This window comes from Sphaerodactylus townsendi, linkage group LG05, assembly GCF_021028975.2.
Source record: "Sphaerodactylus townsendi isolate TG3544 linkage group LG05, MPM_Stown_v2.3, whole genome shotgun sequence".
Classification (NCBI taxonomy): domain Eukaryota; kingdom Metazoa; phylum Chordata; class Lepidosauria; order Squamata; family Sphaerodactylidae; genus Sphaerodactylus; species Sphaerodactylus townsendi.
In genome coordinates, this window is record NC_059429.1 from 139,108,227 (window position 1) to 139,244,688 (window position 136,462).

At 60.0% G+C, this 136,462-nt stretch overlaps 8 protein-coding genes and 1 long non-coding RNA gene across 11 annotated transcripts in view; 4 read left to right on the plus strand and 5 right to left on the minus strand.

Annotated features, from left to right (window-relative positions):
- The first annotated feature begins 13,446 nt into the window (after positions 1-13,446).
- Positions 13,447-18,499, plus strand: LOC125433659. Its single transcript, XR_007244645.1, has 3 exons — positions 13,447-13,549; positions 16,413-16,554; positions 18,093-18,499. It is a non-coding gene; the product is annotated as an uncharacterized LOC125433659 (long non-coding RNA).
- Positions 18,500-33,496: 14,997 nt separating this feature from the next.
- SLC35C2 (solute carrier family 35 member C2) lies at positions 33,497-43,844 on the minus strand. Its single transcript, XM_048497968.1, is given in 10 exon segments — positions 33,497-35,918; positions 36,005-36,134; positions 36,580-36,755; positions 41,890-41,985; positions 42,074-42,242; positions 42,970-42,993; positions 42,996-43,053; positions 43,192-43,255; positions 43,365-43,555; positions 43,669-43,844. Coding segments are annotated over 10 exon segments (1,197 nt in total). The 3' UTR covers positions 33,497-35,805.
- Positions 43,845-48,494: 4,650 nt separating this feature from the next.
- Positions 48,495-62,579, minus strand: ELMO2 (engulfment and cell motility 2). 2 transcript variants are annotated; one of them, XM_048498152.1, is made up of 22 exons: positions 62,434-62,579; positions 59,289-59,476; positions 59,071-59,111; positions 58,799-58,871; positions 58,586-58,636; positions 58,242-58,423; positions 57,492-57,591; positions 57,072-57,223; positions 56,607-56,685; positions 56,300-56,335; positions 55,317-55,367; positions 54,717-54,839; positions 54,492-54,626; positions 54,215-54,319; positions 53,691-53,799; positions 52,958-53,094; positions 52,693-52,856; positions 52,494-52,606; positions 52,234-52,341; positions 51,961-52,043; positions 51,747-51,824; positions 48,495-49,069 (listed from the first exon to the last, which is right to left on the minus strand). In XM_048498152.1, exons 2-22 carry the CDS (start codon positions 59,364-59,366, stop codon positions 48,869-48,871), a joined length of 2,199 nt encoding a protein of 732 aa, XP_048354109.1. In that variant the 5' UTR covers positions 59,367-59,476; positions 62,434-62,579; the 3' UTR covers positions 48,495-48,868. The 2 variants fall into 2 exon arrangements, with proteins under 2 accessions (XP_048354109.1, XP_048354110.1); XM_048498153.1 differs by lacking the exon at positions 56,300-56,335.
- A 183-nt stretch (positions 62,580-62,762) lies between these two features.
- On the plus strand, positions 62,763-64,301 carry LOC125432394 (small nuclear ribonucleoprotein-associated protein B'; the record flags this gene model as incomplete). The annotated part of the gene is made up of 4 exons (XM_048495863.1): positions 62,763-62,900; positions 63,002-63,153; positions 63,230-63,341; positions 64,140-64,301. Coding segments are annotated over exons 1-4 (429 nt in total), but the record flags the coding sequence as incomplete, so codon positions are not given.
- A 10,042-nt stretch (positions 64,302-74,343) lies between these two features.
- Positions 74,344-83,435, minus strand: DDX27 (DEAD-box helicase 27; the record flags this gene model as incomplete). Its single annotated transcript, XM_048497970.1, has 12 exons — positions 83,299-83,435; positions 82,991-83,169; positions 82,665-82,724; positions 81,364-81,502; positions 77,235-77,284; positions 77,037-77,141; positions 75,591-75,696; positions 75,312-75,485; positions 75,057-75,207; positions 74,826-74,925; positions 74,473-74,614; positions 74,344-74,387 (listed from the first exon to the last, which is right to left on the minus strand). Coding segments are annotated over exons 1-12 (1,344 nt in total), but the record flags the coding sequence as incomplete, so codon positions are not given.
- Positions 83,436-83,486: 51 nt separating this feature from the next.
- On the plus strand, positions 83,487-97,408 carry ZNFX1 (zinc finger NFX1-type containing 1). The gene is given in 14 exon segments (XM_048498426.1): positions 83,487-83,697; positions 84,755-86,509; positions 86,828-86,947; positions 87,130-87,272; positions 89,613-89,750; positions 90,111-90,219; positions 90,489-90,748; positions 90,901-91,040; positions 91,121-91,275; positions 91,373-91,518; positions 91,602-91,712; positions 93,406-93,501; positions 93,676-95,028; positions 95,031-97,408. Coding segments are annotated over 14 exon segments (5,682 nt in total). The 5' UTR covers positions 83,487-83,651; the 3' UTR covers positions 96,141-97,408.
- A 1,229-nt stretch (positions 97,409-98,637) lies between these two features.
- CCNDBP1 (cyclin D1 binding protein 1) lies at positions 98,638-115,724 on the plus strand. Its single transcript, XM_048497971.1, has 11 exons — positions 98,638-98,712; positions 99,205-99,469; positions 99,555-99,647; positions 99,803-99,870; positions 100,544-100,797; positions 101,111-101,171; positions 101,592-101,638; positions 102,712-102,811; positions 104,439-104,661; positions 110,925-110,971; positions 115,442-115,724. The coding sequence occupies exons 1-9, from the start codon at positions 98,638-98,640 to the stop codon at positions 104,487-104,489; spliced, it is 1,014 nt and encodes a 337-aa protein (XP_048353928.1). The 3' UTR covers positions 104,490-104,661; positions 110,925-110,971; positions 115,442-115,724.
- Positions 105,760-118,382, minus strand: LOC125432843 (protein-glutamine gamma-glutamyltransferase 5-like). The gene is made up of 13 exons (XM_048496892.1): positions 118,307-118,382; positions 117,933-118,112; positions 116,985-117,239; positions 116,039-116,157; positions 114,167-114,295; positions 113,665-113,842; positions 112,347-112,485; positions 111,702-111,805; positions 111,361-111,600; positions 108,484-108,825; positions 108,234-108,394; positions 106,946-107,079; positions 105,760-106,014 (listed from the first exon to the last, which is right to left on the minus strand). The coding sequence occupies exons 1-13, from the start codon at positions 118,314-118,316 to the stop codon at positions 105,852-105,854; spliced, it is 2,154 nt and encodes a 717-aa protein (XP_048352849.1). The 5' UTR covers positions 118,317-118,382; the 3' UTR covers positions 105,760-105,851.
- An 11,333-nt stretch (positions 118,383-129,715) lies between these two features.
- LOC125432844 (protein-glutamine gamma-glutamyltransferase E-like) overlaps positions 129,716-136,462 on the minus strand; it is a 22,367-nt gene continuing 15,620 nt past the window's right edge. For both annotated transcript variants that reach the window (XM_048496894.1, XM_048496893.1), the window contains exons 11-14: positions 134,560-134,871; positions 132,442-132,599; positions 131,245-131,369; positions 129,716-129,970 (exon numbers count right to left, since the gene is read on the minus strand). In XM_048496894.1, the coding sequence (XP_048352851.1) occupies positions 129,811-129,970; positions 131,245-131,369; positions 132,442-132,599; positions 134,560-134,871 (755 nt within the window). In that variant the 3' untranslated portion in view covers positions 129,716-129,810. The remainder of the gene's footprint in view (positions 129,971-131,244; positions 131,370-132,441; positions 132,600-134,559; positions 134,872-136,462) is intronic.

The following is a 136,462-nucleotide window of genomic DNA, read 5'->3' on the forward strand; positions in this document are numbered from 1 at the left end:
TCCCCAGAGCAACTGTCCCAGGAAGCCGGGCCAAAAAGAGTCTGGAGCACTTCAGCTTTGACGCACTCACTTGAGACGGGGCAGGACCCGTCTTCTGGACAGTCCATGGCCACCAGGAACTCTGTCCTTCACAGCTGCAGCAGTGATTGAAGCTGAGTCACCTGCTTTGATGACCTTGTGGCTACCCCGGGAACTTTTGCTCAGGCAAACACCTGAGGCCCCTTGCGCTGAACTCCATTCCGAGGCACAGGTGTGTTAAGGGCCATCAAGACACTTACAACACATGGAGACTCTGTGAATTAATGTCCTCTAAAATATCCTGTTATTAACAGCCTTGCTTAGATCTTGCAAACCGAGAGCCCTGGCTTCCTTTATAGCATCCGTCCATCTCATGAAAAAAATGAAATGCACAGGTATGAGGCGGCCGACACCTGGCTTGACAGCATTACACGTGAAAGCCATCTGGGAATCTGTTTCCACTCCACCTTCATCTAAAACCAATCCAACTTTCCTTATACCGGTGGTTCCCAACCTGGGGGTATGCGTACGCACCAGAGCATTTCGGGGTACAGAAAAATTATATAATGGGGTTGCTAATGTGGAGCTACACTTTTAGGGAAATGGGTTGCTAAGGGGCATGGGAGTGAAAAATATTGGGAACCTCTGCCTTATGCAGACTGAAAAAAATAAAGAAATCCTTCTCTGACGCCCTGGCCAATTGGAAACCATTCTGTTTCTCCGTATTCTGTCCGGACAGGAGCCTCTTGTCCAGAGTATGGAGTCCGCATCAAAACAATCAGATCCTGTGGAACACCCATTTCCTTTAAAACCAGCCAAAGTTGTTCATGATCCCAGAGTCAAAAGCTTTGCTGTAATCTATGAAAGACAAACTATTTTCTTCTGAAATTCTCTGGTATGTGCTAGTAACCAATGCAAAATTGCAACATAGCTCTAGTGCAGTGGTGGCGAACCTTTGGCACTCCAGATGTTATGGACTACAATTCCTATCAGCCCCTGCCAGCATGGCCAATTGGGAATGGGAATTGTAGTCCATAACATCTGGAGTGCCAAAGGTTCGCCACCATGGCTCTAGTGCCTCTCCTTTTCTGAATCCAGTTGAACAGCAAGGATTTATCATTCCATATATTGTAAGAGCCTTTATTGTAAAATTTTGAGTATCACTTTACTTGCATGAGAAACTATTGCAACAGATAGCTGCTGCAATCTTTGACGTCTCCTTTTTTTTGAATTGAAATTGACCATTTCCAGTCTATGGGGCATCATTTTCTTTTCTGTACACGTTGGTATATTCTTGTTAAGATTGTGAAAGGCTCTGTTTCTGTGTCTTGGAGAATCTCTATTAATATCCCATCTACTCCTGAAGATTTGTTTCTCCCAGTTGTTCTGAGTGTTGCTTTCACTTCACTTTCTAACATTGTCGGTTCTTCTTCAAAAGATTCTTCTTGGAAGGAATCAGTCATCCTTTTATCTCTTCAGTGTATTGTTCCCACCTTTTCTTTATTTTGTCCTGTTCAGTTAATATATGTCCATGTTGATCTTTCAGCACACCTGGCCATGCCTCAGATTTTCCCTTTGATTCCTGGGATCATGTGGAGCATCTCTTGTTCTTCCTTTTTTTGTTGTTGTTCTGTTTCTTTACGCTGGCTCTTATCATGTAAGGCATGAGGGTGGGGCCGATTCAGATTGGGAGTGACCCCCACACGCAGGGAGGGCTTGAACCTACCCCCCCCCCCCGCACCATTTTCCATATCTGTTTCTTTGCTCTGAGTCGTGAGGGCTACATGCAGTGTCCCCGGAGGGTGGGTCCCAGGAGCCCTTTCTGGTCCAGATCAAGGTGCAAGGAGAACGCTGTCAGCTCCTGTGCACCTCAGCTTCCACACTCCCAGACCACCCACGTTGACCCCCTCTTCCAGAGAGCCCTTGGAGAAGCAATGCTGGGCCTTCAACTGGCAAGCCATGTGTCGAGGGGGGGGGGCAGAATGTAGCCAGCCGCTCCATGACTCCGATGCCACCGCCCCCCACCCCAGGCAAGCCAGGGGGTCCCGGCCTTTGTGCCCGCAGGCCAGGGCCAGCCTCTCTGCCCGCTGAACGTCCTCCCGACTCTTCGTTCTCCCGGAGTGCCGTGCCATTTGCAGGCTCGGTAGAGCAGCCATGTGATTAGATTCCAGTGCCTTTATGAATAATTTGTTGTGCAATTATAAAGCAAATATTTAATTGAACTTTATGTCAAATCTGCCTGCTGCTGCTTCTGCTGCTTCTGCTGCTGCTGCTTTGGGAAGGGGGGGGGTGAGCCAGCCAGGCAGAGCGTCTCCCCAGGAAGCTGGTTTGGAGGGCTCCTGGATGTCCTGGCTACTCATGAGAAGGGCTACCTGGCCGTGCCTCAAACAGCCCCCTCCCCAGTCTGTGGCTCAGCGACACACCGTGGCATCCCCCCTCCCCTCCGCCAAGGGCGTTGCTGCCAGAAGATCCTTCTCCGGAAGGACCGGACGTCACCAGCCACGGGGGCCTTGAGCTCCACAAGAGGGTTGCGGGAAGCCTGGGGGATGCTTCTGGCCACTGGCCAACGAGGCGTCTGCTTCGCGCGAGAGGGACGCCTCCTCCTCGTGCCACACCAAGCCCCATCCGTCCCCAGAGGAGGTCAGCATCGCCTCGTCAGCCTGGCAGCAGCTTTCTCTGGTGGGGTCTCAGGTGAAGAAGGGCCCTCCCCCCTCCCTGCTCCCTGGTCCTTATGAACAGGTGATACTCCAGGGATTGGACAGGTGACCTTCCACAGTGCAAGCAGGGTGTGTGTGTCAGTCTGTCACTGAGCCGTGGCCTCGGGCCAGCCTGATTCTGTTTCTCAAGACAGCTGCGAGGGGGTCCTTGCAACAACGGCGAGTGCCTGTCCAGGCAGGTTCTGGCCACAGAGGGGGGCCAGCCTTTCAGTACGGAAACAAAGACACGCAGGGAATGGGAGCGCCTCATCGCCAGAGAACCGTGAGTGGCCCTCTTGTGGGACTCAAAAGGTGTAAATAGCAGCTCTGCAGAGGGGAGAGGAATCCGTTCTCCTTCAAGCCAGCTTTCCCCTTGCAAATTGGGCCCCAGTGTGCTGTTTGGTGGGGAGGAAAGAGGGCCTGTGGGCATCACATTCTTTTGAGGTTGCTGTCTGTGAAGGACTCCTGGCCAGAGCCAGGGCCTGGGAGGGAAGAACGAGCCTGCAGGGAGGGAGGGAGGGAGCCACGCTGGTCCCCAGCAGAATCCGGAAGCAGAGGCTGTTCACGGGCCGGCTTTTATCTTGGTTGTTGGGGGGTGCCCCCTCCCCCTTTCCCTTTGCAAGGAGATCAAAGCACACCCTGGCAAGATGCCCACACGGCCCCACCTGATCCGTCCCAGAGGCCTGAGGTGGCAGCCTCTTTAAAATCTCCCACCTGAAGAAGAGTTCTGGAGAGCAGGAACTCGTGCAGAGCCGTTCCTGGAGTGCGCAAAGGCAGAGTGAAGCTTGGAGCTGGTGCAAGTAGCAAAGAGCCGTTTGCTTGGTGGCTGAGCGGCACTAGTGCTGCTGCTTGGGGCTCCTCCAGGTTTTCGAACCTGGCTTCCTTGTAGCACCTGGTCCTTGTGGGAGGAGCTTCTGCCCAGTGAGGTAAACCACCTGACTGAGGTTGGTGTTGCCTGAGGCTTGGGGGAGGAGTCTCAGAACACAGCTGGAAGCAGAGTCCACCAGAGGTCAAGGCCCTGAGAAACCAGACAGCAGCTCATGGCCGGCCAACAGAGGAAGTCTGGGCTGAGGTTGGGCTGAGTTGAGCAGGGGAATTGGAGGGGCAGCAGGAGACCCCCGCAGAGAGACAGCCTCTCTAAGCCAGCAGCACACACGAGTGACGTCCCAGGGGAGTCCAGCGACAGGAGAAGGACGCTCGATTACTGCACCTCCACTAGCTTGGTCAAGGATTGCACACTCTTCCAGGTAAGCGCCCTTCCTTAAACTTCACCTCTTGCCTGTCTTGGACGGACTTGTGGCCCCTCAACTTCATTGGGTGCCCCCCCCCCACTAGAGTGTCATAAGAGGAGGAGATGCCCTCCATTGTCCACTTTCTTCATTCATATCTTCATGAACCTCCATCAAGCCCCCCTCCCCCCAGCTGTGGAAGGAAGGGCAGTGGGGGTGGGCACATCTGCAGCCATTATTGGCTCTGCTCCAGCCCAGGGTTGAGCTGACTGCCCCCCCCCCCCGGCCTGCAGGGGCCACAGGGCTCATCCTGCAGCTCAGGCGAAGTTGCTGGGGCTCCCAGTGGCCCCTGAGAGTCTGGACCTCCTGTGAAATTTCCTGTGAGTGATATGGCCAGTCCACCTGGCAGCTTCGTGTCCAGGCTTCCCAGCCCAAAGCAGCTGGCCTCTGACCTCCCATTTCAACAGTGCGCCCCGGGGGGGGGGGGTGTCTCCATCTTCTGCTTCCAATTATCTATGTATATAAAAAGCACACCGTGTATTTGTTAGTGATGGTATAACTCAGTAACTGCTGGGCCAATTCCTCTGAAAATTCCCAGCCACTATAGTCAGCCAGGTGAGAGTGTTTTTAGACATTCACAAACCTGAAATTTCACACCTGGCCCAGGTAAAATGCCTTTTTCCTGGCACTCCATGGTGAAGGACATGCAGCTGCCCGTGTGTAACTGTCACCCTTAGAATATTCGTGCTGCTTAGAATGTTCACTCAAATGGCCAAATATGAGCAGTGGAAACAGCATATAGGCAGTAACTCGAGTGGAAGTGAAACACATACACGCACATATGCATGAGGGAGAGGGGAGGGAGGGAGGGAGGGAGGGAGGGGTGGCATGCAAGGGAAGAGAAGGGAGGGAGGTGAGACAGTGAGGGGTGGCATGCAAGGGAGGGGAGGCAGGGGGCCCAGCATCTTGATATGACCCACCCTAGCGGAGGGAAAGGGGAGGGAGGAGAAGGGGTGGCATGCAAGGGAAGCAAAGTGAGGGAGGGAAGAGAGTGAGGGGCGACATGCAAGGGATGAGAGGGAGGGGTCAGACACCCTAGATTCCCTGAATACTGCGGTTACAGTTAAGAAAATCAGGCACGCATTACTCAGGAGTAAACTCGGTAAAGCAACCGTGACATACTTTGTGTGATGGAATAGTACTGTAAAACTAGCAAAATCACACATGACTGTGAAAAGCATCTTTGCCTTTTGATCTCCTGGAGGGAGGACAGGAAACTATGCAGAGGTGCTAGGATGAAACTTCAAAGCCCTAAGTTACCTCATTGGCCCTGAAGACAGAGTTTTCACTGGAAAAGGGAAAACAAAGGTTTGGTAAAATTCCATCTTGAGGACGTGGTCAGAGAAGGATCTCTCCTGGGCCATAGAGAGGTTCCCGGAATAGGGACAAAAAAAGAACCAAAAAGGGATACTTATGACCACCCTAAAGCAATCCCTTAACTGCATCTAGAAGTTTTATTTCTTTTATTTCTGTTTTCAATAAAAATCGTTGAGAACCTCCAGCTGGTTGGAGTTATTGGAGAAAAGAGACCCAGGTTTTAATGAAACAAGCGTGGCTCTCCCAGGCTTTGCTTTCGTGATAATGAGTGGCTTTACATTTGGCTGATCTCTGATACTCCAAATTAAACACCTTCGTGGATTTGCAGCTTGAGGCTTGCTTCAAATCGTGATTCCAGTGTGGAGAATTTTTTTGGGACAGGAGGAAGGCTGCGTGCAGGTTGAAGATGGTAACCAGAGAGTCTGATGCTGATGGCATGAGTGCTTTGGGAGAAGATGTGCCAGGATCCGGCAGGGGAGAAGTCAAAGGGAGCCAGGAGCTCAGGTCTTGGCCCAGCGCCCAGAGGGCTTTTCTCAAAGCGGATGGCAGGAGCTCCTAAGAAGCTTTTATGCTGCATCTACAGCAGGCTATTGCGTGGAATCTTTGACAGCACCTTGAGAGAAAACAACTTCCAAAATTCGAAGCTGGAGAGATCAACAAAGTCTCAAGCAGAGGGAACAAAAAGCCTCCAGGTGGGGAGACTTTGTTCCAGTTCAGATGCAAGCGGAGAGAAGCCTGGCATGAAATCCTCTTCAGGAAACTACCAGCATCGCTTTCAGAAAGGGGGGAGAGAGCAAAATCGCCAGAGGAAACAGAAGACACATCTTTGGAGAAACGGCTTGGAAGTCACCCGGAACGAGCTCCATATAAGCGGTCATCCAGCACCAGAAGGTTGGTGGGGAAGGAGATCGTCCCCCAGGAACAGGAACTTTCGGATGACAGCATGAGAAGTGGACAGATGAACATTTCATCTTTTGAAACTGGTGTAAAGATTAGTGATGATGTTGTTGAATTACATGTAAGTTTTTAATCAGTTTCCCAATGGGAAAATTCATGTTTTGAACGACCCATGAGAAAGGTAGAAATGCACAAATGAGTGTTTTCCACTAGGCCCCAAGAAAATGTTGATTTAGGAAGGGGGGGTGGAGAGATGAAAAGTTGTGTGAGAAGTTGTGGATTTTCCATTACAAAAGGTGATACAACTGTAATTACACGATCAGTGCGTAAAAGCAGTCTATATTGACGTGGCAGATCCTGTAACTGCTAAGAGCAGCAGCATTCCTCTTCGAAGTTGAAGGGGGGATGGATGAGGAAATCCTTTTTGAATGTCACGAAAACTTTGAGGGATGAAATTGTTTTGGCGCTCTTTGATATGCAAGAAGTGCTAAAGGTATCATTGACCAGAGCAGCAGGCTCCAAGTGGCTAAGAAATGCTGGGCTGAAGGAAAAGGTATGTTCTTGCAGCAAGCCAAGGTTACACTGACTTCTGATTTCCACACTACATTGATATGGGCGGGAATTTGCCTATTGAAGTGATGTCTCATACACAATGATGTTAGCATCATGCAGTAACCAGTGGAATTGGTGAAGAGAATTCCAAAGGGAGGAGGATAACTATTGTGTTTTCTCTCCAGAGGAAGAAGCCGTATCCAAGACTATATGGATTTAAGAGAAGTGAGCATGAGGCCCTTGTAGTTCAATGCTCAAAGGATATTGCATTGCTTTATTAGTCTGAAAAGTATGTATTAGTCTGAAATTGTGTTTTGTATTGAACATGATTTTCTTCATTTTGTATTGTTATGCTATCATAAAGGGACTATGTGTTATGCATGAAAGCGAATTCAGTAGTTAGCAGATTCTCCTGTATTAGTTAGAGATGACTGATGTGGAATGTAACACATGTACGCATCTTTTTCTATATGGATAAGATGAAATAGATGTAGCCATTAGACTACGCCAGATTTTTACCTCTCCAAAAGGGGAGCGTGTGATGGGAATAGTACTTTTAATAAAACTAGCAAAATCAATAACATGACTGTGGCAAGAAAGCATCTTTTGCCTTTTGATCTCCTGGAGGGAGGACAGGAAATTATGCAGAGGTGCTAGGATGGGAAACTTCAAAGCCCTAAGTTACCTCTCGTGGCCTGAACAGACGTTTTCCTGGGAAAGGATAAACAAAGGTTTTGGTAAATTCCATCTTGAGATTGCGTGGTCAGAGAAGGATCTCTGCAGGCCATGGGTTCCACGGAGATAGAGGGACAAAGAGACCAAAGGGATAATATGACCACCTAAGCAATCCCTTTAACTGCATCTTAAGAAGTTTTATTTCTTTTATTTCTGGTTTTTCAATAAGAAATCGTTGAGACCTCAGCTGGTTGGAGTTATTGGAGAAAAGAACCCAGGTTTTAATGAAACAAGCAGTGAAACTCTCCTCCAGGGTAGCTTGCTTTCGTGATACTTCTTTGCATGGCTGCATAGGTAGAACGCGCCCCTCAGAGGGTATTCCTCAGAAGGCGACAACCCATTGCCACCAACCAAACTTACTCCCAGGTAAAGGATCATGACCAGCCAGCCTAGATGTGTGGGAGAGGTGCCTTTCCATTCCCCCCCCCCCAAGGAATGGGGGCACACGCATCAATGACATCGCACAGTATTTGCATGAGCACGTACGGCTGGCCTCTGCAATTGATTTGCTGCTACTGTTCCTTTCCCATTTCACCACAATAAGCCACAGCAACGCGTGGCCGGGCCCCGCTAGTGGAATCTATTTAATTTCTGTATTGGCCATCCAGTGATGTCAATGTATACAATTATGTCATGGGCCCAATAGCTACCAAACACCCAGTGAAGAGTCAGCCAGCAGTCCTGTCTCTTAGCCACAGTCAGCAGGAGGAATGTTATGGGAATAAGCAGCCCCAGTGGGGCTAGAGACCCATGGTGGTGAACCTTTGGCACTCCAGATGTTATGAACTACAATGCCCATCAGCCCCTGCCATTGGCCATGCTGGCAGGGGCTGATGGGCATTGTAGTCCATAACATCTGGAGTGCCAAAGGTTCGCCGCCACTGGAAACCCACGCCCAGAAGAACCAGCCCAGTGATCCCTCAGCCTCCTAGCTCTGAGCTGTCTGCAGGAAGTGAGGTGCCAGTCTGCTCACTTCCCTTGTCTACAGAGCCCCGGGAACAGTGTGGGAGGAGAACTTGCAGGCTTCTGCAGGACTGGGGGCAAAATGGGCACCGGGCAGGCCAGCACCAGACCGGTGTGGAAGCACGGAGCAGGGCTGAAGCAGCCAGCCAGTGGTCGGCATTGCAGGTGGCCCAGTAGCAACATGTTTATTAGCAGCTGGGTAGGGTGGAAGCAACGCATCTGTTTACTACACTTGAACTGACCACTGTGAGTTTTTGAAAAATTTCATGCTTGACCCCTGCCTGGAACTGGACCTTGGCCACTGAACTTGGGCTGTGGCTGTGTGCTTGGGAAACATGACAGACTGGTTGCCTGAATGAACCAACGATTGTTTTCACAGAATGCGTCGCTCTCTTGCTTCATTTTGGGCTCCTAGCCTAAATCTTCCAACAGTATTTGATTCTATGTACTGTCAAAGGCTTTCACGGGCGGAATTACTAGGGTGTCATGGGATTTCCGGGCTGTATGGCCATGTTCCAGTAGCATTTTCACCTGACATTTTGCCTGCATCTGTAGCTAGCATCCTCTGAAGATCCTCTGAAGATGCCAGCCACAGAGGCAGGCGAAACGTCAGGAGAAAATGCTACTGGAACGCGGCCAGACAGCCCAGAAACCCCGCAACACCCCAGTGTTTGATTCTGCTTTGTTTTCTGTTTTTGTGTTCTAGTCAGCTATAATTATCAGCTCACCTTATTAAGATGTGCTATTTCCTCCTGGACACTTGCATAAAAGTTTTCAATTTCTTCCCCATCAGCATCTGTAAACGTGAATGATGGTTGTGCCTTCCCTGACGTCTAATTGACATTATTTGGTCAGGCCTTGCACAATCGCCCCTGCCTGCCTGTCCTGCATCTTGCCTCGCTACTGGAGCACCTCTGTTGCTTCTGTTGGCCATTCCTTAAGTAAAACACTTTGTAGTTTTCTGGCTGAAAATGCCCCAGTCCCGTCCACTTTCGTTCCCCTCCGCCCAGGAGTGAAATGATTAAACGTTCCTTGTCTCATGTTGTGATTTTCAGCTTGCCTCGATTCATGCTTCTCACGTCCCACGTTCCTATTGTCTGCCTTGAGCAGCTTTGGGCGTTCCTTTTGCATCCATTCACGTCAACCACTGGACGTCCTCTCAACCACCGCTGACCAGCCGCCTCTTTAAGAATGAGGAGCCGCTCGGTGCTTGGGATGGTCGACGGAGGCAGGAGGGGAGCCGCTCCCCTGTCCTGCTTCCCTGTTTCTCCCTCTGGGGGCTTCTGCTGTTTTGTGCAAGCTGGAGGTGGTGCCTCACGAAAGCTGATTCAATACCAGGACTTAAAAGCACTAGAATCAAGACCATGGTTAGCGAACCCCACCCAGACACCGGATGTCTCCGGGCAGGAAGACATCTCTTTGATCTGAGATTGCAAATGCCTTAACAGTCCAGGTGCTTGGGAGCAACAGCCGCAGAAGGCCACTGCTTTCTCATCCTGCCTGTGAGCTCCCAAAGGCACCTGGTGGGCCACTGTGAGTAGCAGAGAGCTGGACTAGATGGACTTTGGTCTGATCCAGCTGGCTTGTTCTTATGTTCTTATGTAGGAAGCAGTCAAAGGGATTCAAATGCCAGGCAACTACCAGGCAGATGCCCTCACTAACTGATGGTGCAACTTCAGTGTTACTTACATCTGCTAAGATGGGCGGATTCCACTCAACACATGCAAATCACGCTTGCTAATTGCACCCTTTACCTCTGCTAACCAATGCAAACGGTTCTTTCTCCCACCCTGGACATTCCACGGGTATATATACTCCACTGGCTTTACTACTATCAGATCCTCCAAAGATGCCAGCCACAGATGCAGGCAAAACATCAGGAAAAAATGCTGCCAGAACACGGCCATGCAACCCAGAAACCCCACAACACCGCAGTGTTTGAATAACATTCATGTTTGAGGTTGGACTGGAAAATAAGGACCAAGAAGTATAAATGGCAAAGCAGGGCCCATCTCGGCCATCTCTGCAGGGGAGCTTTCCCCGCCCCCACCCCTGCCCCCAATCAGGGCACCCATCCAGCCTCTCCCCAACCTGGAAGAGGCCTCCCCCCCCCCCCGCTTCTCTGCTTTTCAAGAAGGCATCAACCACCCAGCTGTGGACCAGCTTCAACCATCCTGCCTTTGACTGTGGCTCCGCCTTCCCAAGTGGGTGGGGAGGCAGTGTTTGGGGGGGGGAGTCTCATGAGCTGCCCTCACCTGAGGCTTCCACATGTCGAGCCAATGGGGGGGTCCATTCTCTTGGAGGGCCTCAGCAGGCTGGAGTCCTCCTGGCCAGACGAGGCCCCTGCCTCTGGTGAAAGAGCAGACTGAGGCCCACTGGGGGGGGCGGGGAGGGAGGGATTTCCACCTGGCAGCTCAGCGCTGGCTCTGAGTGGTGGTGGCGGCGGGGAGGGGGGAGGGAGGGCTAGGGAGATGCCGCACGTCCAACTCTGGCTGCAAAACTTCAAACTGAGAGTCCTGCGTGAATTATTCACTCCTAATCCCCGGAGTTGGCAGCAGCAGCAGCAGCAGCAGCTCTGAACGGATCCAGCAGGTGTGAGGGAGAGAGGAGAAACAACAACAAGAAGAAAGAAGGCATCACACGTCAGACATGCAAATGGCAGTGAAGATTCTTGACGGGGGTGGGCTGATGGAGGAGTTCTTCGAAAGGGAAGAAGGGAAAACAGCCTCCCTCCCACCCACCCACCCTCCCACCCAAGCAGCAGGAAGCCACAGAGGGAAGGAGGCCGGCGTCCTGAGGGGCCACAGGGCAGACTGATGAGTGCAGCCGCTCCACTCACCACCCCTTTCTCTGGCAGCCTCCCGCTCCACGGGGCCACGGGGCCACCACTGGACAGCTGCTCGGCAAGTGGCTCCGTTCCTGACCAGCCACAGCTGCCGCCAGGAGCTGCCCCCACCCCCCAAGAGTTTTAATGGAGCCCTAATGAAGTGGAGTGTGTTGGGTGCTGCACAGTTTCTCAGGGACCTCCACACTGGGGGAGGACTGGTCTGAACTGCCTCCAGCTAACAAGCGCCACCTTGAGGCAGAGAAGAAGAAGAGTTTGGATTTCTAAACCCCCCCCCCCCCCGTTCTCTCCTGCAGGAGACTCAAAGGGGCTGACAATCTCCTTGCCCTTCCCCCCTCGCAACAAACACCCTGTGAAGTAGGTGGGGCTGAGAGAGCTCCGAGAAGCTGTGACTAGCCTAAGGTCACCCAGCTGGCGTGTGTGGGAGTGCACAGGCTAATCTGAATTCCCCAGAGAAGCCTCCACAGCTCGGGCGGCAGAGCTGGGAATCAAACCCGGTTCCTCCAGATTAGATACACGAGCTCTTAACCTCCTACACCTCTGCAGCTCCGCAGCCTGGGGCCAGGGCCTTCTTGGACCACTTCCTCATTCACTGCTAGTGACAAGGCGAGACCCCAGCGCTGTCCCCGCAGCCGCAGCTCACGCCCTGCTCTGCCGTCTGGCCCGCTCAGCCCGGCTCTCCAAAACTGCCAACAGGCTGGAACAACGAATGGCCATTTTCGAGCAAGCCAGGCCTTCCATACGTTACTCGGAACTCGTTGCTTACATCGAAGGAAGAGCTGGAGCAGAGCTCGGAACGGGGACAGAATTAGCAAGAAGCAACTCCCTTATTCAGCACTGCCTTTGGCATAACTCAGTCCTGAGCTCATGAAACATAAGCAGCATCTGGCTGCTGACGGGGCTGCTGGATGAGGCGCCGAGTGGCAGAGGTGCCACAAATCTTCTGCGAAGCAGATGGGAAGGCAGAACGGTTTGGGAACCGGGTGTCCCAAGGGCTGTTTTCTCCCATACAGAACCACAGAGGGGGAAGGGGCCGTACAGGCCATCTAGTCCAACCCCTGCTCCATTTGGGGAGCAGACTGGAGCCTCCCTGACCAGTGTTTGCTTGAAGACTGCCAGTGAGGGAGAACTAACGTGGAGGGGTGGGGAATCCGATTCTCCAGAGCAGAGTTCGCTGTTCGGAACCATTGCACCACGCTGTCTGTCCCTCTCTTCTTGAAGGCAACACGAGCAGGAGAAGGGTGGCACGTCTGCTTGCACGGCCGGGGTTGGTTTCTGTGGACTGTGCCACAGTTCTGTGTGTCTGTTCGACTGCGAGGAGTCTTGTGAACCACAAAGAGAGATGGGATAGAAATTATCTAAAGTTATCAGGTTATTTTTAAATGAAAGTTCTCATTTATGCATTGACTGTTTGTTGTCTGGGAATTCAGGGCTTCACTGAGATCCTGGAGCAAACAAACCGTCGCCGATATCTCCCTTTGAGGGCTGAGCCCTGCAGTGTTTTAAAGGAGGATTCCGTTGCCAAGCAGCGCTGGGATGGAGTGGCTAATGGGCAGCTTTCATTCAACCCAAGGTTTTAATCTCCACGTGACTGTTTAAAGTACCGCCCCCCCCCCCCACACACACACAGACAGACAGGTGGGTACTCTGAGAGGCCACTGAAGGAGCACGTTCAGCCAGCACTTCCACCCCCTCAAGACCACAGTCTTTCAAGGTGCCAAACCAGGGGTGGGATCCAGCAGGTTCTCACAGTTTCCCGAGAGTAGGTTACTAATTCTTGGTGTGTGCCGAGAGGGGGTTACTAATGGGTGATTTTGCCACGCGATTTTTGCCTTAGTTATGCTCCTCCTCTCAGCAGTGGCGCGCAGGACTTGGAGCAGTCTAGCAGGAGGTGCACCGGCGTGCGTGGCAGCCTGCGCCTGCATGCATTCGTTTCCCACCCAAGGACTGGCGCAGCGGCTGCATCCTTGCCACAGCCCCGCCCAGGAATGCCCTGCTTCCGGGATGCCCAGCCACGCCCCCGTCGTGCCCCACCCAGCCCCATTGGTGCCAAGCCACATTCTGAATCCCACCACCATGGGAACCCGTTACTAAAATTTTTGGATCCCACCACTGTGCCAAACCCCTTTCTAGCAGCAGAGGAACGAGACCCGCAGCAGAGAGCCAGCACTACAGGGGACCAAGAGGGACATCAGCAGAAACAAGACTCAGTGGCCCTCTCACGGAATCCCACTCAGGTAGAAGCTGGCTTCCCACGGAAAGTCTTCCCACTGGTCTTCCTATTCAGGGCGCAGATTAACGTCAAGAAGTTATGATTTATTTGCGGCGTTGGCTGCCCTTTTTTTGCGTCTCTCTCTTTTCTGGAAAGAAAGGAGGCAAGTTTATATCAGGAAGGATGAGCAGCTCTCTCTGCCTGGGGTTTGTGGACCACTCAGGTGAAGAGAGCGCAGCAGGAGTGCTGCCGTGGGACCGGCCAAAGGCAAGACCTTCAGGGCTGGGCAGTCCTGGAGGAGGCAGCCAGGTCTTGGGATTCCTACCTGGGGAGAGGGAATGCCTTGTGGCTGGCTCCGTAGCCACGGCCAAACCCCTGTGGAGGGAAAGGGCAAAGAGTGGGGGAGGCCGCCAAAGGGCCTGGCCCTGTAGCCACTCTGGCAAGGTCAGGGACAGTGTGGCCCCGGCACATGATGAGGCCCCAGCCCCAGGGAGCTCAGAAGGGCCACCACGGGGGCTCCTGCCTCCCCTTCCGCTCATCCAGTGCCTGAAGCTGGGACTGTGGCTGGCTCTGCAGGGACTCCCAAGTCTCCCTCCACAGCCCCCTGCAGCTGCAGCCTCCGCTCCTGGCTCGAGGCGGGTGCCATTCAAGGGTGCCCGTGGGCTGCAGCAGGGAACTGAAGCCACCTTGGGATTGCCCTGAGGGGACGCAGGATGCCAGAAAGGCCAGCCCCGGATCGGCAATGAGCCACCAGCGGAGCCGGGTTCAGAGCAGCCGTGAGGGCTGCTGGCGTGAGGGTTGCTTCCAGCCCCTGATGAACATGTGCTGAGCCCGAAAAGGCCCAGCAAAGGCCTCGTGTGTGCCCCTGGCTCTTCTGCAGGGAGCCCCGGGTGACCTTGGTGGGGAGGGGGCTCTCCCACAGCAGCCCACGAAGCAGATCCAGCTGAGGATGAGTCTGAGCAGAATTGGAGCTCCTGGCTGGGCCCCGGGGGAGAGGCTGGGCTGGACATGCTTAAGAGCAAACCAATAAAAAGGGAGACCAGCGCTCTCCAGCCCAGCTGGCTCTCCCTGGCAACCCAAGCAGGCTACTGGCAGAGGCGTAGCGCTGACAGGGCGGGGTGGGGGAGCGACGCCCCGGGCAGAGCCATGGCGGAGGCGTGGCCAGGCCACGGAAGGGGCGTTCTGGGGCAGGGCAGGGGCAGGTGGTGCCCCGGGCGGAGTTTCCCCTCACTCCACCTCTGGTTACTGGTGCTTTGAGTGGGAGGGGGAAGGGGGGGACAGGGGGGCGTAAGGAAAGTGGGGCAAGCAGGGCTCTTGTCCCTTGACGGACTGATGCGGCATAAGGCAGCTTCCTGTGGGCTTGAAGACTTGGGAGGGCGGTGGAACTGAGCCCTCCTCATCTTTCCTTCCATCCCTCCCCTCTCCAAGTTTGCACTTGCAAACATGGCTTCAACCTCAGCATGGAGGTGGGGGCTGTTTGGGGCGACTGAGCAGGGGAAAACTGGATGGGGGCGTTGGTGGGTGGGCTGCTGTGCCACTCTGCCCCACCTCTGGTCCCGGGACGCTCCAGCATTGAGGAGGGAGGCGTGGCTCAGTGGTAGTGAGAAGATCCCAGCTTCGGTCCCCTGAATCAGAGGTGGGATCCAGCAGGTTCTCACAGGTTCCCGAGAGTAGGTTACTCATTATTTGTGTGTGCCGAGAGGGGGTTACTAATGGGTGGTTTTTGCCTTAGTTACGTCCCTCCTCTCCGCAGTAGCGCGCAGAACTTGAAGCAGTCTAGCAGGAGGTGCACTGGCGTGCGTGGCAGCCTGCGCCTGCGTGCATTCGTTTCCCGCCCAAGGACTGGCGCAACGGTTGCGTCCTTGCCACAGCCCCGCCCCCGGAATGCCCGGCCACGCCCCCGTTGTGCCCCGCCCAGCCCCATTGGCCCTACGCCACAGTTTGAATCCCACCACCATGGGAACCTGTTACTAAAATTTTTGGATCCCACCACTGCCCTCAATTCCCAGTTTGTGAAGAGGGGCGGTGGCGGCTCAGACAGACCCCCTGCTGGGCATGCAGGAGACTCCGGGCTCAGCTGCAGGCGTCTCCAGTTGAGAGGGCGTAAAAGACCCTCCCTCTGCCGGGACTCTGGAGAGCTGCTGCCAGTCTGGACTCTGATGGACTGAGGGTCTGTCTGTGTTCATGCGAGAGGCTTGAGTGAGGACCTTCCCTTCAGCCAGACCGGGCCAGAACTGGCTGAGGGCGGGTCCAGAGCGCCGCTTCAGCTCAAGGCGGGCCCTGTCTGTCTGCAAGCTCCTGGGTGCCTCCGTGGCCAAGAGGTTTCAGGACAGGACCCAGTCAGAATGGGCTAGCTGGGCGATGCATGACTCTCAATGGGGAGGGTACATTTAGGCCTTTGTCTCTACCTGTGCTACTGCAAGATACATGCAGAAGAATGCTCAAAGGGGAATGGTAACCTTTGACAGCTGCTATTTTACCCCCAGAACATCAGAATACAGTTTCAGGCACTTCTTGAGTACCAGCTCCCACTGGTGAGAAGTGGTTTCTCCGCAGGTCTTTGCAGCCTGCTTTTGTGGCAGTGGCGTAGGAGGTTAAGAGCTCGTGTATCTAATCTGGAGGAACCGGGTTTGATTCCCCGCTCTGCTGCCTGAGCTGTGGAGGCTTCTCTGGGGAATTCAGATTAGCCTGTGCACTCCCACACACGCCAGCTGGGTGACCTTGGGCTAGTCACAGCTTCTCGGAGCTCTCTTAGGCCCACCCACCTCACAGGGTGTTTGTTGTGAGGGGGGAAGGGCAAGGAGATTGTCAGCCCCTTTGAGTCTCCTGCAGGAGAGAAAGGGGGGATATAAATCCAAACTCTTCTTCTTCTTCTTCCTGTTCCACAGACCCACACTGAATGGACACCCATGGTACAAACTCCACTGGTTCCAACCACCACCACCACCAACAACAACAACTGGCATCAAGTTCTCAACAGGAGAGTGTTGGAGAAACTGGAGAGGGACCCTCCGCATCAGAGCAAAGGAGGTCTGTTTGGCAGCTCCGGCCACGGATTGCTCGCAGTGCAGTCATGTTGGGATTGTCATTATTTGGACCTCTGGAACAAAATTCAAGTTTTTCTGCCAACTGCTAAGTGCAAGTCTCTTTTTTATGCCTTTGCTTACTGTACCTATAGTGGCCCACCTTTCTCACTGTGACTTCAGGTAGATAGCACGGTGTAAAACAATGCAATCCAGTAGCACTAGAATCTACATATCTGTTTCTAAAGTGTAGGCAGATATGTGCATACCTAAATCCATGGATTTAAATAGAAACTGAAAGAAAGGAGATTTTTCTCCAAACATGGGAAACTCCCCTGGTTTGCAGAAAAATCTGAAAACTGTAAAAGAATTATGGGTCCAGAAGACAGGTCCAGAGGAGGGCAACCAAAATGGTAAAAGGTCTGGAATCCACACCCTACGAGGAGAGACTTAGGGAGCTGGGGATGGTTAGTTTGGTGAAGAGAAGGTTAAGAGGTGACATGATAGCCATTTTGAGATACTTGAAGTGATGTCATGTTGGTGAGGGAGCAAGCTTGTTTTCTGCTGCTCCGGAGACTAGGACCAGGAGTCACGGGTTCAAGGTGCAGGAAAAGAGATTCCCCCTAAACATCAGGAAAAACTTCCAGACAGTCAGGGCTGTTCAACAGTGGACTTCACTGCCCCAGAGAGTGGTGGGGTCTCCTTCCTTGGAGAGGCAGTGAGTGTGGAAAGGCCTTCATAAGCTGCAGTGGGCCTGGCAGCAGGGGCTTGGTGCCACGCTGGGCTCTCCGGCATCTGATGGTGGGAGGTGGGGGCATGGTGGCAGAGGCTGGGAGCCACACCAAGCTCATGGCCGTGGCTGCCACATTGGAGGGGGGGGAACTCTCATACTTGTGGAGGGATCCCTTCATTCATTTAGCTGGCACTGACCGGGAGGGGTGGGGATTAAAGTTAAGAGAGGGGAAAGGATCTCCTATAAATATTGTGGGTCCCAACTTGCAACAACCAAAAACATTGCAGTCCAACAGCATGTCTTACGAGCAATGCAATAGGACCAGGATTCTGAAACTTGGAGACCTGATATGTCAATCAATGCAGAAAATAGTGTTACAAAAGTAGAAAACCATCTCTCCAAAGCAGGATAACAACATCAGTGTGGTTTGGGGAAGGGAGGGCAGGGGTGGGATTACTTGGCAGACGTGACTGACGAGGAGAATTTAGTCCTCTGGATTTGCAGGGGTGGGTGTGATGCTCGATTATTTTAAAATATGGAAAATGTACACAATAAATTTCTCTCACGTTAGGAGACGCTGCGGCAACTCTTCAGGCTTCTTCTGGTGCTGCAGCAAAAGGCACGCGTGGTTCTGAGAGCGGGGGTGGGGGGTGGGGAAGATCTCTTTTCCCCAAATGCTGCAGGCAGAAGTGTCCTGGGGCAGCCGTGCCAGGAGCGTGGCTAGAGGTATCAGAAGCCAGCCAGGGGAAGAGAGAGCTCTGCAAAGCCTTCCTTGACCGTCAATAACCAACCTCTGCATCGTGACCCCACAGGTGAACTCTGTCCAAAAGGGGCCTCCACAGGACAAGCCACCGGTCAGCCGGTCATTGGAGATTTCAGTTCTCAGCAAAGCAGACAGCGGCAGCAGGCGAAGTGGCGAGCCCCACCAGCAGCGCAGAGGAGGCTGGCAGGACGGCCGTCCAGCAGCAGAGGCCGAGTGACTCACGTGCAGCTCCCAGGAGAAAGAGAAACCTTCTCAGGGTCGGCCTCTCAAAGCTAAGTGTGTCCCTGCAGCGTGTGATCCGTCCCTCACTAGCAACAAAGAATTGTGCTGTGAGAAAAACACACACACTTCGGTTTCCTAGGAACCTCACAAAATAGCTGCAAGATCCGGGGGGGAGCTGAAGGCAAGCGTGTGGCACGTGGGGCCCCCAGGCTGACAGCTGCCTCTCCAGCTATACCTGGGCCCCTCCACAGGGGTTGGAGGCAGTGGTGGGATCCAAAAATGTTAGTAACAGGTTCCCATGGTGGTGGGATTCAAACAGTGGCGTAGCGCCAATGGGGCTGGGCCGCGCACGACCGGGGCGTGGCCGGGCATTCCGGGGGCGGGGCATTAATAATTTCTCTATTACTGTGAAAAACTCTTACTGTAAAAAAAGTTCCTAATTTCCAGCTGGTATCTTTCTGTCCATAATTTAAACTCATTATAGCAAGTCCTATTGTCTGCTGCCAACAGAAACAACAACTTCTCCGCTAATTGGCTGCCTGTCAAATACTTAATACTTTCAAATGCTTAATTTTGTTTCTAGAAATCAAAAGAAGGAGACTTTCCTTAAACAAGGAACTTTACCCTATTTCTAAAACATGTTTTTAAAACAGCCCAACAGCGAGAATTATCCCGTTTTCTACCTTTGCTAACCAGCCACATAGGAAACAACAGGACTTCATGATTTTTGGACCTAATGGAATTTCTAATGGAAAAGCGGACCCAATTAGTAACCCCCTCTCAGCACACACAAATAATTAGTAACCCACTCTCGGGAACTGGTGAGAACCTGCTGGATCCCACCTCTGTGTTGGAGGTACACCCTGCTCTCACTTCTGGGACCCAAAATGAGGAGGGGTGTCTGGGAACGATTTGGACCACATCACACAGATAGTGCTAGTAACATTGGGGGAGGGGACAGTTGAGCCAGGCGTCGCTTGCCTGGGTCATGTGGGGGTGCATTTGGCCACTCATCTGCCGCTGCTGGTTGCCTGACCTGTTCCCTCGCTCGCCCGCTCGCCCCCTGCCACCACCTTGCCCACCTGCCCACTGCCACCATTCACCTGCTGGCACCATTTGCCTGCCCCACTCACACACTTGCCTGCCTGCCACTGCTCAGCCATTCCACTTGCTCGCCCACCACAACTCACCTCCCTCCCCGAGTGCTTCTCGGCACCACAGAGGGGCAGGCAGGGTGGCCTCTAAAGCCTGTCGCAGGTGGCCCCCTCTGTCGCCTCCGGGGGGAGGGGCTCTGGCTTTAGGGAAGACTCTGCGGTGGTGGGGGCAGCAGCAGAAACTTCCCTGTGGGTCACCCTTTCCTCCCCTCCCCCCATTCTGTTTCCCCCCTTGTTTTTCCATTCCCTTCATTCTGCCACCCTTCTATCTACCCCCCTTCTCTCCCTTTCTCTCCCTTTCCTCTTTTCCTGCTCGGTCTCTCCGTTCTCCTTGCTCTGCCGCCCTTCCGCTCTCTCTGTCTGTCATGCCCTGTGTCCATAGGCTCAACGGAAGAACTCAGGATTGGTCATGGTATTCTTTATCGAACCTTTATAGCAGGATATTAGCACATAGGGATCCATAGACAGATCAGAAAAGGCACTGCAGCCTTACGCATTGAGCAGACAGTATAACATGATTGGTTGTTTACATAACGGCAGAACTAAGTCTTCAGAGCAGAGGAGTCCTCCCGGCCTGGAGATAAATATGTCAAAGGATGGAAGCAGGGCTGACCCTCCGCGTGAAACCCAGCTGGCAGGACGGCTGATCCGGTGGCCCCACTGCCCTGCAGCTGCCCACAACATGAACACACCCCAACATCTGGCTGTGGGTGACCCCCTCCCCCGTTGCGGCAGAGACCAGCAGGTCACCGGACAGGCAGCCCAGACATCTTCAAGTAAACAACCAACCTATATTGGTCTCTGAAGCTCTGCGTGGCTCAGGGTCAGGGTGCCGGAAGGACCTCCGACTTCCACATGGACGGCTCCACCCACTCCAGGCATCTTTGGAGGCTGACGTCGGGTGTGCCAATTTGGGTAGTTTGGGGCCAATGTATCACAAGGAATGGCTCTCCCAGGTGAGCCTACCTGTCCCCTTCAGTCGTCTTTGGAGGCCCTGCTTCAGGTGTGGCTGCCTTCTGGAGGCAGGCACTTGGCAGCCCACGAAGGGCCCTTCTTGGTTCAGGGGGAATTGCCCGCCTCTCTCCACCAGGGCCTTCTGGCAGCAGGTTCTGGGTCCTTCCTGCTTTGTTTGGATTCCCTGGCTAGCCCTTATTAGCCCACTTCCCTGTTTGCGTGTTTTATGTGTTTATGTGGATCATTTAATGGCTTGAAATATCTGTGAGGTGTTTGTATTTTAAATTCTTTTTAATGTGTGAAATGTTTTAACATGTGAAATGTTTTAGTGTTTTAATATTTGTCGCCTGGGGGACCTCGAACTGGGGGGAGAGGCAGGATAGAAATGTCTTCAGACTCATCTAGAAATGTCTCAGGCCTATTGGGTCCTGCTGCCTGAACTTGGGGGGGCTGCAGGTAAGCTGCCCCTCCCCCAAGTACAAGAGGTGCCATACATCGCAGAGGTGCCATAAATTGCCTCCTTGTGGCCTTCTGGGAGTGGGGCAGGTGGGGGCAGTCGTGAGAGGCAGCCTCTGAGCCGCACCAGAAGGACAGAGGACCAGATGGAGGACCCCGTTGAGCAGGAGGGGCCCTCAGAGACACGGGGGGGGCAGTGAGGGTTTCCTCCATTTGTTTTGGCAGCTCTGGAGAGTGAGAGGAAGAGGAGGGGCCTCCAAATAAAAATTGGGCAGTGTGTGTGGGGAGGGGCTGCTGGGGCCAAGGAACCGGACAGGAGGGGCCTGAAAATCCACTCCTTCACACGCACCAGTGCTGAACTCCATTGAGCATGGTTTGCGCCATCTTCTGTGAGCCCCAGACTGCTTAGCGCTCCTTGGTCAGAAAGGTGTTTCCGCTTTCAGCGTCTTGCTGGATTCATTCTCCTTCCATAGGTTGGGTTGGGCCACTGGCTTGGGAGCCGGCCACTGCTCTGTCCACAGGGACCCCCACGTCCCTGGACTGAGAGACCTTGGTGGGCTCAGAAATACAAGCCAATGCTCAGGAGGGCACGTGGGGCCCAGATGTGGCACACACTGCCTATCACCCCTTCCTCGTAAGCAACAGGCCAGAAGGAGCAGGGGGGGCTTATCAGAGTGGCCATCCACGTCTCTGACTTTGGTGTCCTCTAAGCTGGGACAGGGCACGCCCGGGGAATGCTTCTCCGGAGCGTCAACCAGGCCGACTAGGTAAGCGTACGGAGCTACAAAGACTCCACAGTAAAATATTGTTCCAAAATGGATTAGGTTCACGTCAACATCTCTTCATTGGCCTCTGAATGTTTCCCGTTGACGTAATTGGCAGGTTAATATTTGGGTTACATTTTGATTTAAGATGTGGCCCTTTTGAGGTGCTGGGAACTCTCATGGGACACCGGGCGTGGGAAGGTGGGCCCCTGGACTAAAGCATTCATTAAAATAAGTTCTCGCTCTCATCTCTCTCCAGATCCCTGTTCTCTTGAAGAGCTTGTTGGCTATAATATGAAGACCTGTGGCCCAAAAGTTGCCTGGCCCTGGCTCGCCCTACACAAGCCCTGCAGAGGCAGGAGAGCCACAGTTCTGGTCTCCAGTGTGAAACTGGCAGGGCGGGGCTGGAAAGGGCCATCCAGTCTCAACTGACTTATAGCGACCCCCTTGTGGGATTTCTAAGGCAAGAGGCATTCAGAGGTGGTTTGCCATTTTCTGCCTCGGCCTGGACTTCCTGCAGAAGAGACCTTAGACAGCCACCCAGGGGAGAGGCTGTGGCTCAGGGGCAGAGTATCTTTTGGGCACGCAGAAGGTCCCACGTTCCATCCTCAGCACCTCCAGTTGAAGGACCAGGCAGTGACCAGGAAGACCTTTCTCTGCCTGACCCCCAGGGGAGCCAACGGCCAGTCTGAGTGGACAGTGCAGAGCTCGGTGGACTGAGGGTCTGGGTCCGTGGTGGCGAACCTTTGGCACTCCAGATGCCATGGACTACAATTCCCATCAGCCCCTGCCAGCATGGCCAATTGGTCATGCTGGCAGGGGTTGATGGGAATTGTAGTCCATGAACATCTGGAGTGCCAAAGTTTCGCCACCACGGTGCTATAGGTTCGCCACCAGGGCAGGGGTTGATGGGAATTGTAGTCCATGAACATCTGGAGTGCCAATGGTTCGCCACCATGGTGCCATAGGTTCGCCACCAGGGCAGGGGTTGATGGGAATTGTAGACCATGAACATCTGGAGTGCCAAAGTTTCGCCACCACGGTGCTATAGGTTCGCCACCAGGGCAGGGGTTGATGGGAATTGTAGTCCATGACATCTGGAGTGCCAAAGGTTTGCCACCACTGGTCTGGGTCATTATAACAAAACCACAGGGTTGGTCAAAGGAGAAAATGTTGTGCTGAGTTGGGCGTGGCCCTCAGTGGCCTTCACACCTCCAGGCTGGGATGCCCCGTCAGGGCTCATGTTGTGCCCCTGGCAGGAATATGAAGTGGTGCCCCCTCTACTTTCACAGTAGCCGCTTAGGTAAAAAAAATAAATACATAATCAAGAAGAAGCTAGAATAATAACGCCACCTTTATTTCACTCCTACACTCTGCAAACATAGTCAACTAATGCATAACAATTTAACTTATTATTAAAAAAAACAAAACTACATCAGGGGCAAGCATTTTTTACAGTTGTGTTTTCCAGGCTCTTAATGACATTAACATGAAACAAAATTAAAACGTTTTTTAAAAAATTTTGAAGTCTACTTACCTTAAGACTGTTAAGAGTTTACCGCATAGAGAAGCAACGAACACACTGATGAAAAGGGTAAAAGGTAAATGTTTATTAGGAACTACATTTAGGATAGGAAAGAGGGAACGAAAGTGTGCTGATATCCTACTAGCCAAGAAAAGTCTCTGCAACTAACTTCCAAGAAGAAGCAGATTATTAGACCTGGGAGCATCAGTCTCAGGGCTGACAAGAGGTGACCCCAAAGGACGGAGTGGTCCCTAACCTGGGTATGCTTGAGTCTGGTGAAGAACATGTTAAGAGGTGACACGGTAGCCGTGTTCTATCAGGGTTTCCTCCCCCAGTTCTCACAGGCTGCTCTTCCCCTGACTGAAAACAAAGGGGGAGGGGCCCAAGGCTAAGGAACCGAGTGTGTGTGTGTGGGGGGGCAGCTGGATTGGACCCCCAAGTGCCAGTGGGATTTTGAGAATCTAAAGGCACTGTTTAGCCAGAGCCCGTTTTGCAGCCTGCAGACCCTTCTCAGCCGTTTATTGTACAGGTTGATGCTAGCGATGGGGCCCTTCTTCAGTGTGAGGACGATGGGCGATTATACCCATGTGCCTCCCTGCCCTACAAGTCCTCAGACACTGAATGAAACTGGGCAGTGTGGGAGAAGGAAGTGTAACCCCCATGCTCAGAATGGGTTGACCCAGAAAGGGGTGGAGACCCAAAGCAGGAGAAGGCTGCAGAGCTCTTATAGTTTGGAGACAAGGCTCCCAGACTCGGACCTTGGTTTGTATAAGCCCTTAACACCTTGTTAAGGGCTTCTTTTTGTGTTTGTAATGGGTGAGAGTTCTCCTGGAAACCGTCATCATGTTGAATCCTGTTCACCAAGCCCTTGGAGTCTTCAGGAGCCAACCCACTTGCAAAGAAGAATTGGACTTGGCAGTATCAGAAGACTGTAACTAGAAGGACTTGAAAATGAAACCTGAACAGGACTTTGAAGTGTGATGTTAAATGTGGATGTTATATGTTAAGAAAGTAAACCATTTTGTTTTTAAAAATTTGTTGTTGCCAACTCATTCCAAGTTCTGCCCACAGAACCCACAGAGAGAGGTTACAGAAGCTGGAGCTATTAAGCTGGCACTGAGTGTCTAGCACTGTTGGCTGGAGGGGGCCTTATGCCCATTTGAAGTGTAGACCAACCATGAGATCGTAGAGGCACTGTGGCCCTCAAAGGCTGACTGTGAAGCCGCTGTGTTGGCCACTAGAGAGCCCGTTTTCAGTCAGCGTTATGAGGACTGAGGGTGATTCGGAGGCAGAGAGAGTTAAGGAACGGTTGTAAAGTGAACTGCTCCATTCTCTTGGTGAAAAGCTTTCTCTTGGTAAGGCAGGCCGAGTTCCCAGACATACAGCAGGAGTACACTAAAAGCCCACTGGTTACTTACTTATTTGGGGGGGGGGGAATACACTAAATGAGAAAAAGGAGGCTTATTGGGCCAGTGATATTTCACAGAGGGGAGAGGGGATTTAATTCTGTAAAGAAACAGGAAAGAGAAACCCTACTTGGAACCTCAGTGTGTGTCAGGACATATCTAAGGTCAGGTTGCCTGAAGTGTGCAGAAATCCTGTTAAACTATATTTCACCTGAGGGTAAACAGAGTTCTCTCAGGAGAGAGAAAAAGAGGAGAACTGAATATTAACATCTGTAAAGTCTTTAAAATACCTGACTGATATATTTTAAAGAGCTATGAAAGCAATCGTCTACTGGACTACTAAACCAGGGGCGTCCAACTCTGGCACTTCAGATGTTCATGGACTACAATTCCCATCAAACCCTGCTGCCAATTGGCCATGCCAGCAGGGTCTGATGGGAATTGTAGACTATGAACATCTGAAGCGCCAAAGTTGGACACCTCTGTACTAAACTAACTGAAACAGAGTCAACAGCTTGTATATAGTGCCTTATCAACTCACCTGCTTTACTTTATGTTATTTTTACTTCACCAAATAACTTTGTTATTCTAGCTCACCTTTTTAACATTTAAAGAATGCCTCTTGTGCCTGTTTTGTTTCTGACAACAAGGAAAGGGGGTTGTTTAAACAAGTGATGCTCTCTGGTTTATTGGGAGGGGCCTGGAACTCTGAGCGGAAGAAGCCCAATTACATTTATTTCTAGCAAAGGGTGGGAAAACAGAGAGATTGCAGATGTGCACCGGCGCTCACACACTGTGCTTCCTGGAGGAGCTAACAGGGAGGGCTGCTTAGAGCCAGAAGAAGCCGGCAGTTATACTTTCTGGAGGGAAGAACCTCCTGAAGGCACTACTCGTGAGCAGAGGGGACGTCGCAGCACCTGCAACGGCCTCAGCAGATGGAAAATGAAGATGATGACTGGAGTATTATAAACACCCGTGTTGCTCGGCAGCACCACAAAAATCAACAGAAAAAGTGTAAGAAGCCAGAACTCGGCCCCTAATAAACAAAAGGGGTGCCTGGGAAAGAGTTCCCGCTTCAGTGTGTGCATGAGAAAAATTTAAAACACTGCATTTTTAAAGACTTCAAAAGCCAACAGCACGAGACACCTTTTCATGAACGCCAACTGAAATAGCCCAGCACTGCACACGGGCTTTGAAATTCTTCCGGCTGGCTGTTGAAAGGCAAACAGGAAGTCTCTCGGGCTGCCTAAGGAGGGAAGGGAGGAGGGTCGCAGTGCTGCCCCCCCCCCTCCCCACCTGCAGTTAAGACTCAGAAATCCAGCGGAGCTCCAGGGGGCATCCTGGCTGGAAGGGGGCTCAGAGCCCAGGGGCTGCCTGGGAAACCCCTGCAGAGTCAGGGTGGAGGTTGGGGAGGATGTGATGCCCTGGAGCCCACCCCCCTCCCCCCAGCCGAGGCCCCCTCCTCCACTCTCCCACCTGCAGGGAGGCCTCCCCATTCCTTGCCTTCCCAGCCCCCCCCCCCCACTCTTCAAGGTAGCACACTGACAGTGGCCACGGTGGCCTTCGGACAGGCAGCCCTTCTGCGGGGGGTGTGGAGCTCAGGGCACATTCTGGACACTGAGGGGGGAGGAAGGTTTCGGAGGCCGGCTGTCAGGAGCTGCTCAGTTCAGGCTGGATCCTGCAATGTCTCCCAGGTGGGAGGTGGGACCCCCTTTCCCTCCCTCCCTCCCACTTTTGCTTCAGTTTTGTTTCCCAGGCAAAGCCTAATCTGTCTGCTAGACCCCTGCTTGGGGTTGCCCTCCACAGCCCTGGGGAGTGTGGGTTGTTTTGACCTAAGTGAAGGCCAGGCTGCCTCTGGACTGTGGGGCAGGAGGAGGTCCACCCCCCCCCCCCGGGAACTGCTGTTCAGGGGTGATGTCGTGTGATGATGTCAGACGTGATGATGTGGGATATAATGGACGGTGTTTTGGCGCTTGACTTTTAGTTCTGGCAACAGACGTCTAAAGGGTTGTCTCCGGTGCTGTTTCATAATAGAGAAATCATCCAAATGCAGAGTCTGGCTGTTGCGCAGTCCAGGGGCACAACAGCTGACCTTTCAGAGTTTCCTAGCATTATTGTCTTTTCCAGTGACTAAAATAGAGTAGCTTCATTTTAGCTTTTAGCAGCTCAATTGCTAGTTAAAGTTTTTTGTAGGCTGTGCTTTGTCGGGGTGCAAAGGAATGAGAGATACGCTCGGCGTTTCACACGTCACAATTATGGGTGCTGTATTTTTAAAAATGTCCAGGAAAAGGCTAGGCCAAAAAAATGTATCTTTGGGTTGGGCTTATACACGTGCAGAGAGGTTGAGGGAATATTCAAACACCATAGAGGTAAAATAATATAAAAATGGGATTATTCCTTAACAGTTCATAGAGGTCAACATTGTTTTATAATTTATTGACAATGATATTTATTATTCTCTCATTTATCGATAATGATTTATTGATATGTTGATCAATATTGATATGTTTATTATATAGGCATGTATAAATGGGGGGGGTGTCATTTTTGCACTTTTGCCCCCCTTCAAAAAATGTCAATTTGGCCCTGGTCGCTCTCCCTGCACTGACTGCCCCAGCTGCCGTGGGGCACCGTGAGCTTTCTTGGCTCTCTGATGGTTGCCCCCAGCCCCATAACGCCCAGAGCAGGTGGTGCTGAGCGACTCTCCCCCCTCCTGCCCAGCTCCTCACAGGAAAATGGGCCCAGGCCCCAGAGCGAAGGGCAGCCAGCGTCCCCCCCTGCCCACCAGAAGGAGAGGTCCAGTGGTGGCAGAGGGGCCGTGGGGTTGAAAGGGGTCGGTAGTTGTGGAAGAGGCTGTGCTCTGTCCAGTGCTGGGGAAGACCGTGCTTGGCCAGAGCATCTCCCACCCCCACCCCCACCCCACGCACACACTCAATCGCCCACCCCAGGGAGACCAACCGCTCCCCCCTGGTGGCTTCATGGCTGACTGGAGCCTCCGTGCAGACAGCACCTGAGACCTTCCTCATGCAAAACAGTGTTCCCTGCTGTGATTTATGGCCCCTTCTGCCAGTAAAGAGCACACACATTTGGGCATTTTCCAAAGCACAGCAGAAAACCGGCCTCGGAGCAGCCGGGGTGGGCAGCAGGGGGGCTGGGAGGGCAGCCTATCCCAGAGCTGTGAAGGGCAGAGAGACCCCCAGGGGTGTGCGGGGGGGGGGGCTGGGGGATGGAAGCTTCAAGCAGTTGCTGGTTTGCCCTCCAGTGGGGGGGGTCATCCAGTGCCCAGTGTTCCCTCCCCAAGGAGACTCCCGAACCAGAGAGCTACCACCCCCACCCCACCCGAGACGCACTCGGCAGGCATTTGTCATTCATGAAATGCCACCGCTGGAGGCCTGGCAATTGGAGGTGCCACCAGAATGAACTCTCTTTAGCACAGGATCACTGCCTGGATTTATGAGGCCGGAGTGAGTCTCATTTCCCTGGCAAGGCGCAGGCAGCAATTAACGATTAATAAAAGTATCACGGAGCTTCCCCCAGGGTGGGCTTAATTCACGGGGAAGGGCAGGACGGAGCAGGATTCTCCAGTGGCTGCCGTGGCCACCTCTGGCAGCACAAACCGGCGGCGGCGGCGGCGGCTGCTTTGCACTGCGGCTGAGAAGAGGAAGGGCACGGAGGAGGCAGCCACACAGCCCCCCCCCCCCCCAGATACGGCACAAGATGTTTCTGGGGGCCAAAAGAGTCCCTCCCTCCCTCTCCCCCTGACCTCAGTCCAGTGATGTAGGTATAGATATTTTATGGGGGGGGGGGTTCGGGGGTGAGACCATGCCCCCACCCACCCCGGGGTGTGGCCACACCTCCCCAAGCCCCGCCCCGGCCTCAGTGCTTATAAAAACAGCTTTCCGAGGCCAGGGACAGCAGACTCCCCTGCCCCCCCCCCACCAGCTGGGTTTCCAGCTGGTAACCGACAGTCCCTTCTCCCTCCCCTCCAGGAACAAGGGTAGCTAGGGAAAATGGACCCTGGTGCAAAATCTGCATTTTGCACGCGCGCACACACACACACACACACACAACGGGGAAGCCGCTGTGGTGCTGGAATCCACCCCCAAACAACATCACTTTCAATGGTGTTTAAATTAGGGAGCCCAGATTCTCCTTTTAAATCTTAAAGGGAGAATCTGGGGTCCCCAGTTAAAACAACATGCTGTTTTGGGGTGGATTCAGTGGTGGAATTCAGAAGGTTTGCACCACTTCAGCAGAACCGATTGTTAAAATGGTGCCTGTAAACAATCAGTTGTTAAATTATTTGAATTCCCACCATCAGAACCGGTTGTTAAATTATTTGAATCCCACCACTGGGTGGATTATCTTCCATCCTGAAACAGCATCACTTCCAATGTTTAATCCTTGGGGACCTCAGATTCTCCCTTTAAATCCATTCCAAAGGGGGTGGATTTAAAAGGAGAATCTGGGGAAATTTGGAGGGTGCCTGCTGTCAGGGGTGCAATTGTTAAGCTAGCAGCACCAAACTTTCAGGGTATCTTTAGGTGACTCTCCTGATGATACCACCCAAGTCTGGTGAAGTTTGGTTCAGGGGGCCCAAAGTTGTGAACCTTCAAAGATGTAGCCCCCATCTTCTATTAGCTCCCATTGGAAACAATGGGGGATGTGGGAGCCCCCTTTGGGGGTCTATAACTTCGGACCCCCCTGAACCAAACTTCACAAAACTTGGCTGGTAACATCAGGAGTGTCACCTGATGATACCCTGAAATTTTGGTGCTGCTAGCCTAAAAATGCGCCCCCTGCAGGCCAAAAACAAAAAACATTTTAAAATACAAAAAACCCACAAACGGGGGGCGGAGCTTCAGACATGCAATGGGGGGGTTGAACCCGAGAGCCCCCCCTTACCTACGTCCTTGCCTCTGTCCCCCCTGTGGCTCGAAAGGAGAAAGAGTGGACCACCTCGCAAGGTCCTGGTGGCCATTGCTGAGAGAGTGCAGCCAGCGGGTCGCTTGGGATGTTCACACCCAGTGGGGCATCCTATATATATGGCCTAAAGGGTGGGTGTCATGCCACGCCCTGGCAAAAGCTCCATGGGCTCCCCCACACCCCCGTTCCTCTCCAGGCTTCAGTGCCCCCAGGAACTAGTCGGAGATGGCAGCGAGAAGGGGAAGTTGGGAAGTGTCCTTTAGTCAGCCCCCCCTCCCCCACCCACCCCAGAATACCCCACCTGCCCACCTGCCTGCGCTCCTCCTTGCCATCATCCTGAGATATTAGGGAAAAGGAGAAGGTTCGTCTCCAGCACTGGCCTCCCCCCCCCCCCCCCCCCGCTGCTCTCCCTGCACATCTGTCCCAGAGGGCTCAGCACAGCTTTGCACGCACCCAGGCACCTTCCCTTTCCGGTCTGTTCTGTTAGGCAGCAACCTAAATAACCTAGAATCATAAAACTGGAGGAAACCCCAAGGGCCATCCAGTCCAACCCGCTGCCTTGCAGGAACACACAACCACAGCACTCCTGCCAGGTGGCCATCCAGCCTCTGTTTAAAAATCCCCCAAAGAAAGAGAAGCCCAGAGTCCTGCTCCCACCCCAGCCCCAGATGCCCCCAGCCCTCCAAGACCTTTGGAGCAATGCAGGAGACTGAGCTGCAAGTTATGCAGTGCAGTGGAGATGCTGCAAGAGGGTGGCTGAAGCGTTGGCAGCCCACAGGGCTACTATAAAAGGCTCCCAGAAGACACTGCAGGGTGCGGATGCAACAACTACAGCAGAAGCTGAGCTGGCGCCACTCCTCCAATCGAAACTGTGAAGCTTGACCTTGGACTGGACCAGATCACAGTTTGTCTGCTCGCCCTCTGGGAACCCGGCCTCTGCCTTGGACAACTCTGCCTTTCTAAACCCCCCTTGCTGCTGTTGACTGCTTCCAAGAGCCACGCAGGCTGCTGTATCCTGACACCTGCAGCTGGCAAAGCAGCCCACGACCCTTCTCTCTTCAGACAAGCGACGTCACAATTGCTAGTGCTCAGGAGGCCGTTTCCCCAGAAGCCACAACAGCCTCTCAGTCTCACGGGGAAGGAGCTTCAGTGCACTGGACCCCCATGGGGGCACCAGGCACAGCTATCAGGGCGACACAGAGCTGACTGCTGCTCGCATATGGGTGTGGCCTCCCTCCAAGGCCCTGGATGAGCTCCCTACCGGGCTCGTGCTGATGTTAGGCTGCCTAGGGAAGAAGATGGACCCCAGCACCAACACAAACAACAGCCCTGCAGAGCCACCTTCTGGAAAGAGCAAGTGAGAGCTCAACCACCAGAGGGCGGCGACCCCCAGCTTCCCACACAGCCAACCTCCGTGGAAGGATACAGTGGCCAATGGTGCCTGTCAGGGCCAGTAGAACCAGCGGGGGCAACCGCCCGTCTTCACTCCCTCAGCAACAACCATCAGCCGGGATGGCCGAGGCTGTGGCACCCCAAGCGCAGGCCTGTATACGGAGGCTCCAGGCGAGGACTTTCTTCTCTGCCTGAGGATGCGTAGCCATGACCACCCACAGAGGCCGAGCAACTAGCCCAGGAGTGGAACAGGGGCCATCAGGAGCGGGGTTGCTATTTAGGTCCCGGAGGCCCAGACAGCTTTTTCAAGAGAGGTCCTGAGCTCAGCTCCTTCAGGTGGTTGGAGTTGCACCCTCCCACAGACACCCCGGCCTGGAGCGATGCCATCAGCCCTGAAGGGAAGGATCACCCCACACCCTCTTCTACAGTTCACCTGCTTCCGCAGGCCTCGCGCTCTGGAAGCCCACCACGTCACGAGGACTAGACCGTGTCCCAAGAGCATCCCGAGGCTGCGCCCCACCCCACCCGTGGCCTCTCAGTTACCAGGGACGTTTGTGATTTCATCCATCTAAGACGCGGCAAGAGATTCGCAGCGGGTCTGCACACTTTCTGGGCCAGCGTCTTCAGGAGCCTAGGATAGGAGCAGGCACTACTTGCAGTCCGCTGCTGCTTTTGCTTGCCCGGTGGATCGGAGTGAAGGGCTGAGAGCTCCCTTCGGAAGGAGAGAGGGCAGAGCCCCCCCACCCCCGCGCGCACACACACCAATGTCCTCACAGCCCAAGCCTTCAGCTATGTGTGCATGCCTCACGAGAGGGGCAATCCTCAACGTCCAGCAGACCCGACCACTCGGTGGCAACAGAAGGAAGCCAGGAAGAGCAGCCTTTCAGGTGCAGAATCTTCTCTGGCCACCTGTTCAGCCCACACCAGGAAGCGAAGAAACGTCTGCCCTGCTCAGCACTTGGGTGGGCGCCCACCAAGGACTCCCAGAGTCAAACCACCCCGGCCCTCCCTTGCCTTGAACGCCCCACAGGGCTGCCCCAAGTCAGCTGGGGCTGAAGGGCACTTCCTGTCACCATCACAATAGGTTTGCACAGCTGCCGCCTTCACTGGGATTCCCTGAGCCCCTCCCCAAGCCTGTGCTTTACGGCCCAATAAAACCCCTCCCGTGAAACTGTTTCCTGAGCTGCAGCTACAAAGGACCCCCACGAGGCTGCTGCTGGCCTGCTGATTTGGTAGCTCACCTGCTTAAAGGACGCAGGCGAAAAATGGCTCCTTTGAGCAGGGAAGATGGGGCACCAGCGCCACCTCCTGTCAAGAGCGAGCAATCCCATCCCACACTCAGACCACACACACACACACACACACACCACCAGTGGAGCATCCCAGTCGGCAATTGCCCCAACCCTCCACAGGCCAGCTGCTTTCCTCTCCCCCCCTCCCCCCGCCAATCGTCTGCCACCGCCAGGCCACTCATCACGGGGTGAAGCAGGAAATCCCTTTGGCCTCAGACCCGTCCTCAGCCGGAGCACCCAACTCAAGAGGTCTGGAAAGGGCAACTAACAGGTGCCCAGAGACGACAGCTTCTCCTTCGGCAGCTCAGAAACCACCAGGGCAACACAACACAACTGGGGTGCGTTGTGTGTGTGGGGGGGGAGGGGGTGCTCAGCAGCTTTCAGAATTCCGTGCCCTTTTCTCTTTTGGCTGTCTTGCCTCTGCCCCTGGCCCCGATCCAGCGAATGCAAAATGTTCTCCGGAGGCAAAGGAAGGTCTTTGGCCAGAGAAGGGTTTCTGTGCAGTAGGACGCCTGACCCTTGATGAGTCAAGCCAAGGACACCGAAGGGAGAGAAAGATGCTTACAGGCTGCCCCAGACAGAAGTCTGGCATCTGCCTGGAGACCCCATCAGACTCCCTCCTGCCTGCAAAGAGGGTCTGCAGTTGGGCCCCCCGGCAGCCGAAGCACCAGGCACCATCGCAGCCCTTAGAAGGGCCACCCGGCAGCAGGACGCAGGTGCCCACTGAAGGAGGGGCCAAGAGCACAAGGGCTGTCTCGCCTACGAGAACTTGGGGCTCTTCTGCTTCCTTTGAGTTGAAAGATGCACATCCTGCCCTTCTGAAAAGCTCAGCGTGGCTTGCCACTGAACAAATGCAAAATACCTTTAAAGGAAGATATATTTTTTTTGTTCCAGCTGCTCACAGCCAGGCACTCTTTCAGATGACAAAGACAACGTGGCTGTCAAAAGAATGCCCTTGCCTGCCTCCGGGCGCTCCTGTGGAGTGGGCCGGCGTCATGATGCCAGCATTCTGCTCTTCGATTCTCCTTCTCACTCTTGGCAACCTGGTCAGCCTCCAGGCCATCTCCTGTGTCCAAGATCGCTTTGTGAAAGAGGGCCGTGCGCGCACCCCAAAGCAGCTCCCCTCCCACCAGCGGCACATCAAATTCCTCCCACAAGCATGGCGGTTATTAAAGCGGATTAAAAAGGAGTGAGAAGAGACAGATCCCACAGGAGACCACCGTCCGTCCGTCTGTCCGTCCGTGGAGGACCTAAGAGGCGTGGGAGGGGAGGAAGCATCCCAGTCTAAATGGTGACACTTCACGTAAAATGCAGGAACACTCACATTTGCCACACCGCAAGGGAAAGGCACAAAAGGCAACATGGGGGGAAAAATTAAGGCATTTTATTTGGTCAACCAGAGAAGAAGACAGACAGCCCGGGGGAGGGGGGGTGAGTCTTCCCACTGCTGCTGGAATGGGACGTTGGTCGGCTCAGCCACCCTGAAAGCCCCAAATGCCCCTGCAGAACAGCAGGTGTAGATTTTTACCCCAGTTAAAAAACTGTCATTGTGTAATATACAAAACAACCCTCAAGAGGGCGGGAAGCTGTGAGTCAGAGCACTCCCTCGCCTTTTAGACTGGTAATGAGCCCATGGATCTCTTAGCCACATGAAAGAAAGGCTCTCCTCGAGATCAACGATGGATTGAACAGCACTAACAGTGGATTAAAGAGACTCTGCAATTGGCAGCAGAAGTCAACAGAGGGCAGCGAGAAACACCCCCACCTCTCCCCCACCCCTGGATGTGCAATGAAACAGCTGCTGTTTCATTTGCATTACTTATTCTGTGCTGTCATTGGCAGGAAGTTTTGCACAGTGTGAGATCTCTGCCCCAAAGTGTTTACAGAGTCGAAAAGGTGAAATGACAAGAGGAGACTGAATCAGGTATAAGGCAAGGGAAGAATGAGTGTCATTTGGTTGACGTTTCCCTGAGGGAGGGGGAAAAGGCAGGTGCAGCACACGGAAGTAAGAGTCGGGGCCCACCTGTGAGGTGTGCAGACATCGCCAGCAGCGCCAGACTGCCAAGGGGGCCAAACAGAGTTATGCAAAGCAGGTGCCTCAAGTGCAGTTTGACAGGATGTGGCAGTCCAAACCCCAACCCCCCAAAGACAGGCAGGAGGTCAACTGGGGGGGTGGGTCATAAGCAGGGGGTGAGTCCTGGGGCCAGAGCGAAATGCTCCCTGCGAGGAGAATGAAGCAGATCATTTTAAAAGGGCCCCCAAAGAGCAGCTACAGGCAGGTGGCCCAGGCACCACGGACCATACGGCCCTCGCACAGGACACGACTCACCCTTCCCGTCTGTTTCCTGCCACGCTTTCTGTGTCCAGCATCTCAGGGCCAGGAGTTGCAGGGCAGCAAATTCAGCCCAGATGCTTGTTGTGCTTTTGCGCTGGCCGTGGCCGACTGGCAAGCAGGGTGAGCCGGGGGGGGGGGGAGGGGCAGGGGGGGTCTCAGCGGGAAACAGTTCCCTCTGGCTGCAGCCAGGCCTGGCCTTGGGGGCTCTCCCCACACCTCCGAAGCACAGGGAGGGCGTGAGGCGGCCCTGAGGGGCGGTCTGGCTGTGCAGTGGGGCCGCCAGCCTCTTTTCACTGTGCCACCACCATGATCGTTGCCCTATCTGGCCATTCCGTGACCCTGGGAACGGAGCCCTGCACCTGGCAAGGGTCTGCTCAGCATGACATCACAAGCAAGACCCCGCCTTCCCAGAATAGGCAAGACCCAAGTAATGCCCACCAGACTTTGCAAATTCGACGCGGTCCAGTAACAGCGCCTGGGCCTTTCGTAGCCGCTCGGACCCTTCTGGGGGCAGCTCGTCGCTCGCTCGCGGGTCTTGATCCGTCCGCCCATGAGCAGCGCCCCCATCCCATCTCAGGGGTCTGCCGCCTGCTCCAAAACACTAAGTGCCGCTGGTCTGGAGCTTCAAGGCTCACGTCCAGTCTTGAGTCTCCATCACATCAACACCTCTCGTGCTTCAGGAACAGACACAAAACTGCTATTCAGCCGTTCCCTGTTGGGACTCTGAATGACAGCACCACAATGGAAGAAAGGTCTGGATTTATACCCCGCCATTCTCTCCCGTAAGGCGTCTCCAAGTGGCTCACAGACTCCTTTTCCTTCCTCTCCCCACAACAGACACCTTGTGAGGCAGGTGGGGCCGAGAGAGTCCTGAGAAATCTGTAACTAGCCAAGGTAAGTCAGCAGGCTTCATGTGACAGAGCAGGAAAACAGACCCAGCTCACCAGATAAAGAGTCTGCCAGTCATGTGGAGGAGTGGGGAAACAAACCCAGCTCTCCAGATTAGAATCCATTGCTCTCAGCCCCTACACCGTGCAGGTTCTGCCCTACACCAGACTGGCTGCTACCCCAAGGCCGGATGGCACGCAGCCCCCCACCCCCATCTCAGAGAGGCCAGGGACAACTCGACCCATGAGGCCCCGAGCACCAGACCCCCGAGCCCGACCACCTGGAACTGCTGCTCATGGAAGAGAAAAACCCCCTCCCCAGCCCCCAGCACAGTTCCTCCAGCTCTCTCCAAGGGGAGCCAGCCCAGCAGGGCCCTTCTTGCTGCCAGCCGTCCCACCCAGCCTGGGTGTTGCCAGAGCCCTCTGGGGGAGCTCCTGGAGCCGCCTGCTCAGCACTGGAGGGCACACTCCGCCTCCTCTTCCTCCTGATGGTGATGCAGCAGCAGCAGCTCCAGGTCCGAGCCAGGGCCGGGCTCCTTGTGGGCCTTGGTCCCCCGTGGTCCTAGGCGGAAGGAGGGGTCAGTGGCCGTGTCGAGCGGGGCAGGCTCAGGGGCTGGGGAGCGGAGGAGACCCTTCTTCCCGCCTCACCTTTTGCCCCCAGGGTCTTCAGGGCCACGTGCAGGGAGATGCCCAGCAGGCACACGGCGAAGCCACACCAGTTCAGCAGGCTCAGACGGTCCCCCAAGAGCTGAGTGGCCAACAGCAGAACGCAGACTTCCTGGGGGCGAGGGGGCACAGAAAAGCCCACTCAGACCATGGCTCATCCTGCTGGCGCAGCGTCCTCCCTGCTGACCAGCAACTGCTCCCCCCGCCCTGCCCGGCCCCGACCAGGGGGCTTCTGGGAGCCAAGCAGGGGCCCTCCCTCCCTCCCTCTGAGCCACAGCCCCTTCCTGTCCTGCTCAAGGCAGAAGCCTGGGAGGGGCTCTGCACCCACAGCACAGACATCCAACAGGTGGTGCTCCCAGCATCCAACCTGACATCAGCCCAGCACGCTCCCGTCCCTGGCAGAGCATCACTTCACAGGAGACAGAGAGGGATGTTCTTGCAGATGAGGAAGAGTATGTATCATCCCCCCGTGGCAAAAAGGAGCCCCCCCTCCCCCCCAGCAGCCCCCTCTTCCCACGCAGGGCAGGATCCGAGGGGAAAGTCTTGCTATCAGATACCTTGAAGATCCCAGAGATGGACAAGGCAAGGCTGGACGTTCTGGACACCAGCAGGAACTCCGAGAAGCCCAGCCCGAAGGCCAGCACCCCGCCCAGGGCCAGCTTCCCCAGCAGGCACAGAAGCGCCTCGGCCTCGTGGAAACGGAACAGCTTCTCCGAGGAGGACAAGGGCAGGCCTGCAGAGGCACGGAGGGAGACGGGCCAGCAGTGCATGCCTGGGTCCCCCCACCTCACAGCCACCCCCAGCCTCCTCCACACACGAGCCCGCTCACACCCCTGGGAAGAAACATGCAGGGCAGCCACCCGGCAAAGAACCCTTCTGAAATGCTCGTTCTCGGGGCTTGGGTGAAAAGCAGGCGCGAGGGGCCCTGAGGCTGCGGAAGGGAGGGGAAAGGGCCCTCCCTCGTCCAGGCAGAAGGCGGCCCCGGGCTCCACTGTCTTCACCCAAGCCAGCCTCTCGGAAGAGAAGACCAGCCCAGCCCACCCGGACGGCAACGCCAACCGCCACCAGGCTCATCTCCCTCCCGCTCCCCTTGTTCCCTGCAGATGTCAGCTGTTTCTAGCAAGCCTTGCTTAGGAAGCAGGGGTTTCTTGCCCCTGGTCAGCCCGCTGCCGGCCCTGACAAGGAACCGGTATTAATAGTTATTTCCTCTGCATACCACCCTCCCTCGAATGTGTTGGAAGTGAAGGACTTTACACTGTTACGCTGTTTCCTGCCTCAACCAACAGAGGGGGTTTTTACTAGAGAGCTTGTGGCTAGATAGGGACCTCGGGATTTGACTGCGTTCAGGCCAGTCAGGAGGGAGTCTGGTCGGTCCTTTCCCCCGCTGCAAGGAATGAAATGTGCCTGCTTGGAAAAAAGATCCACCACCACCCATAACTCCCTCCCTTACATTATGGCATTGTCTTTACATTCGCTGGCGCCGGAGCATTGAAAAAAAAATTAAGCTTCATACTCGCCCGCAGCTAAGCACTCCATTGTGTTAGGCATGCCATATTGCTCAACACATGAACCAACCATCATGTGGAAAGAACGTGATCCTCCTCGATGCATAGACCTTGCGAATCCATATGAACGGGGAAAACTTCGCAATTGATGAAACCCAATTACCAACGATGCCTTAAATGTTTCCACTCCTAGCCCCCACAGAAATACCACACTTGCAGCATACCTGGTCCAGAGTGTTTGAGGAGCAGGAGGTGATCAATTACCCCCCCCATAGAGACATTCTCGACTGCAAAATCCTTCTGCAGCCGGGAGCCCAACCGCCCAAGGGTAGAATTCTACCGTATGAGCCTTGCTGAAGAGAAAGAGCTCCGCGGTCTTCCTAGATAAGAACCTGGCTCGCTGGTTCATACGGGCGAGCTACAAAGCACTCTCATGCAGCTCCAGTCCTTTTTGTTAAGAAAAAAGATCGGCTCCTTGCCACTTTGTACCATTGACTATCGCGGGTTTAAATGCTGTTTCAATCTCTCAAACAAGTACCCCTTTTACCCTTAATAAAGGACCTTTTAGATGCTTTGGGTAAAGGCCGGATCTTTGACTAAACTGGACTTGAGAGAGGCTTATTATCGGTCCGGATTGGTGAGGGTTAATGAACATCTGACAGCATTCAATACAAAGTTTGGTCAATATGAATATTTAATAATGCTATTCGATTATCTGGGGCCCTATAGGGCTTTCTATGGCCTCTTATCAATGAGGTGTACTACAAGCACTTATCACTGGGTATAAGGGGAGTGGTGGGTGTAATTGGACGACGGTTGATCTATTCACAAAAATATTGAAGAGCATGAAAACTGGTTCGGAGGTATTGGGCAACGCCTACTAGATAACTCTTTGTCAAATCTCGTCCAAATGCTGTTTCTATCAATACCCTCCATAGAATATTTGGGCTATCGATCTCCATCCGACGGCTTGAGATGGATCCAGCCAAAGTTGCCGCTGCGGTGCTGATTGGCCAGCTCCCACCAACAGAAGGGAATTACAGTCGCTTTCTAGGCTTTGCTAATTTCTATCATGGGATTTCATTCCTCAATTCGAACTTGAAGTTGCCCTACCACTTACAGACCTATTACGTAATTGCACTAAGGGCAAGGACTCCCAGGCCGTAAACCTGGAGCCCTTCTATGGTCCCGCTCATAATCTTCTATTTCAACAGCTCAAAATGGCTTTCTACCACCGGAAATGATTTTGAAAACACCCGATCCTGACCTTTCATCGCTCATGTGGATGCGTGCTTCGACAAAGCTTTGGGCTTCGCCCTCTTGCAGAAAAAAAAAAAAAATAAAAATGACAAACTGGCGCCGCGGTGCTTACTTTATCAAAATTTTCTTGCGGTCCCCGAACTGAATTGGATACACAGTAGGGGATAAAGAGATCGGGTGTTTCATCAAAGCAGCACTAAAGCTGGCCATTGGTTGGAAGGAGCCAAAACACCCACTCCCCAGGTTTGGTCCGGATCTACAAAATCTGGTGAGCCCTTTCCACTTCAAAATGTCCGCTAAACAGTTACGCGGGCGGATTTCTTCTCCAGACTTCTCCCTTCACAGTCTATTTTTTCCCCGGTAAAAGCAACAAACTGGCTGATGCTGCCTGTCTCGCCCCCAGGAAGTGGGGTTACCTCGCTGGAAGCTATCCCACTCGCACCATTCTCACCAATTGTTTTTTGGCTGTCACATCGCCCCAGGTTCTCCTCCACCCATTTCGACACATAGCCTTCAACAGCAGTCTCGTGGAGGCGGACTCCAAGACCCGCCAGCGGAGGAATTCGACTCACAACCACGCTTTGAGGGTGGCGCTTTGGAAAGGGGTGCTGGTATCGCTCCACCTTCTATACTGAAGCAGGTTCTCGCTGACGCGGTCATGATGCTCGCAGGCAGGACACTTTGGGTTCCTAAGCAGATTTTGCATTTGCATTGCCACAGTTTTGGTACCACGCGAAAGACATTGAGACTCTTACATCAAGGGTGCCTAGTCTGTGCAGAGGCCAAATCAATTTCTGGAAAGCCCCATGGGCTGCTGCAACCCCTCCCCGTTGCATCATCCCGCCCTGGCAGGTCATCTCTAATGGATTTCATCACAGACCTCGCCGGAAAGCCATGGTAACATCGCTTGTATGGGTGCGGTGGTGATCTTTTTTCCAAGCAGGCACATTTCTAATCTCTTTGCACTACCATTCCAACCGGCCCCAAATTCGTTGTTTATTCAACATATCTACCGCCTACATTCCTCTCCTGACAAGGTGGTATCAGACCGCTGGCCCCAATTCATTTCCAAGTTTTGGAAAGCTGCTCCTGGAGTTGTTGGGAGTAAACTCCGGGCGGCTTCTACCAAAGTGACGATCAGTCAGAAAGGACCAACAGAACGCTTTGGAACAATATTTACGCTATACACCAACTATCATCAGGACAATTGGTGTGAGTTGCCCTTTGCAGAGAGTATGCCTATAATAACGCTGCACTCATAGCAGCACCAAGAAAGCCCCGCTCGAAATCGCTCTCTGGTCGGTCCTTTTCCCCGCTGCCCCGTAGCTACTTCCACGGAGGCGCTGTAACCTCCTCAATTCTAATCAATGGACTTCCTCCTTAGCAGAGGGCTGGAAAACAGCACAGTCTCTCTCCTAAGGCAAGCCTAAGAATCGCGAAAACGAGGAGGACAAACACGCTTCAGAGTTTCCTTAATGCGTGTTGGGGCATGGGTTTACTTTATCAACCAAAAAATCTTAGAGATGCGTACAAGCACGTCCTGCAAGAAGTTCACAGGCCCCTTCGATTACAAAAGTGGGATTAACGCATGTTACCGCCTCGCTTAGAACCGCTTCCAACTCATTGCTAAATATCATTCATCCCGCTCTTTTCATTCCAGCTTGCTCAAGCGAGGCTCCTTCGCCTCCGATGCCTGGCACGGGCTCCTCCGGAGACACTCCCCAACCGGCCATAATTGATGGGCCATAAATACGTAAATCGACGCTATCCTGACTCCGCAAACGCTTGCAATATTTGGTGTCTTGGGTTGCATTCACCGCCATAATCAATGGGTTTACGCTTGAGAAACATTGACTTCCATCACCAATTGCTGCTTTTCATAAAGCCTTCCCTCATAAGCCGGAGGGAAAGGGGGCACCTTTGTGCCAGAGTGTAAAGATGCTGGTTGAGCTTCGGCTTCTTCTAATTAAGCCAACTGACAGAATTTCTTCGGCCGGGCGAGGGAGCTGTGAATCCTCCAACCGTAACCTTGTTTGCGGCCTTTATCTTAGATGTGTGAATTCAGCATTCCGCTCCATGTACGATCGTGGCGGTGGTGGGGAACGTTATAACCTGTAGTTTCGGGCGCGGGAGCAGGCAGTCTTGCCATCCCGTATGTGTGCTTTCTGAAGTGTCTGAATAAACGGATCCTTTGAATCAATGCCTTTATTTCTGCTTCTTTCGAATTCTTTACATTTACTCCTATCATGCTGGTTCTATCCCTTTGATGTTAGACCCCTGATACTCTCAGGGGACTTCCCCACCGCTTCCTTCCAGCTTCTTCCTCGACCCACTTTTTCTCCCTTCTTACGATTTCCCTACCAAAGCTACCTAGAGAGAGTGATGGATGCTCCCACTTGAGTCCATCTCCATCCAGCTAAGATTAGGATAGCATGAAGTGACTCTATCCTACCTACCTTTTCTATCCAAGAATGGAGTTCACTAATAAATCTCTCTTTTTATTAGATTAGAAAACTCTGACTGACTCCGACTAACATTGCAGTAAGCTTGTCCGCATTACCAGGATCCCATCGCACGCGCGCCCAACGCTATCACGAGGAACTTAAGGTTTCTGCTGTGTTCTAGCCACCGTGCCCTTCGCCTAACTACGACATAGGATAATCTCCAACTACCAGGAGCTCTTATCCCAGCAGGTCCTGCAGAGGAATCTGGAGGCCGGAGGGTTTGGAGGCTGCTCCCCTTCTGGCAACTCCCTCGGCAGAGACACAGAGCTGCTTCTGCTACTCATCAGAGAAGAGAATGCAGTGTGTGTGCCAGCTGCCCCTGTCCCCGACTGCAATCAAGGTCGGAGAAATAATGGGGTCTGGGAGGGCCAGCCCACCTGGAGCTCTTCCTAGGGGGGGGGGCAAAGGCTGCGGCTTGGCTTCCACCACCCAGTGTTTCTGGCAACGGGGGAGAAAAAGGGCTGGCAGGAGTCCGCCTCTGCCTGAGGGCGCTTCTCTCTCCCAGGGGCTGAGGTCTCCTGCCTTCCCCTTACTGGAGGAATCCCAGCCAGCCAGCTCCTGAGGCCCTCCCACTCACACAGGCACCCCACACACTTACAGCCAAAGAGGCGCAAACAGAGAGTGGGGAAGAGACCGAGAAACGCAAGAGGCGGCTGCAGGTGGAACATGGTGTCCTGATGGGGGTTCTGCAGCCCTGGTCGGAGGAAAAAGAAGGGAGGAAGTCAGTGGGGGACAAACGCCAGCAGCAGCCCTCCCCTCCCCTCCCCCGCCCGGGCCCGCACCTAGCTCCTCCTTCTGCAGGAGCATCTGCGTGAGGGTCCATCGGACACCGCCCAGGAAGGAAGCGCCCAGCACCAGCAGGAAGCCCTCCGCCTCGAACTGCGTGGCCCGGTAGGTGAAGAGGAAGAGCCCGCCGGCCACCAGCAGCACCACCAGCACCAGCACCGCCCTCTGCAAGGGAAGAGGGGAGGAAAGAGGGCAGGCGGGGAGGGAGCAGTGAAGCTTCCCTCCCCTCAAAGGGGAAACCCCTGCAGGGGTCTCCCCACTCCCAGTGGTGAATCCCCTGCGGCCCCCTCAGCGGCCCCCTGGGTGGTGCCTGCCTTCCCACTTCACTTCCTGGTGCTGGCCTCTCACCCTGCCCTGCGCACAGGGCCGCCAGCTGCACCCTGAAGGAGCCTAGAGCTGCCCTGCAGGTGGCATGCCTGCCCTGGAAGGAGCACCCAGAAGGGGCCAGGGAGAGCCACAACGCACAGACAGGTGGGCGTGTGGAGGAATCCAGCAGTGCACGAGGTGGGCCCAGGCATGGTCCCTCCACCACCCAGCTGCGTCTGCAAAGCAGCAGCGGGTGGGGGGTGGGTGAGCAAGGAGGCCAGCCAGGAGGCGGCCGGTGCTTCGGCCAGGCAGGAGAAGGCCAGCAGCAAGGCGCCTGAGAGCAGCCCAGCCAAGAAGCTTAAGGGGGAGCCAGGGAGGTGCTACCGCAGGGGGGCAGGGGGGGGGGGGACAGTCGACCACTGGCCAGGACAGTGCAGCCGCCCATTGTGAACTGCAGCAGGGGGTGATCCACCGTGGAGCCGAGGGCAGGTGACCAAAATGCGGCCCCTCCCTCCCTCCCCAGGTGAGTCAGGCAAATAGTGCCCGGGTTGTCCGCCCCCTCTGCGCCCCCCCTCCCCCCACTCACCGGCTCCTCCAGCTTGAAGACCAGCTAGAGAAGAACAGGATGAAAGAGGGACAGCGGCGGAGGGACTTGGTCATCCACGTGTAGCTGCAGAAGGGGGGGGGGGGCAAGGCAGGCTGGGGGAGTCCAGCCCAGAGGTGGGGGTCAGGCAGGGGTGGGGGGTGGGGCGGGGGGTGGGCTGCTCCCCCTCTCCCGTTCCCCTCCCCCCCCCACCCGCGGACTCACAGGGAGACGGTGATGTAGAGGAAGCTCCAGTTGCTGAGCCCCACGTCCAGGGCCGTCGACAGGGCTGCCCCCGGGGAGAGAGAAAGAGGCTTCAGGCAGGGCTGCCAATCTCCAGGCGGCGCCTGGAGGCCCCCCGGAATCGCCAGGGGGGGGGGGGAGGGAGGGGCACCCACCTGCGGGCGCCACCCTGCGCAGGTAGCCCGGCCAGGGCAGGAGCGGGGCCCGCGGCGGCCGCCGGGGGGCGGCATTAGCAGCAGCAGCAGCAGCAGCAACCGCGCAGCGTCCGCGCAGGCCCCGCGCAGCCCCGCTCAGCGCGAAGGTGACCAGCAGGTGCAGCAGCGTCATGAAGAGCGGGAAGCCGAAGCTCTGCGCGGGGGGGGGAGGGGGGGAGAGAAGGAGGGAGGGGCGTCAGAGGGGGGAGGGGGGGAGGCGCCGAGGCGCCGCCGGGCTTCCTCCCTCTCCGCCCCCTCCGCCCACCTTCATGCAAGCCACCTTGATTGTAGGTAGGTGATGCCGATGGAGAAGGCGTAGTAGAGCAGCACCAGCCCCGCCGTCGCCGCCGCCCGCCGCGCCCCCCCACGCCGCCCCCATCCCCGCCCTGCCCCCGCCGCCGCCGCCGCCGCCACGGTGGCCAGGCCCGCCGCATTGCCCATGGCGCCCCGCTTCCCGGGTCCCGGCCAGGGGCGACTCATTGGTATCCGCCACGTCAAGGCCGGGAGGCCGGAAGGAGGAGAGCACACCCGCCCCCTGGTGGCCGCCGCCGCAGCAGCGGGAGGGGAGGGGAGGGGGCGCGGCCAAAAAATCTATGGGCGGGCCGGAGCTTTCACGGCATTGTGCGGGCTGGAGCGGGGTGTTGAGTCCGACTAGATGACTCTGGAGGGCCCTTCCCCTTCCATGTTTCTCTCTTCCCCCAAATGCCAGCGCCGGAACTGGCTTCCGAGATGATGATGAGGGCGGCAGGGGGGCGATGCAGGACTGGGACAGACGGCACGGACATTTTAACCCCGAGAGTGACTTCAGAAACGTGCAGTTCGCGCAGCTGAGAGGCGGCTGTAGGAGGCCACCGGCAGAGGGAGGGCTGCTGTAAGAGGGCAGGGCCGCGTGATTCCAGGGAGAGGGGTGTGCTGCCAAGGAGGACGGGGTCGCCCGCTGGAAACGACGGGGGAGGCTGCGGGGCTGCAGAAGGAAGAGAGGGAGGCAGGCAGGAGGCCGCAAAAGCGCCGGTTGGAACACGGGAGAGAAAAACTGCAACCCCAGAAGGGAATGGACGGGCAGTTTGCGGAGTGGAACGACGGCCCTGTGGGTAGCAGAGGGTGTCCTGGGGCCGGGACGGCAGCCCCCAGGAAGGGAATCGGTGCCCCGGAGAAGAACCAGGAAGAGAACCAGGGCTCTGGGCTCTGGGCCTGGAATTACCCCCATGGAGCCCACGGAGAAACAGATGGTAGCTGCGCGCCCGTGGGACTTCCAGACACTTTCCCCGGCACCCAGCAAGGGCTTCTTGAACCTGGCGGGTGAACAGGCCTTCTGGCGGATCATCCCTTTGAGATCTTGCTGGGGAAGGCTTTTCACGGTTGGAGTTCAGCGCTGGTTCCTGGTGGGTTTTCGGGCCTGTCCCAGTGGCTGTGGCCGAAGTGTAGTCTTGTGGATCTTGTTCCTAACGTTTTTTTTAGCCATGCATCTGTAGGCTGCCATCTTCAGAGGTGTATTACAGAGGGGAAGTCCTGTTACACACTATGTCCAGAGAAGGGAATGTTTGGGGTATATGAAATTCACAAACCCCAAGACAACTTCAACAGGAAAGAAAGAGACTCTGAGAATTAACAAAGCTTGGTTACCAGTACTTAAAAAACACCAAAACCCCAGGGGCAGGCTAAGTTCATGGACAATGCTGGACTCCACCCAAAACACAGGATTTTGCATTCCACCGATACTACTGCTGCTGCGGGGCATGAAAATGTGAATCACTCCCACTGGACGTGATAATCCCACCCACAATACAATGCTATCAACCACATCTTTGCATAACAAGTTCTACCCAAACACTCAGTGATTGGTTCCCCACCCTGGGACATGGACAATATATACCCCAAACATTCCCTTCTCACTGGACATGGTGTGTAACAGACTTCCCTCTGTGATACACCTCTGAAAGATCGCCAGCCACAGATGCAGGCGAAACGTTAGGAATAAGATCCACCAGACCACGGCCACACAGCCACCCACCACAACTGTTTGAGATCTGATTGGCTGTGCAGGCAGCAGTTGCAATTTAAAATGTTGTGTGTGTGTTTCTTTAAGTGAGAGACAGGTTGTAAAAGAAAGAGGGACGAGAGAGTGAGATGATGGGTTGACCTAAGGGAAAGGAGGCAGGCAAGGATGTTAGAAGCCGAGAAAGCAGGGTCCTCAGATCCTTCTTCTTGTTTATACAACACAGGGTACAAAAGTGCCCAAAGAAACGGGCAGCCTGCAGACAAAGGATGCTGGGAGGCCAGAAAGGGAGCCAGAGCTTAATCCCGGTCCGGTCATTGAGTAGGAATTGAGGGAGCGGTTGAGGGTCCAGGGACAGAATCGCCTAAGCCTGCGCCCACAGGTTGTATGGCCCCTCACGGGATTGTTTTTACTCGTTGGACAGATAAACTACTTTGTGTAACCATTAAGGTAACGGAAATATATACATAAAGTTGTAATTTGTTTAAAGTAACCTAACTAGTCATGTATGAGGCTTCTTCCCCAGGACCAGACGGTCCTTTGACACTGCTCTGCAGCTCAGGCACAGTGTTCTAGGAGACATTTAAAAAGGGCTTGGAATGAAGTTCCCGGTGGCAGCGATGCGCACCTTGGAGAGAGAGGCAGAAATGTGTCTCTGCCAGCCCCATTGGCTTCTGCTGGAGCTTGCAAGTTTTGGTGTTCACCTTTAAAGGAAGCCTTGAGCAGTCCGGAACCGTCACCCCTGTGGGATCGCCCCTCCAAGAAGGCTCTTTGCTCTACGGAGAGAGCTGTCCTTGGCCAGAGTGAGAGCTTTCCCAGCTCCGGCTTCAGCCTGGTGAGCTCCTCTGTTGAATGAGCCCTGAGGACTTTTCTCCGTTCTGCAGGGCCTGTAGGATGGAGCTGTCCCGCCAGGCCGAAGGTTGAGGGCAGCAGCAGCAGCAGTTCGACAGATCTGGCCTCCCTCTCTGCCCCCTGCTTCCCCCTTTAATTCAGGAAATCTGGTGAAAGCACTATGGGAGGTATTAGGAAAACGTGCTGATTTTCAGCCGAACCGAGTCGAAATGAACTACTTGGCATAGGTAGGAGGCCCGGTGGTGGAGCCAGACAGGGCAGCTGGAAGGAGGTTCCTGACGGGGGGCAGCTGGTTGCAACGTTGACCGTCAGCAGCCTGGAGTATTTCTTGATGCCTCCTTGTCGACGGAGGCTCAGGTGAATTATACCACCCACAGGGTCTTTGCCTGACAAGGCAGCTGGCACCCTCTCTGTCCCAGGCCAACTTGGCCACAGTGATCCATGCAACGGTCACCTCTGGGCTGGATTATGGCAGCTTGCTTTAACCAGGGCTACCTGGGGCCTGCTCCGGAAACTCCAGCTGGTCCAGAATGCAGCGGTGAGGGCCCTGACGGGTGTTTCGTGGCACACACTTACTCATCCGGCCCTCTCCAGCTGCACTGGCTCCAGGGGGAGCACCACATCAAGTTCAAGGTTTTAGTACTGATGCACAAAGCCCTAAACGGTCTGGGGCAACGGACCTGTTGGACCGTCTCTCCCGTTACATCCACCAACAGACACTCATAACAATGAGTGAAAACTTACTCGTGGTCCCTGGCCCAAGGGAAATCCAGCCAGTCTCTCAAGGGACAAAGCGTTCCACTGGGGCCCTAGCGGAACACTTCGTCCCATGAGGCTGGGGCCCTGCAGCATCTAGCAGAGTTCCGCAGGGCCTGTAAGACAGCACTCTTCCACCACACACATGGGTGAGGCAGGAACAATTGGCATTTGGACTCTTCCCCCCCCCCCTTCCATTTTCATTCTTAGTGGTCTTAGGCCACAGGTGTCAAACTCGCGGTCCTCCAGATGTTATGGACTACAGTTCCCATCATCCCCTGCCAGCATCATGCTGGCAGGGGATGATGGGAGCTGTAGTCCATAACATCTGGAGGGCCGTGAGTTTGACACCTGTGGCTTAGGCAGAATTCAGCTTTTTTATTGCCATCGTGGAATTGTAGAAATTATAGGTAGCTTGAAATTTACAGATTTTATTGCATTTACTGCTGGATTTACATGGTGCATTTATATTTTTTTGGAAACACTACAAGAGCCCAAAAGGAGAGAGGGGTGAAGTAGACATTTAAAATAAACAAAACAGAATAAATATTTTAGCAGATTAATGGATTTGTCAGCCTCCTGGAGCCCACCAGGGAGAGGCCTATAAATCAAATTGTGAATAAATAAATGTAGGACTGGGTGGGTGGGCCGCTGGCCTGAGTCTGCAGGCCCCTTCTTGTATTGTCACAGGAAGTGTGAAGAAGCCGAAAACCAGAGCCCCACCTGCTGCTGCTCGTCACACTTGCTCTGATTCCTCAGGCTGCTGAGGGTGAACATTTTCCACCTTCCTAGACGACCCACTGCGGACAAAGAACTCTTCCTCCACCACCTCAGATGGAACCATCGAGAGCTTACCGGCCCCATCACCATCCAACTAAAGGGGAGTGCTGAATTCCCCGTCTCTCGCAAGCTGCAGAACAGTGAGGATGACCCCCCCCCCCAAAGATGGCAACCAGCTCTGACCTTGCAACCCAGTCATCGAGCTGGATCCTACCCCCACACGGCACACCTCCAGACCGAAATCTCTCAACTGCCCCCCCCAGAGGCGGGAACTCCCTTTCTCTGGCCATCCAGTGTGTCCACCACATCTCTTCCGGTCCTTTTCCTCAACAACCGATCAATCAGCAGGAGCTCTCTCTCTCCCCGCGCCACTGCACAGCTCCCTCCTTCCCTCGGTGGCTATGCAGGACACCCCCTTCACGTGCCCCTGAGAAGGTGAGGCCTGACGCAGGAGAGCTTATGCTGGGACGGCCATGCTTCAGGGCAGCGATGCTACACCTTTCCTGTTCCGCTTTGCTGCTACAGACCGACCAAGCTGCCTGCCCCACCTGCAGCCAGAATCGTTCAAGCGCCTGCAAGGGCTGAGACACACAGTGGCAGAAGGCCCTCCCCCTGCAGCAAAGTGGGCAGAGCTCAGGAAAGCCCCTCCCAACAGGGAGCTTCACCATTTGCACCCCTCCAGAAGAAGAAAAGAGGTAAAGTCACCAGAAAGGAAAGAGCCTTTAATACGCACGTCGGCGGGGAGAGAAGCGGTGCCTGGTCCGGCCAGCAGCACCCTGCTCCTTGGGTGCCAGCCAGCGCCACCCCCCGCCCCTCGCCCTCCCGCCCCTTCCCAGGCCTCCCCTGGAGAAGCTGCGGATGTCCCAGCCAGTCAGGAAGCAGAACTCTCCAGCCGTCCTGTGGTTGGGGGCCGGGGCAGCAGGGGCCGCAGAAGCACCAGGAGCCCTGGCGGTTGCCCCCTGCCATCCGGGGGCCCCGAGGGTCAGCAACAGGAGCCCCCCTCCCCCCAGTCACTCAGCCGAGCCAGGGCCTGCGCATGCAAGAGAGGCAGAGGCTGGAAAGGCCCCTCCCGCACCCCGCCTCAGCCGTAGTGGTAGACAAAGTCGTAGCTGCTGGGCTCCTTGGGGACGGGGGGAGGCACCTCGGGGATGTGGACGTTCTCGAGGTCCAGCAGGCGCAGCTTCATCTCCATGCTCAGCAGGGTGTCCAGGTCGCTCTTGGTCAGGTCGCTGGCCATGTCCTTCCCCAGCAGCACGTTCAGGCCGTCGATCCAGATGCAGTACTGGGCGGGGGGGAGGAGCAAGGGACACCTTGGAGTGAAGTCAGGACAACCAAGGCGATTCTGGGCCCCATCAACAGGAGTGCCCAGGCCGAGGGACACAACAGGACCACTCTGCCCTCTATTGGTCAGACCTTATTGGAATACTGTGTCCAGTTCTGGGCACCGCAATTCAAGGAGGATATTGACAAGCTGGAACGGGTCCAGAGGAGGGCGACCAAAATGGCCAAAGGTCTGGAATCCCTGCCCTATGAAGAGAGACTTGGGGAGCTGGGGATGTTTAGCCCTGAGCCCTTCGGGGATAGGGCGGTATACTAAATTTAATAAATAATAATAATAATAAATAGTCTGGAGAAGAGGAAGTTAAGGGGTGACATGATAGCCATGTGTAGATATTTGAAGGGATGTCATGTTGGTGAGGGAGTCAAGCTTGCTTTCTGCTGCTCCAGAGAGTAGGACCAGGAGTAAGGGATTCCAGTGACAAGAAAAGAGATTCCACCCAACATTAGGAAGATCTTCCTGAAAATAAGGGCTGATCAATAGTGGAATTCAGAGTGTGGTGGAGGCCCCTCCTTCTTTGGAGGTTTTTACACAGAGGCTAGATGGCCATTTGTCCGGGGTTTTTTGACATGGCAGGGAGCTCCGTTTGGTGGCCCTTGGGGTCTCTTCCAACTCTACCGGAATGATATTGTCCCAAAGACCCACTCTAGTCAGTGCTGCAGCTGCAGCATTCCTGTACCAGCTGTGTTTCCAAACAGTCTTCAAGAACAACACCATGTAGCATGAATTGCAGTCAACTAATCTAGTTGTCATCTGGGGATGCGCCACAGTGTCAAGATGTGTTTTGCCCAAGAATCTGGTTCACAAGCCAAAATTTCCCCACTGCTGCCACCTGCTTATCCAACAACAGGACCTCTTCTGCTAAGGCCCTGCTGAAGGTGCTCCCAACCTTCTGGGCAGCAACGTGGGACAGGGCCTTCTTGGACATGGCCCCAAAACTCTGGAACCCTCTGCCCCCTTCTGTTGCCATCTTCCAGCACAGTGGTTCTCAACCTTCCTAATGCCACGACCCTTTCATACAGTTCCCCATGTTGTGGTGACTCCCAACCCTAACATTTATCCATTTTACAGATGGAGAACACTGATGCAGAGAGTCTTAGGCGGCCCCTGGGAAAGGGTCGTTGGACCCCAAAGGGGTCGCGACCCACAGGTTGAGAACCACTGTTCCAGCAGAAGGTGAAGACTTCTCTGCTTCATCAGGTGTTCCCTCGGTGATCCTGCATTCCAGTTTTTAATTGTTGTGTTCATATTACTGTATATGTGCTTTTAAGTGTTTTAATTATATGTTTTTGTTTGGTTTAAATGGTTTTTAAGATGTGTTTTTATTATGTATGATTTTAATCCGTTCACTGCTTTGGTGGCCCTGAGCTGTGGAGGCTTATCTGGGGAATTCAGATTAGCCTGTGCACTCCCACACACGCCAGTTGGGTGACCTTGGGCTAGTCACAGCTTCTTGGAGCTCTCTCAGCCCCACCTACCTCACAGGGTGTTTGTTGTGAGGGGGGAAGGGAAAGGAGATTGTCAGCCCCTTTGAGTCTCCTGCAGGAGAGAAAGGGGGGTTATAAATCCAAACTCCTCCTCCTCCTCTTCTTCTTCTTCTTCTAGTAAGGATAGAGACATGGGAAATAACTTTTGCAAATACATAAAATAAACAATATTGGGATAGTTAGATTCCACGGTGGGCAGGATAACCACTGCTAAGAAACGGGGGCCGGGGGAGTTAGGTATTCTATTTAGAAACATAGAGTTGGAAAAGACCAGAAGGGCCATCAAGTCCAACCCCCTGCAATGCAGGAACACATAATCAAAGCACTCCTGACAGATGGCCATCCAGCCTCTCTTAAAAAACCTCCAAAGGAGGAGACTCTGCTACTCTCCGAGGCAGCGAATTCCACTGTCGAAGAGCTCTGACAGTCAGGAAGTTCTTCCTAATGTTTCCCTGCATCTTGAATCCATGACTCCATTACACTCGATAGAGAGTTCATAGTGAAGGAGTGAATCTGAAGTCACAGGACATCCACATGCGCTTCTTTGGGCCTTCTTGAATAGATGCCCCAGGCTGGTTTCTGGCTATTCTTTGTCACTGAATTCCTGACAGGTCAGAGAGGAGGAGGCAGTGTAGAGCCCGGTCTCAGCAACACTCGGGAGGCCAGCAGGGTCCATTCTTGGAGGGGAGACCACCAAGGCAGACTGCAGAGGAAGGCAGTGGCAACCCCCCCCCCCCCCCCCAATGCTTCTCACTGGCCTCGAAAGCCCCTTGCTGCGGTCGCCAGAAGTCAGCCGCAATCGGATGGCACAGCACAGCACACACGCACACACACAAGACATTCCTGGCAGTGAGACTCAACCTGAAAACTCCAGGCCCACACATGTGCCCACTCAGCCAGCACTCGAGCTAAAGCCCCCCAGAGCCACGCGGCAGAGTTCAGCCTTGGCCAGAGCACAGGCAGCCTCAGCTGAGACTCAGGCTGCAGGAGAGGGGATTGGCCAGCAGGGAAGGGGGGACGTCGGCTGTCAAAGGAGCAGCCAGGTGAAGGGAGAAACTTGCAGGCAAGGAGTGGGGGTCTCACAAGCGAGAGAAACAGCCCCACCCCCACCCAGCCACCCTTCCCTCCTTCACCTCATATTTGTTGGGCGCAATGAAGTTCAGGGTCTCATCGGGGTCATAGAGGATGGAGAAGGCTAGCTCCAGGGCCTCCTGGGAGGGAGAAGTCCACGAGAAAGAAAGGGTCAAAGCCAAGCCCAGCTGCCTTTCGCGCCTCCTCTGCCCCTGGGCCTCGGCAGGAAGAAGAGGGGGCTGGCAGGGAGCAGAGGGCTCGCCCCTTTGCGGGTACCTTGTTCTGCTTCAGGGCTCCCTTCTCCTTCATGTGGGGACAGTCTTTCCCGGTGACAACGGCTTTGATGTCTGCAACAGGGACTAGGAAACAAGGAGCAAAGGAGTCAGCCCAGGCAGAAGGAGGAGGAATGCCCCTCTCCTGGAACCTGAGGAGCCAACATTCACAGGGGCAGGAAGGCAACTCTGCACATGCACTGGAGGCCTGAGATGGGCAGCCACAGAGCCCAGACATGGCATTCCCCCTCCCCCCCCCCAACGACCTGACACATACTCTTTTCCTGCAGGGACTCCAGGGTCACCTCTCCCTGGGTGTTGTCCTCCAGGTCTCCATAGTGCAGCGTCTTGTGGTTGAGCGCCAGGCGGCAGTACCAGAAGCGTTCTGCAAGATGCGGAACACAACTCCAGCTGATGAACCACCCCAAGGGGACCGCTGCCCCATGGCCACCGCCGCCTCCTCCTCCTCCAGCACCCAAGAAAGGGCTGCCGTTGCCCCTGTCTGGCCCAAGAGTGCCCCCCTCTGCCACGCCTCACCTTGCCTCCTCCGATTGCCAACCTTGCGGAAGCTGCTCCCTTCGCAGAGGCGGTTCAGGCGCTGCTGCCGGATGAGCTCCAGGATCTCTGGCTGGATCTTCTCGCGCAGCTCCCTGGGAAGGCAACGCAACAGGGGAGGCGAGTGAGCAGCTGGCGAGGGCCCCGCTGAGGGCGTCGCAGGCGTGGGAAGAGCACTCACAGGATGGGCGGGGACTGGAAGTCGTCCTGGCTCATGCGCTCCGACTGACGCAGGCGCAGGATCTCCGAGTAGCTCAGGCTGCGCAGCCGGCTCTTGAACTGGTCCAGGGAGCTCGGCTTGGAGGGCAGGGCCCGGGTGATCTGCTCTCGCACCACCTGCATCACCTGCCGGGGAGAGCCGGGCGAGCGAGGGTCACGGGCCGTGGGCAACCCAGAGGCTGCTTCAGGGACTCAGCCAAGAAGCACAGCAAAGCCCCTCCCCCCACCTTGTGGAAATCTTCCGCCGTTGCCCGCATCTCCTTCCAGGTCTTGTTCAGCAACTGGATGCAGATGGCAAAGAGCTCCTCGAAGGCCCGGTCGTGAGTGAAGAACATGGGGTGGTAGTCATTCCGGCCCTCGTTGGCTGTGGGGAGAGATTAAGCAACAAAGTCAGGCTACGGGAGGGGGGGAAGCCCCCAGCGAGGAAGGAGAAAGAGGCAACCCCCACCCTGCCTCTTCTGTCAGCCAAAGCCCAGAGGTGGGAGGGGGTGATGTCATCCTCAGGAGGCTCCCAGGGGGAGGGGTAGGAGGGCCAGGCTTCCCCCCTGGGGGAGCTGTTTAAAACCACTCGGAAGGGGCCCCAACAAACTCCAAAGGATCCCAGGGAGGCTCCACAGCAAAGCTAAAGAGGTATAGATGCCAGCGAGCAATTGAAGCAAAAGAGCTGCCCCTATGGCAAGTCGGATCTCTAACCAATCATATGAGGAAGAACAAGCTCCGAAAACAAAAGCAGTCAGGAACTAAAGGAAAGAAAACCTGAGCAGCTTAGAAGAGTCCACGCTCTGCTAATGAAAACACGCCTTTAAAAAGATCCACAGCAGTCCCCAGCCGGAGAGAGACTCACAGGACTCTGAGGGCTGCGGAACGGCGGGAGGGCTGGCCTGCATGCCTGCCTGCCTGCCTGCCCTCCCTCCCCCCCACATCAGATCAATGTGGCTCCCAGATTCCCACACAACTTACGAAGTTCTCCAACCTGCAGGATCTCACAGAGCATCTTGGTGAGCTCGATGGCGCTGCGCCCAAAGGGGCACTCGTGCTTGTCTTCTCGGCTGCTGTTCTCCAGCACAATCTGCAAGGCAGGAGGGGAGATGAAAGAGGGCAGCTGCCTCAGGGGGTGTCGCGTCCTCCGTCGCCCACGCCATGAGCCCCCCGTCGGTCGGGATCTGGCCTCCACCTCCCTCCCTGGTTTCTCTTCCGCTGTAATGGAATGTTCTCTCTCTCTCTCTCTCTTCGCTCCGTCTGGTCTGCAGGCCAGCTTGCTCACAGTGCCAGGCTGGGGCAACGACAGCCCCTCTCGGGATGGCTTGAGAACTGCGCTGCGAATGCGCAACAGGCAGGGGCGCGGGGCGCATGCGTGGCCCGGGCGCAGTTCCCCCTCGCTCCGCCCCTGCCTGCCGTTCAATGAAGGAAAAACCTTTCCAACAAAGACTCCTTGCTGGGCAAGATCAGAGACACGACAGGGGAGAGGGGGCTCCGATCCTCACCCGGACGTAAGCGTCTTGATGGTATTTGGCCAGATAAAGCATGTTGTCCAAGGCCAGCATCCCTGGCGGGGTGTGTGAGAAATCCAGCGCAGGGTTGATGTGGTTCTGTGCGTGAGAAAAGTCACGCTTGCCACAACTGGAGAGGAATCCTCCCCTGTGCCCTCCACGCAGGCTTACCTGGCGCAATGAGACAAAGCACATACCAGACCCACCCTGGCCGCTTCACCACCAGCCACCCCCCCTCCCCCCCACTCAGATCCCCCTGTGCAGGACCCACCGTGAAGCCCAGCATCTTGTAGTCCTTGGTGTACATGGCTTTGCGCTTCTCCGTGCCACCCCCAGAGATGCTGCTGCTCTCAGCCTCTGCATCAAAGGCAATTCTTCGTAGCTCAAAGATGACGTCCCTTTGCGCCTGAGAGAGGGGGGAGGGCGTGAGAGGGCAGCGGGCGGGCGGGCAAGCTGAGCACACTGCTCACCCACCCCTTCCGGCATCAGCAATCACCTGATCATTGGGGTCCATCTTGGTCATCATGCGCTCCTCCAGGAGGTTGAAGGTCAGGACTTGGAGCACATACAGCTGATGGGCCATCTCTGTTTTAATGGGGCGGTTTCCTCGGATGATGTGCTGCGTATTTAAAAAGGGGGAAATGAAGATGCACACAGTGCCACGCCAAAGGCACAAGGGCTCTTTGCTGCCGCCCAACCTGGGGTGCGCTGGGCCCAGGAGGAACAGAGAGCCTGCAGGCCCCCACCCGAGGGGGTCAGTGAAGCAGGGCCCTCTGCAAACTATGCTCAAGAGGGCTTCCTTTGCAGAGGTCAACGGAACTGCACTGCAACGCAACCATCAGGGAGTTGCCCTGAGAGTCTGGTCCAGGCTAGGGAGTTTCTATGCCTCTTAGCATCTTGTGCTCAACAGCTCCTGCTTTGTTTCAGCTCGTTGCAACGTTGACTGTGCTGATTTCCACCACGTCATCAGTGAGGAAAATGGACCATAAAATCGAGGACACAGTGAGGCACAGTGGGAAGGATCAGGCGGAGCTGTGCTCAGGATTACTGAGGGGGCGCGAGGGAAGGCTCTCTGGGGAAAAGGCGACAGACTCACGGTCAAGATGATGGAGCGCAGGTGCTTCTGTGCAAAGGCGTTGGCCATCTCCTGTCAGGGACACGGGGGGAGGGGGGGGGAGAGAGACAGAAGATCCAGTCTAGGAGGGCCTCTCAGGGCCACCCTGCTCCCAACACAGACAGCTCCCTCCCCAAGGCACGAGCTCCCCCCTCCAGCCCTCACTCAAAGGCGGGGCCTTCTGCTGCCGTGCTGGCAGCCCCAAGAGCAGCCAGCTGAGGAGGGCCTTTGGCACGAGGGGGCTTTGCTCTCCAGGGCTGGCATCAGGCTGGGGGGTTCTTCGCCCTCCCTGGAGGAGCCCATCAGCCCAGCAGGCACAATCCTCAGCGGGCAGCTGAGCCCCACTTGCGGAGGCCTCGCTGAAGGGCCTGCTGCTCAGACACGGGCAAACCAGGCCTGGGGGGCCCTGCCTTCTGGCACCCTCCACACATACATCACCCCCCACCCCCACCGAGGGGCAGCAGGACAGTGAGGGGAGAGCGCTTGGCAGGGAAAAAGCTCACCCCCCCCCCCAATGAGGCAACTCCCCCACCCCAGCAGGCTGGCTATGCTCCACGCACAGAGGCAGTGTGGACCCCCCCTCCCCCCCGGAATGACTGGCTCCTCTTTCTGTCACGTGTGAGTTTGTGCGTCCTGAACGGTTGCCTGGATGTCAAAAGGGGGCCCTTGGGGTTTGGAAAGAGCAAAGATCCCTGAGAAGGAGCCCCCTCCCTGCTCCCCCCTTTGGCTCCCCTTTCTGAAGCCCCTCCCTGCCCCAACAAACCCAACGTAGCGACAGAAGACCGAAGCAAGAGAGCAGAACACAAAGCAGCCCATCCTCACCCCACATCTCCTATCCCTCAACCACTGGCCGGGGGTGGGTGGGGAGGGGGGGGAGGAGGGGGGAGGCTGCCAACCAAGCCCTGCCAGGCAAGTGTGCCAGTGGGAGGGGGCACCCCTCCCCTACTGACATGGGCATTACTTACAGTGCAGGGCAAGTCTAGTGGGTTAAGAGGCGGGTCCTGCTGAGCGGAGGCAGAAAGGCAGAAAGAGAAGCGGGGGGGATTAACACACGGCCCCTCCAGGGGGGAGGCAGGACAGGGGGCACAAGCGCAACACGGACACACGGAAGCAATGCCCCCCCACCCCCACCCCCACCCCCAGTCCTTGCCTTGAAAGGCAGCCCCCACCTTCCCTCCCTCCTGGCCAGGATGTCTCCAGACAGACAGACACACAGACACACACACACACACACCATAATTCTTCTGCCACATCCCCTCCCAGCCAACCCACCTGCCTCTTGTCCTCAGGGGCCTTCAGGAAGAGCGCGTTGATCAAGGCCACTGCATAGGTCTGGATCTCCTGGTTTGAGCTGAAGGGGTGAGAAATGCGGGGGGGGGGGGGGGAGTTGGCAGGCTGCCTCTGGGACCACTCCCCCTCTACTTCCAGGAAGTGCGCCAGCACAGGAACCCCCCCGCCCACAATCCACAATGCTGTCAGCAATGGTGAGGGAGGGGTCCCTGGGTGGGTCTGCTGGGTGGCATACCCAGAGACCTGGGTTCAAATCCCAGCCCCGTCAGGTTCTCTCCCATACCCCAGAGAGCCACTGCCAGAGCCACAGCGCCTCAAGGTTAGTTAACGTTGCCAAGCGTTCCTGAGGCCACACCGCCCTCTCAGCATGAAGTGGGGGTCAGGAATGCGAGGCTAGTGGTGCGCCCCTGAAGCCGCGCGGGGGTTCCCCAGGCTAGGGACACTCACACCTGCAGGTGAGAGATGAGCTGCCCCACTGTAATCTCTTCGGCCACCTTCAGGTACAAGCTGTGGCTGTTCAGCACCATGCTCTCCAAGATGGCCAAGGAGCGCTGCAAGATGGACACGTCCACCGTCGACTGGCTCACGTAGCCTGCAATCTGGGGGCGGGGAGGGGATGAAGGGAAGCAGCTGCTTGGAGCAGAGCCCAAAGCACACGGCCAGTCCCCCCTGGCACCCTGCTGCTCTGCTTTCCAGCCCCTGGAAGGCACCCCCCTTCCCCACTCCTGCCCAAGGCAGCCCCTCCAAAGCGGAGCCCTCCTGCCCAGCCTCAGGCCAGAGAGAGCCCCCCGCCCCACACCCACGGAACAGTCCTTCTGCTCTGCCGAGATCTCCTTCTGCTGCCCTCGACCAGAGAGCCGGGGGTACCTGCTTGATGAAGGTGATGGAGACCATGTCCCACAACACGATGCCGTGATCCATGAGCTCCAGAAAGGCCGTCAGGGTGAACGCCAGCATCTCGCTGTAGCTGCATGGAAAACACACAAGCCCCGCTGGCCTCTGTGAAAGCCCCCCCCCCCCCACGGCCCACCAGCCGAAGCGCCAAGCTGGAAGGGCCTGCTCCTGAGCCAGATGCGGAAAGGGGGCTGAGACGGGGGCTCAGTGGCTAGCAACCGAGGAACTGCTCCACTCTCCCTGCCCCTCCTGGACTTGCTCCCCACTGGTGTGGGGGAAGAATGTGTGTTTGGAGAAGCTCTAGAAACCAAAGCTAGATGGGGCTAGCCCCCCCCCCCCCTTCAAGTGCCTCTTCTCTGACCTTCCTGTCACCCGGTTCCCATCACCCCCACCCCACATCTTTCTGGCCAGGAAGCGACACATTCGTTGAAACCTCCAAACCTTGACAGAAGCACAACTGAAACGTCAGGGAACCTGCCTGCCTGAGGCCTCTCTGTCCACTAATCCAATCTAGTAACCACAGACCTCAAGGTGGGTGGGGAATGGGAACCCGGGACGGATACCACAAGGGGCACGGAGCCCACAGAAGATGGGACGCAGCGGGGAGGCGTTTGCTCACAGCCACCAGCCCTTAACATCAATTGTGCACTGGATGCGGCCACGTTGACTTGGAACCGAAGCGACGAAGTGCTCAACGAGAATAACGGGAAGCTCAGCACTTACTGGGACAACAGCTTGGTGCCGCTCTCCACCAGGTGGGTCAGCACCGTGATGCCTTCCATGTTGATGAATTCCGTGGCAAAGGTCACGTCGGCAGAGAGCTTGGCCAGCTCCTTCATCGCCTCCAGCCGAGCCTCCATGCTGTGCGACTGGATCCGATCCACCAGCTGGCGGGCAGCCCGGGACTGGGAAGAAGGCACCCAGACCACCAGTCACTTCCAGCTCCCCCCCCTTCCACAGCCAGCAAGCAGAGCCTCACCCCCAGACGCAGCACAGGGAGACGGGGCCCGTCTGTGGAGGAAGCGAGAGGGGACGGCGGGCAGGGGCACCACGCAGCCCGGACATACCGGAGACACGGCCAGCTGCAGGATGGTCCCATTCTTAATGTCACAGCGAGTCTGGAAGGTGAAGAGACACAGAGCTGTGGGGAGCAGCATTGCACCACTACAGCCAGGGGAGGAGACCAGCAAGAGAGGGGCCAACCCCCCCTCCAAGGAATTCTCCTTGTCTCCCCACCACAGAGCCTCTGTGGAGAGAAGGGCGGTGGGGGGGGGGCGCACCTGCTCAGTTATGTACAGCTGGGGCCCATCAGCATAGCGCAGCGTGTAGAACTCGGGGTTGGGCAGCGACCAGCTGGAAAAGGGAAAGGACAGAGACAGACCATCAGCGGTGAAGCAGGAGTCTCCACGGAGGAAGGGAGGCCCCAGCTCCCTCCAGCAAGGGGGCAGGAAGTGACCCCCAACAGGCTAGGCAGCCTCCATTCATTTATCCATTTAATTGTATGCTGACCCCGCCCTTTCCCGGCCCAAACCAAGTTCTCTCCAAGACTCACCCGTCACACACTTCTTTGATGACGGATGCCAGGGGCCTCTTCTGGGGAGGGGGGAGAGAGAAAGAGAGCAGGCCGTGAGCCAAGTCTTCTGTGGACCCCGGTACCTCAGCCCAACTTTGGAGCCCCCTCCCCCATGCTCTGTCCACAGGCTGCAAGTCAACCACAGCCAGCATTGCCCCGGGGGGGGGGGGTCTCTCACCCACCCCAGGCCAACTCACCTGGTCAATTTCCAGTAGCTGGGCATTGGCCTCTGGCCACTCCACAGCTACCTTGACGATGTCCGAGGGGGGCGGCATCTCTCCGGAATTTCCGTTCTCTCCAAGATGGGGAGGGACACAGACCCCCCAGGTCTAGCCAGAGGGGAAGGCCAGCCGGACTGGGACCGTACCCAGCAGCAAAGCACCACCTGAGCAGACACAGAGAAGACATGGGTGGTCAGTCAGGCACGTCCCCATCAGAACCTGCGCTGGTGCTGGTCCAGTCCAGAGAGAGGCTGGGAGCTTCTGGTACCATCAGAGAGTGGTCCAGACTGACTGATCTTCAGGCCTTCTGCCAAACTGCACAGAGGCTGGACGCTGCCCAGCAACCTCAGGAAACGCAGGCCACGAGTCTGGCCAAAGCTGGTGGCTGGCGCTCTCTCCCCTCAGCGGCAGAAAAGCATGGCCACGCAGGCCAGGGAAGGAGTGGGGGATTCAACGTCAACCTCGCTCGCGTAAAACAAGCCCCTGCTCCTCGCAAGGTCTAGAACAGTGATTCCCAACCAGGGTTCCGTGGTACCCTGGGGTACCCTGAGCACATCCCAGGGGTACCATGACAATGCTACCGCCTGCCTCCCACCCCTGGAATCAAATGGATTTTGAAGGGGGGGTTGGAAGCCTCATGGGTTCTTTTTAAACAACACTGAAAAACAGCATTGTTTTATTTGCCTAAATTCGGTGTGGATTGGGGGGATAGATTTAAAGGGAGCTCTCCCTTTAAATCCCCCCAATCTATGCCGAATTTAGGCAAACAAACAACACGGCTGTCAACGCTGCTTTCCCTCCCCTCCCCCTGCTTGCCACTCCCCCCACCTACAGGCCAAAAAACAGAAAAAAAAACCCTTAAAAATGCAAAAAAAATTCAAATGAACCTCAAGGGTACCCTGAGATATGAAGAGCGAAGTCAAGGGTACCGCAACGTTGAAAAGGTTGGGAAAACTGGTCTAGGACTTTCCTCCCGGTTTGCTGCCTGGTTCTGCATGGAGTGGGGGCGGGGGGGGTTGCTAGGCCCTTTCAACAGTGGTTTCCTGCCTTCTGCTAGGCATGCAGGAGGTCCCTGGTTCAATTCCAGGCAGCATCTCCAGCTCCAGAGGACGAGGGAGGAGGTGATGTGAAAGGCCTCCTCCTGAGACCCCGGAGAGCTGCTGCCAGTCTGAGTAGACAAGATTGATCCAGCATTCCTGTGGCCACGTGCCTGAGACCCCGAGGAGAGAGCCGCCGCTGCCACTCAGAGCTGATACAACCACCTGGGTCCTGCCATGAGTTCCAGCCACTCTGCTGGGAGCAACTCTGATGGAGCCAGGGCTGGCTGGGAATGGCAATGCCCTAGGTCAGTGGTGGCGAACCTTTGGCACTCCAGATGTTATGGACTACAATTCTCAGCAGCCCCTGCCAGCATGGCCAATTGGCCATGCTGGCAGGGGCTGCTGGGAACTGTATTCCATAACATCTGGAGTGCCAAAGGTTCGCCACCACGGCCCTAGGTAGATCTGACCTGTTGCTGGCAGACCAGGGGAAGTGCTTGAAAAAGCAGGACAGTCTTTTCCCTAGAGGGGGGGGGCGGGGCTCTTTTTTATTTTCTGCTACACTCAAGAGTCACTTTCCCTTCTAGACTTGGTTGAAGTGGCCACACAGACGCCAGGGTGCCCCTCCCCCGCCCAACATGGCAGCTGGAGTGAAAAGTGAAAAGTATGTTTGCTTACTAGCAAGATGTGGGGTGAAAATTTTACAGTGCTGTACTTTTCTGTGGAAATGTTTCCATTTTCAAGCATTCCTCATTTCATAACCTTAACAACAATGAACTGAGGACTCTGACAACGTGAAGCAAGCGGCAGCTGTTTTTCAGATCATTCCTAGGAACGGTGTGAGAGAGAGGTGGTGGACGGTGTCTGCAAGTCACAGCCGACTTAAGGCATGCGTTTTTCAAGGCAAGGGGCAAGCGCATGTAGTTAGCCTGGCCATCCAGCTAAGGGCGAGACTGTACGTGTTTGCTTTTATATCCAGATATCCTCACAAAATACACCAACACAAAGGGTGCTTTACCCAGAACATGCCAAATAATACATTTTCAGTGCACTTTGCAGCTGGATTTTACAGTGTGAAATAGCAAAATACGCTTGCAAACGACTGTTGAAGTGCACTGAAGGCAGACTGAACAGCTTGAAGGGTCCTTCCAATGGTAGCTTTGCTACCGAACTCTTCTTTGAAAAACCACTGCAAGGCTCACAAAGTCTCTTGACTGACACGTGCAGGAAACTTTCACCTCTTGTGCATCCTTGGCTTCATTTCTTGTTCCCTAATCAGACATAACCCCCAAACCAAAGCAGCCGGCAGTCACACTCTGGGCAAACTCCTCGTGCAGCCGTCCCAGCCTATCCTCACCGATGCAGACGAGCGAGGGGCGGGGCTTTCCCCTGGGCTCTGTCACCGTGATACCTAACGGGCACGGGGCGCTTCTCCACAAATCTATCAGAGGGCCTATTAAGTCAGTCCTGAGATGTCAGTTTTATCAGCTTCCACAGTGGCGGGGGCGGGGGGGGCATGCAGAGGCCGTCAGCTGCCCTTAGCAAACTGCCCCCCCCCTCCAGGCCACAGGCTGCTCCTTCTTTAGGACTGGATCCTGGGAACGTTTCCTGCCCCGGAGTAAATCTCTCCGGTACCCACGGACCCAAATCCCCTGATCTGTGGGTAGCTCCACAGCCAGCGAGTCCCATTCCTAGACAGTATACTGATGGTTCATTAAGTTGTGAACGGGGGATAAAACCGCACATATTGGCAACCACGTAACTACAAGCGACAAGCTCTGGATCTGCTGGACAGCTGCGGCTGTCCCGGTTCGATCCCAGCCCAAGACCCCGCGACCACCCATCAGCGCAGGACCGGGCTTGCCGGGGGGGTAGGGGGGGGCTACCGGACCTCCCCAACCCCGCGCCCTCCAGCCCAGCCCAGCCCGGCCTCCCCTCCTTCGGGCGCTCCTGGGCACCGACTCCGGGGCGCATCCGTCAAAAGTCCCCGCTCAGGCCCCCTCCCTCCCTCCCTCCCTCCCTCGGATGGGCAGGCCCGAGACAGCAGACCCCCCCCCCTTCTCCCGCCCGCCCCGGCCTACCTCGCAGGGCGGCTGAGGGGAAGAAGGGAGGGAGGGGGCAGCGCCAGGCCCAGACCGACCCCTCCCGCTGGCTCGGCTCGCTCACCCCGCCGGGCGGCCAGGACTGGACAGGAAGCGGGGCTGCAGAAGGGAGGCGGGGCGTCTCTCCGCCTAGGCTCCGCCCGCCCACGCGCCTGCCGCTCAGCAGCTGCCCCGCTCCCATTGGCCGCCCGGCAGACAGGCAGCAGGCCGAGCCCCGTCGCCCTGGAGACCGCCCCACGCCCCGCCCACGCGCCCTCGGCGGCCGCTCGCCCCGTCGCCCTGGCGACCAGCTCCGCCCCCTCCTCCGGGCCCATCGCCCCGGAAGGACTGGCGTCGTCTGCACTTCCGCTTCCGGCCAACGTCGGAGAGCGCGCCTTTGGGACGGCGAGGGAAGGCCAGGCCAGGCGGCGGAGCGGCTGAGGCCCCCTCGACACACCGCCGCCATGGTGAGGGCCTCCGCGGGGCGCGAGGGGGGCGGGGAGCGGGTCCTGCCCCCACACTCGCCCCGGCTCACGCGCCCCCCCCTCTCTCTCCCCCCCCCCCGCAGACGGTGGGCAAGAGCAGCAAGATGCTGCAGCACATCGACTACCGCATGCGGTGCATCCTGCAGGACGGGCGCGTCTTCATCGGCACCTTCAAGGCCTTCGACAAGCACATGAACCTCATCCTCTGCGACTGCGACGAGTTCCGCAAGATCAAGTGAGCCCCGCCCCTCGCCCCCTCCCGCCCCCACACCCCCGCCCCCCACCCCCTGACCCTGCCTTTCTTTCCTTAGGCCGAAGAACTCCAAGCAGCCCGAGCGGGAGGAGAAGCGCGTGCTGGGCCTGGTGCTGCTGCGGGGGGAGAACCTGGTCTCCATGACTGTGGAAGGGCCGCCCCCCAAAGACGTAAGCGACGGGGGCTCCGGGCTTCCGCCTTCGCCGCCACGGGGAGCCTCGTGGGCACGAGGGGAGGGGGCCACGCCGCCTGGCGGGGAGGGGGGGGGCTTCTCCGCACAGCTCCTTCCCGCCTAGCTGGGTTTGTGGAGTTTTACAAGCCAGGAGCTCCCACCGGGCGCTTCGCAAGAGACAGCGGGGCAGCAGGAAGGGATGCTCATGACTGGGCGTTATCTATGGGTCACCGCGCTGTTTTGCAGCACGTCATGTCACAAACTCGTCACATGCCGTTTGTCCTCATGCCCTTGCATTCTCTTGCATAGACACATGAGGCTGGAACAAGACGCAGAGTAAATCGCCCAGCAGGGGGAGGGGATTATGGGAGGCCAAGGCTGGAATTTAAACAGGGCAGCGAGAAGCTCAGGAGAAGGCTCCCCTTGGGAAACAGAGGTAGACAGGCTGCTAAGAGCAGCGTCAAGGAGCCAGAACAAGATATGGGGATTGGCTGTGGTGGAGGCAGGTAGAAGAGAGATAAGCTGAGCGTAAAGTAGGGACCTTTCTGTTTAGCAACAGGAAGAAAATCATTTTTGTGAAGGCCACAACCGATTTGGAGAAGCAGCCGAGGCTTGGAGTTTTTATTTATTTAATTTATACCCCACCCCTCAAAGTTGGGAACGTCTGCAGCTTGGTCCCCCAGGGTGTGCCTAAAGTTCCTCAGATGCCTTATCTGTAGTGGAGGACGACCGCAAGCAACTCAGGTCTTTGCAAAGCGACTGCCAGTTGATGCAGGGATTCTGTGGCTTCTTTCAGACTGGAATTGCCCGCGTGCCCCTGGCAGGTGCAGCAGGTGGGCCTGGTGTCGGCAGAGCTGCTGGGAGAGGCGTGCCAGCGGGGGCACCCATGCCCCAGGCACCAGCAGGGTTGGCTGGTCCGGTTCGAGGAGTGGGCGGACCATCCCAACAGGTACGTAGCTGCTGCTTGTCGATGAGGAGCTGGGCCAGGCATAGCTCCCCCCCCACCCCCCCCCCCCCCCCCCCCCCCCTCCCCCCCCACCCCCCCCCCCCCCCACCCTCCTCCCCCCCCCACCCCCCCCCCCCCCCACCCCCCGGCCCCCCCACCCCCCCCCCCCCCCCCCCCCCCCCCCCCCCACCCCCCCCCCCCCCCACCCCCCCCCCCCCCCACCCCCCCCCCCCCCCACCCCCCCCCCCCCCCACCCCCCCCCCCCCCCACCCCCCCCCCCCCCCACCCCCCCCCCCCCCCACCCCCCCCCCCCCCCACCCCCCCCCCCCCCCACCCCCCCCCCCCCCCACCCCCCCCCCCCCCCACCCCCCCCCCCCCCCACCCCCCCCCCCCCCCACCCCCCCCCCCCCCCACCCCCCCCCCCCCCCACCCCCCCCCCCCCCCACCCCCCCCCCCCCCCACCCCCCCCCCCCCCCACCCCCCCCCCCCCCCACCCCCCCCCCCCCCCACCCCCCCCCCCCCCCACCCCCCCCCCCCCCCACCCCCCCCCCCCCCCACCCCCCCCCCCCCCCACCCCCCCCCCCCCCCACCCCCCCCCCCCCCCACCCCCCCCCCCCCCCACCCCCCCCCCCCCCCACCCCCCCCCCCCCCCACCCCCCCCCCCCCCCACCCCCCCCCCCCCCCACCCCCCCCCCCCCCCACCCCCCCCCCCCCCCACCCCCCCCCCCCCCCACCCCCCCCCCCCCCCACCCCCCCCCCCCCCCACCCCCCCCCCCCCCCACCCCCCCCCCCCCCCACCCCCCCCCCCCCCCACCCCCCCCCCCCCCCACCCCCCCCCCCCCCCACCCCCCCCCCCCCCCACCCCCCCCCCCCCCCACCCCCCCCCCCCCCCACCCCCCCCCCCCCCCACCCCCCCCCCCCCCCACCCCCCCCCCCCCCCACCCCCCCCCCCCCCCACCCCCCCCCCCCCCCACCCCCCCCCCCCCCCACCCCCCCCCCCCCCCACCCCCCCCCCCCCCCACCCCCCCCCCCCCCCACCCCCCCCCCCCCCCACCCCCCCCCCCCCCCACCCCCCCCCCCCCCCACCCCCCCCCCCCCCCACCCCCCCCCCCCCCCACCCCCCCCCCCCCCCACCCCCCCCCCCCCCCACCCCCCCCCCCCCCCACCCCCCCCCCCCCCCACCCCCCCCCCCCCCCACCCCCCCCCCCCCCCACCCCCCCCCCCCCCCACCCCCCCCCCCCCCCACCCCCCCCCCCCCCCACCCCCCCCCCCCCCCACCCCCCCCCCCCCCCACCCCCCCCCCCCCCCACCCCCCCCCCCCCCCACCCCCCCCCCCCCCCACCCCCCCCCCCCCCCACCCCCCCCCCCCCCCACCCCCCCCCCCCCCCACCCCCCCCCCCCCCCACCCCCCCCCCCCCCCACCCCCCCCCCCCCCCACCCCCCCCCCCCCCCACCCCCCCCCCCCCCCACCCCCCCCCCCCCCCACCCCCCCCCCCCCCCACCCCCCCCCCCCCCCACCCCCCCCCCCCCCCACCCCCCCCCCCCCCCACCCCCCCCCCCCCCCACCCCCCCCCCCCCCCACCCCCCCCCCCCCCCACCCCCCCCCCCCCCCACCCCCCCCCCCCCCCACCCCCCCCCCCCCCCACCCCCCCCCCCCCCCACCCCCCCCCCCCCCCACCCCCCCCCCCCCCCACCCCCCCCCCCCCCCACCCCCCCCCCCCCCCACCCCCCCCCCCCCCCACCCCCCCCCCCCCCCACCCCCCCCCCCCCCCACCCCCCCCCCCCCCCACCCCCCCCCCCCCCCACCCCCCCCCCCCCCCACCCCCCCCCCCCCCCACCCCCCCCCCCCCCCACCCCCCCCCCCCCCCACCCCCCCCCCCCCCCACCCCCCCCCCCCCCCACCCCCCCCCCCCCCCACCCCCCCCCCCCCCCACCCCCCCCCCCCCCCACCCCCCCCCCCCCCCACCCCCCCCCCCCCCCACCCCCCCCCCCCCCCACCCCCCCCCCCCCCCACCCCCCCCCCCCCCCACCCCCCCCCCCCCCCACCCCCCCCCCCCCCCACCCCCCCCCCCCCCCACCCCCCCCCCCCCCCACCCCCCCCCCCCCCCACCCCCCCCCCCCCCCACCCCCCCCCCCCCCCACCCCCCCCCCCCCCCACCCCCCCCCCCCCCCACCCCCCCCCCCCCCCACCCCCCCCCCCCCCCACCCCCCCCCCCCCCCACCCCCCCCCCCCCCCACCCCCCCCCCCCCCCACCCCCCCCCCCCCCCACCCCCCCCCCCCCCCACCCCCCCCCCCCCCCACCCCCCCCCCCCCCCACCCCCCCCCCCCCCCACCCCCCCCCCCCCCCACCCCCCCCCCCCCCCACCCCCCCCCCCCCCCACCCCCCCCCCCCCCCACCCCCCCCCCCCCCCACCCCCCCCCCCCCCCACCCCCCCCCCCCCCCACCCCCCCCCCCCCCCACCCCCCCCCCCCCCCACCCCCCCCCCCCCCCACCCCCCCCCCCCCCCACCCCCCCCCCCCCCCACCCCCCCCCCCCCCCACCCCCCCCCCCCCCCACCCCCCCCCCCCCCCACCCCCCCCCCCCCCCACCCCCCCCCCCCCCCACCCCCCCCCCCCCCCACCCCCCCCCCCCCCCACCCCCCCCCCCCCCCACCCCCCCCCCCCCCCACCCCCCCCCCCCCCCACCCCCCCCCCCCCCCACCCCCCCCCCCCCCCACCCCCCCCCCCCCCCACCCCCCCCCCCCCCCACCCCCCCCCCCCCCCACCCCCCCCCCCCCCCACCCCCCCCCCCCCCCACCCCCCCCCCCCCCCACCCCCCCCCCCCCCCACCCCCCCCCCCCCCCACCCCCCCCCCCCCCCACCCCCCCCCCCCCCCACCCCCCCCCCCCCCCACCCCCCCCCCCCCCCACCCCCCCCCCCCCCCACCCCCCCCCCCCCCCACCCCCCCCCCCCCCCACCCCCCCCCCCCCCCACCCCCCCCCCCCCCCACCCCCCCCCCCCCCCACCCCCCCCCCCCCCCACCCCCCCCCCCCCCCACCCCCCCCCCCCCCCACCCCCCCCCCCCCCCACCCCCCCCCCCCCCCACCCCCCCCCCCCCCCACCCCCCCCCCCCCCCACCCCCCCCCCCCCCCACCCCCCCCCCCCCCCACCCCCCCCCCCCCCCACCCCCCCCCCCCCCCACCCCCCCCCCCCCCCACCCCCCCCCCCCCCCACCCCCCCCCCCCCCCACCCCCCCCCCCCCCCACCCCCCCCCCCCCCCACCCCCCCCCCCCCCCACCCCCCCCCCCCCCCACCCCCCCCCCCCCCCACCCCCCCCCCCCCCCACCCCCCCCCCCCCCCACCCCCCCCCCCCCCCACCCCCCCCCCCCCCCACCCCCCCCCCCCCCCACCCCCCCCCCCCCCCACCCCCCCCCCCCCCCACCCCCCCCCCCCCCCACCCCCCCCCCCCCCCACCCCCCCCCCCCCCCACCCCCCCCCCCCCCCACCCCCCCCCCCCCCCACCCCCCCCCCCCCCCACCCCCCCCCCCCCCCACCCCCCCCCCCCCCCACCCCCCCCCCCCCCCACCCCCCCCCCCCCCCACCCCCCCCCCCCCCCACCCCCCCCCCCCCCCACCCCCCCCCCCCCCCACCCCCCCCCCCCCCCACCCCCCCCCCCCCCCACCCCCCCCCCCCCCCACCCCCCCCCCCCCCCACCCCCCCCCCCCCCCACCCCCCCCCCCCCCCACCCCCCCCCCCCCCCACCCCCCCCCCCCCCCACCCCCCCCCCCCCCCACCCCCCCCCCCCCCCACCCCCCCCCCCCCCCACCCCCCCCCCCCCCCACCCCCCCCCCCCCCCACCCCCCCCCCCCCCCACCCCCCCCCCCCCCCACCCCCCCCCCCCCCCACCCCCCCCCCCCCCCACCCCCCCCCCCCCCCACCCCCCCCCCCCCCCACCCCCCCCCCCCCCCACCCCCCCCCCCCCCCACCCCCCCCCCCCCCCACCCCCCCCCCCCCCCACCCCCCCCCCCCCCCACCCCCCCCCCCCCCCACCCCCCCCCCCCCCCACCCCCCCCCCCCCCCACCCCCCCCCCCCCCCACCCCCCCCCCCCCCCACCCCCCCCCCCCCCCACCCCCCCCCCCCCCCACCCCCCCCCCCCCCCACCCCCCCCCCCCCCCACCCCCCCCCCCCCCCACCCCCCCCCCCCCCCACCCCCCCCCCCCCCCACCCCCCCCCCCCCCCACCCCCCCCCCCCCCCACCCCCCCCCCCCCCCACCCCCCCCCCCCCCCACCCCCCCCCCCCCCCACCCCCCCCCCCCCCCACCCCCCCCCCCCCCCACCCCCCCCCCCCCCCACCCCCCCCCCCCCCCACCCCCCCCCCCCCCCACCCCCCCCCCCCCCCACCCCCCCCCCCCCCCACCCCCCCCCCCCCCCACCCCCCCCCCCCCCCACCCCCCCCCCCCCCCACCCCCCCCCCCCCCCACCCCCCCCCCCCCCCACCCCCCCCCCCCCCCACCCCCCCCCCCCCCCACCCCCCCCCCCCCCCACCCCCCCCCCCCCCCACCCCCCCCCCCCCCCACCCCCCCCCCCCCCCACCCCCCCCCCCCCCCACCCCCCCCCCCCCCCACCCCCCCCCCCCCCCACCCCCCCCCCCCCCCACCCCCCCCCCCCCCCACCCCCCCCCCCCCCCACCCCCCCCCCCCCCCACCCCCCCCCCCCCCCACCCCCCCCCCCCCCCACCCCCCCCCCCCCCCACCCCCCCCCCCCCCCACCCCCCCCCCCCCCCACCCCCCCCCCCCCCCACCCCCCCCCCCCCCCACCCCCCCCCCCCCCCACCCCCCCCCCCCCCCACCCCCCCCCCCCCCCACCCCCCCCCCCCCCCACCCCCCCCCCCCCCCACCCCCCCCCCCCCCCACCCCCCCCCCCCCCCACCCCCCCCCCCCCCCACCCCCCCCCCCCCCCACCCCCCCCCCCCCCCACCCCCCCCCCCCCCCACCCCCCCCCCCCCCCACCCCCCCCCCCCCCCACCCCCCCCCCCCCCCACCCCCCCCCCCCCCCACCCCCCCCCCCCCCCACCCCCCCCCCCCCCCACCCCCCCCCCCCCCCACCCCCCCCCCCCCCCACCCCCCCCCCCCCCCACCCCCCCCCCCCCCCACCCCCCCCCCCCCCCACCCCCCCCCCCCCCCACCCCCCCCCCCCCCCACCCCCCCCCCCCCCCACCCCCCCCCCCCCCCACCCCCCCCCCCCCCCACCCCCCCCCCCCCCCACCCCCCCCCCCCCCCACCCCCCCCCCCCCCCACCCCCCCCCCCCCCCACCCCCCCCCCCCCCCACCCCCCCCCCCCCCCACCCCCCCCCCCCCCCACCCCCCCCCCCCCCCACCCCCCCCCCCCCCCACCCCCCCCCCCCCCCACCCCCCCCCCCCCCCACCCCCCCCCCCCCCCACCCCCCCCCCCCCCCACCCCCCCCCCCCCCCACCCCCCCCCCCCCCCACCCCCCCCCCCCCCCACCCCCCCCCCCCCCCACCCCCCCCCCCCCCCACCCCCCCCCCCCCCCACCCCCCCCCCCCCCCACCCCCCCCCCCCCCCACCCCCCCCCCCCCCCACCCCCCCCCCCCCCCACCCCCCCCCCCCCCCACCCCCCCCCCCCCCCACCCCCCCCCCCCCCCACCCCCCCCCCCCCCCACCCCCCCCCCCCCCCACCCCCCCCCCCCCCCACCCCCCCCCCCCCCCACCCCCCCCCCCCCCCACCCCCCCCCCCCCCCACCCCCCCCCCCCCCCACCCCCCCCCCCCCCCACCCCCCCCCCCCCCCACCCCCCCCCCCCCCCACCCCCCCCCCCCCCCACCCCCCCCCCCCCCCACCCCCCCCCCCCCCCACCCCCCCCCCCCCCCACCCCCCCCCCCCCCCACCCCCCCCCCCCCCCACCCCCCCCCCCCCCCACCCCCCCCCCCCCCCACCCCCCCCCCCCCCCACCCCCCCCCCCCCCCACCCCCCCCCCCCCCCACCCCCCCCCCCCCCCACCCCCCCCCCCCCCCACCCCCCCCCCCCCCCACCCCCCCCCCCCCCCACCCCCCCCCCCCCCCACCCCCCCCCCCCCCCACCCCCCCCCCCCCCCACCCCCCCCCCCCCCCACCCCCCCCCCCCCCCACCCCCCCCCCCCCCCACCCCCCCCCCCCCCCACCCCCCCCCCCCCCCACCCCCCCCCCCCCCCACCCCCCCCCCCCCCCACCCCCCCCCCCCCCCACCCCCCCCCCCCCCCACCCCCCCCCCCCCCCACCCCCCCCCCCCCCCACCCCCCCCCCCCCCCACCCCCCCCCCCCCCCACCCCCCCCCCCCCCCACCCCCCCCCCCCCCCACCCCCCCCCCCCCCCACCCCCCCCCCCCCCCACCCCCCCCCCCCCCCACCCCCCCCCCCCCCCACCCCCCCCCCCCCCCACCCCCCCCCCCCCCCACCCCCCCCCCCCCCCACCCCCCCCCCCCCCCACCCCCCCCCCCCCCCACCCCCCCCCCCCCCCACCCCCCCCCCCCCCCACCCCCCCCCCCCCCCACCCCCCCCCCCCCCCACCCCCCCCCCCCCCCACCCCCCCCCCCCCCCACCCCCCCCCCCCCCCACCCCCCCCCCCCCCCACCCCCCCCCCCCCCCACCCCCCCCCCCCCCCACCCCCCCCCCCCCCCACCCCCCCCCCCCCCCACCCCCCCCCCCCCCCACCCCCCCCCCCCCCCACCCCCCCCCCCCCCCACCCCCCCCCCCCCCCACCCCCCCCCCCCCCCACCCCCCCCCCCCCCCACCCCCCCCCCCCCCCACCCCCCCCCCCCCCCACCCCCCCCCCCCCCCACCCCCCCCCCCCCCCACCCCCCCCCCCCCCCACCCCCCCCCCCCCCCACCCCCCCCCCCCCCCACCCCCCCCCCCCCCCACCCCCCCCCCCCCCCACCCCCCCCCCCCCCCACCCCCCCCCCCCCCCACCCCCCCCCCCCCCCACCCCCCCCCCCCCCCACCCCCCCCCCCCCCCACCCCCCCCCCCCCCCACCCCCCCCCCCCCCCACCCCCCCCCCCCCCCACCCCCCCCCCCCCCCACCCCCCCCCCCCCCCACCCCCCCCCCCCCCCACCCCCCCCCCCCCCCACCCCCCCCCCCCCCCACCCCCCCCCCCCCCCACCCCCCCCCCCCCCCACCCCCCCCCCCCCCCACCCCCCCCCCCCCCCACCCCCCCCCCCCCCCACCCCCCCCCCCCCCCACCCCCCCCCCCCCCCACCCCCCCCCCCCCCCACCCCCCCCCCCCCCCACCCCCCCCCCCCCCCACCCCCCCCCCCCCCCACCCCCCCCCCCCCCCACCCCCCCCCCCCCCCACCCCCCCCCCCCCCCACCCCCCCCCCCCCCCACCCCCCCCCCCCCCCACCCCCCCCCCCCCCCACCCCCCCCCCCCCCCACCCCCCCCCCCCCCCACCCCCCCCCCCCCCCACCCCCCCCCCCCCCCACCCCCCCCCCCCCCCACCCCCCCCCCCCCCCACCCCCCCCCCCCCCCACCCCCCCCCCCCCCCACCCCCCCCCCCCCCCACCCCCCCCCCCCCCCACCCCCCCCCCCCCCCACCCCCCCCCCCCCCCACCCCCCCCCCCCCCCACCCCCCCCCCCCCCCACCCCCCCCCCCCCCCACCCCCCCCCCCCCCCACCCCCCCCCCCCCCCACCCCCCCCCCCCCCCACCCCCCCCCCCCCCCACCCCCCCCCCCCCCCACCCCCCCCCCCCCCCACCCCCCCCCCCCCCCACCCCCCCCCCCCCCCACCCCCCCCCCCCCCCACCCCCCCCCCCCCCCACCCCCCCCCCCCCCCACCCCCCCCCCCCCCCACCCCCCCCCCCCCCCACCCCCCCCCCCCCCCACCCCCCCCCCCCCCCACCCCCCCCCCCCCCCACCCCCCCCCCCCCCCACCCCCCCCCCCCCCCACCCCCCCCCCCCCCCACCCCCCCCCCCCCCCACCCCCCCCCCCCCCCACCCCCCCCCCCCCCCACCCCCCCCCCCCCCCACCCCCCCCCCCCCCCACCCCCCCCCCCCCCCACCCCCCCCCCCCCCCACCCCCCCCCCCCCCCACCCCCCCCCCCCCCCACCCCCCCCCCCCCCCACCCCCCCCCCCCCCCACCCCCCCCCCCCCCCACCCCCCCCCCCCCCCACCCCCCCCCCCCCCCACCCCCCCCCCCCCCCACCCCCCCCCCCCCCCACCCCCCCCCCCCCCCACCCCCCCCCCCCCCCACCCCCCCCCCCCCCCACCCCCCCCCCCCCCCACCCCCCCCCCCCCCCACCCCCCCCCCCCCCCACCCCCCCCCCCCCCCACCCCCCCCCCCCCCCACCCCCCCCCCCCCCCACCCCCCCCCCCCCCCACCCCCCCCCCCCCCCACCCCCCCCCCCCCCCACCCCCCCCCCCCCCCACCCCCCCCCCCCCCCACCCCCCCCCCCCCCCACCCCCCCCCCCCCCCACCCCCCCCCCCCCCCACCCCCCCCCCCCCCCACCCCCCCCCCCCCCCACCCCCCCCCCCCCCCACCCCCCCCCCCCCCCACCCCCCCCCCCCCCCACCCCCCCCCCCCCCCACCCCCCCCCCCCCCCACCCCCCCCCCCCCCCACCCCCCCCCCCCCCCACCCCCCCCCCCCCCCACCCCCCCCCCCCCCCACCCCCCCCCCCCCCCACCCCCCCCCCCCCCCACCCCCCCCCCCCCCCACCCCCCCCCCCCCCCACCCCCCCCCCCCCCCACCCCCCCCCCCCCCCACCCCCCCCCCCCCCCACCCCCCCCCCCCCCCACCCCCCCCCCCCCCCACCCCCCCCCCCCCCCACCCCCCCCCCCCCCCACCCCCCCCCCCCCCCACCCCCCCCCCCCCCCACCCCCCCCCCCCCCCACCCCCCCCCCCCCCCACCCCCCCCCCCCCCCACCCCCCCCCCCCCCCACCCCCCCCCCCCCCCACCCCCCCCCCCCCCCACCCCCCCCCCCCCCCACCCCCCCCCCCCCCCACCCCCCCCCCCCCCCACCCCCCCCCCCCCCCACCCCCCCCCCCCCCCACCCCCCCCCCCCCCCACCCCCCCCCCCCCCCACCCCCCCCCCCCCCCACCCCCCCCCCCCCCCACCCCCCCCCCCCCCCACCCCCCCCCCCCCCCACCCCCCCCCCCCCCCACCCCCCCCCCCCCCCACCCCCCCCCCCCCCCACCCCCCCCCCCCCCCACCCCCCCCCCCCCCCACCCCCCCCCCCCCCCACCCCCCCCCCCCCCCACCCCCCCCCCCCCCCACCCCCCCCCCCCCCCACCCCCCCCCCCCCCCACCCCCCCCCCCCCCCACCCCCCCCCCCCCCCACCCCCCCCCCCCCCCACCCCCCCCCCCCCCCACCCCCCCCCCCCCCCACCCCCCCCCCCCCCCACCCCCCCCCCCCCCCACCCCCCCCCCCCCCCACCCCCCCCCCCCCCCACCCCCCCCCCCCCCCACCCCCCCCCCCCCCCACCCCCCCCCCCCCCCACCCCCCCCCCCCCCCACCCCCCCCCCCCCCCACCCCCCCCCCCCCCCACCCCCCCCCCCCCCCACCCCCCCCCCCCCCCACCCCCCCCCCCCCCCACCCCCCCCCCCCCCCACCCCCCCCCCCCCCCACCCCCCCCCCCCCCCACCCCCCCCCCCCCCCACCCCCCCCCCCCCCCACCCCCCCCCCCCCCCACCCCCCCCCCCCCCCACCCCCCCCCCCCCCCACCCCCCCCCCCCCCCACCCCCCCCCCCCCCCACCCCCCCCCCCCCCCACCCCCCCCCCCCCCCACCCCCCCCCCCCCCCACCCCCCCCCCCCCCCACCCCCCCCCCCCCCCACATCCCCCCCCCCCCAAACCCCCCCCCCCCCACACCCCCCGCCCCCCGCCCCCCCCCGCCCCCCCCCCCCCCCCCCCCCCCCCCCCCCCCCCCCCCCCCCCCCCCCCCGCCCCCCCCCCCCCCCCCCCCCCCCCCCCCCACCCCCCCCCCCCCCCCCCCCCCCCCCCCCCCCCCCCCCCACCAAAACACCCCCCCCCCCCCCCCCCCCGGCGCCCTCCCCCCCCCCACCCCCCCCCCCCCCCCCCCCCCCATGAAGAGCATCACGTGGTCCTGGAACGTCCGCATCAGGAGGGCTGCAGGAAGGAGGCAGGACGTCAGGCAGGAGACAGGAGCCGCCACCCCCAAGGCCCCTCCCCCAGCCCCTCCACAAATTCCCACCAGCAACTATGGCCTCCCGGTCCCCTTCGCGATTGGGCCGGATCCGGACAAACTCCTGGCGCAGAAACGGAGCCACGTCTGTGTTGCTGTTCACAAAGATCCGGACTGGGTTCTTCAGGGAGACGGAGGCCAAGTCCTTCACCTGCCCAAGTGGGAGAAAGCGCTTCATGGCTGCCCCACGAGAGACGGCAGCACACCCCTCCCCGCCGGAAGAGCCAGGGAGACACGAGAGAGGAGCAGAGAGAGGGAACCCGCTCCTCTGCGTTCCACACGAACTCAGCTGTGGCCCCACTTGACGTGGTCCACAGTGCCCTGCCACGCGTGGCACGCCCACCCCCAGCCTCCCACCATACCTCCTCCGACATGGTGGCAGAAAAGAGCATGGTTTGGCGATGCCGCGCACAGAGCCGAATGATTTCCTTCATCTGCTCCTCAAAGTATTCATCCAGCATCCTGGAGGACGGGGGTGGGGGGGTGAGGGAAAGAATGGTGAGCAAACCGAGAGCTTCCCCCCCCCCCAGAGCCTCCAGGGCCAAGGCAGAGCAGCCCCTCCCTCCTCCTGTCACCAGCCCGGCCCTCCTCACCGGTCAGCCTCGTCCAGGATGAGGACCTCGATGCTGCTCAGGTGAAAGGAGGGGCAGTTGTGCAGGTGGTCGATCAGGCGCCCAGGAGTGGCAATCAGGATGTCGGGGCCTGCCCGCAGGGCCGCCTCCTGGCTCTTGATGTCCAGACCACCTGCGAGAGCACACACCGGCGGTCACCAGAGGCCAGGACGAGCACAACGGCTGCCCCAGCAAGACAGCCCAACGGCCCACCCCTCCAGCACCCAGTGTGCTCACCCACTGCCAAGCAGGTGGTGATGCTGCTGAACTGTGCCAGCTGCCTGGCGACCGAGTGCACCTGGATGCCCAGCTCTCGGGTTGGCACGAGGACCAGAACGCGCGTCACGGGGGCCTGCCGGGGCTTGTAGATCAAGCGCTCTAAGACCGGCAGGATGAAGGCCGCCGTCTTCCCTGGAAGAGACGTGCCAAGAATCCCATGAAGCCCCTGCCCGGGCAATCACCGGGGGGGAGGGGGGCACGGGGTCAAGCCCCACTCCCCCCAGTCGCAGCACTCACCTGTCCCAGTAGCCGCACAGGCACAGACGTCCTTCCCCAGCAGGCCCACCGGGATGCAGGCCTTCTGGATGGGCGTCGGCTGCTTGAAGCCCAGGGCCGTGATGGCCTGCAGTTAGGAGATGGTCAGCTGGAACAATCGCCCAACACGGCCGGTTCTGCCAACTGCCCCTCAGGAGGGCACAAGCGTTCTGAGGGGCTCCCCTCAAAGTCCTCCCTCCCAGCCCCCGAGACCTCACCCCCTCGGCTGAGGCTTTGCACCCGTGGCTTCTTCGGGCAGCAGGAGAAGCCTGAGCACACAAAGCCCCCCACACACACCCCCGACACACACTACTGAGCCAGGCACCCCCTCCCCAGAGGGCAGCCTGGTCTCCTCTGACCAGCAGAAGACCTCCACATCAGCTGGAGATACCATGGGGGGGGGGGACCTGGAACCATCCATGCGCCACGCAATTAACGTGCGCCTCCCTGAATGAGCGACAGCAACAGATGGCATCAGTTACCACTTCCTGCCCGGGAGGGGGGGCGCAAAGCAGTTCACCTCAGTCTTCTCCCTGCTCCCATTTCACCCCCCAACCACCACCCCACGGCAAAGTGGGGGGTCGAACAGGAATCTGCCACTGCTGGCTCTGCCATGGGCAGGAAGCCAAGGAGAGCAGGACCCACCCCCTCCTCAGGTCAAAGGGCAGCCAGCCAGAGATCTCCCCCAGCAGCCTTCCCAAGGCCCAGTCAGCCCCCCCCCCCTTCTCCTCAGAAGGGTTTGCAACCCCAGCAAGCCCTCTGAATCGCCAGCAATGCCGACAAGCGTCCTGCCTTCACCCTGCCCACGCTTTGGGCCCTGCCTGCTGGGGTGGACGGAGACCCTGCTTGGCAGGTAAACTCTAAACATCCTCTACAGCAGGGCAGCGGCTGGAGGGCTGCTGCCAAGAGAGAGAGAAGGCCCAGGTCTGGCGCAACTGAAGGCGGCTTCACATGTCCCCCGTCATGCAGACAAAAGCTGCCCCACACACCCTCCCCTCCCCCGGAGCCTCCAGTAATTTCTGCCGACCGAAGGCATTTCCATCCCAACAGCTTCCTCCGTCCCACTGCAGTGCAACACAGAGTGCCCCACTGCAGGAGTAGGAACAGCATCAGGGGAAGTACAAATTGCCCCCGTCCTTTCAATGCTCTCTGTACGAGTGTGCGGCCAAGCCTCCTTGCCAGAAGACGGTGATTTCAGACCCAGGAAATCCCAGCCAGACGCTTAGAGACAATGCCCTGCGAATCCCCAATACGGCCTTTATGTTTCCGAATAGCTACATTTTGCCAATTGGTGAGTTCACAGAATAGGGCTCTGAATTCCACCAGAAACAAACAGGCCGAGTCACAGCGTCCAGCCATGACTTCTTCATCCCCTGCCCTGCCCTGAACCTCCATCTTCAGCTTCAACGGAGAGGACTCCCAGGCTACCTTCAACAGGGGGCGCGACAGGTTCATGTCTTGGAACGACAGGCTGTCGTCGTACTGCGAGGCGTCTTCGCCAAAGAACAGCTCTGCTTCCTGGAAAGGGAGGTCCTGCAGACAGACAGACAGACAGGGAGACCTGTCGGATGTGCCTTTACGAGGGGGAGGGGCTTCCCTGCTTGCCCCCGTTCGACCCTGGCTCACCTCTTCACCCTGTTTGTTCCGTTTCCACGTCTCCTTCACCTTGAGAGTATCTACAAGGGAGCAGAAGCCAACCATCAGACCTGAAGGGCGCCAGACACTGGTCAAGAGCTCAGTCCAGAGTCACCCGCAGCAGGCGGAGGAAGTCCAGCGGCACCTTCAGTCAGTGATGCACGACTCGAGCCTTCATGGACGAGAGCCCGCGCCTACGCACATGCGCCACAAAGGCCCTGCCTGACCAGCTGACTCTGAGCAGCCTGCCCTGAAATCTGAGGAGTCAGCAGACAGACAGACAGACAGACAGACAGACAGACAGACAGACAGACAGACAGACAGACAGACAGACAGACAGACAGACAGACAGGGAGACCTTTCGGATGTGCCTTTACGAGGGGGAGGGGCTTCCCTGCTTGCCCCCGTCCGACCCTGGCTCACCTCTTCTCCCTGTTTGTTCCGTTTCCGCTTCTCCTTCACCTTGAGAGTATCTACAAGGGAGCAGAAGCCAACCATCAGATCTGAAGGGCGCCAGACACTGTTCAAGAGCTCAGTCCAGAGCCACCCACAGCAGGCGGAGGAAGTCCAGTGGCACCTTTAGCCAGTGATGCACGACTCGAGCTTTCACGGACGAGAGCCCGCGCCTACGCACACACCCTGCCTGACCAGCTGACTGACTCGAGCAGCCTGCCCTGAAACCTGAGGAGTCAGAGTCACTTTTCAGCCTTCAGGGCCCTGCAGCATTTAACAGAACAGGTTTAATACATTGGCAGATGATGTTGAGTGTGGCAGCAAATACAATAGAAGACAGAATCAGGATATAAGATGATACTGGCTGGCTGGAAATCTGGGCTGCACTGAGGTAGGAAAAATCAATTGAATCATTCTAGGATGGAGGAGACATAATACATGTAAAAAGGTTCTAGGAGTCTTCGTCCAAACACCGAATGTGACTCAGCAGTGTGATGTCACAGCTAAAAAGGAATACGTGGTTTTGGGCTGCATAAACAAGTGTAGTCTCCAAATCACATGAACATAAGAACATGCCAGCTGGATCAGACCAGAGTCCATCTAATCCAGCTCTCTGCTACTCACAGTGGCCCACCAGGTGCCTTTGGGAGCTCACAGGCAGGAGGTGAAAGCAATGGCCTTAAGAACATAAGAACAAGCCTGCTGGATCAGACCAGAGTCCATCTAGTCCAGCTCTCTGCTACTCGCAGTGGCCCACCAGGTGCCTTTGGGAGCTCACAGGCAGGAGGTGAAAGCAATGGCCTTAAGAACATAAGAACAAGCCTGCTGGATCAGACCAGAGTCCATCTAGTCCAGCTCTCTGCTACTTGCAGTGGCCCACCAGGTGACTTTGGGAGCTCACAGGCAGGATGTGAAAGCAATGGCCTTCTGCGGCTGTTGCTCCCGAGCACCTGGTCTGCTCAGGCATTTGCAATCTGAGATCAAGGAGGATCAAGATTGGGAGCCATAGATCGACTTCTCCTCCATAAATCTGTCCAAGCCCTTTTTAAAGCTATCCAGGTGAGTGGCCATCACCACCTCCTGTGGCAGCATATTCCAAACACCAATCACACGTTGAGTGAAGAAGTGTTTCCTTTTATTAGTCCTAATTCTTCCCCCAGCATTTTCAATGGATGCCCCCTGGTTCTAGTATTGTGAGAGGTGTCAGATGGGAGAAAGATGTAATTCAACATCTAGGCAACAAAAATGAGAAACGTGGATATTGGATTGGGGGAGGGGGTAGAGTTTTGCAGAGCAACGTGTGTGAACATGATCTTGGGGTACAGGGGGACCCTAAGTCTAATATGAGCAGCCGGAGCGATGCAGCGACAAAAGGCTAATGGGATGAATCAACAGTGGATAACCTCCAAACCACAAGAGGCCATAGGCCTACTGTATGCTGCACTGGTCAGGCAGTGCTTGGGAGTCCTGCGTGCGGTTCTGGAGGCCGCGCTTCCAAAAGGATGCAGACAGAATGGCCAGGGGCCAGGAGACCACCGAGGAGCCCAGGAGGAAAGGCCGAGGGGGATGTTTCGCCTGGAGAAGAGGTGGTGGTGGGGGGACACGATGGCTCTCTTTCGAGCATCTGAAGGGTTGTCACTTAGAGGAGGGCAGGGAGCTGTTCCAGTGGGCAGCAGAGGGTAGAACTCGCAGTAAAGGCTTTAAATTATGAGCAGAAAGGTACCAGTTGGATAATTGGCGGGGGTGGGGGGGTTGGGTTAGGGTAAGAGTAGTTCAGCTTTGGAAGACACAGTCTGGAGAGGTAGTGAGGTCTCCTGCACAGGCGACCTTCAAGCAGTGGCTGGAAGAGCACTTGTCAGGGATGCTCTAGGCCAGAGGTGGCACTGAGAGCCCTCTTTGTGGGCACACGTGCCATAGCCCCAGTTTGGGCACTTGGCATCAAGTGGGCGAGGGGTGCGCAACACACTGGGCGCGTGCCCCTACGAGAGCATGGCAAGTGCATTCCAGGGGTGTGACGGGGCGTTCCAGGGCAGGCCGGGGGCAGACGGGGGGCGTGGCAGAGGCACAGGGCGCACGCGTGCCCTGGACACAGTTTCCCCTTGCTCTGGCACTCAGTCTCTAAAAGGTTCGCCACCACTGCTCTAGGCCCGTGGTGGCGAACCTTTGGCACTCCAGATGTTATGGACTACAATTCCCATCAGCCTCTTCCAGCATGGCCAATTGGCTGATGGGAATTGTAGTCCATAACATCTGAAGTGCCAAAGGTTCGCCACCACTGCAGTCTAGGCTGACCCTGCACTAAGCAGGAGGTTAGACTAGATGGTCACCATGGTTCCTTCCAACTCTGTAATCCTATGAAGCCTCTGACCCTCCATTAAAAGCTAACGTCTGCACATGAAAGTATCTTGATAGGATCTAGCTTTTTACAGTGAAAAGTTTTATTATATTTACAGTAGTATTTATTCCCTAGTATTTTGTTGATAGGACAAACTTTCACCAGGCAGATTCTCCGTGCTAAATTTCCTACCAAAGACATCACCTTGGTTTGTAGCCAGGCAGCTACACAATACGTAAATGCTCATAATTTTACAGAGAGGTACAAAGAAATCCCTTCTGAATCAAGTGGCCCAGAAGCACAAGTAACAAACTAGCACTCTAAGGAAGTCAACGTTCTTCGTTCAGAGGCTAGAGAAATCTTAATATTAACTTAATGATACCAGCGCCAATACAAGCCCGAATTCCATAATATGCGATTTAACAGAATTCTTGCTACTGCTCCTTTGCCGTGTCTGTTGTTGAGGTCTGTAGGCTGAGATCTAATGAACACCAACATCCTTGTTTTTCAAAGATGTCGTCCATTCACAGCTTTGCATGTTCTAGTCACCCTCCTACTGGTCTGTACATTCATCCAAAAATGTTTGTTACAAAGCATGCTGCTACTGCTTTGGAATTGAAAAACACAGATGTCTTATAAATAAAATGGCAGAAAACTCCATAAAAAAGTAATACATCTGTGATGGAAAATAGTTAGCTGAACTATGTATTAGCTAGACACATGTGATATTTTGCAAACAGTAGTATTAGGAAGCTGAAGTATGTGAACATGGAGTTTACAAACTTCATCTCAAAAAGGGGCGTGTCATGGAAGATGCTATTGATACAGTAAAGGGAAGTCACATATGACTGTGAAAAGCATCTTTGCCTTTTGATCTCCTGGAGGGAGGACAGGAAACTATGCACAGGTTCTAAGATGGAACTTCAAAGGCCTAAGTTACCTCGTGGCCTGAACAGAGTTTTCCTGAGAAGGGGAAAACAAAGGTTTTGGAATTCCATCTTGAGACGTGGTCAGGGAAGCATCTCTGGGCCATGGGTTCCTGGAATGCGGACCAAGAACCAAAAGGATTGTAACCAGTTGAGCAATCTCTTACTGCATTTATGTTTTATTTCTTTGTTTTGAACTTTTACAATAAATTGTTGAGACCTCAGCTGGCTGGAGTTATTGGAGAAAAGAACCCAGGTTTTACTGAAACAAGCATTGGCTCTCCCAGGCTTGCTTTCATGATAACATCTGACCAAAGAGAGTGTGTGAAGATCACCTTATGCCAGGCTCACCAGATGCACGCTCACTCTTGGCTTCCCTTCCACCCCAGTATTTAGCCTGAGTTACCTGCTCCTGAGAAGATGCTCTCATCTGCATAGGAGTCGTCTTCCTCCTCCTCCTCCTCACTATCTTCAGGGCATGTCTTATCCACGGCTTCATGTGGACCCTCTTCCGCATCTGCTGTTCCTTGTTTGTTCTCCTTCTCCTAGAGCAGAGACCGCAGGTGGCACCAGGGACATCAGAATTGTCAGAAGAGACAGCTTTGTACTGTCAAAGGTTTTTGTGGCAAGTTGTGGGTTTTCTGTGTGGCTGTGGTCCAGTGGCTGTGGCCGCAGCCTGTCAGGATGTTGTTAGTGTGTGAACTGTCCTCACACAGCCCCAGCCTCGGGCTGCTCCGTACTCAGGCAGCTGCTTAGCCCTTCCGGGCTGCTGTGTGGCTGTGGTCCAGTAGTTTTTGCTCCTAGTGTTTCACCTGCATCCATGGCTGGCATCTTCAGAGGAATGCCATTCTCCACTGTGCCACAGAGGGCAACACGTCTTGCCATCACATACCTCTGAAGATGCCACTCCTAACTTAACCCATCTCGGACACGTGCATTTGTTTGGTCTGCTGCTGGCTCCTTCTTGTTTCTCTCTGTGGCACAGTGATGGGAATGACATGACTGCCAGCCACAGATGTGGGTGGAACATTTGGAGCAAACACAACCAGGCTGCAGAGCCAGGAAAACCCACAACACTCCTTTCTCTCTTTGGCTTTCTTTGCTGGGTGTTCTATACTTGTTTCCCCCCATCTATGTGTGCATTTATTTCTCCCCCGAGATGTGTTCTGTGTAGATGTGTTTACATCTCCCATGCTCTTGGCTCAGTCTCCTGCAGCTGCCGTTTGGTTGTGGTGCCCATGACCACGCTTCAAAAATGCAAAGGTGACTGCCGGCTGAAAGGAGATTGGAGAATCCTAGTTTTAGCACATCAGGAATCACGTGCCACATTCTGCGTGAGGCTGCTGTGATACCAGACCCCTGGCGTTGTTTATTCCAAGCCCAGTCTTGTTGACTGCATCAACATATCGAACATTCAGCCCTGAGTCTCACCAAGAAAGAGAAGAAGAACAAAGACACCGCCTCTGCTATTAGACTGTCTCGGGTGCCCTGTAATCCCCCTTCCGCTGTAGTGAACCAGCTGAGATACAAGTTTGTGAGTCTGTTTCTGGTTCCATCTAAAAGGTTTGAACTGCCTGGTGTGATGGCCAAGCCGGGATGCAAATGCCTCTCCAAATAACAAGGAAACACGGAAGTGTGCTCCCTCCCACCCAGCTCGGGACAGCGGAGAGAGGCCCCCACAAAGTCCCCCCCCCCCGCCCGCCTCACCTGAGCTCTTCTGCTCCTCCGGACCGTGGCGATCTTCTCGTCCAGGCTGGTCGCCTTCCTCTGCCGGGGAAGAACCGAAGAGCCCCCCCCCGCCCAGGAGACGGTGAAGCAGAAGCAGCGCGCGCACCACGACATGCACGAGCATTCCCCCATGCGCGCTACTGCAGACCCCGCGCCCCCTCCTCACGTTCCCCTCCTCCCCCCGCAGCCCCAAACACGCCCACGGGAAACCGGGGGGTTCAGCTCTAGAAGAGGAGCTGCCTCCGAGCCTCTCTGCGCTCTTGGCCGAGAGCGGCCCCGCCCCCCGCCCCCCGCCCCCCGCTCACCTTGCGCTTCAGCCGGCCCAGCGCCTCGGCCCAAACCCCGCCGCCGCCGCCGCCGCCGCCCGGCCCCGCCGCTTCCTCCCGCAGCGAACACAGATCCCCAGCACCCAGTCTCCTCCTCCTCCCTCCCCTCCCCGCAGGGGCTCTCCAGCAGGCCCAGCCCGGCCCGGCCGCTGCTCCTCCTGCCAAGCAGAGACCCTTGCGGCGGTCAGGCTCTACACGGCCGGAGGGGGGGGGGGAGGGGGGGTCCTGCTGCTGCTGCTGCCGCCCCCCCCCCGAAGGGTCCCCCCCCGCCCTTCCCCGCTCCCCACCTGGTCGCCCCCCCCCCTCCGAGTCCGTCTCCTCCTCCTGCTCCTGCTCCTGCTCGCCCCCTCGCCGCCACGGCCAGTCCTCCGCGGGGTCCATGCGGCTCCTCCGGCGTCTGCTGGGCGGCCCCCGCGCACGCGCTCCTCCTTTCCCCTCGCGCACCTGCGCAGTGAGCAGACAGGAAAGCCACGCCCCGGGGCGGGGAGTGGGCGGGGCGTCGGGGCCTGCCGGCCGGCGGGTGGGCGGGGCCTGCGGGGAAGGCGAAAGCGAAAGCGGCCCCGGGACTCCCCCCAGCCAGCCAGCCAGCCAGCCGTCCAGCCAGCCCCGCTCCGGCGTGTGCGACGGCGGCTGCGTCGCCATGGAGGCTGCCCGCCGGGGGAGGGTCGCGAGGGGCCGCGGCAGAGGTGAGGCCGAGCGGCAGGGGCCAGGCGACGCGTGTCGGTTGCCTGCGCACGGGCTGCGGAGGGGTCGTGTCGCGGGGGGGGGGGGGGCTGCTGCTGCTGGCGAGGGCGCCCGGGACGGGGACGGGGCTGCTCAGTCCCTGTGTGCTCCGGCCGTGGAGGTTGGGGGACGTGCCGGTGTTCGGCTCCAGAGGTAGACTGCCTTGGGACGGGGAGGTTCTTTTGGTCCCCCTGGAGGCAGCCCCGCGGCCGGAGCCCCAGCCTCGGGCTGCTCCGCTCGGGCAGCCCTTCGGGGCTGCTGGGCAGAGGTTCCCCACCCCCTCCATCCCCGCGTTGTGCCAGCCTTCCTCCCCCACTCCGCCCGGCACAAGACGGCTGGAGATAGCCGGGTCCGATCCTGCCAAGAGGCGGCAAAGGCGCTGCGCCCCCACCCCCCACCCCCAGCTTCCCCGCCAAGTGCCGGAGGCTTTCCTGCGACCCCGGGGCTCCTGGGGGGCGAGGGGAGGGCGCTGTTCCTCCTGCGATAAGCCGGGGAGGGGAGCGGACCGGGGCGGGGGGCTCCGAAGCTTGGGGCGCCTCCTGCCCTCAGGGGGCTCGAGGGATCAGCATCCCTTGGGGCCACGGAACGGCAGAGAAATCCCACCCAGCCAGGTGAATCCCTCCCCCTCCCCAGGCTAACAGAAAGGAAAGGAGCCAGGCGCCCCCCCCCCCTCCGCAAGGGGAAGTGAAAAAGGATGCCAGCAACTCCGCCCCACCCAGCCCCGCTGGCTCTGTCGTCCCCGTCCCCCCCCCCCCCAGATCAGCCAGGGAGAGAAGAACGGAAACCGAAAGTCACCGCAGTGAGGAGAAAAGAAACCCAGAGGAGGAGGAGGGAGGGGGGGAGGCAATTCAGGCAACCCTGCCTGGGAGCCCCCTGTGCCATCCAGCCGGGACCCCGGACCCCTGGGCCTCCAAGTGGAGCTTGTGGGGCTGGGTCTTTGGGGTCTGTGAGGTTTCTCACCCCAATTCAGGGGCGGGTTGCAGAGAACCACTTGGCTCCAGTTCATTTCTTCCTCTGCAGGCCGTCAAGTGACAGACGCGTGGCAGGAAGGGCCACGCCGCGACCTGGAGGGGCCATGGCGCCCCAGAAGAGAGGGGACCCCCCGCAATAGGAGCCCCGTTTCTCAAGCAGCCCGTCCCCATCTGGCGATGAGAGAAGAGAGACCCGCCGGCTCAGGGAGGCTGATCCTGCCCCAAGACGGGGCTGCCAGACCCAGGAGGCAGCGTCCCGCCCAGGCTCCAGAGGCCTCGCGGAGGGCGGTCCCGTTCCCCGGTGGGAGAAGCAGGGCTCTTCGCCCCGGCCAGGACCCTGCATCAGGGGGCTCCCCACGCCAGCCACAGCGGATGGAACTGACGTTCCTGGAATCCCTCCTGCAGAAAGACCCTTCGGAAGTGGCCATCACTCTGGCCTCCAGCCCCGGCCTGAAGGAGGCGCTCTCACAAGCCGCCATGAGTCCCGTCTTCCTGCAAGCTCTCTGCCAGGCCCTCCGCAGGGCCTGCAGCTCCCGGCTGGACAGGGGCAGCATCCAGCAACTGCTGGGCAGCGTGAAGGACTCCAACTTCCTCAAGATCTGCCTGCCTCGCTACGTGGCGGATATGCTGACGGAGGCCACCCCAGCGGTGCGGCACCAGTACCCGGAACACATCGACAACATTGTGGTGCTGGTCCAGGAGATGGCCAGCATCTTCCCCGCCAGCTCCATTCAGAACGTGTCCATGCTGATGTCTTCCTTGCCGGAGGCCGTGAACACCCTGAGGGCCTCTGGAGTAGACTTCGCGGAGGAGGCGGAGAAGCGCCTGGAGACGGTCCAGGCCTTCATCCGGCACCTGCAGGAGAAGAGGCGGGACGGCACCTTGAAGGTGGACAGCCGCACCCTGGTGCACCCTCGAGCTCCTGGCGAGGGAGCTGCGTACCGCACCCTGCCCATCTACCCCACCCACGGGGAGGTCCACGGGGACGAAAAGCCCTTCCTGCGCCCCAACATCATCTCTCAGAAGTACGAGAGCGCGGCCGTGTACCTGGACACCCAGTTCCGGCTGCTGCGAGAGGACTTTGTCCGGCCCCTGAGAGACGGCATCTTGCAGCTCCTCCAGAGCTTTGAAGACGGAGGGCTCCGGAAGAAGAGGTTCGACGACATCCGGGTGTACTTCGACACCCGCATCCTCCACCCGGTCTGCTCGGTGACTGGCATTGACTACGTGGTCCAGTTCGACACCAAGCCCCTGAAGCAGGTCCGGTGGGAGAACTCCAAGCGGCTGATCTACGGCTCCCTCGTCTGCCTCTCCAAGGACAACTTTGAGACGTTCCTGTTCGCCTCGGTGTCCCACCGAGACAGCCGGGACCTGCAGAAGGGCCTCGTGCACCTGTGTTTCAACAAGCATAGCCGGGCCCTGCTGGCCGAAGCCGGCCCCAATGATTCCTTCCTCATGGTGGAGACGACGGCCTACTTCGAAGCCTGCCGGCACGTGCTCAAGGGCCTGCAGGAGCTCCAGGTGGAGGACATCCCTTTTGAAGACCACATCGTCAAATGCGAGTCGAACGTCAGAGCGCCTGCTTACCTGGCGAGGAACAGCATTTACGACCTCCGAGCTCTGGTGAAGGCTGACGGGGCAGAGAAGGGCCTAGGTGCCCTGGCCGCCGGGGGCAAAGTCAACATCTTGGACCCTGGCCAGTGGCTTCCTCCGGACCACTTGGGCCTGGATGCGTCCCAGATGGCAGCCTTACAGCTGGCCCTCACCAAGGAGCTGGCCATCATCCAGGGGCCTCCTGGGACAGGTGAGTCTGCCCCTGAGCTGGGGGCTGATGGGAGGGCAGAGCTCAGCTGTTTCCCCCAAGGCCTCAACTATTTCCATGGGGGCACGGAGCTCCTGGGCAGCCAGGGGCACCTGGCATGTGCCTAGCGGGGAAAGGGGCTCCTCCTCCCAGGGGGTGGGATTGCTGTGTGGGGAGGGGGCTGGGGAGGCACCGGCCAAGGATTCCAGTGGGCCCCAAAGTGGAGGGCGTCTTTCCCCAGAGCCAGAGCAACCATCTGGGGGCCAGTCTGGATGCAAACCGCCGGGGGACACGGCACAGCGTGACCTTTGCTCCCACCAGGCAAGACCTACGTGGGTCTGAAGATAGTCCGGGCCTTACTGGATAATAGCACTCGGCGGGCAGCGGCTCCCATCCTGGTGGTCTGCTACACCAACCACGCCCTGGACCAGTTCCTGGAAGGTGAATGCCTGCCTGTGCCCCCCACCCTGGGCCCGCTAGAGCCCCCCGTGTGGCGGGAGGCGGACTTCAGGTGGGAGGCGGGGCTGCAACGAGGCTCCCGCTGAACTGACCGCATCCATCTTGTGAGTGGGGGGGGCCCCTCTTGCTCCCTGCCTGCGTTCACGCCTGCACTTCCTTCAAAGGGATCCACACATTCCAGAAAGAAGGGATTGTGCGCGTGGGCGGTCGCAGCAACAGCGAGAGCCTGCGGCCGTTCACCTTGCGGGAACTGCGGAACAAGTCTCGGAGCGACCTGCCACTCCACTTGCGCCGGGCCTATCATGAGGTATGTGGCGGGGTGGGGGTGGGGCCGGGGCCAAGCGTGTGACTCCCTTTTGGTGACTCCGGCTTGAAGGTGGGCGTGTGTGCGTTCGTCAGGGGCGTACCTAGGCAAACTGGTGCCCGGGAACAAAACCTGAATTTGGTGCCCCCTCTGCCCGACGTATGAGCGGCCACCCTCCCCCACCATGACCAAACAATGATTTTTTGTACCAGCTCACAAAACACCTCCCATTCCCAGCAAAACATACATGGCTCTCTCCCCACCAACTCTTTTCCTAATTTCCTAATCACAACAACCCTATGAAGTAGGTTGTTAGCCTGAGAAACAACTCCAAGCCAGTGCAAGTGGGTATTAAGCATGTAAATCTCTCACAAATCACCCCCAGCAAAACATTTACCAAACAAATGTCAGCATCATCTCTCACAAAACACCTCCAGTGGAATCCACCTCCAAACAGCATCACTTTCAATGGTGTTTAAACTAGGGTCACTGCTTACACACTCAGAAATTCTAGGGTCATGTGTGGTCACTGCTTACACACTCAGAAATTCCCCAGAATCTGCCAGGCTTTTCAGCAAGTTCTGTGGTGGGAAAAAATATTTTTCCCACCATAGACTTCAATGGGGCTTTCTGTTATGCCCAGCTCTGTGGTAGAGGTTTCAACAGGAGGCACTGTGGTAGTGGTCTTTCTCTGGGGCGGGGGGGCACTTATTTCCCGCAGGGCTGCTGGTGGGAGTCTCTCCTGAAGAGGAGCCAGCCAATCCTTTGCTAAAAGTTTGCCTGTGATGGCCTTTAATGCTGTGGGCATCAGGTTCACCTTCAACTCATTGCCCACAGCATTTTCCCTCTTTCAACACACATTTTAGCAAATTTGGCTGGACAACTTCAGGAGACTCACACCAGCAGCTAGCAGGGAAATGCCCCCCACCCAGAGCAAGATCCCTACCACAGTGCCTCCTGTTGGAAACCTCTACCACAGAGCCATCCTGGGCATAACAGAGTCCTCCATTGAAGTCTATGGTGGGAAAAATAATTTTTCCCACCACAGAACTTGCTGAAGAGCTCTGGCAGATTCTGAGGAATGTCTGAGTGTGTAAGCGCTTGGTAACTGCACATTTTTTGAAGATAGAGACGCCAGACTTTCAAGGTGGCTCCAAAGGCCTTGAGTAATAGCATCCAAGCTTGGTGAGGATTTGCTTCTGGAGTGCAAGGGGAGTTGAGAGAGTCTCTGAGGAGAATTCAGCGCACAGGCTTTCATGTGCAGGAGGGGGGGAAACAAAATAAGCCTTTTGGGGGCCCATAAAATTGAACCCCCAGAAGCAAAGGTCTCCAAACCTGAATGCTATTACCAGGAGGCCCTCCTGGAGCCACCTTGAAAGTCTGGTGCCTCTATCTTCAAAAATGTGCAGCCTGCCTACACACTCAGAAATTCCCCATTGGCTACAATGGAGCAAAGTCACTGCAAAACAAAGAATCGTGGGCAAATTTCTTGGGGTGCCTGGAAGGGGTGTATTTTTAAAGCTAGTGGCACCAGAATTTCAGGGTATCATCTGTTAACTGTTCTTATGATTCCACCCAAGTTTGGTGAAGATAGGTTCAGGAGGACCAAAGTTATGGTCCCTCAAATGGGTAGCCCCCATGTCAGGTTAGCTCCTATTGAAAACAATGGGGATGGGGCACCCCCTTTGGGGGTCCATAACTTTGCTTCCCCTGAACCAAGCATCACCAAATTTGGGAGGTATCATCAGGACAGTCTCTGGATGATACCCTGAAATTTTGGTGCCGCTAGCCTTAAAAATGCGTCCCCTGCAGGCTGGAACGTGAAAAAACACTTAAAAACTTGAAAAACACACAAACGACCCTGAAATGTTGGCGCCCCCCCACATGACCAAACGGGGGGCGCCCGGGGACAGAGGGTACCCCCTGTCCCTAGGCAGGAACGCCACTGGCGTTCATTCGTGTGCTGGTACTAAATCCCTGTTGGGGGTTGTCTCTGAATGCAGAAGACAAATTAGGAAGGTCTTCAGGACCTCCCTTTTGCTTAGAATTTTCTCGGGGGGGAGCTCCATAGAAGAATGGAAGAAATCTAGTCAGTTTCTCTGGGACTGCGGCTGTCCACACATGAACTCTTCCTGCCGGGGTCTGTGGAGGGCTCCCGAGAAAGATTCCTCGTGCTTCCGCTGAGAGATCCTCGAAGGAACTTTTCCTGTCCTGCAGTGAGCCAGCGGGGTGACTCCGTCTGCTGACAGGGAGGCACATCTGGCGGAGACATTCAGAGGGCTTCGCAACAGCAGGCTGAAGACCACCCCCCGCCCAGCCCTGACCTTGTGATTTCTTGGGCAGGTCACCAGCCAGATGAGGGAGCTGCAGCGGAGGCTGGAGGAATCAACCGCCTCGCTCAAGTGCAGCTTCCAAGGAATCCTTCATGAGCGCCACCTCCACTTGTCAAAGCCGCACCGGGACAGCCTCAGGCGGGGCGGGGTAAGGAGGGGGCTGTTTGGGGGCTGCCTCCTGGGGGCTCGGATTGCCCGGGGGAGGGGGAGGGCCAGCACAAGCAGGGGGCAGGCACTTCCTTTGCCTCTTCTGACAAGGGGGCTAAGAATGGAAGGCCCGGGGAGTGTGGGCGGAAGGCCCCGTGGGGGTGGTTCCTTTCTGGCTGTTGCCTGCACAGAGTGGCCCTTGGGAAAACAGCAAAGGATCGACGGGGCTGCTAAGGAAGCCCCTCCCCCCACCTGCTGTGCTGCTAGCCTGGCACGGCCAGCGCTGGTATGCTGCTCAAGGGCAGGGGGGCTAGCTCTGCCCCCCACCTGAGCCCCAGGTGACCCACTCCTTCTCTTTTAGGACCTGACCTGGCTGCCCTCAGGGGCCTCTCTGATGGTGGAATGGCTGGGCCTCGGCTTCGCCTCTTTCGCCGGCAGCGACTTGGAGGCCAACGGGGAAGAAAATTCAGGTATTTGCAAACAGTATTTCCATCCTGCCTTTCTTGCAAGGACCCTCGGGTTCTTTGCCTAAGTTATTTTTTCCTTATTCTTACAACACTCCTGTGAGGTGGGCTAGGCTAAGCTCAGCAAGCTTGACTGGTTCCAGTGTGTTCCCTGGTCAGCTCCTCTGGGGTGGGGAGGGGGAGTTAGTGGGTGCACCCAGATATGGCAGTGGGGTCAGATCACCTGGAGGGCTTGCGGAACCTTTGATCCTCAGCCGCTCACCTGGACCCCGCAGGCACTCCGGAGGAGGCGGAGGGAGCTCCGGAAGTGGAGCCGGACCTGCTCGCCATCGCAGAGGAGGCGGACCTGATCCAGGAGGAGCGCATGCTGGACAGCGACGAGGCCGCCCCTCCCCACTTTCTGAAGCAGGAAGCGCCCAGACGTGCCCCAGCTTGGCTTGCTGACATGCTCCTGGCCATGACGTTGGAGGAGGGGGGGGAGGAGAAGACACAGGAACACGGGCCGCCCGGGGGGCTGGACAGCGCCGGCTGGGAGGTGAGAGGGGGGCTGTTGTGTGGGGCAGCCGAGGCCCTGCCCAAAGGCAGAGGTAGCCGTGGGGACGAGGGAAGGCCAGAAGGCAGGAAACCCAGGTGGGGGGCTGCTCAGTCTGCCCCACGGGCACAAACCACCCCCGGCTCTTGCTGCAGGTGCAGCGAGGCCAGAAGAAGAAGATGAAGCAGAAGGTGAAGGCCGAACTGCACAAGCAGCAGGCCATGACGGAGGCCCAGGCGGAGGCCATCCTGGACGTGTGGCAGCTGGACCGGGCATCGCGCTGGCAGCTCTACAGGTAGCCGTCCTCTTGGGATGGGCGGGGGACCCCCAGCAGCTGTGGCCGGTGCTCACTGCCCGTCCCCTTTCCCTCCCCAGGCACTGGCTGCACAAGTACCAGGCTGAGATCCGGGGAAGGATCCTGTCCCACGAAGAGAAGTACCAGGAGGCGGCAGAGAGGCTGGCCGAGCTGCGGCTGCAGCAGGACCTGCGCATCATGCAGGGGGCCCACGTTGTTGGGATGACGACCACAGGTGAGGAGCGGGGAGGGCGGGGAAGGGCGGGGCTTTCTCTGCTCCTGAGCCCCCTCCCTGGAACAGAGCGTGGCCCAACCCCTCCTTCTCCCAACAGGAGCTGCCAGGTACCGCCAAGGTCTGCAGCAGGTGGCCCCTCGCGTGGTGGTTGTGGAGGAGGCTGCAGAAGTCCTGGAGGCCCACACCCTGACCACCTTGAGCAAGGCCTGCCAGCACCTCATCCTCATTGGGGACCATCAGCAGGTAGGGGGGGACCTGTCACAGCCCCACCCTGGGCTCCCGGCTGCTGCAGGTCGACCAAGACCACTTTCTGTCTCTCTTGGCAGCTGCGCCCCAGCACCAACGTGTACGACCTGGCCAAGAACTTCAACCTGGAGGTGTCCCTCTTTGAGCGGCTGGTGAAGGTCGGAGTGCCGTTTGTCCGCCTCGATTTTCAGGTGGGGTGCCACACCTGGGGCGTGGAGGGTCTCTCCGAGGCCCAGGACTGGAAACAGAGGGTGCTTTTCTTGACTGTAGTGACTGTGGCCCCCCCTCCCTCCCCAAAATGCTTGTTCTGTGTGGGAAGGGGGGGCTCCATCCCTGCAGCAGCCTGCGTGGTTTGCCCTGACAGCCCTGGACACTGACGCTTGCAGGGCTGATGTGTCAGCAGCGGTGCAGAGACCGAGCCCCACCTCAGCCTTCGTGGGCAGACGGGTGCTCTAATAGAGCAGTGATGGCGAACCTTTTCCAGGCCAAGTCCCCAAATTGCAACCCAAAACCCACTTATTTATTGCAAAGTGCCAACACGGCAATTTAACCTGAATGCTGAGGTTTTAGTTTAGAAAAAATGGTTAGCTCCAAGACGCGCGTTACTCAGGAGTAAGCTTGGTGGCTTTGCTTTGTAGTCAGTGGCTTTGCTTTGAAGCAACCATGCTATTCTTCCAATGGGTGTATCACGACCCTAGGAAGGTTTACTCAGAAGCAAGCCCTATTGCCGAGCTTACTCCCAGGTAAAGGGTTGTGCTTTAGTTCTTTGCATGAAAATCAGTGGGGTTTAACAGCGCTTAACAGGGTTACCTACACTGCTTCCCCAAAATTAGGACTTAGGTTTAATGCTAATAATCAAGCCCAGCGACCCAGGCCAGCCTAGATGTGTGTGGGGGGCACTCTGTTTGCGCGTGCCCACAGAGAGGGCTCTGAGTGCCACCTCTGGCACCCGTGCCATAGGTTCGCCATCACTGTAATAGAGGGTGGGTTTTGCTGCCGCGCCCCTCGTGCCACTTAAAAGAGGAAGTGCTCAGGAGTCCTTGCTTGTTCCCTACAAAGTCCACGCCTTGAGGGGGGGCACCGTCCCCTCGGTCCATCCCTTCCTTTGTCTTCCTTCTCCCACCCCTGCAGTGCTGCCCCACAAGAAGTTGTGCGGAAAGAGAGCCAGTATCTATGCATCAATGATGCATATGATGGGTATAGGTGGAAAAGGCTGTGCCTTTAAGATGCAGCATTGTGGGAAGTATAGTCCAGGGGCACCTGGGTAGCCTTCAGCACAGGATTGGCTAGTTACAGAACCTGCGTATTCCAGTTTATGATTCTTTGTGCAGAGAGCCTGATCGGGTGGAGAGAACGGGCGTGGGGTCATTCTCTTGTCGTGATGGCCATCCGATGGAGATGAACCCCGTCTCTTTCTTTCGGTCTCAGCGTCACAGCTGAGCGCAGCAACATTAGGACACCTCCTTTCAGGCAGATCCACGGTTTATTGAGAAGCACAAACTACAAATCCTGCAATTTCACATTGACTCACCTCGTCTGCTGCTCTCAGACTCATTTCTGCAAAGGTTTATTTGTTGCTCTACTTCTATTCTGTGAGGAAAGAGAATGACCCCCACGCCCGTTCTCTCCATCCGATCAGGCTCTCTGCACAAGGAGTCATAAACTGGAATACGCGGGTTCTGTAACTAACCAATCCTGTGCTAAAGGCTACCCACGTGCCCCTGGACTACACTTCCCACAATGCCACCTCTTAAAGGCAGAACCTCTTCCACCCATACCCATCATTAATGCATAAATGCTGGCTCTCTCCACTCCCCCCCTCCCCGTGGGGCAGCACGCCTGCCACGCCCACTCCGGGTGACTGACTTGTTCTTGGTTTTCCAGCACCGCATGCGGCCAGAGATCGCCCAGCTCCTCACACCGCACATCTACCAGGAGTTGGCGAACCACCCCTCGGTTCTCCAATACGACAGCATCAAGGTAGGTTTGCTCCTCCTGACGCCCGCCCATCCGCCCCAGTCGCGGGGCTGGCAGGTGTGGACCTCGGGCCAAGAGCGTCTTCGCTGTGTGTGTGTGTTGGGGGGGGGGTGTGTGCCCTTTGGGTGGCTGCTGGACAGGCCGCTCTGACCGTCCCCCTCCCTCCCTCCTTCGCAGGGCGTTTCGTCCAACCTCTTCTTTGTGGAGCATGACTTCCCGGAGCAGCAGATCCAGGAGGGGCGGAGCCACCAGAACCCACACGAGGCCCACTTCGTGGTGGGGCTGTGCAAATACCTGCTGTGCCAGGATTACCTGCCCTCCCAGATCACCATCCTCACCACCTACACGGGCCAGCTGTTCTGCCTGCGCAAGCTCCTGCCAGCCAAGACCTTCCAGGGCGTCAAAGTCCACGTGGTGGACAAGTACCAGGGGGAAGAAAACGACATCATCCTCCTCTCCCTGGTGCGGAGCAACCCAGAAGGGCGGGTGGGCTTCCTGCAGATCCCGAACCGTGTCTGCGTGGCCCTTTCCCGGGCCAAGAAGGGCCTCTACTGCATCGGGAACATGGGCATGCTGAGCAAAGTCCCGCTCTGGAGCAAGATCATGCAGATGCTGCGCCAAACGGGCCACATCGGCCGCTCGCTCCTGCTCTGCTGCCAGAACCACCTGGACACCCGGACTGCCGTGGCCTGTGCTGCGGATTTCAGTAAGGTTCCAGAGGGAGGCTGCAGTCGCCCCTGCGAGTATCGGCTGGGCTGCGGCCACGTCTGCCCCCACGCCTGCCACCCTTACGACCCCCAGCACAAGGAGGTGCAGTGCGTGAAGGTTTGCCAGAAAGTGCTCTGCGCAGAAGGGCACCGCTGCTCCAAGCTGTGCTGCCAGCCGTGTGGGGAGTGCCTTGTCTTGCTGCCCAAAGCTGTGCCCAGGTGTGGCCACCTGCAGAAGGTGCCCTGCTCAACTCCAGCAGAGGAGTTCTGCTGCCAGGAGCCGTGCGTGAAAGCCCTCCGCTGCGGGCACAGCTGCAGGGCGACCTGTGGCCAGGAGTGCACCAGGCACTGCCGGGAAATGGTCGCGGTCACCCTGCAGTGTGGGCACAGCCAGAAGGTGCAGTGTGGCACTGTTGCTGACGTGGAGAGCGGGAAGCCTGTGGCATGCCGAGCTAAATGCCTGAGCGTGCTGGAATGCGGCCACGCGTGCCCGGGCTCTTGCCACTCCTGCTCCAATGGCCGTTTTCACACACAATGCAGAAAGCCCTGCGAACGCCTCCTGATCTGCTCCCATACGTGCCGAGAGCCGTGCACCAACGAGTGCCCCCCCTGCCAGCAGCCCTGCGAGAACCGCTGCGGCCACAGCTTCTGCCCCAAGAAATGTGGGGAGCCGTGCCCCCCCTGCACAGAGCCCTGCGCCTGGCGCTGCCAGCACCACCTGGCGTACCTGCACCAAGCTGCTCAGGAGCCGTGCGACCCAGGCCCCGCTTTCGCGACGTGCACGTTTGTCCGGAAGCAGCTGCGTTCTGCGCGTCCAGCGCTGCAGGCGCAGGGATGTGTGGGGAGCCGTGTCCGTCCAAGTGCCTCGTGTGCGACCACGAAGAACTCACCCAGATCTTCTTCGGCTTTGAGGACGAGCCCGAGGCTCGCTTTGTGCAGTTGGAGGACTGCGGCCACGTCTTCGAGGTGGGGGGCCTGGACCACTACATGGACGAGGGGGACGGTGCCGCTGCCATCCGGCTGAAGGTGTGCCCCCTCTGCCAGACCCCCATCCGGAAGAACCTGCGCTACGGCCCCATGGTGAGGCGGAGCCTGCAGGAGATCGAGCAGGTGAAGGAGCGGCTTTGGGGCTCCCCCACCGCGATTGCTGCCGGCCGGGCCAGGCTGAGGGCTGCGCTGGAGGCGAACGCCGGGGCTCTGGAGCGGTTCCTGCCAGAGCAGCACGAGCAGCTGGTGGAGAAGCTGCAGCAGCCGGGTCTCTGCAGCCGCAGCCTGGCTTCCCTGGAGAACCAGATCAACTTCTTCATGCGGCTGGCTGAGCTGCACGACTCCGTGGCAGAGCTGGATCCCAGCGAGCAGGAAGGCGCCCGGAGGCGGCTGGCGGAAGTGGCCCAGTGGCTGGAGTGGCCGCGCCTCGCTTTCAGCCCGCAGGAGCTGTCGGACCTGCAGGCCGAGTTCCAGCGCCTGGCCCTTCTCCTGGACCTGCTGGCCCACTGCAGGGCCGCCAAGGGAGAGATGGGCGTGCCCACGGCACGGCTGGTCGGCAGGGTCCGGGGGGTCCTGGAGAAGGCGGGCAGCTTCACCCCGGAAGACGAGAGGCTGGTGAAGGAGAAGATGGCAGCGGTGAAGGCTGCGCTGCCCAGGTCGGGCCTGGCCCTCTCCGAGGCCGAGCGGGTGCAGATTGTCGCGGCCATGGGCCTTCGCCAGGGGCACTGGTTCAAGTGCCGGAACGGGCACGTCTACGCGATAGGCGAATGCGGGGGAGCCACGGTGGAGAGTCGCTGCCCAGCATGCCACGAAGTCATTGGAGGGACTCAGCACAGGCTGGATCCCAGCAACCAGCTGGCCCCCGAGATGGACGGGGCCACCCACGCGGCGTGGTCCGAGGCGGCCAACCTCCTGCAGGCTGCGCTCTTGCGGGACGAGCTGCCCTAGGAAGACCCCAGTGTTGCCACCCCCACTCTCCTTTCCTGCTTGGGGGCCAAAGACTCTTAGTTCTCTCCTCACATGTGGATCCTACTGAAGGCGGACCTCCATCCTGGCAGTGCTAGCTCTTTTCTGGGCAAGAGGGAACAGGTGTGTGGAGTGCTGTTCCTCTTGACGTGGGGGGGGGGGGCAGGGAACTCCCTCCCCACAGCCCTGCCTGGCCTGCTAGCCAGTAAGTGCGTCTCACAGAGCACAGCCCACACTCTGGGGTGTTGCCTCCCCCTGGGAAATGCGGGCCTTGCGGCCTAGCCAAATTGCAGCCATCCGAGGTGAACCGTCCTTATGGGACAGCCATTGGCAGAGTGCTCGCTGAAGCTGATACGCTGAACTAAAAGATAAATGTTTAGAGGGGGGCTGCATTTCAGACAGCAAAGGGGGGGCGGGGCGGGTGAGGCAAGGAAGGAGCGGCCAACGTCCCAGGAGGAGGCAGTTAGACCTGACAGCAGCAGCCTGAGGCCAGAGAAGAGGTGACCCCAGGAGGCAGAGGGGCGGCTCCCCTTGCAGCCCTCCCCACCAGACCCACTGGCCTCCCCCTTGGGGGGGGGAGGGAGGGAGGGAGCACACTTCCAGCACCAACTGGGGGCTCCACAGCAGAATTCACTCGGTCGGCTGCTGCATCCACACTGGGAGACTTGATGGCCTGCATGAGACACCCCCCCCCCCCCCGCGCAGGTGCGCTGCATCCTGGGCAACCCTGTCAAATAGCACCGTGTTTGGGTACCTGTTCTGAGGGGAGGCAGACAGGCCAGCAACAACACAGAGGAGGTGTTGGGGGGGAGGGTCCCAGAGACATCTGGGGCAGCGGCCCATCTCATCACAAGGTGTGACCAGCAGTCAGAACCAGACCCACACCAGGAGCGCCCCACGGCTCAAGATCCATCATGGCCCAACTCTCCAACGCCTGGGGAGGAGACCACCACTCGGTGGGTTTAGCACCCTTGGCGGAGTCTCAGAAGAAGGGGGGTGTTCCACGGTGGGGGTTGTGGCCTCGTGGCCATTCCCTTATTGTGGTGGTATAAAGTGCAGCCAAGTTGCAGCCACGGTCTCTGTCAGGGGCGTGCCCGGGGGACTGAAGGGCATTCCTGCCACGCAACATATGCAATAGCAAGCCTTTATTAAAAAGCATATACAATACAGGACATACATGTTAGGTCGAAGGAAATCTACTGGCGTTTAGTAATTTCCAGGAGAAAGTCTGCCACTATCCTACAGAGAGAAGGATCAGGATTGTCCAACAAGTCGTGTAATCTAAATAAAGCAGGGAGATCGGGTAAATGTAAAGGAGTGAGATTCACATACTTGGATCTGATTCCCTTGAATCTGAGATAGTGTAGTAATTGGTGGGCCAGAGATTCAACTGAGCCATCGTTACACGGGCACAATCTTTTAGCCTTTTCTTGCTTATTAAATCTGCCATGTAACAAGGCAGAAGGCATAACATTAAACCCCCGCAACATATGGCATCTAGTGGATTGAGATGCATTCCCACGTCAATGTAACTTTGGAAAGAGGTGTGTACTTGGCCTGCTTTCTGTTGCCATAATCGCTGGGGCATTCTTTTCTTGATCTGTTACTTTTATGGCTTCACACGTATAGTAGCTAACTAGGCTAACCCCTGACCCGTTCAACTCCCACGGGAAGCAGGATGTTTCCGATACTCCGTAGGGGGAAGGCAGCCAGGTGGCTTTCTCTGTCTCTGTCGCCAACCTTGGGGCACCTCTTGGGCCCCGTAATAACTTTTTCTCACGGTTCTTGGGGAAATGGGAGGGGGGATTGTTCCTGGATAAACGGGGCAGCAGAAGCCAGGTTTGACAGAGCTGGCTTTTCCAAGCCAGGTGCCACGTTGCCTTACAATAAAGACTATTGATCATCGATCCAGAGTCAGCCTGTTGGTGTCAGGTTCGGGATCTAACAGTGTCTCAAGGGGTTCCCAAGGCCAGAGGCATTCAGAAGAACCTAAGAAAGAAGATTCGGAGGCCGTGTTGTTGCACCGTGGATCTCCCAAACAGACAGACTCCAATAGAATTGAAACTGGTTTATTGATTGGAGTTCATGTTACACCAAAGATCAGCTGCCCAGAAGGAAGATTGCTGTGCTCCCCCCCCCCCCATTGCTGGAAGGTGCACTGGGCAATCTCCCTCCCCTTCCCCAAGCTTCATCCTCCCCCCCCCAGGGTGGCGCCTCTCCCCCCCCCCCGGGAGCCCCCAGCCTGCCTGGGAAAGGGGGGGGTCAATAAGCCCATGGGTTCCTACACAGCCACGCTCCAGCACAAGTTTTTAGTACCAGCTGCCACCAGCAGGAAAAGGTCAGGATGCTGCGGACTCCCACCTGCGGGGGGGGGGGGGGGGGGCGCAAGGCAGAGAAGCCCAGCAGGGGCGGGTCTTGGCGGGCGGCTTGCCTTTCCCAGCCTGCCTCTGTGCGGGGATTTGGCTTCAGATCTGGCGCGATGCGCTCCCCTGCTGGGCCGGCTGCTGACTTCGGCGGGCCTCTTTGCTTACCTGCTAATAGAATCCCGTCTCCGGTACCGCGGGGGGGGGGGGGGAGCTCTTGGCTTCTCAGATCTGGCGTGATGCGCTCCCCCTGCTGGGCCGGTTGCTGCCCGGCGGGGCCTTTGCTTACCTGCTAATAGAATCCTGTCCCGGTACCGGGCAGGTGCGGTGGTGGGCGGAGTCCTTTTACCTGCTGCGCCCGTCCCTCGCTTGAAGCAGCCACTGAGGGGCATCCCTCGGCCCAGCCGCTGCCGTCCTACCTGCTGCGCCCGTCCCTCGCTTGAAGCAGCCACTGAGGGGCATCCCTCGGCCCAGCCGCTGCCCGGGGGGGGGGGGGGGCGGTGTCCCGTGGCCCTGCTGCTGCATCGCCCGGGGGCTGCCCGGGACACCCTCCCTTCCCCTCTACCCGGGAGACGGAGCCTGGGAAGGGGTCCGGGGCGCCCTGACGAGCCGCTCGGAGCCGCCACACAGCCCCTCGAGGGAGGGCCACCGTCACTTCTCTCCCTTCCTCCCTCCCGGTGCAGCTGCCCGCGGGGGGAAGCGCTGACGCCCCCTCTCCTCCGATGCCCCGCTGTTTTCGGGGGAGGGGGCCTCCATTCCCCCCCCCCCGGCCGTGCAGAGCCGGGGCGGGGGCCTCCCCGGACGCTCCTGGGCAGCTGGGCCGCCGTCTGAGGTCGGGCTCCTCCCGGGCTCGCTCTCCGCCGCCGCCCCGCCCCCCGCAGTCCACGTGCCCTGCTGCTGCTGCAGGCCGGCGGCGGCGGAAGCGCGGGGGAGGCGGCGGCGGCGCGGGTGGCTGGGAGCGGGGCCGCTGTCGGGGGGGCGGGGCTGCGGGGAGGCCTCCGTGTTTGCTGCCGGCGGTGGGTGGGTGGGTGAGCGGGGCCTGCTTGGCCGTCCTTCGGGGCGCTGGAGCGGCTGAGCGGGGCGGCGCGGACGAGCGCGGGGCTGGCCGGGCTGCCCGAGGCGGAAGGTGAGCGAAGGGACGGGACGGGACCGGCGCCTCCGCCGCCCTCCGCCTGCCTGGTCCCGCCGCAGCCCGTCTGCCTGGGCTCGACACCCGCCGGGGGGGGGGGGGGCTGCGGGGCGGGGGCGCGACTGACGGGCGCCTCTTTTGTGCCCGCGCAGGTGAGGCGGCCGCGGCTCTGGCCGGCTGGCTGGGCGCCGTCAAGGATGCGCTGGACGAGCTGCAGCAGGTGAGGGCGGGGCGGGGCGGGGCGGGGGGCTGCCCCACGCCCTTCACTGCAGCCGGGGAATGCTGTCCAGAGGGGGCCCACCCGGCACACTTCTTGGGGGGGGGGGCTCGGAGCCACAGCCAGGCCCTCGGCTCCGTGCCCTCCTGGGGAGGCGGGCGGGGGGGGGGTCCCTCTTCTTCCGGCCTCTTTTCCAGCATGGCGGGCTGTTCTCTGGGCGCGAGGGGAGCTCAGGGCGGAGGCAGAAGCGCTCCCCTCTCTCTCAAGCGCTGACCCTGAATTTCCTGGGCTCTCCCGTCTTCCCCCGCCCTGCCAAACAGATGAGCAACAGTTCTTTGCAAACGCATTTATTTTGAAAAGTACAGCCCCTTTAGGGGGAGTGTTATCAGTGGTGAGATTCAAATAATTTAAAAAACTGGTTGTTTACAAGCACCATTTTAACAACCAGTTCGGCTGAAGTGGTGCAGACCGCCTGGATCCCACCACTGATGCATTATACAGCCAAGCATCAAAGAATTACAAAAATGATTTGGATGCAGAGAATATTGGTGGATGCTTCCGTGTCACCCAAAACGTGGTGCGCTACCTGTGTGGTTTGCCACCGCTGTCCTAAAGTCCCTGGGCCAGACCACGGATCCCTGTTTACAGCCGACTTGCTCTGCACACACTTTCCCAGGCGCTGGCAGGAAGCAGAGATCCCCGCTGGGACGTCCTGGAGGAGGAAGAGGCGGCTTCCAGGGGGAACAGTGATGTCCGCTGGTCGGAGGTCGACCGTCAGCTGCTGGGCCCCTGCCTGGGGCTGGTGAAGGCGGCCAAAGCGTGCCTGAAGAAGTTGTTGGGGGCTGTGAAAGGCTGGGGCGCAGCGGACTCTGCAGAGCAGGTGGCTCAGCTGGAAGACCTCAAGGATGCCGCAAGTGGCATCAGCCCCAGGTGAGGAGGCTGGGCAAGCGCTGAGGAAAAGCCTTTGTGGTGCTGCCTGGGCGTGGGGAGCCGGGGTGGGGTCCACGTGGGCTGGTGGGGGCGGTCAGGTGCTCTTGGGCATCAGTCGCGCTGTGCCTGTTCCGTCCTCCCCCCGAGGAGCAGGTGTGTTTGGGGAAAGGAGCGGGTTCTTGTCCTTGCGCCCCGGATCAGGCTGCCGGGCAGCGTCAGGGCTGTGTGTGCGTGCAAGAGCCGGGAAGGTGCGTTTTCCCTGGTGAGCACCTCGACTTTTTCCTGATTTCTCTCTCTTTTTCGTGTTCCGCAGCGTGGATGAGTTGGTGCTCAGCACGTACCCACCGGTGAACCAGCTAACTCTGCGGCTGAACGTGAGTAACTGGCGGGGCAGGGAGATCCCATTTTGCCTTCAATCCGGGGGCCTGCGAGGGGTCTGGGCAGCATTACTTGCACCCTTGTTAGGTGCCCTGGGGCCCCAGACCCCATGCTGGAGAGTCCTGCCCCACAGACAGAGTGCGGAAGGGTCTTGCTTGTCCGTGCTTGAGTGGATCTGAGCCCTTGTGATGGGGCCAGTGGTGGTGGGACAGAGAGCCGCTGCAGGGGGCTCTGTGGGTGGCGCCGGCTCTCCACCCCTTCCTCTGTAGTCCCCACGTGCTGCTCCTCTACGGGCGGGGCCTTCAGGAACAGAGCAGCTCAGGAAGAAAATTGGGGACGCTCCTTTGGGTCGGAGCCGTCGTTTCTCTTCAGAGCGCACAAATCTTCCTTCACATCTGTTGCTTCATTTCCTCTAGGCTGCCAAGCTGGCTGCGGTGCTAAAGGAGACGCTGGAGATTGCCCGGTGAGAGCGCTGGGCTTCTCGGGGGGAGGGGGGGGTTTCCATAGCAGTTCCGGTGCCTTTGGGCCGGAGCAAAGCCTGTCCATTGGCCTGCGGCTGGGGGCACTCCCTGCCTGTTGCTGTGATGGATCAGGGCGAAGTAGGCTGACTGTTGCTGCCTGCTCTTGCCGGGGCCCCAAACACCACAGTTCCGTCACAGGCTGAGTTCAGGTCTATTTCCTTTTGTCTGCCCCGCACATATTGCGCTTAAACGTCCTTGGGTGTTCCTGATTCCCAAAGGGGAAGGGAGAGAGTAAAACATCCTTTGTCCAACTGGTTGTGGTGGGCTTTCTGGGGGGCTGTGTGGCCGTGGTCTGGTGGATCTTGTTCCTAACGTTTCGCCTGCATCTGTGGCTGGCATCTTCAGAGGTGTATCTCAGAGGGAAGTCTGTTACACACTGTGTCCAGAGACAGACTTCCCTCTGTGATACACTTCTGAAGATTCCGGCCACAGATGCTGGAGAAACGTTAGGAACAAGATCCACCAGACCACGGCCACACAGCCCCCCGGAAAACCCATCAGAACCAGTTGAATCCAGCCATGAAAGCCTTGACAGTACATACTTTGTCCACCCTGAAACAACTCCCAACGTCCAGTTTGAGCTTCCTACTGGTCCCCCGTGCTGAGTGGATGTTTTTGCCTGCCAGGATCTAATGCAGTGGTTCTCAGCCTTCCTAATGCTGCAACCCTTTAATACAGTTCCTCTTGTTATGGTGACCCCCAACCCTAACATTCGTCCATTTTACAGATGGAGAACACTGATGCAGAGTCTTAGGCGACCCCTGTGAAAGGGTCGTTCGACCCCCAAAGGGCTCCCGACCCCCAGGTTGAGAACCACTGATCTAATGGATGGCTCCCGGGGTAAATTGCCTCCCCCCCATGTCCCTCTGGCAGATATGCCATTGGGGGGTGGGGAAATTGGAGCCAGAAGCTGCAGGGAACTCTTGTGGGTGGCGCGAGGGGGTGGAGACCTCTTGTGGCTGGGAATGATTCGCTCACCTGTTCCTGACGCCCTTCTCTCCCCCCCCGTCCCCAGGGCCAGCTGTGTTTGCGCTCCCTCCGAAGAGAGCTGGGTGCAGTTCCTCGCTGGGGCCGTTGACCACAACATGGAGAAGATCAAGGGCTTCACCCAAGGGGTGCTTTGATGTGCTGCGGGGGGGGGGGGGCAGTGCTGGCTCCTTTCCCCACCTGGGGGGGAGCGGCTTCTGAGGCTGCCAGAGGGACAGGCGCTTTCCCCGTGGGGGAGGCCAGGCGTGAAGTGGTCGATCTGCCCTGCGGGGGACTGAGCTGTGACTGGCCCTTTGGCCGAGCAATAAAGAGCCGCTGGAGCCACGTGGGTCCGTTTTGTGTGGTGTGAGGCTGCAGCCGATACCTTTGACCTTGGAACACACGCACACACCCCGCCTCCCCTCAATGGACTCTGGGCTGCCTTGGAGCCGACTGTGCTGGTGTCCACCTTCCTTTTCTGACTGATGAGCAGTGGGGGGGGGGGGGGGGCTCTGCTGCCGTGCCCCGAGTTGCCCTGCCGTTCCGGAGGGGGCCGAGCAGGTGTTTTGTGTCTCTGTGCTGGAGCTTGGGGGGACCTGAAGGCCACAGTGCTTTTGCCACTCGCTTGATTTTCAACCCAGAAAGCAGGGTCGGGGGGCTGCCTCGTTCTGGGGGGTGGGGGATGTTCATGTTTGGACCTGCTCCCAGGTGACTGAGTTTTGCTTGAGCAGTTGATGAAGGGGTTGCAGGAAAAAACTCCACTTGTGGTTGTCACAGCTGCTTCCGGGGTGGGGGGGGGGGGGGTGGCGCTCCAGTGCCTTGCCCCTTTATCCAGGGTGCAGGGGACGGGGCTGGCTGCTCTCCTGGTTGGGGCTCCTCTTCCCCCCTCCCCCGACGGCCCTCTCTGCTGTGTTGCTCAGGAATCTGGCTTGGGGCGGGGAGAATGACACCGTCTCAGTCTTTCACAGGGAGCACCTACTCAAAGTTAGCAGTAAGGTTGCCAGAGCTCAGCTCCATGAACGTGTGGCCAGGCTGGCTGCCTGCCGAAGGCGTCAGATCCCATTTCGTGTGTGCTGAGCAAGCCCTCTGGTCAAACCGCTCTGAGCCTCCCCTTCCTCCGTCTGCAGTGTTGGGGGGGGGGTGGCCTGCTTGCTTCCCCTCCCCCCAGCAGACAGGCAGCTCTTCCCTGGAATGTGTCCAGAGGAGGGCGGCCAAAATGGTAAAAGGTTTGAGATCCATGCCTTACGAAGAGAGGCTCAGGGAGCTGGGGATGTTTAGTCTGGAGAAGCGAAGGTGAAGGGCGGACATGATAGCCAGGTTGAAATATTTGAAGCAATGCCACATGACAGAGGGAGCAAGCCTGCTGCTCCAGAGACTAGGACCAGGAGTAACAGGTTCAAGGTGCAGAAAAACTGATTCCACCTAAACATTTGGAAGAACTTTCTGAAGGTAAGGGCTGTTAGACTGTGGTTGAGTCTCTTTTGGAGGTTATTAAGCAGAGGCTGGATGGCCATCTGTCAGGAGAGTTCAGACCCATGCTGGTGAACCTATGGCACTCCAGATGTTCATGGACTACAATTCCCACCAACCTGATGGAAATTGTAGTCCATGAACATCTGGAGTGTCATAAGTTTGCCACCACTGGTTTAGACTGTGTGTTCCTGCATGGCAGAAGGTTGGAGCGGATGGCCCCTGTGGTCTCTTCCAACACTACGATTCTAAGAAATGTGGAATGCTGCCACTAAATTCCTTTCTTTTTGGGTGCTGTGGATCCAGGAATACGGAGTCCGCCTCCTTTGCTTCCGCTATCATAAAGCGTCCTGCTGATGTCTAAGACCAACCCTGCAATGCCTGCTAAGTCTTGAGCCCGGTCAGCCCTCACGGGGCGTGTCCTGCCTGCATATTTTGGCAAGAGGTGCAGATATCCCGCTGCCAGGTGGATTTCCAACCTTTCCTTCCTGAATGGGCACCTGAAAAGTGTAGTTGTCCAACCGCTCAGGTACATGTTTTCCTGCTTCTTACACCTCCGTTTTTCTCATGGACACATTCTCAGTTTCCTTGCATCCGACTTCCTGTTTCTTCAGAGGGTTTCCCCCCAGTTATGCACACCTCCTGCCCTCTGTGATGGTCAATTCAACATCTCCCAGCTTTACATGAAGCATTTCTCCTGACTACTTAAACCAGAAGCTTTTATGCTTGGTTAAAAATGGAGTTGTGTGGACAGATTTGGACAGATTTATGGAGGAGAAGTCGATTTATGGCTACCAATCCTGATCCTCTTTGATCTGAGATTGCAAATGCCTTAACAGTCCAGGTGCTCGGGAGCAGCAGCCGCAGAAGGCCATTGCTTTCACCTCCTGCACGTGAGCTCCCAAAGGCACCTGGTGGGCCACTGCGAGTAGCAGAGAGCTGGACTAGATGGACTCTGGTCTGATCCAGCTGACTTGTTCTTATGTTCTTATCAAACTGACCATTAGGGGGAGCAAAATGCATGGAGAACTGATCTCCCCCCCCCCCCCAACAGTTTGATGCGAGGAAACTCAGAGTGCCTGTAAGCCTATTGCTGAGCGCTGGAGAGGAGTGGGTGTGGCCTGCAGTAGCCTGGTGAGCCCCTCCCCCCCCCCCTGCTTGTCTCCCCCCCCCCCATACGGTCCTGCTGCTGTGGGAGCCTGCTGAGTGACCTTGGGCCAGTCACACACTCTCTCAGGGGTCTGCAACCTGCAGCTCTCCAGATGTTCATGGACTACAATTCCCATCAGCCCCTGCCAGCATGGCCAATTGGCCATGCTGGCAGGGTCTGATGGGATTTGTAGTCCATGAATTTCGGGAGAGCCACAGGTTGCAGACCCCTAGCTGCTTCACGTGGTGGTTGTGAGGATAAAATGGAGGAGAAGCACTTTGCAACCACTTGTTGAGAAAGCCGAGTTACGAATGAGTCTGGGCAAGAGTTCTTTGCCACCCGCTGTCTGTCTGTGCCAGCTGGACATTAAACGGAAGGGAGCCCCCTTCACCTCCTAGGAAGGCGACAGGCAGCGCCAGGGGCCGCCACAAGGGGGCACTGGCAGGAAGCGCTGGAAAGAGGCAGCTCTGCAAAGGGTTGGTGAAGGTGCCAAGCTTTATTGGGGGGTGGGGGGTGGAGAGGGAGGCCAGATGCCCTTTACGGTGTGTGGGGTGTGGGAGTCTCTTCCTCTAGGTGCCTCCTGGGCGGGGGGCCACCTCCAGCAGCTTCCACCCCTTGATGGGGGGGAAGTGGTCGCTCGTGAGGGTGACGTGCAGCTGCCGCGGTCCACTCTTGTAGGGCGTCACCTGGACCTTGAGGCTGCCTTTCTCCTGGGCGCTCAGGGAGCCCAACCTGCGGGGGTGGGGGGGAGGCAAAGCGGGCAAGTCATTGCCGGGTGCCAGCTCTGGCGCTTCCCTCCCAGTGACCCTTCCCCAAACCAGTCTCTCACCCCCTCCCCAAAGCAGCTGCAGCCGCCCCTCAGGACTTCATGCCCTCAAAAAATACCCCACCCCCATGCGCCTGGTGGTCATTTGTCCAAAGCTGAAAATGTATCTGAGTGGACAGATCACGTGGACTTGTCAAGTGGAAGGTTAGCAGAGACCCAGAAGCCCACCACGGGTTCTCCCCAGACCTCCTGCCCCCACCAGTGGGGAAACCAGTCCTTGGAGCGGGAGCGGAGCTTCCCTTCCAGGCTTTGGAAACCTTCGCTTGAGCCCAGGGACGTGGAGGGGGGGCTCCTTCAGGAGGGCCAGCCCTGCAGTTAGCAGAAGTGCTCCCCAGTCCCTGTGGGGCTCCAGGCAACAACTGATCCTTGAGCTCATGGGGAAGGCGTGTGTGGGGCTGCAGGAGGCTGGGAGCGGAATGCAGGACAAGCTTTATCTAGGGCAAGGGTCTTCAAACTATGGCCCTCCAGATGTTCATGGACTACAATTCCAATCAGCCCCTGCCAGCATGGCCTATTGACCATGCTGGCAGGGGCTGATGGGAATTGTAGTCCATGACCATCTGGAGTGCCAAAGGTTCGCCACCACAGATCTAGGGTAACCAAAAGCTTAGGGTGGGGCTCTCCCCCTTTTGCAGCCTTCTGGCCATTGGATGTCTTCCCCCCCCCCCATCCCTGGGCAGGGCCCTTGGCTTCCCTGGGGGGGTGAGCAGAGGGGGCTGCTGAATGGGCGACCTGGCAGAGGCCCTGGAGGGAAACCACCAGCCTCCGTTGGCAGGGCCAGGGCCTTGCCAAGATTTCCTCCTGCCCCCCTGCCCCTGTGGCCCGGCCACTACTCACTCCACCACAGCCTGGTCCTTCACCAGCCCGCTGCCTTCCAGGGTCAAGAGGCAGCCGTCGGCAGGCTGGGGCAGGGGGTTGACGAATTCCACGTGGAGCGGGAAAGGCTGGTGCACCACCACCGGGGCCAAGACCTGCGCACGAGAGAGAGAGGAGCCCGTGGTCAGCCCAGCCACCCCTTCCTGGGCCGAGGGGGCAGGGGCGCAGGCAGGCCGGTGTTCCCCTGGGCTGCTTCCAGAGTTTCACAGGGACAGTCAAAGAGCCCCAACCTGACCCCCCCACCCAGCCAGGACAGGGAAGCAAACCAGGCTGGCACGAGACGCTGCCGCCGGTGCCCAGCGATCCTGCTGGGGTTGAGGGGCCCTTTCCTAATCCATCCCAGACGAACCAGAATGGCTGGACTTGAGTCCACCTGCACCGGGGAGCCCAGGGAGAGCTAGAGGGCCAGGAGCGCCCTTCTTCCAAGCTCAGAGGGGAGAGGCTGCCAGGGCCCTGGGGAAGGGGGCTGGCCCCGCAATCAGAGCAGGAGGAAGGCTTCATTCGAGGGGGGGGGGGGGCGGCCCTGGCAGAAGAAATGCCGGCCGGCTGCAATGCGGATGGAAAGATCAGGTTGCTGAACACAGCTGGAATCTCTTCCAAGGGCAAACAGAGAAAGGAGAGGCTTGACTTTAAAAGCCAGCATGATGAGTGGTTTACAGGGTGGGACTAGAACCTGAGGAGATCCAGGTTCAAATCCCCGCTCTGCTGTGGAAGCTGACTGGGTGGCCTTGGGCCAGCCACACGCTGTCAGCCTAGCCTACTTCACAGGGTTGTTGTACGGATCATAAAACAGAGGAGAGGAGAAGGATAGAAGAATCCCCCTTGGGGAGAAAAAGGGGTATAAATGAGCAGATAAATACATGGACGAGTGGTCGGCCTTCCCACAATATGATGTGTGGAAATTGGCCTCCCCAGCAGTGCCCTTGGAAGGAGCAGAATCATGAAAAGGATCCAGAAGAGCTCCAGAACAGCGCCGGCCAGTTGGCCTGAGGCCTCTTCTGGGTCAGCGGGTGGGACTGGTGACCAGCGCATCATAGCGATGAAGTCTCAGCCTGCCTGGCCCAGTTGGAGCCAGCATGACTGGGTCTGGTGCAGCCAGGCTCCTCTAGGGCAGAGCGGCAGGGAGGGAGCCCGCCGCCCCCCTGCTGTGACTGGGGCTCATGTCTCTGCCAGGAGCCCTCTCTTCCCCTGCTGTCCCACAGCTGAGGCGCCCCCTCCCTCCCTCCCTCCCGCCGTGCAGGTGGCGTACGCTGAGGGTCAGGGTGGGGTTGGTCATGGTGATGGTCTTCTCCACCAGCGTCTTCTGCCAGGAGACATTCTCCTCCGCTATGGCGATGACCTGGACTTGCCGGTCCTCTGCCAGGTGTGTGCCGTACTGCCCGTATGCGATGCGCCAGGACACACTCTTCTCTGCAAAGTGAGTGTCAAGGTCAAGAGCCTGGCCGGGCAGGTGGGCGGGTGGCCAGCCCCAGAGCCTGCTGGGTGAGCCCCTTGCTCACCTTCTTTGGGGCTCAAGGAGAGGTAGTGGGTGTCCTGCCAGAAGGGGGGGCGGGGGGTGCCATTGTGCAGGACGGGCTGGGTGCTCAGGCTCAGCTTCACCTCCTTGTGGGCCACCTCCAGGTTCTGCGCCAGCAGCATCAGGTGAAGGTCCTGCCCGAACTCGGGGTTCTCCACCAGCTGGATCCGGAGAGCGAGCTGCCCTTCCGCCGGCGCTGCCAGGTCCCCCCTGCTTGCCGCAGCGGAGTGCCTCCTGCTCAGCTCTTCCGCTTCAGGCCCTGCGGCCCCTGTGCCTGTCCTGGCAGTGGCGGCCTTCAGGAAGGCCCGGCGCTCCTCCACAGAACCTGCGGGCAGACAGAGGAGGAGGAGGAGGAGAGGAATGGCTGCCTGCCCTGGCTGATGCCGAGTGGGCCTCGTACCCCGGCCTCTCCCCAGCGGCGCCTTCTCCTCCAGCCGGCCGCCCTGCTCACTTGCTCCAGGGGCGTGGAGGGGCCCTGGACTCTGCACCGCCCAGAATGGGGAAGGGGTATTCCTGTGTCATGAGAGCCAGCGTGGTGTGGTGGTTAAGAGCAGGGAGACTCTAATCTGCAGAACCAGGTTTGATTTCCCGCTCCTCCACATGAGCGGTGGAGTCTTCCTTTCTTTCCCATTCTGCGCATCTCTCCAGACTCCCGTTGCACACAATGCTGCTCTCAATATTTGGCTCAAGGATGAGTCCTGGTTGGCATTTACTCTCAGTCCCTGCCTTTCTGCACCTACATTGGAGGCTCTGGGGTGTTGTGGGCAGAGGCATAGATACAACGGGGACATCCGGGAACAAATGTCCCAGGCACCCACCATTGGGGGAACAGAAAAATTTGGGCTCATTTCTATATTTTTTGGGGGTATTTTTAGTGTTTTTATGTTGTTGGCCAGCAGGTGGCACAGTTTTTAGGCTAGTGGCACCAAAATTTCAGGCTATCGTAAGGTGACACTCCTGATGATACCAGCCAAGTTTGGTGAAGTTTGGTTCGGGTTATGGACTTCCAAAGGGGGCACTCCCATCCCCATTGCTCTGCAATGTAAAGAGCTAATAGTAGATGGGGCTACCCTTTTGAGGGTCCATAACTTTGGACCCCCTGAACCAAACTTCACTAAACCTAGGTGGTATCATCAGGAGAGTCTCCTGAAGATAGCCTAAAATTTTGGTACTGTTAGCTTAAACATTGTTCCATGGCAGTCACCCTCAAATTTTCCCCAGGTTCTCTCTTTAAATCCTCCCCCTTTGGAGTGGATTTAAAGGGAGAATCTGGGCTCCCTAAATTAAAAAACATTGAAAGTATCGTTGAGGGCTTTCACAACCAGATTCAACTGGTTGTTGTGGGTTCTACAGGCTGTGTGGCTGTGGTCTGGTAGATCTTGTTCCTAATGTTTCACCTGCATCTGTGGCTGGCATCTTCAGAGGTGCATCACAGAGAGGAGTGTGTTATAAGAGAAGTCTGGACACAGAGTATAACAGATACACCTCTGAAGATACCAGCCTCTGAAGATACCTCTGTGATACACCTCTGAAGATACCAGCCACAGATGCAGGTGAAACATTAGGAACAAGATCCACCAGACCAGGGCCATGCAGCCTGGAAAACCCAGAACAACCAACATTGAAAGTGATGCTGTTTCGGGGTGAGGGAATCCACCCTGAAACAGCATCATTTTCAATGTTGTCAAAACTAGGGAGCCCAGATTCTCCCTTTAAGATGGATTTAAAAGGAGAATCTGGGCTCTCTAGTCTAAACAACATTGAAAGTGATGCTGTTTTGGGGTGGATTCTCTCCTTTTAAGGTAGATTTAAAAGGAGAATCTGGGCTCCCTAGTCTAAACATTGAAAATTATGCTGTTCCAGGGGGGCTCTCCCCCCCTCGAACAGCATCTCTTTCAATGTTGTTTAAACTTGGGAGCCCTGAGTGTGTTCAGATGTATGTGTTGGGGCACGTTCTATAAGGTGATGGTGATTTTGAGATGACCTGGTGCAAAAAACATTGTTTGGTCGTGGTGGGGGAGGGTGGCCACCCATATGGAGGGGGGGCGCAAAACTCAGATTTTGCCACAGGCTCCATTTTCCCTAGCTACGCCTCTGGTTGTGGGGTTTCCGGGGCTGTATGGCCGTGTTCCAGTAGCATTTTCTCCTGTGGCAGATGCCAGCCACAGATGCAGGCGAAACGTCAGGAGAAAATGCTACTGGAACACGGCCATGCAGCCTGGAAACCATACAGCACCCCAGTGATTCCGGCTGTGAAAGCCTTTGACTATTGTGAAAGCCATGAAAGCCTTTGACTGGGGGCTCTGCTGGTCGCGTGGGCCTGGGGCTGGCTAGGGTGGTCCGGCCATTAAAGCAGCAGAAGGGGACCAGGGAGATTGAAGAAGAGGAGTTGGTTTTTACATCCTATTTTTCTCTACCTTTAAGGAGCCTCCACGTGGCCTCGTCCCTCCCCAGAACAGACACCTTGAGAGGTGAGTGGGGATGAAAGAGTTCAGTGGGAACTGGGCCAAGATCGCCCAGCAGGCTTCCTATGTAGGAGCAGGGAAACAAATCCAGTTCACCAGGTGAGAGTCTGCTGCTCATGTGGAGGAGAGGGGAAACAAATCTGGATCTCCAGAATCCCTGCTGCCTCTCTCCCCGGATGCTCGTGGCGTGGGGCCAGCGGGGCAAAACCGGTTCTTGCCTTGGCCCCCACCACTGCTGACAGGGTGACCTTGGGCCAGTCGCAGGTTCTCAGCTGACCGTCCCTCACAGAGGATGAAATGAGGAAGCGAGAGGCAGGCAGGCAGGCATGGTGGGCCCAAGGAGGAGCGAAGGGTGGCCAACCCCCCAAGAGAGGGGTGAAGAGAGAGAGAGAGACCTTCCTGGTGCTTGTAGGCGCTGGTGATGTCCTCTCGGTCCTGACTGCCCAGGCGCTTGGTGCTGATGTGGTTCCCGATGGCGCTCGTATCCCAGTTCAGCTTCTCTTTCCTCGTCCCAGAAAGCAGCCAAGCGACACGATCCGCATTCACCATGGAGTACACAAAAGGGGCGTCGTAGCGATGCTGCACGTCTCCTTCCCGGATAGCCATGACGGGGGCCGGGCCGCAGCAGAACAGCCCTGAGGGAGGGAAGGAGGGAGGGAGGAGAATAGGAGGGGGGGCTAGAGCAGCGGAGGCAGTGCTGAGCCCCTCCCCCCTCGGGATGGAGGTGGACACTGACCGTTGCTGCGTTCCTGGGGGGTGGCATCCAAGACCTGCCAGCCACCGTACCCTGCAGGCAGGTCCCTCCGTGCCATCCAGCACTCGTTCCACACGTGGAAGTTCCTGCAAGGAAGGGAACCCACAGGAGACGGTTTCTGGAGCAGGTGGGGGCTGGGGCCGGTCCGAGGCTCTGGGAGGCGGGATGGGAAACAACACGGCCCAGGAGCTCCTTGAACCCCACAGCCTAGGAGGCCAGGAGGCGGAGCGGGTGGGGGGCGCCCCAGTCCTGAGCGGCTTTCCCTCGAGGGGGGCCAGCATGGGCCATATTTCCATCCGGAATGTCCCAGGGTCTTGTGGGGGTGAAGAAAAATTCCTTTCCTCTGCGAACTGGAAGAGCTACGGGGTCCTGGGGAGGGAGGGGGCATGAAGGGGAGGGGCCTCGATGGGGCAGGGCGTCAGACGATTAGGGTCCGCCCTCCAAAGCAGCCGTTTTCTCCAGGAAGAGAGTTCCTCAGGATAGTTGTGTGGGTCTGCAGTGGGAGTGCTGACTCCCGGACCCCCGTACAGATCAATGAGACTGCATAAGGGGTAGAAGCCCTTGAGATACCTTCGATCGGCAAAATGAGTATTGAGTCTGGTGGGGAGGTTTGTGCCGAATTCTTACCAAACGCTGTCCTTGCTCTCCCGGGGCAAGAGTTCGCCCGTCTTGTCATAGAAGACGTCAATAATCAAGTTCCCGTCTGTGTCGTGCCCCGAGTTGAAATTAGTCACCACGCGGGACGGGATCCCAAGGCACCGCATCACTGGGGGCGGGGGAGAACAATGAACCACCGAGGCCCCTCCCCACCCCCCCACCCAATGGCTGTCCCCAGCAGGGAGGGCCTTCCTTTTCCCACTGGCCTCGCCTCCTCTGTCCAGCCCACACGGGACACTCCTCTGTTCACGCTGGCGTGGTTGGAAGCATCGCTGATGACGGTGGGCATCTCAGAGTGGGCGCAGCCAGTCTCGCCACCCGGGCAGGTTCCGAGGGGGGCACTTACACTAGCCCCCCCCCCGAGGCAAAATGCCGTGTTGCCATTTAAAGACCCACATTGTAAAGGGAGAAGGGATTCACGGGCCCCCAAGGTAAAATCAGTAGCCCATTAAGTACAGCAAAAGGCAGCATGGTGTAGTGGTTAAGGTATTGGACTGGGATCCAGGAAAACAAGGTCCAAATTGCCATGCGAACGAGTCGCGTTGTCCTGGGCTAGGGTTCCCAGAGGCTGGCTAATGTCAGGAAGGCATCCACTTATTCTTGATGCTCCTTGCTGACACTAATGTGGGCTGAGTTGGGTTACCTGTGATGACCCCCATTCTTCTACACCTGGGCAAGGAGAAATCATGGGGCCTTCTACCTTCCTCTAATGGGGTATTGCCTCAAATGGCAACAAGAGCCCCTTTTCTCTCCTTGCCCCCTCCCCAGCTTTCATTCTCAAGTAAACCTTTAGAAGTCTGGCTGGATTGAGAGGACTCAGCCAGGAGCGGCAGCATCGCACAAAGGCCCAGTTGCCCCCCCCATACCTGCCCCCCCCACACACACACCAGAGATCTCCCACCAGTGTCAGGAGGAACACTCCCAGCCTTGACCCTGGCCAAGTTTTGGGTGGGAGACCTCCAAGGAATACTAGGGGCGCAAGATGGAGGCAGGCAACGGCAAACCCCCTCCTCGCGTCTCTTGCCTTGGAAACCCCACCAGGGGGCGCCACACGTCAGCTGTGCCTCAGCAGCAAGAAAACATTTAAGTACAATACGGATATAGCAGAATGTTGACCAGAAAGTCCAACAAGATCACATCTGACCCTGGATTAGGAATCAGCTCAAAGCCGAGGGGCCGCCTCAGCAGGAAGCTGAAAGGGACAGTGGAAAGGGCCCCCGTCCCTGATTCTCAGCCCACCCCCACCCCGCCCCCCACTCCCCGAGAGTGGCAAGGGGTGCTCCCCAACCTGTGCACATCACACCCGCGAAGACCCAGCACTGCCCATATCTGACCGGGCGGCCCCCACTGCGGTGCCACTTCCGGAGGATGGCCACGCTGCCGCTCCACTCTGTCGGGCGGACCCCCCCGGAGTAGTCTTCGCTCCAGTTGCCCTGCAGGACCCCGTTGTCATCGTTGCTGTTGACCTGGAAGGAGGCAGAGTCATGAATGGAGGGCCCTCCGCCCTCTCTCGGGGCCCCTCCTCCTGACCTGGGGCAACACACCTGTGCCCACCACACAGGGTGAGCCAGAGCCACGCCCCCTGCCAGGGGAGGCAGGGATGGGCAGCTGCACCAACACCCCAGCTCTGGGATGTGGCTGGCACGACCCCTGCCCCCCCCCCACTCTCTTCCCCCTCCTGGCACCTGGCCAGTCCAGCGCCTCCAGTCAGGAGGGGGGCCAACTACCCCCCTCAGCCAGGAGGGAAGGCTTGCACGGTGGTGTGGGGAGGGGGCATCGGTAGCTCTTACAATTGCACTCAGCACCCGACTGACGTAGGCTGCGCTGCTCCGCAGGGAGCAGTCCCTGGCCGGGTCACGCAGGTAGTTCAAGTTTCTGTCCAGGAGTTTCAAGCAGATGTCTATGATGTCCTCCTCAAACTGAAGAAGAAGATGAAGAGCTTGGATTTATATCTCCCCTTTTTCTCCTTCAAGGAGACTCAAAGGGGCTGACAATCTCCTTGCCCTTAACCCCCCCACCACCACAATAAACACCCTGTGAGGTGGGTGGGGCTGAGAGAGCTCCGAGAGAACTGTGATGAGCCCAAGGCCCCCCAGGTGGCGTGTGTTGGAGTCAGCAGTGTATTTGCCTGGGTTACACATGTCCCCAGGTGCAACTAATCTGGTCACATGGGGGGCACAAAATCAGCCCCCCCACATGACCAGATGCCTTCCGGCCCAGGAGCCGCTGCACCTGCGTGAGTTTCTCTTGCCCTGTGGCTGTTGGGCAGGGAAAAGGGGCTGGCCAAGCTCTTACTCACAAGTAAGGGCTTTTAAAAGTAAGCACTTACTTGTGAGTAAGCCCCGCGATTTTCTCTTGCGCCCCAGCTGCTGGGCCGGGAAGAGGGGCTGGTCCCAGGCTCTTACTCGTGAGTAAGCGCTTTTAAAAGTAAGCCTCTTCCCGACTGGCATAAAAAGCACTTACCTGCGAGTAAGAGCACTTTAGAAAGCGCTTGCGAGTAAGAGCCGGGGCCAGCCCCTCCCCCAGTCGAGCAGCTGGGCAGGAGAAAAGTTGCGCTGCGGCTGTTGGGCCGGGAAGAGGGGCGGGATCCTGACTCATGAGTAAGCATTGCACGGCGTGGCGTCCTGAGGTGTTTTTGCCTCCAGACGCCATGTGGCCCTCATACTCCACTGGTTGGAGTACACAAGCTAATCTGGTTCCCCAGTTCAAGTGGCAGAGTGGGGACTCAAACCTGGTTCTCCAGATTAGAGTGCCCCTGCTCTTAACCACTGCGCTGCTGCTGCTGGAGGAGGAAAGCCCATCTGCTGGGGCCGCAGGAAGGAATCCCATATGGGGCCCGACTCCCTGCCCCGCCAGGAACAATCCAGCCTGACATCGAGGCAGGAAGAGGCAGGGGGCCGGCACAGACTGGCCATTCCGGTCACAGGGAGACTTCCTGGCAGACCACGGAGGTGGAGCAGGGACAGCCCATGCCCAGCAACTCTGCTCCAGCCTCACAGGCCGCTCTTGGCCCAGACATCGCAGCCACGGTGGCCCGTGTCCAGTTGCCCCCTCTCTCATTTCAGAACCATCCATCTGAAGGAGAAAGCCGTGGAGGAGCCGGACTCCTGCATTTTACACCCCTCAAGGGCCGCTCTGCTGCTCGGCTGCTTCCAGGGGCATCCCCTCTTCCTCCAGCCTCCTCCTGCCGGGGACTGAGGCATCGATGGCTGGAACAAAGCGTGCACGGTCTGTACCGCAGCAGGAGCACGCAAAACAGGATTGGGACCAGTGCTGTTGAGTTTGTATCAGCAATGATCGGGAATTGGGGGGTGAGCAATAAAGCGGCAAAGTTTGCCGGTAGCACAACATTATTCCAGACGGATGGTGGAAACCCCAGGAAATGACAAAGAGCCACCCTGCAGCTGCTCCGTCCTGCCTCTGCCTCCTGCCCTTCCTGCTGAACAGAGACTCCACGAGTCCCTTTTCTAACTCCTCAGGCATCAGGCCAGAGTATGATCTTGGCCACCCGGACACAAACGTTGCCTTCCTCCTGGGCAGCCAAGAAAGGCCAAAAGAGGCGGGGAGGGCCGAGGAGAGTCAACGGGCATTCAGGGACCCCGGGGGGCAGGCAGGGCACGCAGCCAGCCCCAACCCAGAGTCACCTGCCGGGCTCCAAGTACCTGTCCATAATTCCAGGGAGACGGCAGGATCCTGTCCTTGTTGCCTTGGTAGATGATGCCGTCTTCGTTCATGACATATTCCTGCCTCTCCGGCTCGCTAACCAGGTACACGTCGTCCTCTGAGGCCGTGGGATGGAAAGAGGGGTGTGTGCGGGACCCGCCTGTCCCTCTCACCAGCATCCCCTCCAGCTGCCTTTGAGGGACCCCAGGCCCCCTTGCTGGGAGGGCTCAACCCCAGAGAAGTCAGCAGCTAGCATGGCGCCCCCCCACAGACACACTGAGACCAGGGGCAGGAAGCCTGGGGGGACCGGCTTGTTCATGTGGCAGGGCTTTGGGCGGTGGGGAAGAAGCAAGGTGAGCCCAGCTGCCGTGGAGCCGCTTGGCCTTCTGTGCAACGGGTGGTCCCTTCCCCGCCTGGGTCAGGGGGGTGGGGGGAGCCTCCCTCTGCCCGTCTGGTGTCTACCGGGCCAATCCTCCCCAACCAGCCCTTCCCCTACAAGGGAAAGACTCACTCCCCCCACAACTTTGTTCTACAGTGTGAAAAGTTCCTGTGATAGGCCCCTGCTACTGCTTGACAGGTTAAGGGCCACGGGGATCCCTATGGCTGCCCCCCCCCCCCCACCATGCTGAGCCAGTCCCAGCACAGGAGCCCACTGAGAGGCAGGGGGTGGGAGGGGCCCGGCTTGGAAGACCCTCCCCCGGTCATTTCAAGCCCTTTGATGCAGCCACCAGTCAGACCTTCCTCCCCGTGGCCAAGGTCAGGCACTCTTCCTTGCCGCAGAGGAAGTGGGGAGGGGCACCCTGGGGGCCCAGCCAGGGACCGTCTGCAGGCAGCCCTGAGAAGCAGGAAGGCTGAGGCCCCACCCTCTTCACCCCGAGGGGCAGCTCTGCCCCCCTTTGCCGGCCACAGACCAGCCGCCCCCCCAGCAGCGGGCAGGACGCCTACCTGGGCACCAGGCATTGAAGAGCACGACAAACTCCCCCAGGAGATACGAGGCCACTCGGCCGTAGCCGGAGTCGATGTGGATCTTGAGCTGGTAGCGCCCGATGGGGGCCCCTGCTGGCACCAGCACCCGCACGTCCGTGGAGCGGGAGCCGTTGGAGACGTGGCCAGCACCCCAGACGCCGCCCCTGCCGGTGGGCTGCCCCACGCCCAGGAGGAAAGCGGCTCGTGTGCCAGACTGCCGCTCCGGACGGGGCCCTGCAAAGAGGGGCCCTTTTGATTGGAGGGGCCACCAGGCCGGGAGGGGGCTGCAAGATGGCGGGTGGGGAGGGCAGAGGGCAGGGGAGAGGCTCCCCAGGGGCCCAGCCGGGGCAGAGGGATGCCCACCCGCCACAGGCGGAGGCCCAACGGCCTGTGTGAATCAGCTGCCCGGCCGCGGGTCAGAGCTCAGGGCCAGCTGGCCACTCCACAGGCCGCGGGCACCTTCCAAGCAGTCTTCCCACCCAGCAGTGCCTGCCAGGGAGTGGAGCGCCACCCTAGAGTCCCAGGAGGACCCTCCAGGCAGGGGAAGGGCTGGGCTGGGTGGCAAATGCCAGAGGGCTCTCCGCAAGAGGGGGTGTGTGTGTGCGCTGGCTCCTTCCCAAGCTGGAGGCCCCTTCTGCTCACTGTGGGGCAGGCACACATGGGGCACCCCTGCTCTTTTTGCCCCCCTGGCCCCTGTGAGGTAGGAGAAGTGGAGGCAATCTAGGCAAAGATTTGAAGGCCAGCGGGCACACTGCCAGCCTCCCCTTCCTCACGGGCGCAGGCGACGTCCTCGGAGGAGGAGAGGGAGGGCAGAAGGGGTCCACTCTGTGGGCTGGGGAGGGCAGCCCCTGTGGAGCGTGGGGTCCCCAGCCCTGGGAGGGGCTGCGGGTGGTGCCGCAGGCCAGAAGGGTCGGTCTTCTCACTCACCGGTCTCTGCGATCAGGTAGACGGAGTCCGCTCCCGGCTGGTAGCCCCTGGGGTGGAAGTGGAGGCAGAAGTCGAAGTCCTGCCCCCTCCTGACGATCAGCCGCTGGGTGCTGATCTCTGCCGTGTGGTGCCGCAGGTTGTTCCTGGGCCTCAGCCAGTCGATGGAGGCCACCTGCAGTCCTGGGGAAGGCGCCCGGCGTGGTGGGAACTCAGCAAGGGCTTCCCTGGGCCTCCTGGCCCCGAGTCCCCCCACGCCTCTAAGCCCTGCTGCTCTTGCTCAGCACAGTGCCGGGGGGGGGGGGAGGTGCTCCATCCGCTGCCCCCATTTGGGCTTGTTGTCGGGGGCTGAGTGGCCGCCTCCCGCAGAGACCTACCTGTGGCCATGATGCTGCCTCTCTGCTCTGCCTCGAAGTGCCTTGGGGCTAGCGGTTGCCGGCAGGTGCCAGAGAGGCCGGGTGTGGCCCGGGGGCATGACCATTTCACTCCCCCCACTGGCTCACTCACCAAATTTCCTGGCACCGAGATCGGCTTTCGGGTGGGGCTGCAGCCCCGGGATGGAGAGAGTGTGTGTGCGTGGGGGTGGGGGTGGGGTGGAGGCCTGGAATGGGAGGGGCCCCGTGAGAAAACCTGTCCTTCAGGCAGCCCTTCAGGCCTGCCCTTTGCTTGCTGGCTCTCTTGCTCTGCCCCGCCAGGGAGCCAAGACCTTGGGCTGAGAGACAGGTGGGGGGGTGGGAGCTAGGAGGAGGGGTCCCGGCTCCCCCACTGCAGCCAGCCTGTAGCTGTGGGCCCTGGTCGGGGGTCTTGGCCGCCCTCCCGTTGCTCTTCTCTTCTTTGTGGCCATGGAGGACGCAGGCACCTGCTGGAGCAGGACTGAGCACGCCGTCCCCTCGGTGTGGGACTGTCCTGGTGCACTGTGTCAGCTGCAGAAAGAGGAAGCCCCATCAAGTGCCCCCTCCCCCCACCCAACCTGCATCCTGAGCCAGAGCCCCCCTCCCCGTTGCCCTCCTCCCCCCTTCCTCCAGGGCAGCAGACTTGGCTGCCCCTTCCTCAGTGCAGCCATAGCTAAGAAAAAAGGGGCTGCGTTAAAGAGGGGGGAGAGGGGGCAGCCCCCCATCGGATATTTCCCAGCATCCTTCAGCTGCCACCGTTCCTTTGCTCTGTAAAGGCACGGCTCACCTCCCTCTTTGTGCAAGCATGCCATCATGCCATCATGCCTGAAACACATTGCTGGGGGGGGGGGCAGCAGGCACCCATAGGACTCAGGGCCCTGCTGTGCCCTCCAAGCAATGGGCAGGCGTGGGGCTTTGCCACAGGCAGGTCAGGACTAGCCCAAGGGGCGAGTCTCCCGTTCCAAGAAAGGCTGAGCCACCCTGCGGTTTCTGGCTGTCGTCTCCCCTCCCAGAAGAGAAGCTCTTCCTTCCTTTCTTTCTGCAAAGGGCGTGGTGCGTGCTGATTCACCTGTGCCCCCCCGCCCTGTTCCTGCCCCTCCACCTGGGCCTTCCTGTTGCCAGCCAGCCAGAGTTTTCTTTGCAAACGTCTTCTGAATCCTGCCGTGGGCTGGTCCGAGAGACAGGTGAACGGGCCCGGGGCGGGGGGGGTCAGAGGGAACAGACTAATACACGTTCAATCCACTTTCACAATTGTTTGCGAGTGGATTTTGCTCTTCTGCGCAGCCTGCAGAGTGCATCGAAAGTGCATTCTTCTGCATGTGCGGAAGGGGCCTCTGTGGAATTGCCTTCATGTCAGGCCTGCTTGGGAGCTCGGCCCGTGGACTCAGAAAGCCCCGTCGTCTCTGACGTGAAGGTGTAAGCAGACTAGATGTGGTTGCCTAATGACAGAACGAATGTTACACCTCAACACACCTTTTCCTTGAAATCTCTGGTGGCAAAATTTAGGCTGCAGACTGCTTGGGGCAGACCTGTCTTTTGTGGCTGCCAGTCTGCAAAGTGCTGATGACGTCAGCGGTGCCTTTTGCCAAGGGATTAGAAGTTGGAATCCCACAGTTGGGGCCCAGCAGGCGACGGTGGCCCATTGCTTGGAAGTCAGGAGACAAAAGGCGCAGAGACATTCTGGCTCAGAGAAGAATCCGGCCTTTGTGGCTGGCTTTCTAGCTAAGCCCAGCTAAAATTACACCCAATTACAGCTGGGTTCTTCCTGGGAAATTGTCCTGTCCTGTGACCTCTGTGTGTGTGTGTGTGTGTGTGCGTGCGTGCGTGCGTGCGTGCGTGCGTGTGTGTGCGCGCGCGCGCGCTGCTTGGGCCCTGCTGCGCTCCTCCTGTCCTTCCAGCCCCCTCCACAAAGGCAGCCGTGCCAGGAATCCCCCTCCGCACTGGCATTTTGCAGGCTGGCCCTGCCAGAGACTGGAACGCCACGTTGCCAACTTGTCCCGCCAAAGGCCTGTCGAGAATCCATGTTTCCAGCTCTTTCTCCTTTGGAAGCTGGGAGGGCTGGACTGGTCTGGTCTGAAGGGGTCCAGCGCTGCATGCTGAATGTGGCAGAGAAGGAAAGGCCTGCGACGCACAGCAGATTTCCGTGGGTTCTGCCCCTTTGTCACCTCGTGGCCCCTGTGCAGAGGCGTAATTCCAAGGGGGGTGCGCATGATGCTGTGGGGGCATGGTGGGGGCATTCTGGGGCGGGGCAGGGTGGAGGATGCACAAGTGCTCTGGGTGCTTTCCCTCCTTGCTCCGCCCTGTGGCCCCTGTGGGTGGAGTCAACCGGGGCTTTCTCTTCGTTCAGGGTCCCACCAGGAATCAGACTGGCACCACAAGCTGAAGGAGACAGCTGTTTGGAGGTTGGTCCAGATGGCCTCTCAGCGCCGCAGGTGATATGTCCTGTGCTACTAAGTGTGAAGTGATGCACCCTGAGGCAGAATATCATCACGTGAAATATATACACAGTGTTGGATTTTCAACTGTCTGAGGTCAACATCGAAAGAGAGCTTGTGGGTTATAGCGAACAGCTCGAGACAAATGTTGACTTTTCAGTGCACACAAGTGGTGAAAAAGAGAAACTCCGTGCTTGGATTGGAAATGTTAGGGAAAGGATTGAGAATACAGTGGTCGTGTGCAGCTATGGAGATCCGGGTTCCTGTTATCTCAGAAATCGGAAACCTTTAAGGGGGTTTCTTGATTTAAAAAGGGATTGCTTCTGATCACTTTACATTTAAAAGAGATGCTCAATTGCAGTTATAATTTTGTTATAATTTCACAATTCAAAGAACCATTGACTGGACAGTTGGTTTGCATGTTATTGGCCATTGGTTATTTCCAAAGTATTCCTGGTTATCTCCAAAAAGATGCTGCAGAGATGGAAAAAAGCACAGAAGAGGGCAGCTCAGACGATCAGAGGCCAGGCTGGGAAGAGGCCTTTTGGTTCTGTTTGTCGGATTGCCAGCTCTGCGGGAGGAGCTACCTGGAGATGGGGGGGGGGGGGGTGGATCTTGAGGAAGACGGGGTTTGGGGTGGGGGGGAGGGAGGGACTTCCGGGGGCCATAATTGCAGCCATTTCCTCCAGGGGAAGTGGTCTCTGCTGCCGGGAGAGCAGTCGTCTCCCAGGAGGCCTCCAGACACCACCTGCAGGGTGGCCATCTTATTCTGTTTGGCTGGTGCAAAGAGACTCCAACGGAGGGCTGGCTGGGTGTTGCTTTGTCTGGTTGCAGGCGGGCCGTTCGCTCAGTTACAGACGTGGCCGCCTTCTGCTGCGCTTGCGTTTCTGAGTAGGCTCAGCAGACCTGTGTCAAGTTAGCCCCAGGCAGGTGGTGGGGGCATCCTCCAAGGTTTTGCCTGCCTCCCACCCATATGACCCTCATCTAAAAATCAACACAATCCCTTGGATTTCTGTTACTGTGAACATAATAATAGCTGCAATAGGATATGGTAGAAATTGCCCCCGACCCCCAATAACAAACTGGGAGCCAGCAGGCTCAGGAAGACTCTTGGGGGGTCCCCAACCTAGGCAAAGGCCTAGCCAGAACCCTGAAGCCCATTCTCAGGTAAACACAGGTGAGGCACACATTACTTGGGAATAAGGCCCGCAGAATAAAGTGAGATATCAGCCTCTCTCAGAAAGCACTGCGCTTTTAAAAAAATACAGGACCTGTACAAAGTCCCCCTCCCGGTGCCCGTGGTTTGTATTGCCTACCCTGCCCCCATTCTATTTGCCCCTCAGGAGCCGGGATGATGTCAACTCCGCCATAAGAACATCTGGCCTCCCGTGGGTACATAAATGGGGAAGGAGGGGTTGTTTAGTATTTTATAGTATAGTACAGCCATCTGTAGTTAGTAGTTTATATATTATTTTATTGTAAATTATATATTGATGTTTTAAATTGTTTTAATGTTGATGGACACCGCCCTGAGCCTTTGGGGAGGGCGGTATACAAATATAAATAATAAAATAAAAAAAAATGGCTGCCTTGGCGGGCGGACTCTGTGGCACGCACTACGACACACCCTGTGGAGGCCCCTTCCCTCCCTTAGCCTCGCTCTCCCAAGGCACCCCGCCCCACACCGCCAGGAGTTTTCCAGCTTGGACCTGGCAGCCCGGGGGGGGGGGGGGACTGCTGCTCTCTCTGTTGCGATTCCAGAAGGTCTCCTGGGCCCACAAGCAAGTTGGCAACCCTAGAAGAAGAAAAGGAAGCCGAGGTGGGGATGGGCTGCAGGAGCTTTCAGGGAGAGGAAAGGGACAATATTGGGGGCAGGGACAATGAAATTCCTCCCACTGGCCTCGGTGGGTTTCCAGTTGTGTGTTCGGAGTTGGCCAGACCTGCGGCTACTGACACCCAGGGGCTGGAGCTGTGAACAGACAGACAGTTACTTCCAGAAACCTGAAAAATGCCGGTTTTGCTGAAAAATCTGAAATCTCAAAAAAAGACAAAACAATTCAACAGCTGGTTTAACAATCCCAAACGATAAAAGAAATGCCTGTAGCTTTGAGACACAGAAGTCCTCCGTGGCCGTGGCTGTGGCTGTGGCCGTGGCCGGGCACCCAAAGCATTGTAGGGGATTTCTGAGAGCCAGGGGCAGGGGCGCGGGTGGGGGCCGGGCTGTCCAGGGGAAACTGTCCTTGGGGTCAGGCCTGGTAGAGGCCACTGGGTGACCTGATCCCACCCAACTTGCGTGGCCCAACCAGGCCTGGCTGCCGGCTCCTGTTGCACAGCAGCCGGTGTGGTACAGTGGTTAGAGCTTCTTCCAAGCAGAGTCTGGGAGATCCCGGTTAAATCTTCATCTTGCTGTGGAAGCGCATGGGGTGATCTGGGACCCATCTTATTCGGTTAGCTTAATCTACCTCACAGGGTTGTTGTGAGCAAAAAAGGAGATTAATGTGAGCCGCTTTGGTTCCCTACTGTGGAGAAAGGTGGGGTATAAATGAAGCAAATAAATGTTAAATATAAATATAAATAAGACAGGAGGCAGATAAAAAGAAGGTTGGTGAACAGATGAGGAGGTGAGAGTGGGGGGGAGGGCAGAGGAGGGCTGGCACCTTGATTGGCAGAGTGGCCCTCCTGCCTGGCGCTGAAGCTCTCCCGCCCAGCCCGGCAAGTGTTGACTGAGGAGGCGCCCAGGAAAGCCCGACAGAAACTCTTGGCAGCTCGGGTGACGAGAGCGGGGTGGCACCCTGGCGCTTTCAGCTGAGGGTGGCAGTCTGCCCGCCTGCCCACCAGCACACCCGCCTGCCTTGCTGGAGAGGTGGAGTCGCTCTCCAACAGGAGATGCCAGTCAGACCAAGTCCTGTCAGAGGATCCACCCACCTGCCAGCCAGCCAGTCAGGGAGGCGGGAGGGCAGACAGCAGCACCCGCCTGCCTCACTGACGGACAGAAATAGGATAGATGTGTGCATGTATTTAGAAAACGGCGTTGCCTTCTCTGCAGAGGATCTGCCTGAAGCCTCTTACAGCACAAAGCACGGTCAACATACAATGGCATGAAAGTTGTTAAAAACCAACCAACCCATGAAACCCAGCAGGATCATAAGTACAGTTTAAAATATTTAGCAGTTTAAGATAAGTGTAATAAACCAGTTCTAAGGTTAGAAGCAGACTGGAAACAATTGCAAAAAATCCACCTCTTAATTAACTTTCCAGGAAAAGTGCAGCCATGTGCTGTGGGCCCTGAATTCTTGAGGTCCCCAAACTGAATGTTTTCCAGCTATCTAGTGAAACTGGCCTCTCCCCATATTCTGACAATCCCCGGGCACACGCCAGCTGCTCATGTGGGGGAGCGGAGAATCGCCCCCCACGCCCCTTCCCTCAGCCCTGCCCGGCTGCTCCTTCAGCCAGTGGAGCCTCCGCCAGCCGAAGAGCAGCCTGGTTGGACTGCCTTTGGGTGCCCCTTGGCCCGGCCCCGCCAGGTTGCTCGAGGGGCAGCCTGCAGCAGGCTCCCACCGGCTAAGGTAAGTGGTATGCAGGAGTGTGCGGGGGGGGGGGGCAGGCGGCTGGAGCAGGTGTTTTTTGTTTGTTTGTTTGTCTGTCTGTCTGTCTGTCTGTTTGTTTGTTTTATATACCGCCCTATCCCCGAAGGGCTCTGGGCGGTGCACAACATAGTTTCCTCTTATAACACTTACAAACAAAACCCCATTAAAATTAAATTAAAACACAGTGGTAAAATTAACAAAGATGACGTCACGCAATAAACCCCAATTAAAACCCTCCCAAAGAGGGGGGAAGCAGAACGAAAAAGTGGGTCCCGTAGATGGCAAAGGGAACTCCGAGCGGGAGGAGTAACGGGGGCACTTTGCCCTGGGCGCTGTTCCCCCCCCCCCCCCATGCCTCTGCAATCTGGCAGTGCTGTTGTTTACATGTCAGGGTGTGGCGGAACGGGCTTGCTTTGCCTGGAGCCGAGTTCCTCCGTCATGAGCCTTCTTCATTCACGTCGGGCTCCCTGGTTGAGCTGTCAGCAGAGGCAAGACGCTAGTCCTGGTGCTCCACGGCAGGAACCCCCCCCCCCCCAGTCCCACCAGCCCCGGAGAGCCGCTTGGGGCCGCTATGGGGGTGTGCAATGCAGCGGTCCCATCAGAGCCCCGACCTCCTAGCTATTGGGTGAGGTGATGCTCGGCTCTGGTGGCTGAACCGGATGCTGAGTGGCTTGCGGCCTGTTTTCTCAATATCCAGAAAAGTGGGTAGAAGCAAAGACGCCCAAGTTTAACCCCCAGTGTCCATCATCGAGGATGCTCCGAAAGCAGTTCTACCCCCGCAGCACCCCAGAGTGGCTTGCCCCACGGCAGTCAAGCTCCTGGCCTTGACCGGACCCTCAGCAGAACCTGCCCAGCTGCTCCAGAAGGTCTTCTGCCTGGCCTCGTGGGGTCCGTGAGTGGAAGAGCACCCGCCTGCGACACAGAGGCCGACTGGGCCGGTCAGGCTCCTCCGCGAAGGGCAGGGTGTGTTCCGCCTAGAAGGAAACGGCCCTTCCCTGGTACTTATTAATGTTATTATTTCATTCAGCGTTTATCTTCCTCCTTCCCCACCAATCAGGGGTGGGAGTGGCTAAGAACATAAATACAGAGCATCAATGAAGCACCCCCTGGAATGACCACCAGAGGAGCTTATTGGAGGCCTCCCGGGAACGTCTGGAGCAGGGGTAGGGAACCTTCGGCTCTCCAGATGTTCAGGAACTACAATTCCCATCAGCCCCTACCAGCATGGCCAATTGTCCATGCTGACAGAGGCTGATGGGAATTGTAGTTCCTGAACATCTGGAGAGCCGCAGGTTCCCTACCCCTGGTCTGGAGGAATAATCCCACCTTACAAGCCCTGCACATCCGAGTCAGGTCTGGCAGGGCCTGGAACAGCCTCCCACCAGGTTGGGGCCAAGTCGAAGTCAAGTGGAGGGCCCGGCACTTCCCGAGGTCTGCAGGAAGCAGAATGCGAGCACGGTGGGGAGAGAGAGAGAGAGATCCGGGAGGCCTCTGCACTCTGCTGCTCCTCTGGACGTCAAGGGTCAGCAAAGCCCACGTGCTCTTTGCAACTGTGGTCAGCCAGATGGTCCCAGAAAGTTCACAACTTTGGAGGAGGAGTGGCCAAGCCCCAGCAGGGACCCCGGCAGGCTCAGGATGTCTGGCAACCAGGAGGCAAGAAGACTGCCTCTCTGGTGGCTGACGTACAGCAATAGGTTGCCAACCACCTGGTGGGGCCCGGGGAACTCCTCTGTCCCCCTCTAATCTCCAGGAGACAGGAGGGATCAGGTCCCGTGGAGAAAATGGCCTCTTTGGAGGGTCAACTCTGTGGCACGAACTCTGCTGAGGTCCTTCCATGAGAACATCAGAAAGAACATATGCTGGGTCAGACCAGAGTCCATCTAGTCCAGCTCTCTGCTACTCACAGTGGCCCACCAGGTGCCCTTGGGAGCTCACATGCAGGAGGTAAAATCAATGGCCTTCTGCTGCTGCTGCTGCTCCCGAGCACTTGGTCTGCTAAGGCCTTTGCAATCTCAGATCAAGGAGGATCAAGATTGGCAGCCATGGATCAACTTCTCCTCCATAAATCTGCCCCTTTGAAAGCTATCCAGGTGAGTGGCCATCACCACCCCTTTGAAAGCTATCCAGGTGAGTGGCCATCACCACCTCCTGTGGCAGCATATTCCAAACACCCATCACATGTTGCGTGAAGAAGTGTTTCCTTTTATTAGTCCTAATTCTTCCCCACAGCATTTTCCATGGATGCCCCCTGGTTCTAGTATTGTAGTATTCCGCTCCCCAAACCCCACCCTCTCCAGCCTCCACACCCTCACCTCCAAATCTTCACACCTTTTGCAAGGTACAGCAGAACAGGAGGCAAAGGGGGAGGGGAGAGGTGAACTTTCCGAGTGAGGAATGGGGCCGAGTGACACCTTGCTGCGCTCCCAGGCCTGAGGCTGAGGGGTGGAGCAACCACAAGACAAAAGTCCCAGCAGCTCCTGGACGATTAATCGCATTTATTTCCACATGAGCTTTTGTGAGTCAGAGCTCACTTCTCTGGGCAGGTGAGATGAGATGGGAAGATGACAGCATCTGTGTGTGGAAACAGAAGCATCAAGGTTTGGAGTGAAGCCTGTCAGGGAACTTCAAAGGGTGCGCTCCCCCTGCGGGGTCTGAAGCCGGATTAGCAGCTACAAAGAAGGGATGATGGATGAGAGGGGCAGAGGTCGGTGCCCAGAAGCCGGGGGATCAGGTGTCAGCGAACATCAGCAGATGCTGCCGTGAGGTTCTCCTCTGGTAAAACCTGTTAAGAGCAGCCAGTCAAAATGTCTGTCAATAGGTCTTGTGGGACGACTCTAGATGGTCTCTGCTGGAGCTGGAACGGCCTGTGTGGGGCGGACTGATCAGGGCGCCCCCAGAGTCCTGCGTGCCGGTCGGGAGGCCTCACTTCCAAAAGGATGCAGGCAGAATGGAGAGTGGCCAGGGGGGGCCACCGAGACCACCGAGGAGCCCCAGGAGGAAAGGCTGAGGGAGGGGATGTTTTGTCTGGAGAAGAGGTGGGGGGGGGGGGAGCACGATGGCTCTCTTGCAAGCATTTTAAGGACCGGCACTTCGAGGAGGGCAGGGAGCTGTTCCTGTTAGCAGCAGAGCTCGCAATCGTGGGCTTGAATTAAGAACATAAGAACTAGCCTGCTGGATCAGACCAGAGTCCATCTAGTCCAGCCCTCTGCTACTCACAGTGGCCCACCAGGTGCCTTTGGGAGCTCACCTGCAGGAGGTGAAAGCAAGGGCCTTCTGCTGCTGCTGCTCCTAAGCACCTGGTCTGAGATGGGCAGAAATTATGGGCAGAAAGGCCCCAGCTGGAAATTCGGAAAACATTTTCCAGGCAGAGTAGTTCAGCAGTAGAATGGGCTGCCTGGGGTGGTGGTGAACTCCCCCCCCCCCAATGCCCCCACGAGCAATCGTGAAGCAGCACCTGGACAAACACTTGCCGCCAGGTACCTGAACCTGCATTCGGGGGGGGGGGGGCTGGATGGCCAGGTAGCCCCTTCCAGCTCTCTGATTCTTTGAGGTTATTTGACGAGTTCCAGTTCTTTCACATTGTATATTCCCTCTGAAGGGTTTTTAAAGAATTGAGCAGTACCTTCTAAGCCTTTAGCAGCATGTCCAGGGAGAGTGAGCCTCTGCCCTGCCCTGCCTCCTTTGCTGGTTTCTGGATGTTGTGAGTCCTTATGTCAGATTTGTGTCCACTGATTCTCTTACACAGACACGTCTGTCCAGTGTGTCCAGCGGAAGGGCATTGCTGGCACGTGACGGCAGGGATTCAAGCCCTGGGTGGTGCAGCTGATGCGACTAGGCCCCCAAACAGGATTCCCAGAGCGTATCCTGGGGCAAATCTGGCATCTAGGACGGCTGCAGGGTTTGCGTCTGTTGAAAGAGAAGGTGTTTTCAGTTGGGGGAGGGCTGCCTGTGAGCGAGGAGAGGCCCACCCCTCGGCCTGTGAAAGAGGAACGAGACGGCCTTTCCCTTCTGCAGGGACTTGGCTACCCATTTCTGTGCATGCTGGCATTTCCCAGGCAGCGGGGTTCAGGGGAAGCAGGAGCCAATCGTGGCTGAGGGGGCGGGACCTTGAGAGAGAGAGAGCGTGCACACATAAGGCCCTGCCCAGCAGGGAGACGGCTTGCTCCCGGGGGGCGATCAGCAGAGGGGCTTCTTTGGAGGGGGTGGATCCCCAAACCCAAGGCCGTTGGGAGGCAGTGTCTGCTTTAACAGGGGCCAGACAGTGATATAGTAGCAAGAACCAAGCAAGCGAATCTCACTGTTTTCCAGCCCACTTCTCTTCTGTCTGAGTGTCTGCGATGTCCTTCTCAGCTGTCAAATCACAGCTGACTTATGGGGACCCCCTCATGGCGTTTTCAAGGGAAGGGACGAGCAGAGGTGGTTTGCCACAGCCGGCCTCTGCATAAGTGCCCCTGGGACTCCTGGGTGGTCTCACATCCATGTGGTGGATTCCTGAGAGCTGGCGAGATTGGGCTGGCCGGAGCTGCCCAGGTCAGGGAGTCCATAACACGTCCCGTATTAATCCCCCTTCATTTTTACAACCATCCTTTTCCTTTCTCAGTTGTTATCATTTCCGAGGGGGGCCGTGTTGGTCAGCGGCAGGGCAGCCGGATCAGGGTCCAGGGGGGCCTCAGAGACCAACCAGGTTTTCAGAATAGGAGCTTCCAAGACTCAAAGTTCTCATGTCTGATGAAGTCTCCCAAAGATTCTACCCGCAGTCTCATGTTGGCCTCCAAGGTGCCACACTGGACTCGAACCCAGACACAAGGCTATCAACCATATCTTTGCATTACAAATTCCACCCAAACACCTACTGATTGGTCCCCCACCCTGGGACATGGACAAAATGAACCCCAAACATTCCCTTCTCTCTGGACACAGGGTACAACAGACTTCTCTCTGTGATGCACCTCTGAAGATGCCAGCCACAGATGTAGGCAAAACGTTAGGAACAAGATCCACCAGACCACGGCCACACAGCCTCCCGGAAAACCCACCACAACCTGTCAAACCCAGCTGTTTGATTATGATAGTATTTGCTTAATAAACTTGTCTCCTTTTTCTCTCAGTCTGCCTCCTGTTTGGCTGTACAGAAGGGCACCACCTGACCAAAGAGGGAGCTGGCCGAGGGGGGCAGGGGGCAGGGGGGGTGTTCTGAGGGCTCCCCAGCAGCCCTTGAGCCAGAGTGGTGGCAGCCAGTGGTGGTCCCTGCCTGCTCCGGGGCTGAAGGGGTCAGCAGCTGTGTAGGGCTGGTGGGCTCCTTGGAAGGAGAGGGACACACAGCCAAAACAAAACCACACCCTCCCCACAACACACCAGACACCCAAGGCTTATTCTGCTGGGTGAAGGATTTTAATAGTAGTCGTGCCGGAGTAGCACGTCCTCCAGGCTGGCCTGGAAACGGGACAGCCGCCCCCCCGCCCCCAAATCACTGGGAGGCGGGAGGCGTGATCTGCATGAGCACAAAACCCTTGACATGGTGGAATTTGTTGCAGGAGAAGTCCACGTGCAGCTGCATCCCTCCGGCGGTGCGGGGTGTGAACTCAAAGTAGATTTTGGATTTCTCCCCAGGCGCCAGTCCGGCCACACTAAGCAGGGGGGAAGAGAGAGGAAGAGAGATGGTGAGGGAGCCAAAAGGGGCTTTCAGGGCAAGGGAAGTTCAGAGCTGGTTTGCAAAAAAATTGTGAAAAGAGGGGGAGGTCTGGATTTACACACACACACACACACACACACACACACACGAGCCCTGCATTCAGGGCCACATCTGGCTCCGTCACTGACAGCTGGCAGGCTTTTTAATGTTTCGTTAAAAACGACTGAACCCACGACACGGCCCTGGTCCGTCAAGGCCGGTCTGGCAGTGGCTCTCTGGGGTCTCAGGCAGGGGAGGGGCTTCCACACCACCTACTGCCCAGCGGTCCCTTTAACTGGAGATGCTGCCACCGGGGATTGAACCGGGCACCTTCTGTGTGCGAAGCGGAGGCTCTGCCGCTGGGCCCCCCCCCCCCCCCCCCCGGTCCCTTGTCAGCATGCCTGGAGAGCCAGCGTGGCGTCCTGGCTGAGGGCAGCTGGTTTGCTCCCCCCACTCTTCCACGTGAACGGTGGACTCTCATCTGTAGAAGCTGCATCTACTTCTGCACTCCTGTTCCTACAAGCGGTACCTTGGGGGCCGGGTCAATATGGTCTCCCCCTAGTTTGCCCTGCCTCTGCCAAGCGGTGTCTGTTGTGGGGGAAGGGAGTCTGAAAGCCCCTTTGAGTCTCCTTCACAAGAGAGGAAAGGGAGGGGCACACGTCCCAAGTCCTGTGTTCTGTTCATGTTGAAACCCGACTATGCCTATGTATGAACGGCCAATTAGAACGAGGGCCAGAAGTCCTCTTGGGGCGAAGGGGAAGGAAAGACAAGCGGGGGGGATGGGGGGGCAAGGAGTTCTGGCACCATCCTAGGAGGAGGCTCCCTGGAGACCTGACTGTGGTGGGGGGGTGGGGGGTGTAAGTCCTTCCTGGGTCCGGGTGGGAATTGGTGTTTGGAATATGCTGCCACAGGAGGTGGTGATGGCCACTAACCTAGATAGCTTTAAAAAGGGCTTGGACAGATTTATGGAGGAGAAGTCACTCTATGGCTACCAATCTTGATCCTCCTTGATCTCAGATTGCAAAGCAATCTTAGCAGACCAGGTGCTCAGAAGCAGCAGCAGCAGCAGAAGGCCATTGCTTTCCCATCCTGCCTGTGAGCTCCCAAAGTGGTGGGCCACTGCGAGTAGCAGAGTGCTGGACTAGATGGACTCTGGTCTGATCCAGCAGGCTCGTTCTTATGTGGGGCGGGACTTGGCGCTCTCCCCCCTCCCTCCCCAGAGGCACCTACTTGATCTTGACGGCCTTGCCCATGAGCGTCACCAGCAGCACGCAGTCGTCCACCGGCTCCGGGAGGGGGTTGGTGTAGGAGATCTCCACCGTGGTGGGTAGGTTGACTTCCACTTGCGGGGGAACCTGCAGCGGGACAGGGGAGGGAAGGGAGCCACTTGGGTCAGGCCTCCGGGAGAAAAGGGGGCTGTGCAAAACAGACCCCCACCCACCCACCCACGCACCCACCCCCGCCGCCCTGTGCTCAGGAGCAGGTCGAAGGCTGAGCAGGCAGGCCAAGGCCGAGGCTCCTGGGGCACCCGAGGGAAGCATGGCCGGTCTGGGCCTTCTCCTGCAGCTCAGCTTCCGCAGAGGCCCGGCCAGACTCCTAGAAGGGCTGTGCTGAGCCAAAGCTGGCCCTTCTGGTGGCCTTCTGCAAGGGCCTTCTGCCGCAGCAGCTGTGGCCAAGAGGGGCTTGAGGGAAGAGTTGCTTGACTTGGGGGAGGGGGGCCCCTCTTGGAGGTCTTCCCACCTGTTCAAGAGCCACCCCCCACCCCCCGCAGCCAACAACAGAGAGTCCTTCGACTCCACCCACACACTGGAGCCCCCACCGGACTGCTGCTGCGTTTGCCTTGGGCCAAAGTTCTGGAGGTGGCCGAGAAGCGGCAGGTCTCTACTCTGTGCTTGGAAGCTGCTGGGAGCACGGAGCTTCCTTGTGGGGGGGGCACGCAGTTATTTCCCCGGCCCTTTGCTGCCCCCAGCCTTCAGCCCCCCCCCCTCTGCACACGCTCCCCTGGGCTTTTTGTGCTATCAGCTCACAGCCAATTGGTGGCCCTTTCAAGGCCAGATCGCTTCAGAGGCAGCGGTGGGAATTCAAATAATTTAACAACCGGTTGTTTACAAGCACAATTTTAACAACCGGTTCTGCCAAAGTGGTGCAAACCTACTGGATCCCACCACTGTTCAGAGGTGCTGCAGAAGATTCCTGGGAATCACTTGCAGGAGGAAGGCAGGGCTTGTGGGATGGGAGGGAACCACTCGTGGGGGAGGGGGCTCCCACCTGTAGACGTCCACACATCCGTGGCCCTTGCACCTCCTCAGGGGACAGGTGTGTCTTTCTGGATTACGTCAACGCAGACACGCCCTTCCTGGCCTGGCGGATGATTTCCCCGCGGCGGGCGGAAGGAGGAGTCGTGCTGGGGGGGAGAGCGGCTCTTACCGTGATGGAGATCTCCGGGCTCTCCAAGGTGATGGCCTTCTCCACCAGCAGCTTCACGCCCTCCAGCACGTCACACAAGGCCGTCACCAGGATCTTCTTGTCGTCCGTCAGGGATGCGCCGTAGTGGCCGTAGGTGATGCGCAAGGGGATGTGCTTCTCTGCAAGGGGGAGCAACCACCTGTCTCCAGCTGCACGGTCACCTGGCGGCCACGAGGACCAGCCCCCCCCTCCCTGCCAGCAGCCCTCCCTCTGGGGGCCACGGCCACCCCTCCTTCTCCCTCCTGTTCCCCTCAACTACTCCTTCCCCTCTGCCCCCAGCGGGGGAACGGAGACCCACTGTTTCTTCCCAACATGGAGGTCCAATGGCCAGCCTCTGAGACCCCTCCCTGAATCTTGACGAGAACAGTGTGGGCTGCTTCCACCTGGGGATTTTGCCAGGGGTTTTCCTCCCCCCACTTCTTGGGGCAGCTTACCCACAATGCCACGCTCATTCAGAGTACAACCTGCGCTGCTCAACCTGCAGCAAAGCACACACACCCCCACCTCCGCAAAGGGGAGCGGCAGAGCACTTGTGAGCAGACCACCCACGCAGACCCTCTCTCCGCAGCCCATCCATGCCATCCCCACACAGCTCCCCCCTTCTCACGGATGCCTTCACTGGGAAGAGGCTGTCCATCCCGTCCATCCCTCCCCTGCAAGCATCTCAGTACTGCCAAGCACTGCCAGCCAGCTCAACCACAGGGGCCCTCCCCTTGGCCCTCCCCTGGGACGGTCGCCTGGAAGTGCTCTCCTTCCCTTGGCCCAGCAGCCCAGTTGAGCTGGACCAGTGACCAGGCTGCCCGTCCCCAAGCAGCGGCTGCCCACCTTCGCAGCTCGCCTTGGCCTGGGCACCAGGGCTGGCTGAGCACCAGGGCTGCCTCCCCCTCCGGCCCCAGGGCTCAGCACTGCTTGCTGCTCCCCTCTCTGGAAGCCTGACCCCGCCTCGGGCCAGCTTCCTCACCAGGAACCCGGGGGTTTGCCTGAAGCAGGGCTGGTAGCGGGTGCGTGCGTGTGTGCGTGTGTGCGTGCGTGCAACAAAGATTCCCATTCAGAGGGAAGGTGGGTGGTGGCAACTTGTGGAGACATTTCTGCCCTCTGTCCATGCTCTCCTCTGCAGTCATTACCTGTCCAAGGGGCTGAACACCTGAGGGAGGTGCCCCCCATCTCTCCTGGGCTGAGATTCCAGGGCTTCCGTGGGGCCCAGGGAGGACTGCAGGGCACACGGGGGCCAATCTGCTGCCTGGACTTATCCCACTGGAGCCACCCCCTGCCCCTCGTCGCCCAGCAGAACCAGTTAAGTTTCCCCAGTTTCTGGGGGGTTGTTTCAGGTCACGACAAGACATCTTGCGTGCGTGCGTGCGTGCGTGCGCGTAGCCCCTTCTCCGACTGCACGGCAGTGCTGACCACCAGGGCCCCCCAGTCTTCATGCACATGAGCCCTGAGGAATCTGGGCGGGAGAGGAGCCAGCAGGGCTCTCTGGGGGCCAAATGCGGGGGACGTGTGTTTGACAGGCTGGGTCTGGGTTCTCTTGGTCCTGGACGGGGGTTCCCACAACAGCTGAAGGGAACATCGCCCTTTAGACCTTTGGGAGCCAATTTGACTCAGAAACAAAGAGATGGGGAGGGGTTTCCTGACCCCCCCCTTTCCCCCCCAGCCTTTACTGCCTAATCAGGGTATTATCAGGTGCATAACTTTTGGGCTGTGCATCTTGGAAAACTGCTTGCCAGCTCCACAGTTACACAAACGGTTCTGCACGGAGGCCGCTTCTGCTCGGGAAAAAGGAGCGGGAGGGGGGAGCCCCTGCTGCCCCCACGCCACTGTCCTGAGTCTCCGTGGCTCCTGCGGGTGTCCACAGTGACACGTTCCCTGCAGCCGCTGTGTGACTGAGGGGGCCACCAGCTGGGCCCACGGGAGACTAGGCACAACCTGGTGAGCTGCATATTGTGTTGCTTGCCCCGGCCCCCGGCCTTTCCAAGGGGGCATGCAAGTCCACCAGGCACCCTGGGCAGGGCAGACCCTTCCTCATAAGCAACATCACAACAAGAGCTTCCCGTGGCTCTGGCTCTGAGCGCCTGTTACCTTCTTGGGAATCCAAATGGACCGTGGTGGATTCCTTCAGGATCTCTTGCACTGCCGTGCGCGTGTAGAGGACGGTCGACACGCTCAGGTTCACCGTGACTGTCTTTGGCAGCAGAGACAAGTTGGCCATGGTGAGGATGAGTTCAACGTCCTTGCCCAGCACGGGGGGCTGAGCCAGCCTGAACTTCCCGTAGAGCTCCGGGTGCGCGCTGAAGTTGGCCGACTCGCCCTCGAGGGTGCTCCGGGGCCCGCTGCTGGATCGCGGCAGCTTGGAACAGGCCTTCTTGTAGACATTCCTCTCCTCCGTGGAGCCTGCAGGGGAAAGGGGAACGTCAGCCTGAAGCCCCCGGCCCCCTGCCTGGCCCCCAAAGCCCCCAAACTGCTGAGCAGTCCCACCCAATTTATTTATTTATTTTTATTTATTAGTCAGATTTTTATACCGCCCTATCCCAAAAGGGTACAACACAAACTTCCCCACGCAAATAACCCAACCCAACCCCAGAACAGGTGGAGCAAATGGCAGTACAAATAAATAATTTACAGATAATAAATACCCAACTCCATTTGCGATCAGCTAAAAATCCACTAAAACTACAGTTAATACAGTAACAATAAAACGGCGCCCAGCAAATATCGAATTTAAAACCCTCCCCAAGAGGGAAGAGCGGCGGGTCCCACTGATGCTGAGGGAGCTTGTGGGTTTCACAGGAAGCCGCCTGGGACTGAATCAGCCCACCGGACTAGCCGGACCAGTCTTCTGTCCAAGGTCACAAAATCTCTTCCTGTCACCTGCTGCTCCCTGGTCCTTTCACCTGGAGATGCCTGGGACCGAACCCGGGACCTTCTGCACGCCAAGCAGGCGCTCCGCCCCTGAGGCACACGGCCCCTGCCCAGCACACAAAGCCGCCTATCACTGGATCAGACCCAAGGTCAGCCCTGCCGGCTCAGAGTGGCCGCGGCTCTCGCAGGGGGTCCCGGGCAGAGAAGGGGCTTCCCCACATTCTCCCGCGTCCCTTTCAGCAGCAGATGCCAGGGACTGAGGAGCCTGGGACGCCCGGTCGGCCAGCCATCGCCCCGTGGCCCCGTGGCTCTTCAGAGGTTGCACGGGGGGGGGGGGGAGTCTGGCTTTCTCTCACCTGCTCCCACCTGCTCCCTTGCACCAGGAGGAGGAAACCAAGCAGAAAAGAGCGCAGCTGCAAGTGCCAGGCTTTTGGCAATCAATGCAAGGCTCCTCCCAGGGAACTCCCCCGACGCAGACTGCAAGATGCCCCCCCCCCCCAATGTGGGATGAGGAGCTTCCTCACTTATGGGGTTTCTGGAATTTCCCCTTGAGCTGCAGCAGTGCGAAATCTCTGTCGCTCTGGCTCAAAATGTTGGGATAGGAATGCTGCAAATTTCTCAGTGAACTTGCTTGGCAGACAAATTTATTGGATGCTCACAATCAGGCTACGTGGTGATTGGGGATATGTTCAGATTGCACGGAGCTGAGCAAATCTGGCCAGAAGTCGACTCACAGCTGATTGGGGGACCAGCTTCACAGAAAGGGAGCTTTTCCACCTCTTGCAAGCAAGTCAGGGGCAGAAGCCGTGCTTTGAACCCGTTTTGATGTTTGCATTGCACAAGGGGGGTGGGGGGAAAGGGGAGGTTTCCCCCTTTGTGTGACTTTTGCGATGGTGGCAACTGCCTGGGCTGCCCCACTGAGGAAATGGCCAGAGGGACAGACCAGGGGGAGTTGCAGTCCTGGGAATGTCTTCCCCAAGGGAGATCTGATCTCCCAGCAGACCCCAGTGGATCGGAAGAGTCATTTCCGGATTACAACACAACTCCTTTGGAAAGCTTTAGCACAAGTGCAGTGGTGTGTCAAACTATGTCCAGCAGCAGAAGACCTGGCTGCTTCATAGCT

Bases quoted from the DNA above. Each gene is read 5' to 3' on its own strand.
- ELMO2 (XM_048498152.1), bottom strand. From the start codon at position 59,366: ATGCCGCCCCCCTCGGACATCGTCAAGGTAGCTGTGGAGTGGCCAGAG. The intron at 59,112-59,288 runs GTGAGTTGGCCT...CCCCCTCCCCAG, and splicing joins AGCTACTGGAAATTGACCAG to AAGAGGCCCCTGGCATCCGT. The intron at 56,686-57,071 runs GTGAGTGTCCCT...TCACCCCTTCAG, and splicing joins CTCATCTCTCACCTGCAGGT to CTCAAACCAGGAGATCCAGA.
- CCNDBP1 (XM_048497971.1), top strand. From the start codon at position 98,638: ATGCGCTCCCCTGCTGGGCCGGCTGCTGACTTCGGCGGGCCTCTTTGC. The intron at 98,713-99,204 runs GTACCGCGGGGG...CTCCCGGTGCAG, and splicing joins CTAATAGAATCCCGTCTCCG to CTGCCCGCGGGGGGAAGCGC. The intron at 99,871-100,543 runs GTGAGGGCGGGG...ACACTTTCCCAG, and splicing joins CGCTGGACGAGCTGCAGCAG to GCGCTGGCAGGAAGCAGAGA.
- LOC125432843 (XM_048496892.1), bottom strand. The intron at 111,601-111,701 runs GTCAGTGTCCAC...TCCCTCCCTCAG, and splicing joins CCCCCAGGAACGCAGCAACG to GGCTGTTCTGCTGCGGCCCG. The intron at 107,080-108,233 runs GTACGCCACCTG...TCTCGTGCGCAG, and splicing joins ACCCCACCCTGACCCTCAGC to GTCTTGGCCCCGGTGGTGGT.